Genomic DNA, 126,485 nt, shown 5'->3' with positions numbered 1-126,485 from the left:
ATGGTCCTTGCTCTCAGGAAAATGACATGGAAACAAGGGTAATATGATTTAAAAATGTAAATAGTGAATATATTGGATTTTTTCTTGATTTATGCATTTCTATGATTATTTTTTATTTTATTTGTTTGTATATTTCTCACATTATGAACAAATGTGTCCTACCCAGCAGACAATTTACCTTGCATTCTGATTCTATCATTCAATGATTGAGCTTTTGCCAAGCTGCTTCATCTTTTAGCCAATCAACAACAGTTTTATAAGGTTACGGTCTGATTAATCGTGGATAAATTCGCTCCCTACTCCCTAAGTACTGCACTACACGTCATTAACTAGCAATATATATTCTTAAATATTGTACTACATGCTATATATTACGACGGAGTTTTAGGGCCACAGCGGTAAAAAAAAAAAAAACAAGATTCCGAGATTAAAGTCGGAATAATTCTGAGAAAAAAAGTCGGAATAATTCTGAGAAAAAAAGTCAGAATAATTCTGAGAAAAAAAGTCAGAATAATTCTGAGAAAAAAAGTCAGAATAATTCTGAGAAAAAAAAGTGAGAATAATTCTGAGAAAAAAAGTCGGAATAATTCTGAGAAAAAAAGTCAGAATAATTCTGAGAAAAAAAGTCAGAATAATTCTGAGAAAAAAAGTCGGAATAATTCTGAGAAAAATCTCGGAATTATTCGCTGCGTGTAATGGAGCAGACACAGTGTAACTGTGGAACGCAATGTGTTGCTTAAGTTATGCTATGGTATAGATTTCAGGAATAAACACTCTTCCCTTCCACATCAGGGCCACAGTGTGATTAGTGTTTAAACCCTGAATCGGTGCACGAACACAGGGCATGTAGTTTCACGATACAATTAATGATCACGAAAATGATGGATACAGAACGAGTAGAACTCCGGCGCCCACGAAGCTCCATCGCGTTACGGCTCGGACTCGTACAAAAAACTAAAGCCTTATGCATGAATTATTTATTAAACGCATTCACACGACATGACGCAGCCCCTGACTGAGATGCATAAAGGCTTTAGTTTTTTGTACGAGTCCGAGCCGTAACACGATGGAGCCTCGTGGGCGCCGGAGTTCTACACTTTTACACTGTGTCTGCTCCATTACACGCAGCGAATTATTCTGAGATTTTTTCTCAGAATTATTCTGACTTTTTTTCTCAGAATTATTCTGACTTTTTTTCTCAGAATTATTCCGACTTTTTTTCTCAGAATTATTCCGACTTTAATCTCGGAATCTTGTTTTTTTTTTTTTTTTTACCGCTGTGGCCCTAAACCTCCGTAGTAATATATGGAGTAGGGATGGCTCCATCAAATTCACCCTGATGCTCGATGATGTATATGGTGCACTACACAGGAAGTATGGAGCCATTTGGGATTGGTCCTGCGCCGTCGCCTCCTGTGAGACGGAATTTTTCTCGGAAAAATTAACGGTTAATTGCGAGTTTATCACTAGTGTTTGTGAGAAACTCCATAAAGGGGTGCTGAATTTGTGTTAGTTCTACTTTCTGTGACGTTAATTTTGCAAACCTAGCTTTTAATACAGTTGAAGATATTAGACCAGTAAGTTTTCTGGGCTATTATTTAGATATCACTAGCTAACTAAAACGTCGGTTAGTATTCGAACCATCTTCGGTTCGCTAGTGTTGAATATGAAGTGACAGCGTTCAATGAGACACTGGCTAACATCCATGGACATTTCAAGGGAGTGTCAAAAATAGGTTTTAGATAGGGTGACCAGATCTGAAACGGTGAAAATCAGGACGCGTCTCCGGGGGACGACTACTGACGTGCAGACTGACCAATTAAATGTTTACAGAGAAGGTTATCGACCAATAACGGTAGCGTGACAGTCAGACCGTCCAATCAGAAGATTTTAAGCTACTTCACCACGCCTCCTGTCACTGAAGCGAACCAAACGGAGTAGGGGAGGGCGGGAATAGTTTGTGAACCAAACGCTTCTCCAAATGTAAACTCTAGAAAAACAAAATCCCGGACGTTTGTGAAATTCCGCCTGGACATTTTTTAGGTCTAAAAAAGAAGACATGTCCGGGTAAAAGAGGACGTCTGGTCACCCTATTTTAGATATATGGGAATAATGAATTCACATGTTCTTCAGAGAAACAAAAGTGTTTCCTCTATTGTTGCCTAATCTTAAATCAATGGGCCTAATCTGGCCCAAAAGAGTTAAAATGTTGGTCTTTTGAAATGTAGGCTTATGTATGTATTTCAAAACCATGGTGAAAATATTTTAATTGCTCTGACACATGTCACTGAACTAAATGTTTTGGATATGAGCAAAGTTGCTGTAGTGTCTATGGTGAATGGTAGATCACAGTCCACAATTCATTTCATTTCTCCAAACTGGAAAAAAGAAAGACAACAGATATAGCAAGGGAAATTGCAAACGTCATTGGAGTTCCTGAAATATTTCTTCCAATCTATATTTGTGTGTTATAACATATTTTCAATTAACAACATCAAAAGCCAGGACAGAAAAAGCTCTCACGTTGCCCAATTCCAACCTCCACAGACACTTTTCTCACTGAAAGGTAAATAAACAAGCAACAGCAGTTAAAAACACTTAGTTAACAATTTGTTAGGCCGGTCCAAACACAGGATTGAAAGTAGTTTGAAATGTGTGGTTTACCCAAGAAAACTTTAGTTATAAATAAACATAGAAGTGGCTTATGTATGAACAGTGAGGTATTACTGGGGAAAAAAACATTTAATTTAATTCAAGAGAAATGATAAAATTATGAACATTGGCTAATATTTCTTTTATGGTATTTTTGTAAATGTCTTCCACTACTAGGGCCACTAGGAGCTGCTAGAGCTGCATGCAAGCCATGGTTCTGCTCTTACTGTTTACATCTACATTAAAGAATTTGATCAAAGCTGTTCTCATTCAAGAAGTGACGGACATAGCCTAGCTGTCTCTTGCTAGAGGGGTAGCTTTTAGTCTTGAGGAACATCAACCAATCACTTACAACAGGAGAAACTGATAAAACTTGAAAAGTATTTCAGTCAAAAGTCACATCGATAATAGATTGAAATCCTAACAATGTTCATTGAACAACAGAATAAACTTCCACCATGTAGCGATGAGCCTGAGCAATGAATATTTTAGCAGCTGGTCAGACAATTCCCATAACATGATACTTATGAGAAGTTTTTTTGTTAAGATGTTGAAAGGAAAATTGATTTAAGGGAAATAATTACAGTTATTACTTTAATTTTCAAATGAAATAGAATGTTTTTTTCTTCATTTGTCGTAGACTTTGAATTGAGGGGCGGGCACGGTGGTGCAGCAGGTAGGTGTCGCAGTCACACAGCTCCAGGGACATGGAGGTTGTGGGTTCAAGTCCTGCTCCGGGTGACTGTCTGTGCGGAGTTTGGTGTGTTCTCCCTGTGGGTTTCCTCCGGGTGCTCCGGTTTCCTGGATTGGCTCCTCAAAAGTGTGTGTTCCCTCCTTGCGCCCAATGACCCCAGGGAGCCTCCGAACCCACCGCGACCCTGAATTGGATAAGCAGTTAAAGACAATGAGTAAGTGAGTGAGTAATTTGGTCTGAGCAAGAAATGAGAATCCATCAATGCTAAAGCTAGCACAAACTTCATTGTTGTTGTTTTTCTAATAGAACTGATTTTTAATAGGAAAACAAAATAAATGAATTTAACATAAACTCTACAACTACAATTAAATATGGTACAATTATGTCCCAAATTAATGTACTGGTCTGGGTCTCAAAACGGAGTAGGCTCCGGACACACTGTGACCTTGAACTGGATAAGCAGTTTCAGACAATGAATGCATGAATTAATTTGGAATTGACTGTTCAGCAGTGCTCAATCAGTCTTTCTGGTAACCTGGATAAATGAAAGGCTTCATGATCCATTGTTGTTTGGGTGTTCACTTTATAGCTTCAGATATATAGCTATAAATATATATTTTGATGAGAAGAATAAGAAAGGGGCAAAAACCTACAAGCAACCTTTTTTTCCCTTTATTCCTGTATGCAAACTATTTTTAATCTTTAAAAACTTATACTGTGTTTTATGCATGTTTACTCATGGCATGCCACTATATATATATAAGATATACACATATATATGGATATTTTAACAACAGGTAGTGTCTAATGCACAGCTCCATGGTCCTGATTTTGTGGGTTGGGCCCAACCTCGGGTGAGTCTCTCAGTAGTTTGGTATGTTGTGCCCTTCTGTTAGTGCAGGAAGGTTTGTGTTTTTGTCATTTTTTCTGTTTTAATTAATTATTTTTATGATGTTTCATTTATTATCAGACTGGGTTAATTTTCATTCATTCATTATCTGTAAGCGCTTATCCAGTTCAGGGTTGCGGTGGGTCCAGAGCCTACATGGAATCATTGGGCGCAAGGCGGGAATACACCCTGGAGGGGGCGCCAGTCCTTCACAGGGCAACACAGACACACACACACACACACATTCACTCACACCTACGGACACTTCTGAGTCGCCAATCCACCTACCAACATGTGTTTGTGGACTTTGGGAAGAAACCCACGCGGACACGGGGAGAACACACGAACTCCTCACAGACAGTCACCCGGAGCAGGAATCAAACCCACAACCTCCAGGCCCCTGGAGCTGTGTGACTGCGACACTACCTGCTGCGCCACCGTGCCGCCCTGGGTTAATTTTTCATTACATTTCAACAATGAAGGTCATGGGTAGAGTAATAAAAACAAGAAAACTATAAAAAACGACTTTGAATTGTAATTATACACAAGATAAGTTGCCAGAATCCTATGCCAGTCCTTTACAGCTTCACATAGGGCACAGCTCACTGTCTTCCTAACAGCAACCACAACATTTCTCTTATCATATATTGCTGAAAACTACAGTTCTACACCTAACCTAGGGTTGCTGTGGCTGTTTATGATCTGACCAGCAACTAACTATACCTAATACCTAAGATAATTCATCACACCAAGCTGCACTCCCTTCTATTAACAGGGGTCATAATGTTAGCTGAATTAAGCACATGGGACCTCTGCATAATGTTAGCTGAATTAATTCATACCGGCCTCCCTGGTGACTAAGGCTGTACCTAGCCCCACTGGCACAAATAATGCATGCTTAGTGTCACCAGTTTCAAGTGAGCTGAGAATCAGTCATAGACATTTTAAATGATCTAGAGCCTGTAAATAAACATATTAATAATGATAGTGTTTATCCACAGGAAAAACCTTATGGCAAGCATTCAGTTATAAAGTAAAGGACTAAATATAAACATAAATGTAAATATATTAAATAAATGCTGGAATGCATATATAAAAGCTCTTAGGGCATATAATAATTGACATTTTATACTGGAATCCTATGTGAGAATATTATGTGATGTTAAATTAAAGGTATCTGAAAATTAGAGAAAATAAAAAATAAAAGTTCATACATTCTTATCCATTAACACATTTATTTAGTAAGCTTCAGTAATAAAAGTAATTTTTAAAATCTTCACATGTTTTCAGGCAGTTTTCTGCACAGTAGGCACAGTGGTGTAAAAGTTATCATGGGTGTAGGGGTCTTGGCCTTGTCCCAATTCAGAACACCCCATGTAAGCCGTCCTTATCAGAGAACACCAGGCTGATGTGAACCACACTCTTTATCACTCACAGCCAATGAGAGTGCTGGTAATCCACAGCTCTAATGTTTTGGACACCAAATAAATTGGACGTGAAGAGTGTAACAAGATGTTTTTGTAAGGTTAGTGTCATTTGCTTGATTTCCACCATGGATAAACCACCAGACCACTACAGATTACACAATTAATTCATGCTACTGATAACACCAAAAAGGTACGCAACACAAGGTAAGTATTTTGGTATGAAATCAACATATAAACTTTTTTATTTAAAATAAAAGAAGTACAGCCACAGCTAAACATTTTTGTGCAGTGGTATAAACTTTAAACCATTTATGGCCATGTGTTAAATTATTATTGAGATGTTTAAATTATTTTTAAAATAATTGTATTTATATGGTTATAGATTCTATATGGAGATACCAATACAATTGTGAATCGTAATATGATAATATGCAATGAAAAATCTGACAAATTATTGTTGAATATTCATCCAAGATATTACAATACAACATTTTATCAGTATTAAACAAATCTGAAATTTTTGAATTGGATTGGGTTAAATGTGTTTTAAAAAAATAACATATTTGCTTAAATTAAACCGTTAAAGTTTAAAATGTACGTTAAATTTGTAAAATGTATAATGGAATAACCTGAAGACAACTAATATTGTTCTTTAAAGCTATTAATTAAATCTATGTCAAATGTTCTTATAGAAATAAGTAAATATTCTGATTGTCACTGCAGTCCTATTTAAAAGTCATAATCACCATCTTTTCCACTTAATCCATTTCAGGGTTGCGGTTATTTAAAGGTCTTAATAAAAAAAAAAAAAGTCAATAATATTTTCTTTTGTGGAATACAAGATCTGATTCTACAGGTGAGAACTAACCAGCCAAGCACCTTGTCCCAAACAGCCATGACAGAATTCAGAGACTATGGTAAATACTGTTCCAACAATATAAACAAAATGGCGTTCTTTGTTCAGACTAATTCACTGTAGATTTATCTTTTACCTTTTATAAGATATAATGTCAAATTATTGCATTAAATTGAGCGCACAATACACAACACACACGTAATAATATGCAATATTTATTTTAATGTTGGTGCCTATTAGTTGGAGACTTCCTCACGGAGTTCAAGGAGCAGATCATTTTACGAGCGACATGCGTCGCTGACATCACAGAAGCAGTCCTGTCCCAGAACCTGATCCATGACCGGACAGCCCGTCAAGTTCAAGCTGCTCGTACTGAGCAGGAGGCCATGAGGCTTCTGTTTGAGGCTCTGGAAAGACAACCTTCCCAATACAGAGTCTCCTTCCATCTCATACTGAGAATGACTGAGCCTGAACTTATTCAAGAGCTAGGTGAGTTTTTTAAGCTAATATTTTTCTTCCCAAGTTAGTCAAGTGAGAATCATTACTGGCAATATTTAGTGATATAATTTCCCTGGTTGCTGGGGAACTTGTGAAGAGTGTTGCACTAGGGTTGTGTAAGAGTGAATACATTATCAACAGTTTGGTTAGGTGTGCTGCTGTGATGTTCAGTCAAAGCAAATCCTCTGATTCTCTTTGCAAATGTTGGCTGGTGGCTAACACTTAGGGAATTAGATTTAATTTTGAAATGCAGAGTGATGCATAAGATCTTGTTCATGTATTTGATAAAAACAGAATTTATTACTGTATCACAATTTTAAAGGTGTCCAAAATGCTTTATATGAAATTTCAAACTTGTAAAATATGCAGTTGCATGTATGATACATATAACATAAAATGATCGCACACATCAGTCATTTACTCAAGCACAAATATATACACTGAATTATATTTTGATTATGTTTTTCAGATGGTAATTTCTTTTTCTACTGAAATATATTTATAAGGAAACCTTTACTCATTTTTATGTTAGTCATAATGTTTATGCATTTCTATTTTGTGTTTAACTGAATATGTGTTTTACTGAATGTGTAGTTCTGTGAAGTTAGAAGTATTTTTTATATTAGTTATTTATTTGTTATTTTGTTATGTTAGTGACAGCAACTCAATTTACAAATAATTTGATATTTGTGTTTTAAAAGAACTGTCTAAATCTTAAAATATACTGCAGTTTTGCTGAGCATTCAGTCCTCCAGCACATTTCATCTTCTACTTTACGCTTCACATAATTGTTTGGAAAGTTAATTTTAATTAAATCATTATTTTGATAAGATGTAATTAGGAGTTAGAAAAGCTACTGTAGGGCGGCACGGTGGCGCAGCAGGTAGTGTCGCAGTCACAAAGCTCCTGGAGGTTGTGGGTTCGATTCCCGCTCCGGGTGACTGTCTGTGAGGAGTTGGTGTGTTCTCCCCGTGTCCGCGTGGGTTTCCTCCGGGTGTTCCGGTTTCCTCCCACAGTCCAAAAAAACACACGTTGCAGGTGGATTGGCGACTCGAAAGTGTCTGTAGGTGTGAGTGTGTGAGTGAATGTGTGAATGTGTCTGTGTTGCCCTGTGAAGGACTGGCGCCCCCTCCAGGGTGTATTCCCACCTTGCGCCCACCGCGACCCTAAATTGGATAAGCTTACAGATTACGGTTACAGATAATGCATGAATGAATGAATGAAAAGCTACTGTATTTGCATGGCTCCACCTCTTCCACAGCCCATGTTTGATTGGGACTGTTTATAAGGTGTTTAGATGCAAGATCATTGTAAAGTCAAGGAATATGAGTGCCCTTAGCTTAACAAAGCTGTTTAGCTACTACATGCATGTGTGTGATGTGTTTGATGCTGAGGTCCCCCCACTTCTTTGAATATTGCTAAAATAATTTCAAACTGAAAACGAATATTATTGTTTGCATTACATATGTGTGCATTTTCTGTTGACCTGGTTATAAAAGAAATTTGACAGATTTGTGCCTCAAAGCCCGTGATTCAGTTTGAGCTGTGATTCGTTTTTGTAATCTATTCCACCGCTATGCTTTACCCACATCATTTTAAACAGAGTGGCGACAGCGGAACAGCAAGTGTACCCAGACAGACGTGGATCAGTATTCAGGAGAAAAAAAAAGAGAAGATGACAGGAGTAGACAGAAGCCTGATACCCAGCAAAAGAAAGACTCACTGAAGAGAAGACGGCTGGAGACAATGCGAGCCATTGAGCAAATTGAAAAGCTTTGGGAAGGAACAAAACGAGAGAGAAGTGAGATTGACAGTATGAGGCAGAGAATCCTGCGACAGCAAAATGAAATTGCCAGGATGACAAAAGAGAAAAAGCAGCTTGAAATGATGCTGGCGCAAATGAGGGTACAACTGGAACATGTCAATGAAAAGATGCAACAAAACAGTGATGCGATACACAGAGAAAAGGACAGGATTGAGCAAATGAGAACTGACCTTCTAACAGAGAGAAATGCTTTGGAACACACACGTGATGAAATGGTCAGAGAGAGACAAAGCATTGAAATAATGAAGTATGACACATTGAGAGCTAAAGAAGAGATAGAGAGCAGTCGTGAAGCTATAAAATTAGAGAAAGAAAGAATGGAGCAAATGAAGACTGCCATACAGGGCCAAATACATGAAATTGAAGAGAAAGTTGAGGAGACGAAACAAGCTAAAGATGAGATGAATCAGCTGAAAGCTAAACTTGAAGAAGAGAGAAATGAAGTAGACAGGAGGAGGGATGACATCACAAGACAAAGAGAACAATTTGAACAAATAAAACATGAGATAAATAAAGTGAAGGAGGAGATGGAACAAAGGTGGCATGAGACTGAGAAGGAAGACTTTGAACAAAGGGCTGTAATCCAGAGGGAAAAAGATGAGTTGACAAATTTGCAAGCTGAAGTTCAGAAAGCAAAAGAAGAGATTGAAAAGAACAGGGAGGAATCAAAACGAGAGAAAGACAGAATAAACCAAATGAGAGTGGAACTGCTTAAAGAGAAAAATCTCCAAGAGGAAAGAGGTCAAGAGACTGTAAGAAAGGAAAAGAGGTTGGAACAGCTGAAGCTCAAGATTGAAAATGAAAGAGAGGAGTTGGCACTGAACTCAGAGATGGTAAAACAAGAGTGGGAAAAGGTGGAGCAGGCCAAGGCAGATATACAACTGCAGGTGACATCCATTGAGATCAAGATTGAGGAGATAAAGCGAGCCAATGAAAAACTGGACCGGGTGAAAGTAGCAATTCAGAGTGAAAAGGAGGTTCTGGAAAAGCAGAGAGATGATACACGGAAAGCTAAAGAGGAGATGGAGAAACGAAGGTATGAGATAATGACAGAGGAGCTGGTGAAAAGAGCTCACTTACAAAGAGAAAGAGAAGAACTGGAAGCAATCAAACTGCAAATACAGAAGGAAAATGACCTCGAAAGAGTAAAAGTTGAGAAAATGAAGGAGGACTTCATTCAGACAAAGAAAGAGGCTCAACAGGACAGGGAAGCAACTGCACAAATGAAGGCTGAGATAAAGATTGAAAAGGACAATCTCATAAGAAGACAAGAAGACATTTTAAGGGAGAAACAAGAACTAGAGAGAATTAAGCATGAAACAGTCCGAGCCAAAGAGGAGATGGAGAAAAGCAAGGAAATCACAATACGGGAAAATGAAAAAATGGAAAAAATGAAAGCTGACATTCAAATGCAAATAGAAGATATAGAAAACAAGGTTAAGGAAACGTCACAAGCAAAGCAAAACATGGATGAGATGAAAGCTAAGTTGGAGGAGGAGAGAGATGAGCTGGAAAGGAAAAGGGACAGCGTGAAGAGGGAAATGGATCAGTGTGAGCTTATTAAACAGGAGATCATTCGAGTGAAAGAGGAAATGGACAGTAGATGGCGTGAGACTGAGAAAGAAGAACTAGAGATGAGAGAACAAACCCAGCAAGAACGAGAGAGACTTGAACAGTGTAGGGAAGAGCTTGAGATAGTCAAAGAGGATACAGAAAAGAGCAAGAAAGAGATGTGGCTAGAAATAAAAGCTCTTGAAATGCTGAAAACTCAAGCTAAAGAAGACAGAGATGCTGCAGAAAAAAAAATGGACGAGGTCAAAACTAAATTTGAGGAGTTTACACATGTCAGGAATGAGGTTGAAAGAGAGAAAGAAGAGATTCAGAGAGATAGAGAGATGATCAAAGAGAAACTGAATGAAATAAGCCAAATGAGAAATGACATCCAAAGCCAAATGGAAGAAATTGAAAAAAAGACAGCGGTAGCTAAGACAGCGAAGGATGAGGCAGATCAAGCCAGGCTTGCTGCAGAAGAAGCCGAGCTGCACTTGAAAAAGCAAAAGGAGGACATGGAAAAGAGAAGGTATGAGACAGTGAAAGAGGAGCTGGAGCAGAGAGCTGAGATGCAAAGAAAGAGAGAGGAACTGGAACAAATAAATGATGAGATACAAAGAGCCCAAGCAGCATTACAGGAAACAAGAGATTCTGAGAAGGATAACTTGCAGAAGATTTTGCTTGAAGCACAGGAAGAGAGAAGAATCACTGAGCAAATCAAAACTACACTGCAGAGAGAGATGGCCATCCAAGAAAAGCGCTCAGGTGAGCTTGAAAAAGAGAGGCAAGACCTAGAGCAGCTTCAGCTCCAGATGCAGAAGATGAAGGAGGAACTGGAAAAGAAGCAGTATGACACAATGAGAGATGATTTAGAGAGGAAGGCTGTGCAGCAAAAAGAAAGGGAAGAGCTAGACAGGATCAGAGCTGAGCTGGAGAGAGACAAAACATCCATACATAGATGCAGTGAGGTCATGAAACAAGACAAGGAAAATTTAGAGCAGAAGATGATAGAGATTCAAGGGCAAAAGGAAGAAATTAGACATAGATTAGAGCAGGTCAGGCAAGCAGAGGATCATTTAAGACAAATGAGAGAAGAAATTGAGCTTCAGAGAGAACATTTGGAGAGGATCCGTGTGGAGACAGAGAAAGAAAATGAGCCACATGAAAACGTCAAGAAAGAAATTAACAACTTAATTGAAGAAATGGAGAGACTGTGGGATGAAGCAGAAAGAAAAGAACAAGAAGAAAGAGAGAAATTTCAGAAGGAGAAAGAAGAGGTTAATAGAAAGTTACAGGAGATAAACAATGAGATGATTCAAATACAAGACATGAAAGTGGAGTTAACAAGACAGAGGGAGGAGGTAGAGGCCAAATTGAAGAAGACAAAAAGAGAAATGGATGAACTTGACCAATTAAAAACAGACCTGCAGCGACAGAAAGATGAGATTGAAAACACAATCACAGAGACTAAAAGTGAGAGGGATGAAATGGAGCAGGTGAGAGCTGAAATACTAAGGCAAAGGGAGGATGTTGAAAACAAAATGCGACAAGTGAAAACAGAGATGGAAAAGATGCTGCGAGTCAAGGCAGAAATACAAAAACAAAGAGATGAACTGGAGGAGAGGATGCAGAGGGCCAAAAGAGAGATGGGAGAGATGGAACTTATGACAAAAGAAATGGAGAGAAAGAAAAAAGAGCTTGACCAAAGAATGAAGCAGACCATGAGGAAAAAAGACGAGATGAACAGAATGAGAATGGACATACAGAAAGCAAAAGAAGAAATGGATCGTAAAAAGACAGAGACAGAGAAGGAGATGTATGAGATGGAACGTGCTAAAGCTGAGATCCAAAGAGCACGAGAGGAATTTGAGATTAGGGTAGAAGGGATAGGTCTAGACCTGGAAGAGAAAGAAGAGATAAATGCTGAGATTATCAGCCTGATTCACCAGATTGAAAGAACCAGAGAAATGGTATGGAATACAAAATTTCATATGGAAAGCAGGATGGCAGAAAGTCAGCTGGAAACAGTTCACAAAGAGCAGATGAATGCCGAGATGCAGAGACTTGTTGTAGAAATTGAACAAATCAGAGAGATGCTGCGAAAGCTGAAAAATGAAATGCAACAAAACAAGGAGACAATAAGGAGAGAGAAAGATGAGTTAAGAACATTAAAAATTGAGATACAACGAAGACGAAGAGACTTGCAGTACAGAGAAGAAAGGAACATGAGAGAACAGGGTGAGTTGGAGGTCATGAGTGCAAAGATACAGCGACAAAGAGATGAATTAGATCGGCGATTGGAAGACCTCATACAGAAAAATGAGAAAACAGAACAGATGAGGGAAGAGGCAGAACAGGCTTTGAAAGAAATCGAGCAAACAAAGATGGAAATAAACAAGGCAAAAGAACTGACTCTCCAAGAAAAGACCAAGACAGCAAAGGTAAGCCATTTATACATTTGGAGTTGTGTGGCAGTGACTCTACCTTTAGTGCCTCCATGCCACCCTGCCCAGTAGTGCCACTGCCACACAACACTCGGATCTTAGGGTCCTGGGTTCAGTTCTAGCCTCGGGGGACTGTCTGTGAGGAGTTAAATTAGTCATCCCTGTGTGTGTTTGTGTGTGTGTGTGTGGCGGTAGGGTTCCTCCCACTGTCCAAAAAACAAAAGAGGATGAATAAATGAAAGAATACTGTGTAGTATCTTTTTCAGTAGTTTAGCTATTTTTGATATTTTTGATTTGATTTTTTATATATTTGAGCTTTTTTTGTATTATAAAATTGTGTTATAATGTGTTATGCCTGAAAATTACACACTGTCAAAATAAATAACAGGTGCATAGATTATTTGAAACTGAAGTAGTGTTTATGTACTGTGTAAAAAAGAGTCTGAAGTAAGAAATGCAATCAAGCTAAATGTTTTTCTCAGGTATTCCAAGACAACAGCACAATGGAGAAGTTAAAAGATGAAATGAGAGATGTGGAAAGACTTGCAGCTGATCGCTATGAAGTGATGATGTCTGATTTAGAACAAGAAAAGAGGGAGCTGGAACAATACAAAGAAAACTTGTTAAAAGAGAAATATGAACTGGAAAGAACAAAGGAAAATATCCAAATGGCAAAACATGAAATTGAAGCAAGGACGTCCAAACTGAGAGAGGAGGAAAACGAGGTGGAAAAGAAGAAAAATAGTCTGATAAATATGGAGGATGCACTGAATGCAGAGAAAGAGGCCAATGCAAAGGATTTAGGTAGCATACTGCAAGAGAAAGAAATACTGAGTCAAAGGAAACAGCAGCTTGATAACATGCAGATAAATATTGAGAGACAAAAGAATGAAATAGACAGCTTATACAAATCTACAGCCATGGTCATGTTAAAATCAGATAAGCAAGTGCAAACTGAAGACAAGGTGTGCATCCCAAAGATACAAGAGGCCGATTATAAAGATGTGGCAACAATGACTAAACAGGAGCTGGAGAAAGAAAGAGAATCTCTAGACAAGTTCCGCAAAGATGTACTTCAACAGAAATGTGTCTTAGAAGAGCTTGATGAAAGGTTAAAGCTAAGAGAAAATGAAATTGAGCTTAAGGAATCAGCATTTCAGAAACAAAAAGAAGAAATAGACCTAGACATACAGTTCAAGAGAAATGAGAGAGATGGAATAGAAAGAAGAAAACAGCAGTTGCTCAACATAGACTTGATGGAACAAAGGAAAATCAACTTGGAGAGAGACATGATGAATGCTAACCTGTACCAAAAAGGTTTAGAAATGGAAATGGACAAATATGTTCAAACAGAGATTACATTAATCGATTTTGATCTGGATAGGGAAAAGGATGAACTAGAAATGGCCAAACTGGGACTAAGGAAAGCATGGGATGAGCTTCATTCTCAAATCTCTAAAAACAGAGAAAATGAAGCAAGAATAAGGATGGAAATAGAACAAGAAAAAATTAGTGTTAATGAAATGAGACTCAATATTGGAACACAGCAGCAAGCTTTGGAAGAAGAACAACATAGACTCAGATTTCAAAGGGAAGAACTGGAGAACCTGCAAAGCAACCTGCAAAAACAACAAAGAGAAATTGAAATTGAAAAGAAAGCTTTCATAGAAAAAATGCAAAGTGACAAACAACAAGAATATCTGAAAAAAATACACGATGTTCAGCGGAGAGAAACGGAAACGGAAAATGAACGGCAAAAAATAAATAGACTAAGTGATGAATTAAATAATGAAAGAGAAAAACTAGAAAGTGTCAGTGTGGAGCTTAAACTTGTAAAACAAAAGAATACCAAGCTTCAAAAAGATTTAGAACTCCAGAAAAAAATGATGGAAGATGATAAAGACTTAATGGAGCATAGGAAAATCCAGTTAAAAAGAGATGCTGAAAGCATTGAGAAGACAAAACTAGAAACCCAGAATGACAGACTGAAATTGGACGAGATGGCTAAACAAATTCAACTAGAGAGAGAGCAAATAGTCAATCTTGCTGAGGAAACAAGGAAAAAGAAAGAAGCCCTAGATGAAATGCTTTTTGAGATACAGGAGCAGAGAAACGAAGTAGAATCTCAGAAATACACGACTGTTAAAGAAAAGGCTGATATGGAACAATTGAAAATGGAGATTCAAAAAGAAATTAATGATATTAAACAACAGAAATTCCAGTTCAGTGAAAACGTAATGGAGCTTCAACTACAAAAACAAATGTTTGAAGATGAAAAAAGACATTTACAACAGATGAATGTAGAGATACAAAGAAGAAAGGAAAACACAGAGAAACTACAACTGGACACACAGAATGAAAAACTGAAGTTAGAAGAAATTGCAGCCCAAATTCAAAGAGACAGAGAGAGAAATCACTATCTTGCTGAAGAGATCAAAAATAAAAATGAACTCTTGGATAAGAGGGAATTTGAGATGCAAAAGCAAATGCAGACCATTGAGTTTGATAAAGACATGTTGAATAAGGTAAAAGATGAGCTTGATTCTGCCAAACAAGAGATCCGTAAAACCAAAGAAGATCTTGAAAAACAAGTTGCTGGAGAAAGAAAGAAGTGTGAGATGTGTATGTTAGAGGTACAGGAAAAGTGGGATGATGTGGAACAGATGAATTTGACAATTTCCAAACAGTTAATTGATATTGAAAATGAAAAGGAAAGAATTAGACACAGGCAGCAAGAACTAGATCAAATGCAAGAAGAAATTAGAAACCAACAGAAAGAAATAGATGCTTCAAGAAACACAATTAGTAGTGAAAGGGATTTACTTGACAATAGGAAGGATGTAATTGATCAAAAAGTAAAAGAAATCAACTCTATGCTAAGTCAGGTTCAAGAAGAAAAGAACACACTTGAGTGGCAAAAGGCTGAAATAATGAGAGTCAAAGAAAGAGAAAAGGAAGATCTTCATAGGGAAAGAGAAAAATTGGATTGCTTAATGAAAGAAGTACTTAGTGAGAAAGAGCTAATAGAAAACAACCGACAGTTGCTGAAGATAGATATGGATGATATAGCACAAAAGAAATTAAACTTAGAAAGATCCTTAGAAGACATAAAGCTACAGAAAGAAATGATTAAGCATGAAAAAGACCAGCTGGAACAGGCAACAGCTGAAACACACAAAGAAAGAGAGAGCTTTGAAAAATTTAAACAAGAAAGAGATGGACTTGAGCAGATGCCTGCCTACATTTCAAAGCAAGTCAGTGATATTGAAAATGAAAAGGGACAACTGAGCCTCAGAGAAGATAACCTGAAACAGATGAAGCTAGAGATTACTAAACAACAAAAAGAAACTGATGACTTGAGAAATGTATTAATGATTGAGAAAGCACAGCTTGAAGAGAAATGGAACCAACTTAGTAAACAACAAGAAGAAGTGGATATTATCCTGGATTTTGTAAAGAATGAAAAGAGCAACATTGACAAAGAAAAGACTATAATTCTTGAAGAAAAACAGAAAATAGAAAATGATGCCAAATGTTTATTAAAAAGGGAGTTGGAAAATATGGAGATCCTGAAAAAAGAGTTACTTGATGAAAAGCAGTTATTGGAAAACCAAAAAAAGCAATTATACAAAGACATGGACGAAGTGGAACTACACAAGGCCAGACTGACCAGAGAGTCAGAAGACATTAATCACGAGAGAGAAATTCTCGAGGAGCAGAGGAGCATGCTGGAGAAGATGAAGGTGGAACTGCAAAAACAATTTGAGGACTTTGAAATTCTGAAGCGAGAAACACAGGAGAAAAAAGAGGCCCTTGAGGACATGACTACACAACTTAAAAAAGAGAGGGATAGCTTTGAGACTATGAAAAATGAAAATGAAAGGAAAAATATTCAGCAAATAGAGAATGAACTGAAAAAGCTGACAGAAGAAACACAGCAACAACAACAAGAAATGGATATCCTGAAGGACATGATTATGACGGAGAATAGCCTGTTAGAGGAGAGGCGAGTGAAGATTGATGAGCAACAGAAAGAACTAAATGACATGATGGCATTCACAGAGAAGGAGAAAATGGCTTTTGACAGAGAAAGGACCGAAAAAATGGAAGAAATACAACAAATGGAGAATAGACTGCAGAAAGAAACTGAGCATGTGAATTGTTTGAGGAAAGAGCTGCTTTCTGAACAGGAGATAATTGAAAACAACAGAGAAATGTTAAAGAAGTGTATAGATGACGTGGAAGCAAAGAAAACCGAGGTTGACAGAGAGTTAGACCATATCAGACTTCAGCACCAAACTCTTGAGAACGAGAGGAAAATGTTAGAGGAAATGAAAACAAACGTCCAAAAAGAAGCTAAGAGAATTGAAGTTTTACAGCAAGAGGCACAAGAAGACAAAGAAAGATTGGAAGAATTTGCAGTTCAACTTCAAAATGAGAGAAACAGTATTGATCACCTTGCTGAGGAGACTGAAAGGAAGAAGGAGATTCTAGATGCAATGCAAGTTGACCTTGAAAAGCAGAGGAAAACAAATGAGTTAGAAAAGCATTTGCTTGAAAATGAAAAGAGAGACTTGGAGAAGAGTAAATGGCAGGTGGCAAAATCCAAGGAAGATTTAGAGAATCAAATCTCTGAACAAAAGGAAAACAATGCTTTTGCACTAGCAGAGATTCAAAAAGAGAAAATGTCTCTTAAACACATGCAGGAAACCATCTCCCAACAGCTTGTAGATACTGAAGCTGAAAGGAAGAAAATATCAGACAGAGAAGATGAACTTGTGCAACTCCAGGCAGAAATGAACAATATTCTCCATCAGTTCCAGGATGAAAAGTCCACCACTGAGAGAGAAAAGGGAGAAGTGATTAGAGAGAGAGAACAGATGAAAGCTGAGCGGCAGAGTGAAGCTGAAAAGATTGAGAAACTTAACCAAAAAACACTGAAAGAAAGACAGAGAGTAGAAGAGATGACTGCACAGCTTGAGAGAGAAAGAAATGATGCTGCAAATCTGGCTGAGGAAGCAAAGAGGAAAATGGAAGAGCTGGAAAAAATGTATGTGGAATTTGAAAAAGAGAAGGAGACACTGAAATCTGAGAAAGACAAGTTCAAAATGGAAATCCTTGATCATGAAGACTCTAAGACAGAGCTTGAAAAAGCCAGAGAAAGTCTAGAAAAAGAAATCACTGAACACGAAGAACAAAATAAAAGGACACTGTTAGACCTACAAAACCAGAGAGAGAAACTGGAGCAGATGAGCGTTTACATTTCAAGCCAAGCCAACAATATTGAAAACGAAAAGGAGCAACTGAGACTCAGAAATGATGAGCTGGACCAGATTCAAGTAGAGATTACCAAACAACAAAGAGAAATGGATGTCACCATCAAGACTGAAAAGGCACAACTAATACAGGAGTGGGAAGAACTAAATAAAGAAAAGAAAGTAGTGGAAGAAATGTGGAAATCTGTTGAGACTGAGAAGATAAAGATTGAGAGAGAAAGGTCTGAACTACTTGAAGAGAAAGAAGAAATGGAGATTAACTTGAGGAATGCACTGAAGAGGGAGATGGACAGTGTGGAGCTCCTGAAGAGAAAGTTACTTGATGAAAAAGACATCATGGAAAAGAAGAATGTGTTGTTAGACAGAGACATGGGTGAAGTAGAAGAACACAAGGCCAGACTGACCAGAGAGTCAGAGGACATTAAACATAAGAGAGAAATCCTGGAGGAGGACAAAAACAGGCTGGAGAAGATGAAGGAGGCGCTAGTCAGAGAAGCTGAGAACATTGAGAACATGAGGCTAGACACACAGAAGGAGAGAAGGAAGATGGAGGAAATGAATGCACAAATTCAAAGTGAAAGAGGCATTGTTGACAGAAATGCTGATGAAAACAAAAAGACAAAAGAAGAGCTAAACAATTTGATCACGGAGTTAGAAAAGCAAAGGAAAGCTCTTGAGTCTGATAAAGAGAGCATTGATAAGGAAAAGGAAGAGATTAAAAGCAAGCAAAAAGACATGGATATCTTCAAAAACAGTATTAGTATTGAACGTAATCTGCTTGAACAGAGGAAGGCTGAAATTGATGTACAGGAAAAAGAAATACACACACGTCTTAGTGAACTTCAAGATGAGAAAACCTACCTTCAGAGAGAAAAAGCAGAAATAATGAGAGAAAAAGATGAAATGCACAAGGAAAGAGCAAATATGGAGCTTCTAAGAAAACAAATAATCAGTGAAAAGAATGTAATAGAAAACCAGAAACAAACGATTGAGCGTGAGAAGGAACTCGTGGAAGAAAAAAAGGCAGATCTGCAGAAACAACTCGAGGACTTTGAAAGTATGAAGCGAGAAACACAGGAACAAAAGGAGGCCATTGAGGACATGGCTGCACAACTTCAAAAAGAAAGGGATCATTTTGAGGCTGTTGTGGAGGATGCTAGAAGAAGGAAAGATATCCTAGATAGTACAAGTCAAAAGATAGAACAACAGAGCCAAGCAGTGGAACTAGACAAGGAACTACTTCTACAGGAAAAGTCAGACTTGGAGAAAGTAATGAATGATTTAGCAAGAGTTAAAGAAGAGCTTAATGAACAAATGGAAAGGAATGAGATGGCCTTGTGTAAACTACATCAAGAAAGAGATAATCTTGAGCAGTTCAAGATCAACTTCTCACAACAAATGACCAGTATTGAAAATGAAAGAAAAAATATACAGCACAGAGAGAATGAACTGAAAAAGCTGACAGAAGAAACACAGCAGCAACAACAGGAAATGGATATCCTGAAGGACATGATTATGACGGAGAAGAGCCAGTTAGAGGAGAGGCGAGTGAAGATTGATGAGCAACAGAAAGAACTAAATGACATGAAGACATTCACAGAGAAGGAGAAAATGGCTTTTGACAGAGAAAGAACTGATAAAATGGAAGAAATACAACAAATGGAGAATAGACTGCAGAAAGAAACTGAGCATGTGAATTGTTTGAGGAAAGAGCTGCTTTCTGAACAGGAGATAATTGAAAACGACAGAGAAATGTTAAAGAAGTCTATAGATGACGTGGAAGCAAAGAAAACTGAGGTTGACAGAGAGTTAGACCATATCAGACTTCAGCACCAAACTCTTGAGAGCGAGAGGAAAATGTTAGAGGAAATGAAAACAAACGTCCAAAAAGAAGCTAAGAGAATTGAAGTTTTACAGCAAGAGGCACAAGAAGACAAAGAAAGATTGGAAGAATTTGCAGTTCAACTTCAAAATGAGAGAAAGAGTATTGATCACCTTGCTGAGGAGACTGAAAGGAAGAAGGAGATTCTAGATGCAATGCAAGTTGACCTTGAAAAGCAGAGGAAAACAAATGAGTTAGAAAAGCATTTGCTTGAAAATGAAAAGAGAGACTTGGAGAAGAGTAAATGGCAGGTGGCAAAATCCAAGGAAGATTTAGAGAATCAAATCTCTGAACAAAAGGAAAACAATGCTGTTGCACTTGCAGAGATTCAAAAAGAGAAAATGTCTCTTAAACACATGCAGGAAACCATCTCCCAACAGCTTGTAGATACTGAAACTGAAAGGAAGAAAATATCAGACAGAGAAGATGAACTTGTGCAGCTCCAGGCAGAAATGAATAATATTCTCCATCAGTTCCAGGATGAAAAGTCCACCACTGAGAGAGAAAAGGGAGAAGTGATTAGAGAGAGAGAACAGATGAAAGCTGAGCGGCAGAGTGAAGCTGAAAAGATTGAGAAACTTAACCAAGAAACACTGAAAGAAAGACAGAGAGTAGAAGAGATGGCTGCACAACTTGAGAGAGAAAGAAATGATGCTGCAAATCTGGCCGAGGAAGCAAAGAGGAAAATGGAAGAGCTGGAAAAAATGTATGTGGAATTTGAAAAAGAGAAGGAGACACTGAAATCTGAGAAAGACAAGTTCAAAATGGAAATCCTTGATCACGAGGACTCTAAGACAGAGCTTGAAAAAGCCAGAGAAAGTCTAGAAAAAGAAATCACTGAACACGAAGAACAAAATAAAATGACACTGTTAGACCTACAAAACCAGAGAGAGAAACTGGAGCAGATGAGCGTTTACATTTCAAGCCAAGCCAGCAATATTGAAAATGAAAAGGAGCAACTGAGACTCAGAAATGATGAGCTGGACCAGATTCAAGTAGAGATTACCAAACAACAAAGAGAAATGGATGTCACCATCAAGTCTGAAAAGGCACAACTAATACAGGAGTGGGAGGAACTGAATAAAGAAAAGAAAGTAGTGGAAGAAATGTGGAAATCTGTTGAGACTGAGAAGATAAAGATTGAGAGAGAAAGGTCTGAACTACTTGAAGAGAAAGAAGAAATGGAGATTAACTTGAGGAATGCACTGAAGAGGGAGATGGACAGTGTGGAGCTCCTGAAGAGAAAGTTACTTGATGAAAAAGACATCATGGAAAAGAAGAATGTGTTGTTAGACAGAGACATGGGTGAAGTAGAAGAACACAAGGCCAGACTAACCAGAGAGTCAGAGGACATTAAACATAAGAGAGAAATCCTGGAGGAGGACAAAAACAGGCTGGAGAAGATGAAGGAGGCGCTAGTCAGAGAAGCTGAGAACATTGAGAACATGAGGCTAGACACACAGAAGGAGAGAAGGAAGATGGAGGGAATGAATGCACAAATTCAAAGTGAAAGAGGCATTGTTGACAGAATTGCTGATGAAAACAAAAAGACAAAAGAAGAGCTAAACAATTTGATCACGGAGTTAGAAAAGCAAAGGAAAGCTCTTGAGTCTGATATAGAGAGCATTGATAAGGAAAAGGAAGAGATTAAAAGCAAGCAAAAAGACATGGATGTCTTCAAAAACAATATTAGTATTGAACGTAATCTGCTTGAACAGAGGAAGGCTGAAATTGATGTACAGGAAAAAGAAATACACACACGTCTTAGTGAACTTCAAGATGAGAAAACCTACCTTCAGAGAGAAAAAGCAGAAATAATGAGAGAAAAAGATGAAATGCACAAGGAAAGAGCAAATATGGAGCTTCTAAGAAAACAAATAATCAGTGAAAAGAATGTAATAGAAAACCAGAAACAAACGATTGAGCGTGAGAAGGAACTCGTGGAAGAAAAAAAGGCAGATCTGCAGAAACAACTCGAGGACTTTGAAAGTATGAAGCGAGAAACACAGGAACAAAAGGAGGCCATTGAGGACATGGCTGCACAACTTCAAAAAGAGAGGGATCATTTTGAGGCTGTTGTGGAGGATGCTAGAAGAAGGAAAGAAGTCCTAGATAGTACAAGTCAAGAGATAGAACAACAGAGCCAAGCAGTGGAACTAGACAAGGAACTACTTCTACAGGAAAAGTCAGACTTGGAGAAAGTAATGAATGATTTAGCAAGAGTTAAAGAAGAGCTTAATGAACAAATGGAAAGGAATGAGATGGCCTTGCGTAAACTACATCAAGAAAGAGATAATCTTGAGCAGTTCAAGATCAACTTCTCACAACAAATGACCAGTATTGAAAATGAAAAAAAAAATATACAGCACAGAGAGAATGAACTGAAAAAGCTGACAGAAGAAACACAGCAGCAACAACAAGAAATGGATATCCTGAAGGACATGATTATGACGGAGAAGAGCCAGTTAGAGGAGAGGCGAGTGAAGAGTGATGAGCTACAGAAAGAACTAAATGACATGAAGGCATTCACAGAAAAGGAGAAAATGGCTTTTGACAGAGAAAAGACCGAAAAAATGGAAGAAATACAACAAATAGAGAATAGACTGCAGAAAGAAACTGAGCATGTGAATTGTTTGAGGAAAGAGCTGCTTTCTGAACAGGAGAGAATTGAAAAGAACAGAGAATGGTTAAAGAAGTGTATAGATGACGTGGAAGCAAAGAAAACTGAGGTTGACAGAGAGTTAGACCATATCAGACTTCAGCACCAAACTCTTGAGAACGAGAGGAAAATGTTAGAGGAAATGAAAACAAACGTCCAAAAAGAAGCTAAGAGAACTGAAGTTTTACAGCAAGAGGCACAAGAAGACAAAGAAAGATTGGAAGAATTTGCAGTTCAACTTCAAAATGAGAGAAAGAGTATTGATCACCTTGCTGAGGAGACTGAAAGGAAGAAGGAGATTCTAGATGCAATGCAAGTGGACCTTGAAAAGCAGAGGAATACAACTGAGTTAGAAAAGTGTTTGCTTGAAAATGAAAAGAGAGACTTGGAGAAGAGTAAATTGCAGGTGGCAAAATACAAGGAAGATTTAGAGAATCAAATCTCTGAACAAAAGGAAAACAATGCTGTTGCACTTGCAGAGATACAAAAAGAGAAAATGTCTCTTAAACACATGCAGGAAACCATCTCCCAACAGCTTGTAGATACTGAAACTGAAAGGAAGAAAATATCAGACAGAGAAGATGAACTTGTGAAACTCCAGGCAGAGGCCCTCACACAACAGAAAGAGATGGAAGACCTGAAAGATACCATCAAGCTAGAAATGAATCAGCTTGAACAGAGACAGGCTTACTTGGACCAGCTCCAGAATGAGGTGGATGATTTAATGGAGTTTACCAAGAATGAAATGAGCAATGTTGAAAAAGAAAGAGCTGAACTATTTGAACACAGACAAAGCATGGAGAGCAGTCTGAAAGCTACACTTAAAATTGAGTTACAACATGTGGAGCAACTAAAGAAGGATCTACTTGCTGAAACTGAACTTGTTTTAGAAACCAGACAGACACTGCTTAAAGATAAACAAGATATTGAGTTGAGCAAAGCCAACATACATAGAGAGTTAGAAGATATCAAAATGCAGAGAAAGATTAATTCAGATGAGAATGAACTGTTGCAGACGTTGAAGGCTGATTTGCAGAGTGAAGGTCAGGATAGTAAGAAGTTACAGCAACAGTTAGAGAATGATAAACAGAAGATTGAAGAGTCAGCAGCTCAACTTCAAAAAGAAAGAGAACAACTGGAAAAGCAGAAACAATCATTTGAATTTGAAAAGGCTACAGCTGAAATGGTAAAACAAGAACTGATGGAGAAAATGACTGAGATGGTGAAAGCCAGAGAAGATCTGGAGAAACAAAAACAGCTCATGGAAAGTGAAATGGGAACTGAAATTCAGAAAAAGCTTAAAGAAGTAGATGACATGAAGAATATTGTCTTAATGGAGAAGAACAAGTTAGAACAGGAGCAAAGTGATTTGAATCAGCAACTTCAAGAAGTGAATGATATGATGGAGTCTATCAGAATGGAAAGAAGTGTTCTGCATGATGAGAAGAAGCATTTTGAGAAAGAAAGGCATGAAATAATTGAGCAGAATCAGAAAATGGAGAACAATCTGCAAAATGCAATAAAAATGGAAAGAGAAAATTTTGAGCAACAGAAGAAAGAACTGCTTGATGAAAAGGAACTCATTGATAACAGCAACAAAATATTGCAGAACCTTATAACTGATGCTGAACAAAAGAAATTGGAACTTGATAGGCAGTTGGATGACATAAGGAAAGTAAAAGCTGACCTGCAACGAGAGTTAGCGGACACTGAAAAGCTAAAGCAAGAAACAAAGAAAGAAAAAGAGAATGTGTCTGAAATGGTAGTGCAGGTTCAGAAACAGAGAGACCAAATTAATCAGTTCACAGAAGAAAATAGAAATACGAAAGACATTCTCATTGGGATGCAAAATGACATTGAAGAACAAAGACAAGCAATTCAGTCTGATAACGATTTGCTAGAACAATTAAAACAAAAATTGGACAAAGACAAGGAAGACATCACTGCAGAAAGACAAAAGATTGAGGTGACTCTGGCCGGGATACAGAAAGAGAAACACACTATTGAAGTGATGAATCTAAACATCTCTAGACAATTAAGCGATATTGAAAATGAAAAAGGTAATATATGCCTCAGGCAAAATGAACTGGAAAGATGGGAATCTGAGATTCAGAAACAACAAAGGGAAATTGATAATTCAAGAAATACTGTTTTGAAAGAACTGGATAATCTCCAGAAGGTACGCAGTGAAATTGATCAGAGGCAGAAAGAATTAGATGATGATTTGGAGTTCATCAGAACGGAGAAGCACAACCTTGACAAAGACAGAGCTGAAATACTGGAACAGAAACAGAAAGTAGACCGATGTCTGAGTGATGCTCTTAAGAGCAAGGAAGAAAATAAGCTTCTGAAGATAGAGCTGTTAGATGCTAAAGAAGCAATTAAGTATGAGAAAAATGAGATGCAAAAGATGGCCACTGCACTTGCAAGAGATACTGTTGTTTTTGAGAAGCTAAAGCTAGCCACAGACCATGAAAAAAAGCAATTAGAAGAAATGGAAGCAGATCTCCAGAATAAAATGGACAAACTAAGCAGTCTTGAGGCAGTCAACAGAAAGAAGGAAGAGGAACTGGATATGTTGAATATTGAGATGGAAGAGCAGAGAAAAGAAATACTGTCTGAGAAGACTGTACTTGAAAACGAAAAAGAAACCCTTGTTAGAGAAAGAGAATATGTTATGGCTAAAAATACAGAACTGGAGAAAGCAGAATATGCTCTTGATCTGATGAAAGTTAATATATCAAGAGAAAAACAAAATCTTGAGAAAGAAAAAGCAGGTCTTGACTCCAAAGAACAAGAAATAAAACTGGAGATGGAAGAGCTTGCTCGTGTGCAAAATGAAATAGGGAAACAGAAAAAAGAACTTGAAGACAAAATGCAAAAAACAAAACGTGAGATGGGAGAAATGATTTTTATGAAGATTGAAATTGACAGTAGCAAGAAAGAACTTGATCAGAAGATAAGACAGGCAACACGAAAGCAAGATGAAGTGGAGAAAATGAGGGCAGAGATTGAAAGTGCCAGAGAAAAACTGCAAAAGGAAAGAGACATGGTCAATATGGAAAAGCATGAGTTGGAACAATTAAAAGCAGATTTGCAGGAAGCCAGACAAGAATTTCAGCTCAGCAAGGAGGAGGAAGACGAAGAGTTAGAGGGAAAAGAGCAGATAAACGCTGAATTACTAAGGCTAAGTCAAGAAATTGAAAGATCTAGATATGTGGTGCAGAAAACTAGTCGTGAGATTGTAATCAAGATGGAGAGCACAAAAATGAAGGCAGGTGAATTCCAGCAAATGAATGTAGAGATGCAAAAGCTGCTTCAGGAAATTGAAGAAATTACTGTGGTTTTGAACAAAATAAATAATGAAGTGAAGACAATGAGAAAGCAGAAAGAAGAACTTGAAGTCTTAAAGAGAGAAATCGAGACAGAAAAACATCAAATGAATAATAACTTTGAACAACAGGCAACTGAGTTAAAGAAAGCACAATTGCAGATAGAAAACAAGGTAGAAGAGATCAATAAAAGTAGAACTGATCTGGAGAAACAAAGACAGGAGATAGAACTTGAAAAACAAAAGATATATGATCAGAAACAATTGCTAGGAAAAGATGAGACTGATCTAGAGATAAAATCTGAACTCGTGGACAGCCTCTTAGAGGAGGCATCATGGAAGATGGAAAGAGAAGGAACTGAGAGTGAGGAGGTTAAAATACTAGATTCAGAAAAGCTAATGACAGGAATGGAAGCACTGAGCTTGGATGATGTTAAAGATCTGATTTCTGTCCCAGAAACAGATGACAGTGAAATGGAGAAACAGCCCCAAATAAAAGCTGAGTTGCAAATACAGATAATGGAACCTGAAGAGATTGAAGCAGGCGCTAATGGTGGAAAGGATGTGGTGAAACAAGTTATGTCTGAGATCCTGAAGCCAAAGGAAGAGGATGAAAGGCAGCAAACAACATTTTTTAGTTTGGAAATGGAAGAGATTAATAGGCAGAAACAAGAATTGGATGACAAGGTTCAAAAAGCAACACGTGAGATGGGAGAGCTGGAACTGATGAGGTCTGAGATAAGTATGGAGAAGAAAGAGCTAAATCAGAAGATGAGACAGATAATGAGAATGAAAGATGAGATGGAAAGGACAAAGACAGAGATAGAAAAGGCCAGGGAAGGGTTACAAATGGAGCAGGAGACAATTGAAAAAAAGACAGAGGAGCTGGAAGAAATGAGAGATGATATTTACAGAGCAAGAGATGAATTTCAACTCTTAATGGAGGAGGATATAGGTCTAGAAGGGGAGGCGGAGACAAGTGCACAGATACAGAGAATGATCTTGGAGGTTGTGAGAATTAGAAACCTGTTAGAGAATTTGAAGATTGAGCTGGAACAGAGGTTGAAAGAGAGCAAAACTGAGATGGAGGAAAAAGAGAAACTGAACAGTGAGATCCAGAGGCTGATTCAAGAAATTGGAATAATAAGAGAAAACCTTGGAAAGATGAACGAAGAAATTGAAACTACTAGAAGAGAGCGGAAAGAGGCAGAAATGCTGAGAGGAGAATATGAGAAGCAGAGGCAACAAATAGAGAACATGAGAGCAAAAATGCAGCAGGATAAGAATGAGCTTGAAAAACTGAAGGAGGATATAAACAAAGAACAGGAGCATATGGACAAGGACTTTCAACTTCATAAGAGGAAAACTGCAGAGGATTCAGCAGAAAAACTGGAAGATACGTATGCACTGCAAATACAAAAGCAAAAGGAAGAAGTTGCACGAGTCACTGAAGATCTGCAGAAATGTAACAATGACCTAGCACTGGTACTTGGAGATACACATAAACAGAGGGAAACTGCCAAAGAGTTACAAAGCCTTATCGAAGAGAAGAAAGGTGAGCTGGATCTGATTAATTTGGAGCTATGGAGGAGAAGTGAAATTCTTGAAGAGCAGAAATCTGAAACAGAAAATGAAAGAAGGTTTATGGCAGAAATTGAGAAAAGGAAGGAGGCTCTTGAACAAATGAATGTTGAAGTACTAAGACAGAAGCAAGCAGCAGAAAAAGAGAGAGAAAACATTAGGCTTGAAAAACAAGACTGCGACCGTTTGAAAGCTGAAGTACAAAAGCAGAAATATGATGTGGAATTATTAAGAAATGGCACAGTTTTGGAAAAAAATAGGCTACAACAGGTTCAAGATGAAATTGATAGACAAAAGCAAGACTTGAGTTATAAGAGTGAGGCAATTGAAAAAGAATGGAGAAAACTTGAAAAGGAGAAATCTGAACTGGAAAGATTGAAAAATGAAATGGAGGGCACAGTTAAAGAGAGTACTCAAAGGGAACAAGAAAATCTAGAACAACTAAGATGTGAAATAATCAGAGAAAAACAGGAAGCTGAAAAAATGAAGGACCTGGCCAACAAGGAAAGAGATGAATTTAAACAAAAAGAAGCCAGTTTGGAAGAACACATGAAAGAAATCAGCATCTTGAAAGAAAACCTTGAAAAAGAGAAGATGGAACTGGAAAAGACCAAAAGTGAGCTTCAGATTAGATGTGAAACCATTGAGAATATGATGCAGGGAGCACAAGAAGAAAGGGCTCATCTTGAAGACATGACACTAAAACTTCAACAGGAAAAAGATCATATTGAAAATGTTACTGCAGAAATTACAAATAAGAAAAAAGACTTAGATATACTGAGCAAAGAAATGCAACATGAGCAGAATAAATTGGACAGTGACAGGGCTATGCATGAAAAAGAAAAGAATTATCTTCAGCTCAAAAAGACTGAGTTGGAGAGACAAATAGTAGACCAGGAAAATAAGTTCATAAATCTCAAAGAGATTAATGAAATCATGAGGAAAGAGATTGAGGTGGAGAGGGAAAGTCTAAAACAGATGCAGGAAGAAATTCTGAATGAAAGGAATGAACTTAAAAAAGAAAAGGAACTCATGGATTTCCAGAGGAATGAACTGCTTGCATTACAAGTAAAATTACAAAAACAACAAGATGGAGCAAAATGCATGGAGAAAACAATAATGAAAGAGAGAAGCCAGCTGGACGAGATGCAAGCTGATATACAAAAAACTAAACAGGGACTTCAAATTGATCTGGAAAAGGAAAGGTCTGTAAATGAAGAAAACAGGCAACAACTGTTGAAAATGGAGGAAATGTTAGAAAAGGAAAAGAAGGCATATCAGAATCTTTTGGAAGCTGTACAGAAGGAAAAAGAGCAGACTGAGACACACAGAATTCTCTTAAGTCAGGAACTTGAAGATATTGAAAACATTAAAGACAGTCTGGAACAAGAGAAAAAAGAGCTGCAGCTTGAGAAACAAAAAATACTGACAGCAGAAGTAGTTTTACAGCAGAAAACAGAGGTACTGCAACAGATGGAAAGTGAAATCAAACAGGACAAAAAGCAACAAGAAAGCTTACAAGCTGAGATTCAGATGGAGAAAGAGAAAATGGATGAAAATATGAAAATATTAGAAACTCAGAGGCTGGAAATGGAAAATCAGCAGCTATTACTGAATACACTAAAGGACGAAATTGAAATAGAACAGCAAAATATTAATGAAGTCAGACAAGAGCAGGAGAGGACAAGAGTCTGGCTTCAGGGAGAAGCTGACAGAGCGAAGAACATAATGCATATTAATGTAAAAGAAAAGGCAGTAATAGAAGAAATGGCAGTTGAACTAATAAACAAGAAGGAGGAAATCAAATGTCTTACTCTAGAAGCTGATATAAAACTGAGAGAACAAGAGAGGATAGTCAATGAGATTGCCAGGCAGAAGAAAGGACTGTCAGAAAAACAACACTTGATTGACAAGGAGATGATTGAGCTAGAAAAGACTGAGAATGACATAAAAAATCAAAGGAAAGCCCTGGAAAATCAAAAGAATGAGATACAACAAGAAAAGCTAGAAATAAACAAGATGGAGAACGCAGTGAACAAACTAAAACAGGAGCTGGACAAAAGGGAAGCCCAACTGGATTTAGAAAAAGAGCAGATGAATACTGAAAAGCAAACATTGTTTAATGAGAAAATACAACTGGAACTTGCAAAAGGCAAGACAAAAATAGAAATTGAGAATCTAATGAAGGAGAAAAATGAGCACAGGGAACAGGTGAAGGAAATGAGAATGGAACTTCAGAAAGAAAAAGAAGACAACAGAGCATTCAGTGATGAAATTAAAAGGAAGCAGACTGAACTAGAAAAAAAATTATCAGAACTGGCCCAAAAAACTCTAGAGATGGACACAGAGAAAGCTGTTTTTGAGCAAGAGAAGAATGGCATTAAAAAGACTTTGCTGGATTTACAGAAAAGAGGTGAAGAGCTGGAACAGCAAATAACACAGCATGAAGAAAAGATGACTATAGACAAAATGGCAGTAGACAAACAGAGAAAAGCACTAGAAGAAGAAGTAAGAACAATTACACAGAAATGGAAAGAATTAGATGTTGTTAAAGAGCAAATCCAAAAAGAAAAAGATGAAAATGAGGACATCAAAAGGAAGATCATGACTGAAAAACTGTTAGTTGAACAAACAAAAAGTGAAATAAATGAGGAAAAGCAAAACCTAGAAGACAATTTGAAGAAGATGATGGAGGAGAAAAGTGATCAAGAAAGTATAAGAAAGGAACTGGAAGCTCAATGTCAACAAATGGAAGACATCAGAGAGAGAATGAAGCAGGAGAGAGAGGAACTTGATCAGTTGATGAATGAAATACAGATGGAGAAGAAAGATGTAGAAAATGAAAAGTACATTACAGATCATTTCAAAAAGGAGTTAGAAGAAATGAAAAGCAATTTACAGTTAGAATATGATGAGATTGCACTTGAAAAACAAAAGATAAAGAATGAGAGAAAAGCTTTAGAACAATCACATGCTGCTGTACAGAGAGAAATTGAAGACATGAGAAATGCTTTGGAGGAGGCCTCAACTGACAGAGAAAAACTGGACAAGACCCTGATGGAATTAGAAACAGAGAAAGAGAAGTATGACATTCTTCTTGAAGAAACCCAAAACAGGAAAGATGAACTGGAAGAGATGGCTTCTGAAATAGCAAAACAAAACAAAGACTTAGAAACAAAGAAAAGTGTTCTTGAGAAGGAGAAACATGACACTGAAATAAAATGGCTGGAGTTACAGAAGAGAGGTGAAGAGCTGGAACTGCAGATAACACAACATGAAGAAAGGGTGAACATGGACAAGATAGCAGTAGATGAAGAGAGGAAAACACTAGAGGAAGAAATGACAAGAACTACACTGGAGATGAAAGAACTGGACGTTCTTAAAGAACAAATCAAAAAAGAAAATGATGAAATGGAGGACATCAAAAAGCAGATAATGACAGATAAACTCTCACTTGACCAAAGAGCAAGTGAAATAAATGAAGAAAAACTATTTGTAGAGGACAGTATGAGGAAGATGATGGAGGAAAGAAATTATCTGGAAAACATGAAAAGGCAACTGGAAGCTCGACGTCATCAAATGGAAGACAACAGAGAGAGAATGAAGCAGGAGAGAGAGGAACTTGATCAGTTGATGAATGAAATTCAGATGCAGAAGAAAGATGTGGAAAATGAAAAGTACATTACAGATCATTTGAAGAAGGAGTTAGAAGACATGAAAAACAACTTACAGGTAGAATATGATGAGATTGCGCTTGAAAAACAAAAGATGAAGAATGAGAGAAAGGCTTTAGAACAATCACATGCTGCTGTACAGAGAGAAATTGAAGACATTAGAAATGCTTTGGAGAAGGCCTCAACTGACAGAGAAAAACTGGACAAGACCCTGATGGAATTAGAAACAGACAAAGAGAAGTATAACATTCTTCTTGAAGAAACCCAAAACAGGAAAGATGAACTGGAAGAGATGGCTTCTGAAATAGCAAAACAAAACAAAGACTTAGAAACAAAGAAAAGTGTTCTTGAGAAGGAGAAACATGACACTGAAATAAAATGGCTGGAGTTACAGAAGAGAGGTGAAGAGCTGGAACTGCAGATTACACAACATAAAGAAAGGGTGAACATGGACAAGATGGAAATGGATGAACAGAGGGAAGCACTAGTAAAAGAAATGATGGAAATCACAAGACAGAAACAAGAGACAGAAAAGGAAAGAGATCACATGCTGAAGGAGAGGAATGAACTCGAAATTCTGAAAGAACAAATACAGCAAGGAAAAAATGAACTAGAAGAAGTCAAAAACAAGATGCTTACTTCTGAAGTTTTGCTTCGTCAAAAACAATCTGAAATAAATGAACGAAAGGAAATTCTGGAGGCCAGTTTGAGGAAGACCATGGAGGAAAGAAATGATCTGGAAAACATAAGAAGGGAACTGGAAACTCAACGTCATCAAATGGAAGACAACATCAGAGAGAGAATGAAGCAGGAGAGAGAGGAACTTGATCAGTTGATGAATGAAATACAGATGGAGAAGAAAGCTGTGGAAAACAAAATGTACATTACAGATCATTTGATGAAGGAGTTAGAAGAAATGAAAAGCAATTTACAAGTAGAATATGATGAGATTAAGTTTGAAAAACAAAAGTTGGAGAATGAAAGAACAGCTTTTGATGAGATAAAGGAGACTCTGCAGAAAGAATGTGAGGATATGAAGAGTGCACTGGTAACGGCCAAAGTGGAAAAAGAAATACTGGACAAGACCCTGATGGAATTAGAAACAGACAAAGAGAAGTATAACATTCTTCTTGAAGAAACCCAAAACAGGAAAGATGAAGTAGAGAAGATGGCTGCTGAAATAGAAAAGCAAAACCAAGATATAGAGACACAGAAAGCTCTTGTTGAGAAAGAGAAACATGACACTGAAAATAAATTGCTGGAGTTACAGAAGAGAGGTGAAGAGTTAGAAATCCACATTACACAACATAACGAAAGGGTGAACATGGACCAGATGGCAGTAGAAAAAGAGAGGAAAGCACTAAAAGAGGAAATGACAGAAATAACAAGACAGAAACAAACAACTGAAAAAGAAAAGAATGAGCTTCATAAGAAGATGAAAGACTTATACGTCCTAAAAGAACAAATACAACAAGAAAAGGATGAGATCAAACAAATTAAAAACAAAATGCTCACTGCTGAAGTTTTGCTTCGCCAAAAAGAATCAGAAATAAATGAACAAAATGAAATTCTGGAGGCAAGTCTGAGGAAGACAATGGAAGAAAGAAATGATCTGGAAAACATGAGAAGGGAACTGGAAGCTCAACGTCATCAAATGGAAGACAACATCAGAGAGAGAATGAAGCAGGAGAGAGAGGAACTTGATCAGTTGATGAATGAAATACAAATTGAGAAGAAAGCTGTGGAAAATGAAAAGTACATTACAGATCATTTGAAGAAGGAGTTAGACGAAATGAAAAGTAACTTACAGGTAGAATATGATGAGATTGTGCTTGAAAAACAAAATATGAAGAATGAGAGAAAGGCTTTAGAACAATCACATGCTGCTGTACAGAGAGAAATTGAAGACATGAGAAATGCTTTGGAGGAGGCCTCAACTGACAGAGAAAAACTGGACAAGACCCTGATGGAATTAGAAACAGACAAAGAGAAGTATTATATTCTTCTTGAAGAAACCCAAAACAGGAAAGATGAACTGGAAGAGATGGCTTCTGAAACAGCAAAACAAAACAAAGACTTAGAAACAAAGAAAAGTGTTCTTGAGAAGGAGAAACATGACACTGAAATAAAATGGCTGGAGTTACAGAAGAGAGGTGAAGAGCTGGACCTTCAGATAACACAACATGAAGAAAGGGTGAACATGGACAAGATAGCAGTAGATGAAGAGAGGAAAACACTAGAGGAAGAAATGACAAGAACTACACTGGAGATGAAAGAACTGGACGTTCTTAAAGAACAAATCAAAAAAGAAAATGATGAAATGGAGGACATCAAAAAGAAGATAATGACAGATAAACTCTCACTTGACCAAAGAGCAAGTGAAATAAATGAAGAAAAACTATTTGTAGAGGACAGTATGAGGAAGATGATGGAGGAAAGAAATTATCTGGAAAACATGAAAAGGCAACTGGAAGCTCGACGTCATCAAATGGAAGACAACAGAGAGAGAATGAAGCAGGAGAGAGAGGAACTTGATCAGTTGATGAATGAAATTCAGATGCAGAAGAAAGATGTGGAAAATGAAAAGTACATTACAGATAATTTGAAGAAGGAGTTAGAAGACATGAAAAACAACTTACAGGTAGAATATGATGAGATTGCGCTTGAAAAACAAAAGATGAAGAATGAGAGAAAGGCTTTAGAACAATCACATGCTGCTGTACAGAGAGAAATTGAAGACATTAGAAATGCTTTGGAGAAGGCCTCAACTGACAGAGAAAAACTGGACAAGACCCTGATGGAATTAGAAACAGACAAAGAGAAGTATAACATTCTTCTTGAAGAAACCCAAAACAGGAAAGATGAACTGGAAGAGATGGCTTCTGAAATAGCAAAACAAAACAAAGACTTAGAAACAAAGAAAAGTGTTCTTGAGAAGGAGAAACATGACACTGAAATAAAATGGCTGGAGTTACAGAAGAGAGGTGAAGAGCTGGAACTGCAGATTACACAACATAAAGAAAGGGTGAACATGGACAAGATGGAAATGGATGAACAGAGGGAAGCACTAGTAAAAGAAATGATGGAAATCACAAGACAGAAACAAGAGACAGAAAAGGAAAGAGATCACATGCTGAAGGAGAGGAATGAACTCGAAATTCTGAAAGAACAAATACAGCAAGGAAAAAATGAACTAGAAGAAGTCAAAAACAAGATGCTTACTTCTGAAGTTTTGCTTCGTCAAAAACAATCTGAAATAAATGAACGAAAGGAAATTCTGGAGGCCAGTTTGAGGAAGACCATGGAGGAAAGAAATGATCTGGAAAACATGAGAAGGGAACTGGAAACTCAACGTCATCAAATGGAAGACAACATCAGAGAGAGAATGAAGCAGGAGAGAGAGGAACTTGATCAGTTGATGAATGAAATACAGATGGAGAAGAAAGCTGTGGAAAACAAAATGTACATTACAGATCATTTGATGAAGGAGTTAGAAGAAATGAAAAGCAACTTACAAGTAGAATATGATGAGATTAAGTTTGAAAAACAAAAGTTGGAGAATGAAAGAACAGCTTTTGATGAGATAAAGGAGACTCTGCAGAAAGAATGTGAGGATATGAAGAGTGCACTGGTAACGGCCAAAGTGGAAAAAGAAATACTGGACAAGACCCTGATGGAATTAGAAACAGACAAAGAGAAGTATAACATTCTTCTTGAAGAAACCCAAAACAGGAAAGATGAAGTAGAGAAGATGGCTGCTGAAATAGAAAAGCAAAACCAAGATATAGAGACACAGAAAGCTCTTGTTCAGAAAGAGAAACATGACACTGAAAATAAATTGCTGGAGTTACAGAAGAGAGGTGAAGAGTTAGAAATCCACATTACACAACATAACGAAAGGGTGAACATGGACCAGATGGCAGTAGAAAAAGAGAGGAAAGCACTAAAAGAGGAAATGACAGAAATAACAAGACAGAAACAAACAACTGAAAAAGAAAAGAATGAGCTTCATAAGAAGATGAAAGACTTATACGTCCTAAAAGAACAAATACAACAAGAAAAGGATGAGATCAAACAAATTAAAAACAAAATGCTCACTGCTGAAGTTTTGCTTCGCCAAAAAGAATCAGAAATAAATGAACAAAATGAAATTCTGGAGGCAAGTCTGAGGAAGACAATTGAAGAAAGAAATGATCTGGAAAACATGAGAAGGGAACTGGAAGCTCAACGTCATCAAATGGAAGACAACATCAGAGAGAGAATGAAGCAGGAGAGAGAGGAACTTGATCAGTTGATGAATGAAATACAAATTGAGAAGAAAGATGTGGAAAATGAAAAGTACATTACAGATCATTTGAAGAAGGAGTTAGACGAAATGAAAAGTAACTTACAGGTAGAATATGATGAGATTGCGCTTGAAAAACAAAATATGAAGAATGAGAGAAAGGCTTTAGAACAATCACATGCTGCTGTACAGAGAGAAATTGAAGACATGAGAAATGCTTTGGAGGAGGCCTCAACTGACAGAGAAAAACTGGACAAGACCCTGATGGAATTAGAAACAGAGAAAGAGAAGTATAGCATTCTTCTTGAAGAAACCCAAAACAGGAAAGATGAACTGGAAGAGATGGCTTCTGAAATAGCAAAACAAAACAAAGACTTAGAAACAAAGAAAAGTGTTCTTGAGAAGGAGAAACATGACACTGAAATAAAATGGCTGGAGTTACAGAAGAGAGGTGAAGAGCTGGAACTGCAGATTACACAACATAAAGAAAGGGTGAACGTGGACAAGATAGCAGTAGATGAAGAGAGGAAAACACTAGAGGAAGAAATTACAAGAACTACACTGGAGATGAAAGAACTGGACATTCTTAAAGAACAAATCAAAAAAGAAAATGATGAAATGGAGGACATCAAAAAGAACATAATGTCAGATAAACTCTCACTTGACCAAAGAGCAAGTGAAATAAATGAAGAAAAACTATTTGTAGAGGACAGTATGAGGAAGATGATGGAGGAAAGAGATGATCTGGAAAACATGAGAAGAGACCTGGAAACTCAACGTCATCAAATGGAAGACAACATCAGAGAGAGAATGAAGCAGGAGAGAGAGGAACTTGATCAGTTGATGAATGAAATACAAATTGAGAAGAAAGATGTGGAAAATGAAAAGTACATTACAGATCATTTGATGAAGGAGTTAGAAGAAATGAAAAGCAACTTACAAGTAGAATATGATGAGATTAAGTTTGAAAAACAAAAGTTGGAGAATGAAAGAACAGCTTTTGATGAGATAAAGGAGACTCTGCAGAAAGAAAGTGAGGATATGAAGAGTGCACTGGTAACGGCCAACGTCGAAAGAGAAAAACTGGACAAGACCCTGATGGAATTAGAAACAGAGAAAGAGAAGTATAGCATTCTTCTTGAAGAAACCCAAAACAGGAAAGATGAACTGGAAGAGATGGCTTCTGAAACAGCAAAACAAAACAAAGACTTAGAAACAAAGAAAAGTGTTCTTGAGAAGGAGAAACATGACACTGAAATAAAATGGCTGGAGTTACAGAAGAGAGGTGAAGAGCTGGACCTTCAGATAACACAACATGAAGAAAGGGTGAACATGGACAAGATAGCAGTAGATGAAGAGAGGAAAACACTAGAGGAAGAAATGACAAGAACTACACTGGAGATGAAAGAACTGGACGTTCTTAAAGAACAAATCAAAAAAGAAAATGATGAAATGGAGGACATCAAAAAGAAGATAATGACAGATAAACTCTCACTTGACCAAAGAGCAAGTGAAATAAATGAAGAAAAACTATTTGTAGAGGACAGTATGAGGAAGATGATGGAGGAAAGAAATTATCTGGAAAACATGAAAAGGCAACTGGAAGCTCGACGTCATCAAATGGAAGACAACAGAGAGAGAATGAAGCAGGAGAGAGAGGAACTTGATCAGTTGATGAATGAAATTCAGATGCAGAAGAAAGATGTGGAAAATGAAAAGTACATTACAGATAATTTGAAGAAGGAGTTAGAAGACATGAAAAACAACTTACAGGTAGAATATGATGAGATTGCGCTTGAAAAACAAAAGATGAAGAATGAGAGAAAGGCTTTAGAACAATCACATGCTGCTGTACAGAGAGAAATTGAAGACATTAGAAATGCTTTGGAGAAGGCCTCAACTGACAGAGAAAAACTGGACAAGACCCTGATGGAATTAGAAACAGACAAAGAGAAGTATAACATTCTTCTTGAAGAAACCCAAAACAGGAAAGATGAACTGGAAGAGATGGCTTCTGAAATAGCAAAACAAAACAAAGACTTAGAAACAAAGAAAAGTGTTCTTGAGAAGGAGAAACATGACACTGAAATAAAATGGCTGGAGTTACAGAAGAGAGGTGAAGAGCTGGAACTGCAGATTACACAACATAAAGAAAGGGTGAACATGGACAAGATGGAAATGGATGAACAGAGGGAAGCACTAGTAAAAGAAATGATGGAAATCACAAGACAGAAACAAGAGACAGAAAAGGAAAGAGATCACATGCTGAAGGAGAGGAATGAACTCGAAATTCTGAAAGAACAAATACAGCAAGGAAAAAATGAACTAGAAGAAGTCAAAAACAAGATGCTTACTTCTGAAGTTTTGCTTCGTCAAAAACAATCTGAAATAAATGAACGAAAGGAAATTCTGGAGGCCAGTTTGAGGAAGACCATGGAGGAAAGAAATGATCTGGAAAACATGAGAAGGGAACTGGAAACTCAACGTCATCAAATGGAAGACAACATCAGAGAGAGAATGAAGCAGGAGAGAGAGGAACTTGATCAGTTGATGAATGAAATACAGATGGAGAAGAAAGCTGTGGAAAACAAAATGTACATTACAGATCATTTGATGAAGGAGTTAGAAGAAATGAAAAGCAACTTACAAGTAGAATATGATGAGATTAAGTTTGAAAAACAAAAGTTGGAGAATGAAAGAACAGCTTTTGATGAGATAAAGGAGACTCTGCAGAAAGAATGTGAGGATATGAAGAGTGCACTGGTAACGGCCAAAGTGGAAAAAGAAATACTGGACAAGACCCTGATGGAATTAGAAACAGACAAAGAGAAGTATAACATTCTTCTTGAAGAAACCCAAAACAGGAAAGATGAAGTAGAGAAGATGGCTGCTGAAATAGAAAAGCAAAACCAAGATATAGAGACACAGAAAGCTCTTGTTCAGAAAGAGAAACATGACACTGAAAATAAATTGCTGGAGTTACAGAAGAGAGGTGAAGAGTTAGAAATCCACATTACACAACATAACGAAAGGGTGAACATGGACCAGATGGCAGTAGAAAAAGAGAGGAAAGCACTAAAAGAGGAAATGACAGAAATAACAAGACAGAAACAAACAACTGAAAAAGAAAAGAATGAGCTTCATAAGAAGATGAAAGACTTATACGTCCTAAAAGAACAAATACAACAAGAAAAGGATGAGATCAAACAAATTAAAAACAAAATGCTCACTGCTGAAGTTTTGCTTCGCCAAAAAGAATCAGAAATAAATGAACAAAATGAAATTCTGGAGGCAAGTCTGAGGAAGACAATTGAAGAAAGAAATGATCTGGAAAACATGAGAAGGGAACTGGAAGCTCAACGTCATCAAATGGAAGACAACATCAGAGAGAGAATGAAGCAGGAGAGAGAGGAACTTGATCAGTTGATGAATGAAATACAAATTGAGAAGAAAGATGTGGAAAATGAAAAGTACATTACAGATCATTTGAAGAAGGAGTTAGACGAAATGAAAAGTAACTTACAGGTAGAATATGATGAGATTGCGCTTGAAAAACAAAATATGAAGAATGAGAGAAAGGCTTTAGAACAATCACATGCTGCTGTACAGAGAGAAATTGAAGACATGAGAAATGCTTTGGAGGAGGCCTCAACTGACAGAGAAAAACTGGACAAGACCCTGATGGAATTAGAAACAGAGAAAGAGAAGTATAGCATTCTTCTTGAAGAAACCCAAAACAGGAAAGATGAACTGGAAGAGATGGCTTCTGAAATAGCAAAACAAAACAAAGACTTAGAAACAAAGAAAAGTGTTCTTGAGAAGGAGAAACATGACACTGAAATAAAATGGCTGGAGTTACAGAAGAGAGGTGAAGAGCTGGAACTGCAGATTACACAACATAAAGAAAGGGTGAACGTGGACAAGATAGCAGTAGATGAAGAGAGGAAAACACTAGAGGAAGAAATTACAAGAACTACACTGGAGATGAAAGAACTGGACATTCTTAAAGAACAAATCAAAAAAGAAAATGATGAAATGGAGGACATCAAAAAGAACATAATGTCAGATAAACTCTCACTTGACCAAAGAGCAAGTGAAATAAATGAAGAAAAACTATTTGTAGAGGACAGTATGAGGAAGATGATGGAGGAAAGAGATGATCTGGAAAACATGAGAAGAGACCTGGAAACTCAACGTCATCAAATGGAAGACAACATCAGAGAGAGAATGAAGCAGGAGAGAGAGGAACTTGATCAGTTGATGAATGAAATACAAATTGAGAAGAAAGATGTGGAAAATGAAAAGTACATTACAGATCATTTGATGAAGGAGTTAGAAGAAATGAAAAGCAACTTACAAGTAGAATATGATGAGATTAAGTTTGAAAAACAAAAGTTGGAGAATGAAAGAACAGCTTTTGATGAGATAAAGGAGACTCTGCAGAAAGAAAGTGAGGATATGAAGAGTGCACTGGTAACGGCCAACGTCGAAAGAGAAAAACTGGACAAGACCCTGATGGAATTAGAAACAGAGAAAGAGAAGTATAGCATTCTTCTTGAAGAAACCCAAAACAGGAAAGATGAACTGGAAGAGATGGCTTCTGAAATAGCAAAACAAAACAAAGACTTAGAAACAAAGAAAAGTGTTCTTGAGAAGGAGAAACATGACACTGAAATAAAATGGCTGGAGTTACAGAAGAGAGGTGAAGAGCTGGAACTGCAGATTACACAACATAAAGAAAGGGTGAACATGGACAAGATGGAAATGGATGAACAGAGGGAAGCCCTAGTAAAAGAAATGATGGAAATCACAAGACAGAGACAAGAGACAGAAAAGGAAAGAGATAACATGCTGAAGGAGAGGAATGAACTCGAAATTCTGAAAGAACAAATACAGAAAGGAAAAAATGAACTAGAAGAAGTGAAAAACAAGATGCTTACTTCTGAAGTTTTGCTTCGCCAAAAAGAATCTGAAATAAATGAACAAAAGGAAATTCTGGAGGCCAGTTTGAGGGAGACCATGGAGAAAAGAAATGATCTGGAAAACATGAGAAGGGAACTGGAAGCTCAACATCAACAAATGGAAGACATCAGAGAGAGAATCAAGCAGGAGAGAGAGGAACTTGATCATTTGATGAATGAAATACAGATGGAGAAGAAAGATGTGGAAAATGAAAAGTACATTACAGATCATTTGAAGAAGGAGTTAGAAGTAATGAAAAACAACTTACAGGTAGAATATGATGAGATTGCACTTGAAAAACAAAAAATGAAGAATGAGAGAAAGGTTTTAGAACAATCACATGCTGCTGTACAGAGTGAAATTGAGGACATGAGAAATGCTTTGGAGGAGGCCTCAACTGACAGAGAAAAACTGGACAAGACCCTGATGGAATTAGAAACAGACAAAGAGAAGTATAGCATTCTTCTTGAAGAAACCCAAAACAGGAAAGATGAACTGGAAGAGATGGCTTCTGAAATAGCAAAACAAAACAAAGACTTAGAAACAAAGAAAAGTGTTCTTGAGAAGGAGAAACATGACACTGAAATAAAATGGCTGGAGTTACAGAAGAGAGGTGAAGAGCTGGAACTGCAGATTACACAACATAAAGAAAGGGTGAACATGGACAAGATGGAAATGGATGAACAGAGGGAAGCACTAGTAAAAGAAATGATGGAAACCACAAGACAGAAACAAGAGACAGAAAAGGAAAGAGATCACATGCTGAAGGAGAGGAATGAACTCGAAATTCTGAAAGAACAAATACGGAAAGGAAAAAATGAACTAGAAGAAGTTAAAAACAAGATGCTTACTTCTGAAGTTTTGCTTCGCCAAAAAGAATCTGAAATAAATGAACAAAAGGAAATTCTGGAGGCCAGTTTGAGGGAGACCATGGAGAAAAGAAATGATCTGGAAAACATGAGAAGGGAACTGGAAATTCAACATCAACAAATGGAAGACATCAGAGAGAGAATGAAGCAGGAGAGAGAGGAACTTGATCAGTTGATGAATGAAATACAGATGGAGAAGAAAGATGTGGAAAATGAAAAGTACATTACAAATCATTTGATGAAGGAGTTAGAAGAAATGAAAAGCAAATTACAAATGGAATATGATGAGATTAAGTTTGAAAAACGAAAGTTGGATAATGAGAGAACAGCTTTTGATGAGATAAAGGAGACTCTGCAGAAAGAAAGTGAGGATATGAAGAGTGCACTGGTAATGGCCAAAGTGGAAAAAGAAAAACTGGACAAGACCCTGATGGAATTAGAAACAGACAAAGAGAAGTATAACATTCTTCTTGAAGAAACCCAAAACAGGAAAGATGAACTGGAAGAGATGGCTTCTGAAATAGCAAAACAAAACAAAGACTTAGAAACAAAGAAAAGTGTTCTTGAGAAGGAGAAACATGACACTGAAATAAAATGGCTGGAGTTACAGAAGAGAGGTGAAGAGCTGGAACTGCAGATTACACTACATAAAGAAAGGGTGAACATGGACAAGATGGAAATGGATGAACAGAAGGATGCCCTAGTAAAAGAAATGATGGAAATCACAAGACAGAAAAAAGAGACAGAAAAGGAAAGAGATCACATGCTGAAGGACAGGAATGAACTCGACATTCTGAAAGAACAAATACAGCAAGGAAAAAATGAACTAGAAGAAGTGAAAAACAAGATGCTTACTTCTGAAGTTTTGCTTCGCCAAAAACAATCTGAAATAAATGAACAAAAGGAAATTCTGGAGGCCAGTTTGAGGAAGACCATGGAGGAAAGACATGATCTGGAAAACATGAGAAGGGAACTGGAAATTCAACATCAACAAATGGAAGACAACATCAGAGAGAGAATGAAGCAGGAGAGAGAGGAACTTGATCATTTGATGAATGAAATACAGATGGAGAAGAAAGATGTGGAAAATGAAAAGTACATTACAGATCATTTGATGAAGGAGTTAGAAGAAATGAAAAGAAACTTTGAAGTAAAATATGCAGATTTTGAGCTTGAAAAACAGAGTACAGAGAACAAGAGGAAAGATTTTGAAACATCATGTGTTGTCATGCAGAGAGAAATGGAGAAGGCGGCTGCTGAAATAGTAAAACAGAATAAAGACATAGAGACAAAGAAAGCTTTTCTTGAAAAAGAGAAACAAGACATTGAAAACAAATGGCTGGAGTTACAGAAGACAGGTGAAGAGCTGGACCTGCAGATAACACAACATAAAGAAAGGGTGAACATGGACAAGATAGCAGTAGATGAAGAGAGGAAAACACTAGAAGAAGAAATTACGAGAACTGCACTGGAGATGAAAGAACTGGACATTCTTAAAGAACAAATCAAAAAAGAAAATGATGAAATGGAGGACATCAAAAAGAAGATAATGACAGATAAACTCTCACTTGACCAAAGTTCAAGTGAAATAACTAAAGAAAAACTATTTGTGGAGGACAGTATGAGGAAGATGATGGAGGAAAGAAATGATCTGGAAAACATGAGAAGGGAACTGGAAGCTCTACGTCATCAAATGGAAGACAACATCAGAGAGAGAATGAAGCAGGAGAGAGAGGAACTTGATCAGTTGATGAATGAAATACAGATGGAGAAGAAAGATGTGGAAAATGAAAAATACATTACAGATCATTTGATGAAGGAGTTAGAAGAAATGAAAGGCAACTTACAAGTAGAATATGATGAGATTGCACTTGAAAAACAAAAGATGAAGAATGAGAGAAAGGCTTTAGAACAATCACATGCTGCTTTACAGAGAGAAATTGAAGACATGAGAAATGCTTTGGAGGAGGCCTCAACTGACAGAGAAAAACTGGACAAGACCCTGATGGAATTAGAAACAGAGAAAGAGAAGTATAACATTCTTCTTGAAGAAACCCAAAACAGGAAAGATGAACTGGAAGAGATGGCTTCTGAAATAGCAAAACAAAACAAAGACTTAGAAACAAAGAAAACTGTTCTTGAGAAGGAGAAACATGACACTGAAATAAAATGGCTGGAGTTACAGAAAAGAGGTGAAGAGCTGGAACTGCAGATTACACAACATAAAGAAAGGGTGAACATGGACAAGATGGAAATGGATGAACAGAGGGAAGCACTAGTAAAAGAAATGACAAAAATCACAAGACAGAAACTAGTGATAGAAAAGGAAAGTGATGACATGCTGAAGGATAGGAATGAACTCGACAGTTTGATAGGACAACTACATGAGGAGAAATTTGAAATTAATAAAGTCAGAAACATTATGGAGACTGACAAACTTTTACTCGAACAAAGACAGACTGAAATAATTGAACAAAAACAATATATAGAAGACAATTTGAGAAAGTTGACAGAGGAAAGAAATGATTTGGAAAAGGTGAAAATGGAACTGGAAACACAAAGTCAACAAATGGAAGAGGGCATCAGAGAAAGAATGAAGCAGGAGAGAGATGAACTCAATAACTTAATGAATGAAATACAGATGGAGAAGAAAGATATAGAAAATCATAAAAATATAGCACACAAAACAAAAGAAGATCTTGATGAACTGATAGAAGAATTAAACAGACAAAAACATGAAATTGCAAAGAAGAATGAAATGATGGACCTCCTTGTTATAGAACTCAATAAAAGGAGAGCTAACCTGGATTTCGAGCAAGAGGACATTGAAGTTCAAAAACAAAAAATAAACAATGACAGGATAGATCTGGAACGATTCAAGACAGAGACACAGAGAATGGCTGAGGACCTTAAAATTGTTGTGGAGGAGACAAAGATGGAGAAGGATGAGATAAAAGCTCGGCTGCAGAGAGCTAAAGAAGACAATGTAGTTTTATCAGATGAGATGAGAAAGAAAGAACTTCACCTGAAAAATATTATGCTTGAGATAGAGGAAAAAGAATCTCTTTTTGAGAAAGAAAGGAAAGACATTCAAACTAAATGGTCTGAGTTACAGAGCAAAAATAAAGAATTGGAATTAAAACTGACACGATGCATGGAAAAGGAGCACATGGACAGGTCGGCAATAGAAGATGAAAGAAAATCGCTGAATGACAGTTTAAAAAAGATTATTGACGAAAGGAGTGACCTGGATAAGATGAGGACTGTACTGGAAACTGAACAGCAACAGATGGAGCAAATAATCAGTGAGAAAGTGAAAATGGAAAGGGAAAAACTTAACCAGCTGATGAATGAAATCCAAACTGAAAGGCAAAACATAGAATATAATAAGGAGGCCATGAGCATCATGAAGCAAGAACTGGAACAAGATAAAATCAGACTGCACAAGCAAGAAGAGGAGATCAAATACCTTAAAGAAGAAACAAACAAGAAAATAAAGAAGCCTGAACAACTTGAGTTTGATGTTGAACAGAAGAAAGATGAATTGGCCGTTCAGCAAAAACAGCTGGAAAGTGAAAGTGAAGAACTTACTAGAATCTTGCTTGACATTCAACATGAGGCACAGAGAGGAGAATCCCAAAAGGTACAGACTGAAAAGAGAACATCTCCAGTACTTGATACAGACTTGTGTGCTTCTGCTGTGCAAATATCTGCAATAGATATAAGTGAGAAAAAAGACTTTCAAGAACAACAGACATATGTTACAGATGTACCGATGAAGCCAAATTATGAAGAGTTCCTTACACAGTTAACCAAGCTCAAACAAAGAGAAGGTGAGCTAACCCACATCAACAGTGAGCTTGAAAGGCATATACATCTTTTGAAAGAAGAGGAAAGTACAGTGGCTTTAGAGGTACTGAGGCGGAGAGAGATCCTGACTCAAATAAAGGAAGACACACAAACAGTAACAGAAGAATTGAACACTCAATTAGAAATACTACACAACACACGGGTTGAGCTGGATCAAATCAAGGCTGAAATTCTGGGACAGAAAGACCCCATGGAAAGCACAGATACTGGAACAGAGAGGACGCTCATTCAGATGGGACAGGAGAGGTTTAAAGTTGATGTTCTGACACCAGTGATTGAAGACAGCACCATATCAATTATAGGGAAACTTCCAAGAATTGTGGCAATAAGGGAAAAAGATCAAGAAGATGTTTTTGCAGAACAGCTTGCAAAGGATGAGACTGATAACCTGATAGAACCCCTTAAAATGGAGGAGAACCTTGATTTGACAAAGACGGAGACGGAAGACACCAAAGAAATCCTAGAGAAAGAGATAACTGAACTAGAGATATGTAAAGCAGCTTTACTCAGACAACAGGAAGAGATACATTCAGACAAACAAAACCTAGAAAATGAGAAAATGGAATTAGAAATGACAAAGGAGAAGATGCTGAAAGAAATGGAAAGCATGTCAGAGGAGAAAAAGAGGACACAGGAGGAGACAGATGAAATGAAACTCCAGTTTCAGAGACAGAAAATGGATTTGGAAATGATCTCAGATGAGGTAAGAAGGAAAAGAGAAGAACTGGATTTGATCAGTATGAAGATAAAGAGAGTAACACAAGAGACGGGTGAAGACACCAGCAAAGAAATCAAGACACGTCTACCTAAAGACACAGAAATAGCAAAAGACCAACTGGAAGAAGCTGAACAGGATGAACTGAGGTCAGTTAAACCTGTGCCTTATTCTGAAATGGAAGTCATCAAAGAGGTTAAACCAGTGCTTGCACCCACACCGGACAATCAGAAGATCAGGACTGATGCAGTAAAAGAAGTAAAGTTAGCTGGGGATGACTACAGAGAGATGAAGATGGACATACCTGAGCCAAGGAAGGATGAGTTGCAGCCACAGTTTGAAAAATTGAAGAGCCTAATGGATTCCTTAAAGAACAAAGAAGAACAGCTACAAAATATAAGGTGTGAACTTGACAGAGAACGACAGGAGATCAACAATTTCAGGGGAGTGCTCAATACAGAAAGAGATGAACTGAACCGAATGAGACTTGAGATGGAGAGACAAAAGGAAGAGTTCCAACTTGTTCAACAAAACATACAAAATGAGAGAGATGAGCTAGAGTCCAAGGTGAAAAGGACTGAGGGCATAGAGAATATCCTAATGGAACTCATGAGAGAGAAGGAGAGAGCTGAGGAAATGGTGGTAGAGCTTACTAAAGAGCAGAATGTATTCAGAAGTATTGTGGATGAGACAAAGCAGAAAAGGACTGAATTACAACTAATGGAAATGGAACTCCTAACTAAAAAGGAAGAAATGCAGTGCAGCATTGAACTAAAAGAGCAAGAACTGAATGAGATTAGAAAGACTATGGAGAATGAACATCATCAACTTCAGAGTAAAACAGCAGAACTTGAACATATGAAAAAGGTTTTATTAAATAAAAAAGAGGAGATTGACAATATGAAGGAAATGTTAGAGAAAGAGAGAAACCACCTGAAACAAATGACGGAAGATTTAGAAACACACAAACTAGGAATAAAATTGCCAACTTTATATAAAGACAAAGATGAAATGGACCAAGCCAAGGCTATTCAAGAAACAGAGGGGATTTTACAGACAGCCATCTTTGAAGAGAAAGAACAACCTGCTGAAATAAGAAAGGATGAGGATAAGACTTATACACGGCAACAGATAAAACAAATGGAAAGAATTTTGGAAGAGACCAGGAATGAAAATGAAAGAGCACAAGATGTGATAAATCAACTTCAAGCGGAAAAGATAAACAATGAGGCCATTCTCGAAGACGCCAAGAGAAAGATTGATAACTTGGAGCTTATTAATAATGATTTGCAGAGACAGAAAACAGAACTAGAGCTAAGTTACCAGCTCTGTGAAGAGCAGAAGTGTGAATTAGAAAAGAAATTGCAAGAGTTACAGAAAGAATATGATATAGACATTCAGTTGAAAATACTAGGAGAAAAGGACAAGACAGAAGAGGAGGAAAGGCTAAAAGTGAGAGAGTCTTTAGAGGAGCTTAGGGAGGAAATCATGAGACAGAAGGAGGACACTGAGAAAGAAACCAAAAACTTAAAGATAAAAAATGATGAATTAATGCTCCTACAGAAGGAAATAAAAAACCAGAGTACCCTCATTGAAGAACTGAGGGCCAACATGACTGCGGAGAAAAGTCAGCTTGATGTGAAGTGGGACGAATATTATAAACAAAAACAGTATATGGATGACATGGAGAAATCCTCAAAGAGGGAGTTAGAAGAGGCACAGTTAAAAACTAAAATGGATCGACTGCAAATTAAAGAACTTGAGCAAACTCTTAAAAGCGAAAGAGATGAGCTGGAAAATCTTAAGGATTATTTACTTAAAGAGAAAAAGGATGTTGAAAGTACCAAAGAAAGGATAAGCGCAGAGATAGAAGCTGAGAAACAGAAGCTGCGGAGCAAAGAGGACTACCTGACACAGGCTGAATCAGAGCTACGGAAAAAGAGTAGCGATGTTGAAAAACTGATGGAAGAATTAAGGGAAGAGAGGGAGAAACTGGACCAAGTGGCCATTGACCAACAGAGGGAGAAGGAGAAAATTGAGGTTATCATCGAGGAGTCCAAGAAAAAGCAGACAGACAGAGACCATGAGCTGGACAGCCAGTTGAATCAAATGAAGGTGGAAATGCAGAGAAAAATAGATTCCTTGGATAACATTATCACAAAGAAGGAAAGTGAACTTGAGATTAGGGAGAAAGAAATCCAAAGAGAAAAAGAAAGGCTAGAGAAGATGAATGCTGATGTGGAAAGGCGTATGACTGGAATGAATGATGAGAAAGAGGAGATGAACCTCATGAGAGACAGACTTGAGCACTGGGACGAACAACTTCAGAAAGAGCGAGCTGAGACTGAGATGTTGAAAAACACTCTACTGGCACAGAAAGTTGAGCTTGACAGAACACAGCTCCAAATAGAACAGCAAGAGTCTGCAGTGAAAAGTATCCTAGAAGCCACTAAAGAAGAGAGGCATGCAGTTGAGCAGATAAAGCATGAAACAGAATTGAGAAAAATGGTAATTGAGAAAAGGATGCATGAGACACAGAGGATAGAAAAGGGTGAATGGGATCAATTGCAACATGAGTTACAACAAGAGAAGATAGAAATTGAGAATGACAAGCAGATGCTCAAAAGCTTAATGTACGAACTTGAACAAAAACAGTCTGATTTACATAAAGAGGAAGAGCAAATTAAGCTGGACAGACAAAATATTCAAAAGGAGGTAGACGACATGGCACAGATGAAAGCAGATTTGCAAAGACAATCTGAGAATATTGAGAAGGTCAGGGAGGAGACACAGATGGAAAAGATGAGAGTGGAGGAAATAATTATTCTCAGCAATAAAGAAACAGAAGGCATTCAGAGTATTATCCTGGAGACCAAGAGACATGACGCAGAAACTCAAACAGTCCCATCTGAGTTAGAAAGACAGAAGCAAGAACTTGAAGTCAGCTTACAGTTGCTTCAAGCTGAAAAGAATGAGTTGAAGAAGAGCAAATCTGACTTTGAAGCACTCCAGCAAAACCTGGAGAAGCAGATTGCAGAACAAAGTGAAAAGGATTTCATGGCAAAGAGAGAATTACAAGAACAGAAGGACGTTTGGGAACAGCTGAAAGCTGATATAGAAGTACAGAGAGAATCTATCGAAAAGGAAAGGAACACAATCAAACTCAAGCAATCTGAACTTGAAAACATGCAGAGAAACCTTGAAAAACAGTTGAGGGAGATTGAGGAGGTTAAAAGTGTTGTGATGATTGAAAACGTTCAGCTTGAGAAGAGACAGCAGGAACTGGACACAGTGGAAGAACAATTTAGAAAGGAGAGAGACTTTCTTGAGGCCATGAAAATAGAGATTGAAGTAAAAACACATCAACTAAAAAAAGACATTAAAGAAATTGCAAATGAGAAAAAAGAAGTTGAATCAACTAAAGCTGAAATACAAAGACAGTCCCAGACAATAGAGAAAATGGTGGCAGAGACGATGAAGGAGAGGGAAAGGATAGCAGAAACAGCACAGCAGCTTGGGAAGGGAAAGGAAGAGTTTGAGAACCTCAACATAGAAATACAAAAGAAAAGGGAACATCTGGAGCAAGTAAAGTCTGAGATACAAGCACATCAACTAGAAATGATAAATAATAAAGACCGATATGAAAAAGAGATGAGTATGATGGAACAAAAAAAAGCCGTATTACAAAGAGATGTAGATGAGTTAGAAGCTAAGGTGAAACAGTTGAGGAAAGAGATGGAAAGGACAATACCAGAAAAAGAAGTGGATACTTTTGAACAAGCTGATGAACAAAGCACAGTTCAGACAGAAAAAGGACAAACCGGACTTAGAAAAAGAAAACTAGACTTATTCCAAGCACAGTTCCATGAAGAAAGAGATGATCTGCTCGACTTGAAGAACATGGCCATAAAGGAGAAGCCAGAGCTTGAAGTCAGGAAAATGGAGATAAGTCAGCGGCAACAAGAGATGGCCCTAAGGAAGGAGAGAGATGAGATTGAAAGAGAAAGGTCTGAGCTTGATGGAGATCAAAAAACATTCAAGGAAACCGTGCAAATAGAAACACAGAAACTTGAGCAACTTAAAAATGATATTCAGAAAGACAAGACAGAAACTGAAGAACGCCTGAAGAACGAGAGGAGTTGTATTAGAAGTGACAGAGCTGACCTAGACAAACAAAGAGCACTAGTAGAACTTGCAAAACAAAGTATAGAGCATGAGAGAATAGTACTACAACAGGAAAAAACACTGTGGCAGAAAGAGTCAGCCGATATGGAGAGCATCACAAAGAGGGCAAAAGAAGAATTAGATGATATGGCTTTCAAGCTTGAACAGCTTAAGAAGGAGATGAGTGACATCACTGAACAGATGAAAATGAAACAAGAGGAGCTGAGGATGATAAACAAGGAAGTTCATGAAAAGATACAAGTTATAAAAGATTCTGGGCACATGCTAGAAATACGTGAGCACACTGAAGGAAAAGACACTCTGCTGTTACCTGAGGCATGTGTACACCTTTCAATGGAGGAAGCTGATTTACAGAATGTTAAGGAATATCCTGAGGACAAAAAGACTTTTTTTAAAGAGTTAGAGATAATCAAATCAGATGCTCAAACACAAACCTGTATGGAAGACGTGGAGGAAATCTATGGTGAAAAGAAGAAAGCAGAACAAGACGTAATAATAGCAGGGCAACAATCAACCTCGGGTGACTTTACTGTGACAACAGAAAAATATGATCCAAGTAAATTAGAATACAAGGTTCTCCCACATGATGAAGAAATCACAAGCATAAGGATAGCATTACTGATTTCAGAAATGGACGAGCTAAAGCAGATGATGACAGCTGTGATGACAGAAAGAGATGAACTGACACAAGCCAAGACTGACATTCAATTTAAGGCTGAGAATCTTGAAATGCTTCTGGAGGCAGCTAGAAAGGAGAGGGAGACTGGGAAAGGAATGCTGCTCCAGCTTACGAATGAGAAGGAGGAACTACTACACACCATGACTGAGAAGGATAAAGAAAGGGAGGAACTCCATAAGACATTCCTGAAAAGGATAGATGGACTGGAAAAGGCAATAGCAACTATAACAGAAGAGAAGAAAGAACTGGAGATGGACAATGACTTGTTGAGGAAAGAAAGAACTGGCCTACTACAAATGAGAGCAGAAGCACTGGAGAAGAAGGTCATAATAACTGCAGAAACTGATGACACAGAAGAACTGAAAGACAAAGCCGATACTGAACAAATGGAATCAAGCAAAGATGTTCCAGAAAAGAAAATGACACAGGAGAAACCACTGAAAACAGTTGAGAAAGAAAAGGACAAAACCAAGAATAAGACACAAACTTCTGCAACAGAACCAAGGCAACAGGAACTTGCAGAGCCCATAAAAGAAGTAGATGAACTTGAGAACATGACAAAAGAGAGAAAAGCAAGTGAACTACAGCTAGAACATGCAAAAGCCAAGCTAGAGAAAGCAGAGTACGAATGTAGAATTGCTGAAACAAAGATGAAAGAGATCATTAAGAACATTGAAATGACAAGCAATGATCTGGAGGAGATTAAGGCAGAAAAGCAGAGACAGAGGGAGGACATGGAACATTTAACACGACTGTGTCAAAGCAGAAGACAAGAACTGCAGCTGATAGAAGTGGATATACATCAACAGAAAGAGAGAATGAAACAAGAGTTGACAGAAGTGAAAATAGGGATCGAGGGCAAAGAGGGAGAAGAAAGAAGGTACACATTCAAGCAAACATACAAAGAGGCAAAGGATGTCTGCATACAGTGCAGCATGGGAAAACAGATGGAAAATGCATATACTACCACTGAAGTCATGGAGAAAAAGACTTGCATGACTCAAACATATGATGAGGATCTGAGTTCAGAACATCAGAGGCCTGATAGAGACCTTCTGACCTACAGGAAAGAGATAGAAAAGATGGCTAGGACAATAGCAGACATGACAGAGGAGCTAGAGAAGAGATTACAGGACATTCAGAGGAAGGAACTGGAGAGAGCTGGAATACAGAAAGAGAAGATTGAGCTGGAGCTGAAGAAAGCTGAGATGGAAAGATACAATGAAGCTCTTTATAGAGAGAGGGAGAGAGACAGGCAGAGGGTCCTGGAGAAAGAGAAGGAGATACTTCTATTAAAGGAGTGCATGCTGATTGAGATTCAACAGCTAAAGAGCAAGAGGACGGATACAAGCACAAAAGAATACCTGCAGAGACTGGAGCAACTCATCAGTGAAACAGCAATAAAAATAGACAGATTCAGACGGATGACAGACAAAGCTGTACAGACAGTGACAGAGGAGTGGAAAGGAGGAGAGGAAAGAAGGACTGATCAGCAGGTGGAGGTTGTCAGGGTGCATGAGTGGGCTGGAAGTAGTGAGGCTGCCACTGCTGCTATGCAGGTCGTCGTTGAAGAGAAGAAGGCAGAAGAAGGGCTGAGGACAGACACCCAGAGGGGAGAACTGACTATGGGCATGTCAAGGAGAAGGTGGCTGCTGCGTTGGATCAGACGATGCTGCTGCTGTTGCTGCCGCCGGACACAGTGTGAAGAAGAGGAACAAGACATTTTGTAATCTTCCTTCAAGCAAGGGTAGTCCTCGAAAACAATGCATTCAAATAAATCCTTTCACATTTCCTACAGCATTTATCACCCACGTAGAAAATAATTAGGCTTATTTTAATTAATAATTGAACTTACTTTTTTTACTATTATCTTTTTGGCATTTCCAAACCTAGCTGCCTTTTACATTGTTTAAATAATGCATGACAATGGGAGAGAAGTATGTTTAGAAAATTGTTAGAATTTTCTTTATCTTACATTAGCTGATGTCATAAACATTTTCCTGTTGCTAGCCTTTCTGAAGCATGAGTTTTTCTTGTGAGGGAAAGCTTGCCAAAAAAGTGTTTCAAAATGTTGTTAATAAATCTTGACTTCTGTGGAGGCATCTTTCATAATATTTGAAAGTATTAAAATTATTTTGAAGATAATCCATTTTTCTACACATTGAAACTGAAGAAATTAAAACTGTTTAATAACTGTTACAATGTGTCATTGGCTGCAATTAACTATCAGTTATTTGCCTTCATGTTTTTGCCTCCATTATTTCTGTAAACAATTCTAGAATCTGAATCAACTATGTCGACATCTCAGAGCAAGCATTTTTTACTGGCTTGTGTTGTTATATTACTTTACAGTTATTTATTACAGTTATTTAACGATGGCTTCCTCCATGATGTTCAGTGTGAATTGTGCACATCCCTGGCCCAAAGGTGTCACTGTATTAGTGTGCGCACTGCTCCTCAAGAACCCAATTATACCGAGTGACAACAGGGTTTTCCAACATTGTTTTGAAGGCATACCAAGTAGACTACCACATCACATCGCAAAATCAAGCATTTAGCATACTCTGATGTGTGCAGATGTTTAAAGACGATCTGAGGTTGGAAGTCTGAAAACAGTGATAGGCTGCATAGTCATCGGAGGATGGGTGTGCTAGCCTTCACCATTTCCAACGGGTGTTGTCTGGTGATGGGGAAAACTCTGAGAAGAATTAAAAATTGGGCAAATTAGGATAAACTAAACTTAAAACAACAACAACGACAACATCAAAAAGCACTGTACAATGGAGAGCTGTAAGCTCAAATGGGATGGTGCTACATACACACCTGAACTAAAAGGCGGCTATAAGATCATCTTAAATAAACAAATACTGGAGCAAGAAATCAACAATAAAGGTATTTTGTTACCTAAAGGAGGTTACATTTTTAAATAATACATATTGCTATTCGATATATATATATATATATATATATATATATATATATATATATATATATATAATTTAAGATTCTTTCACTAAATATTGTTAATGTTTGCTATTCATTTGAGCAGAAATTTGAATAAATGCAGTTTTCAACTTAAATTCGTCTCTCTCCTTTTCAACAACAAAAAATACCAATTGCTCAAGGGAGTTTGGAAAGAGCATTTCAAAATGCTTGTTTGACTCTGCAAACAGTACCTTGAGAATCTTGAGATTCTCTTCAACTAGTACCTTGAAGACAAATTGATTCATAATAAAAACCCAGACTTTTAGCAACCCTTTGGAATCTTTCAGTGAAGCAGGTTTTGAAACAGAATTTCTCACATCATTTGGATTTGACACATTGTGTCAGCCTTCTCTGTGAATAGTAGTTTTGTGTTGTATATTTATGTTTTACCCAAACCTAATAATTCCCTTTTTGTTCCTTGTTATTGTCAAGGAAAGCATTAACTCACCAGAATAAGTGTTCTATCTTCACACATCAAGGGGTCATTGCAAACTGAAATTCTCATACCCCTCTGTTTTTAAAAGTTGAACGTTGAGTGATCTGTGGTGCCGTTTGCACAAACTAGTGGTATGTTATGCCATTGTGGTGGTATTCTCAAGGATACAATTATTAGTACTTTTAATTAGGGTGCATAGCTACCATATCCTGTATTAACTGTAGCTTTTACAATGTGTTGATTTCAAACACCCAATTAAATCTCCAGAAATTTAGTCGACAATAATATACCTTTAATGTGCTTTTTTTTCTGTGTACAAGGCTCTGAGCCTATTCCAGGCAGTACATCTCTCTACAGATTTATAACTATCCTGTTTGACAGATTAGGGTAGGGGTCTTCCCAGTCCCGTAATGCATCAGCTGTCCAAGGATTACACAATTAGCTTCATGCTCTGTGTGGTACAGAACAGCCCCTCCTTTCCCTTCATATCTTTGCTCATGGTCCTAGCTAAGAACTGATGTGAAGGCCCAAGCACTATGCTGTAAATAAATAAATAAATAAATAAATAATAAAAAAAGGTGGGTCGACAAGAGTATCACAGCACTGAGCTTGATTGATGAGGAGGATACCCACTCTTACAGTGTTTTCTAATCTATATTCCTATGTAACATATTTAAAATCCTGTGTTGCATCCTGACTGATGTTATTATTCCAAAAACCATGGAAAGCTGTGCGCAAGATCAAATCCTTATTTTTCACACAGCTGCAAGAGCCCATGCCAGCACAAGATGGCAGCAGTACACAGTTCATTAGAAAGAGAAAGGGGTTGTAGCAGCTCTCTGTGAGTATAAGTCGACGTGGTATAATGAGACTATGCAAAACCTGAAATATCTCTCATATTTTAATAGAAAAGAGAAACTTAAAAATAAGAACCATTTGCAGTGTGTTGAGGCACCAGTAAGAAACTTGGAGCCATGAGTTTCCATGAGAGCAGTTCATTATTGGTTAAATCTTTCTGATTTAAAGTCACTCCCAAAAGACCCATCTAGCACAAGTACAGTCCTCAGTCAGACGTAAATGGCTGAGATCCTGTCTTCTACTCCATTGTGAATGACTTGTTTACTGTGTAGAGCCAGTCTACTTGTCCACCCAGGCTCGGTTGTGTTTTAGGTGCATTATGTGCTCTGGTCCACCATGATATCACTTCAGTGCAAGTACTGAATCATTCTCAGCACTGCAGTGACACTAACAGGGTGGTGGTCTGTTAGTGTGTTGCGGTGGTACGAGTGGATTAGACTCAGTACTGTGCTGGGTAACATATTAAATCACAGCCCGTTGGAAGTACAGAGTATGTACCTGTTAAGTAAACTGTAAGATAAAATAAGTACTTAGTAAGTAAAGGGCATGATACTAGAAATATGTTGTTATTTCATCATTTCCTGATTAGTCAGCTATGTACATACAATGCCTCAATACAGATCGGCTAAACAGTGTAAAATATCTCTGAAGTATGTGATGATGATTATTTTGATAAATCACACGTTCTGAACCTAATGAGTACAAAGCAACTGTGCTAGTGTCTGTAATGAAAGTAGCTGACCATGTCTTTCCTGTATGTGTACTGTATATCATTTAAAATGATCTATAATTACATTCAGAACTACAGTCAATTCAAAATAGTAGCTGCATTCCTTATTTATACAAAATGACAGTAATAGACATTACATAGACTGTCATACTTAAATCATTAAAAATGTTTGTAAGATACCAGTAATAACCACAAATTTCTAGTATCATGTCCTTTACTTATTCAGTACTTAATTTACCTTACAGTTTATTACTGTACTTACCCAGTAATTAGTGGGCTATAATTAAAAGTGTGACCCTGTGCAGGAATTTTTAAGCACTGTGTCCACAACCTTGTAACCAACAGAGTACCAACCTCTGTAGCATCTGAGTTTAAGACTATCATACCCATATGCCAATAGTGGGCCACAGGGATAAAACGATTACATGATACTGGGTTGTGGAGTGTTATCTGGAGAGTTGGAGATGTGTAAAAGAGTTCTGGTAATGTGTGATTTTTCCACAGGTATAAAAATCCACATTGCTGTATGTAAGGAGTTATACCTTGTATAGGCCTGTTGAAGCATGCTCCAGTTATATTGTAATGAGATACATTATAGGGGGTTATGCTAGAAATAGAGTTGTGGAGAACTCTTGTAAGTGTTCTTTGTGTCTTTGGGTTGATGACAGATTCTAACAGAATGTGACTAGTTATAGAACACTTTTGTGTTCAGTTTGGGCCAGTCATCTGTGTATTGGCAGAGTGTTTATGTCGTCAAGATTTGACAATCTGCAAACACCTTGTTAAATAGCAGGTGTGTGTTATATGCAGGTATTTTAACTGATAACCTCCACACGGAGACTTTAATTGCTTCTGTTTAAAGCCACAGTTGTGTAACTACCATTAAATATTAATTTGCCATTCCCATAGCAAAATAGTGCAAACAGTTTACATGAATTTGTAATTGCAGCCAACTCAAAAGGAAAGTAAGAGCACAACCTTTATAAGTCATACATATTGATGGGATCACTGTTGCTGCATCGGTTTAATTATCCATGCTGATTAGAAAATTGGAGGCCAGAGTGTTGGACATAGGAGAGGACAAAGCGTCTTTGCCTTTTATTGCCGCACACCAAGCGATGTGAGGAAAGACAAGAAAGATGGTGGGGGGGCTACATTAGCAGTTAATATCGGGTCATTAAAAGTGGAACTGGGCTTATTTCAGAGCCGGGCTTGGTAGAGCTGGAGGCCTAGAGGGAGTGCCAATCAGAGTTTAATGATTGACTCAGCTGTGTGGAAGAGGCTCATTAGCGAGCTGCACTCAGAGTGCTACACCCCAGGGCCAGGCCTCTCTTGTGTAGGTTCCCTCCGGCCATGCCTGCCGCACAGGGGGCCCACATCAGCAGAGCTTCTGTACAGGCAGAGGAGCAGTGTGTCCCCATGTGTGCATTTAGAAAGACTGTTTGACTTTTTGGCAGCAAATAATAATAATGTGATGACTGTGAAACTAGGAGGACACCATAAAGTAGGTTCTTCGATGGTTTGTTATTAAAGATAGTGATTCTATCTACTGTGAACACAGTAAAGAATCAATGTTTATGAATGTATAGCTTTGACAGGTAAAATAAGAGCAGGAAAAATCTGAACAAGAGCAGGAAATAGACAACATTTTGTCACAAACAATTATATTATTAGTAATGCTATTTTTTCCTAATAACATTTAGAACTAGTTTATTGTTTGTCTTTTATCTTCAAGCTCCTAAATATCATGATCAACAGCATGCATGTACTGTCCTTCATCGTGTGATTTTACAGCTCATTTATATCAAATATAGAGTGATAGCTTCAGCTTTTTTACCATCCACATCCTTCCTGACTACTGTCACCACAAAATTCAATTCATCCCAGAGGAGCTGATATAAACAGAGCTTACACTTGTTAGGTTTTTGTTGGTTATTAGGTTCCTGTAGTTAGCACTGCACTGCACTCGTTAGACTGTCTGTGTTGTCTAGTAAAAAATTATGAGCGATCTGTTGTCTGAGAAATTCACTGAAACACAAACAGTAAAATTTTATAGTCTATGTGTGAGTTTGTCCGTATCGATAGCACTGCTGGCGTAATAGTGTTCCAAACCAGCTATTTCACATATTTAATCCTATAACCTGCGTAACTACATTTTACTTTAAAAAAAATGTTTAAATGTTACATGAGGTTGAGCTCTGGGCATGAACACAGAAACATTTAAATACTGGCTTTGCTTAGAGCCTCTCATCTATATTCTGTTATATATTTGCTGTGTTTATACCCTGAATTCTGATATGAATTTGGCTGGGGAAATCATTAGGTCCCAAATCCCCCTTTTGGGGGGTTGCTCAGAGAGATGTAAACAAAGGTTCTCCCGGCTGTAGGAAAGCTGTCATATTTCCTCCTGGCACATGCGACATGATGCTCACTCTTCATCAAATGAAAACAAAAGGTCACACCCTCCATTGCAGAGAGCTGTCACATACCATCCCTTCAAAGTCATGTGGAGAAAAACAGCAGTGGCACGCAGGGCCCAGCCCCCTGTCCCCTGCTTTGCACCACCACCAGCAGACTGCCCTCATGCTTCAGGAGGTTTATTTACTTCTTTTCTATTTTTTTCTCTCGTTTACATCTTTCTTTATTTCATGTGTTAACCAGAAGAGGCAGATGACTGCTTGATTTAGTGGTGAACACACTGCCACATAATGCAGTCATTTATCACGTGGCTGTTGAGATTCAGAGCACTTATACTGAGTGCTTTTATTATAAGAGCTGGTATTTTCCATGATTGACTAATGTATTAATTTCATTTTATAAAGCCACCAGCCACAGTCCATGATCTTTAACAAAATAACAACAGCAAGAAACCAAAGACAAGAAAACTAACTTCTTGTTTTTCCTATTATTATTTGAAAATGCCTACTTTACATTGTGTGAAAAATGATGAATGATGGATTAATTCACTGCAACCAAAATGACTTTGAGTGCAACCATACTATATTTATACACAGACATGTTTGGATGTATTTTTTCTTTCATATTCGAATCTAACCTTTCATGCATCTGAATCATAGTCATGACAGATATAAATTACATAGTACATACAAAGTCTTGTAAGACACCTTATATAAGAGATTTTAGCTACTTTAATGTGCACCTATTGCTGACCCACAGTGAAAATCATTGCCAATAAATATGATAAACATTTTTATTGTCATTGAACAACTGTCATGTGATACAGGGACAAAATCTGAGGTGAGTGTTTAATAAACACTACAGATAAACAACAAGGGCAAAAGACATGAACAATGAGCATCAGAACTCTGACAAAGACAATGAAAATGAACCACAGACATAAGGATCACTCATGAGCCACGTGACCAATAAAGGCTCCCAGGTGTAGGGCCTGACTTAAGGGTGACTTGAGGCTATAAGGCACAAGACCAAAACTGCACTGAACGGTGTAGGTCCAGACAACAGCATACAGCAGAATTCCCTCCGTGTTTTACCAAACTGTAGCAGTGAACATCCCCAGTGCCCAGGGAGCAGTTGGGGTTATGTGCCTTGCTCAAGGGCACTTCACCCGTAGATGTTGAGGCAGTGTTGTTCCTACACTCCCACTCACTTTATTTGGAGGTTAAAAGTTGTTTAAGTTTAAATTTAGGAAAATCAAAGGTTAATGTAATGTGTATTTTGTAAAACCAAACTTCAAAGCAAGCAAAATTTCTACCGGTATCTTTTGTAAATAAAGTGTCATCAAAGTGGATGATAGCTCTTTTATATTGCTACCTATTTGGCTGTTTATTTGAAATAAGGTCAGGCAGAGAGTCATTGGCATGGGTCTGAAGTGGGTGGTTTTATCTTGTGTTTGCAGTCTTACAGCCCAGTTGACTCAACATTGCCTGGCAAGCTGTCTCAAGGCTTCGATCTCTCCTTTCCCTGATGTGTTTGTACTGTGTTTGCCTTTTGCCACATGTAGAAGGGAGATTGGAGGTACTGGACACACATGGCTGACTTTGGGTTTGCTGTGTCTGCAAATGGATGTCCTGCTTATTCTGCCCTTGCTCCAGTGTATAGAGTGGAGTCTTTAAATTGAGTGCTGCTGTTTGCTTGCCAGGACTGGGTTTAAATGTCAAAACAGGTCAGAAAACAACAGCATAATGACATCCTCACTGTCTAGAAACCCCTTATGGGACCTGTTCTATTGTTCTATGGCTGGAAGTGAGAAAAGGAGAATGAATTATATGTGTGTGCTCACATTTCATTCCCTCACATTCATATATAGAACCGGATACATCTAGGGCTGTGACAAACACTCACTGTCTCGCCTAAAGACACCTCATCATCAACAATTTTACTGACAATAAATGTATTATTAGCTACTTCCTACCCCCTTTGCTTTAGTAAAAGCTTCTACTTTTCTTGGGATGATTTATCCATATGTTACATCACATTATTTCTTTGGCGTGGGTTCCATATTTGGTGCAGATTTTCTGAGCGCTGAGTTTCAAAGCAAAGCGCTAATGTAAACAGATGGGAAAATGATCTCATGCACAGCTCCTTTCCCTGCACTGTAGAGAGTCTCACAACACAGGTGCCCCCCACCTCTTTGTGTCAGGTGAGTAAAAGATCCCACTGTGTAACATAATGAAAAGAAAAAAAAAGCCTGTTATATTCTGTTAGCCACATTAGCATTTTCATCATAGATTCTAATAGAAGGCCGTTAGTGCCTCAGACTCCAGTGCATTTCTCTGCTATTGTGACTGAAATGTGATGCAGATAAATTGGTCAAGGATCCATACTTATATTCTTTTAATCTTAGTGTCTAAATGAGGTATAAAAGGGCTGATGGAAAACTATATAATTTTAAATATCACAGTTTTCATATGTGTTGGGTGTTTGAGTGATGAGAATGTCACTCCAACACATTCCAAATATATTGAATAAAACTTTCTTTCTCCAAAGAACATATTTCAATGGATTTAATATGGACCCACTATTTTGGAGATTCTGAAAAGCTAGGCATGGCTGTATTATTGCTTAGTTCAAACCATTTCTTTCTTCAGTGTCAGAATAATATATAAGTTAGCAAAATAATATATACATGACTCATTTACTAATTTATCATTCAAAATATCTATATTATACTCACCAACACATCTTATACCAGCCTGACATTTTTGTTTATGTATGCCAGAATTTTTAATAATGTCCTGTCTACACAAATAAAGCCGATGGTCCTGTCCTCTTCACGCTTTCAGCACCGTGGAGAGCGCCAATACCCTTGCAGTGAGACACAACACAGTCAGGGAAAGTGCGAATTCAGCATATACTCACTCACCTTCTCCAGATGGAGGTAGAGCACAGCCACAGCTCCACAGACGTTTGTCTGTGTGTTGGAGAATGTTTCTATTAACCCGGACATATGTTTTAAACTGAGTGAATGAATGTGCTTTATGAAAGGGTGCTTTTATTTCTTTCCAGGCTTTCCATGTGTTTTAAAAAGGGTTTTTGGTGTTATGTACATATGCTACTGTAAGGCTCAGTGAAGTGAGTCACAGAACCACATAACCAGTAGAGGTGTCTGAAATACATCTGGAAAATATAAATATGTAAGTGATTGAAAATATGAGAATCTGCAAAATATCTGCAGATATTCATGTAATAATTGTAAATTATTTAAAATTTAATGTAAAATTAAACTGTTTAATTTAAAATTAAAGTGCTTTAATTTGTCTTATGCTCACTCTATTTTTCATTTGGTTTTTACTTTGACTTGTTGAGTCACATTTACTCACCATTTTTATCTACTGAAGAGTTTCCATTTAAAGATTAGAAAACAAACCATCGCAGGAAGAAAACAACTGCTGGCAGAGCAGGAGAAATGTACATCCTAAAAACACCCAAACCCATGGGAAAACAGGTAGGATTTCAGGCTGCTTTTAAAAATGTCTACCGTAGGTAATCTATTCCATAATTTGGGGGCTACCACAGATATGGCTCAACTGCATTTTAGTCTCAGCGTGTGAGGAACAGATAAAAGCAGCTGATTTGAGGAGGTCTGAAATGTAGGTCAGAACAGTATCATGAAGAATTTGAATAACAAAAAATAAATCTTCAAACTGTATTCTGTACTTCACTGGTAACCACTGCAGAGAGATACCATTGGACATTGTTTGACTGGAACCGCTGAAAAGCCCAGCTGCAAGGAAAGTCCCAAATATAAGGGATTTTCAGCATAACAGTGTAATGAGATTGTTATACTTCCAAAAGATTATTTAAAAGATGTGAAGATTTGCATGCGTAAATGGGCAAATATCTTACACACATGTGTAGCTTAAGGCAAATATGTTTACACTACATTCTACATGTCCCACTTGCCTTATGCTTTAGAGTGTAAACAGCCAAGGATCGGAAGAAGGAATTCCACCAATGATTCTGAAATTCTGCATAATTTAAATATTGAGACATTAACAAAATCATTTGGTGCAGAAAACATTTCTGACTCCATATATATAAATATGTATATATATATAAATGTCCTAACAGTACTAAATGATTGCTTATTGGCAGTAGTGCTGGCTGCAAAAAGATACTGTTTATTACATATCAGACCATCCCTAATAATCATACACAATACCAAGGCTCCGTGATTAATTTCTGTCTGAGTACTGTGGGTTACCAGCTCATTCATTTCCCTCCTCATTACACACCTGCTTCAAGAGATATATTGGGTGGGTCATTAGAGGAATCTGATCTCTCTTTTTAAGTTTAAAATAGAAGGACTCTGTGTGTGGCATGAATCATTTAAAGAGTGTTGAGTGGTCTCTGAGCTTAATGTGTTTAACAGAAGTGAACAGGGAAGTGTCTCATTAGACCAGTCATTTTGAGCTACATCAAATTTATTTATTTAAAATAATTACAAACTTAAATTAAGGCAGTACTTCTTTTTACTGATCATACAGATGTTCTGAAACACAGAAGGAACATATATTTATATAATAATGCTTGTCCTTGACCCAGTTTATTCTGGGGGTTATTATGTTTGAGGAACTTGCATTTGCCTGGAGTATATTTGCGTCATGGCTGATTTTGCCTTTGCCCAGACTGGTTTTGAATCATAATTCTGCATTTGACTGAAGTATTTTTGAGTCATGAGTCTTGCTCTGTCTGGAACATGAGTTGTGTCTATTTTTGCTATTGTCATTTTGTTTAGTCCTACAAATAAAAATGGTTACGTGGGCGTAGCAATTCTGTCATTGCTAGCTCAAACAGAGGCAGTTTCTCAATGAGAATTTTCATTTCCCTGCTGCTTGTGGCCTTCGCTGTATTTATGTCAATGTCATTTGTGGCATTTGTGTGGGAATATGTTCGAACAATAGTTTTAGGGTTTTTAAGACGGATATGCCTTGTATGATGAAATTTGCCATATTTATGCTTGTATGGAAATGGGCAGAGTTAAATAACTGTGGGAAGTATAGTAGGTCAGTTACTCAACTAGTTTCCAACAAGTTCCATGAGATACTTTTGTCCATAAAATAAGGAAAGTTCTGGTTTTCGTGACATTGACACTTTAACCACTCCTGTGAGGTCAGCTTGATCTTGATCTGTTCCAAGGTCAGCCTGCCAGGAGTCACTAATGGGATCTCAGAAGACAAGACGTTGGTGGAATTTTGAGAGAGAACTCACAAACAGATTGAGCCAGTAATAATAGCACAGAAAGTGCAACTTGTGGTGATTAGTCTGTGTGCAAAGAGTGCAGGCTCATCAGCGGATATGTAAAATTACAACCTTGCATTTGGGGATGGCTCAGACATTAATTTGATTTACCTCACATTCCCCACCCCGAGTGCTTTTAGATAGAACACATTAGCAGGCTGCATTAGCAGCTGGAGCACACTCTGAGGACTATTGACCATAACGACTGCTCCTTCAGCTCTGACCTGTGATGTCAAACAGAATAGAGTCTGTAGAGAGTCTCTTTAATGCTAGGTTTCAGGATTTATTTTGATGTGGACTGTATTTTCTCCATGAAAAAATTAGCTTTTTTCGTGCAACTTTGACTGAAAAGTAAACAACTGCTATTTCCTGAAAGTGACTTAAATTTTACATGCCGTATATGAGTACTTAAACTTTGTAGCATGGGACATAATTGGGACTTGTGTCAGTAGGTGCAAGACATCTCAGCAAACAGTGTACTTTAGAATACAATATACATCATAAAACTAAATCAAATAAATTGTATTATTCAAGTCAGGTCTAAACAGTATCCTACTTTAATAATGTTAACAACTGTGCACAGCATCAAATACTGATTGTCTTCTCTGTTCAGCTGAATGACTCTGAAACTGAAAACACACTCTCCAGTGTGTTATGGAGATTAGTTTATGTAAAAAATTTCCATAGTAAAGTGAGTTGACATTAACCAATAGTTTGGGTGGAGGTAGGGGTCTTCATATTCCCAAACAGTGAATTAAAACCATCATCCGAACTTAGCTTATGCTTTATAGTATGTTCAGAAGTTTATGTATATAATACTTCAGAGCATTGTAATGATAGGCTTCACAATATTTACTAGTCTTACATGTAAACACATTACCACAAGCAATGTGTATCGTTAGTGAACATTATTTATTTATCGTTTCACATAGTGTATTAAATCCAATTCAAGAGAATTAATTAGTGCAATGTTTGGGGACACCACCGTTACAGAATCAAAGTACAACCCCAAAAGTGTTGGGACAATATTGAAAAATTTTAATAAAAATAATCATCATTGATTGTAGGTGATAATCACCATGAATACAGTCTATTACTTGAAAGCACATCATTGCTTTATTTTACCTCTTTATTTTACCCTATTTGCACACCTGAAATGCAGGAATGGATGTATATTATCACATGAAATGAAGCTGACCAGACAAAATATCTTGGGTTCATACTGTCTGCAATAAATTAAAAGTCAAAACTAATGAAAATAAATGTAAGCAACACTGCCCTTTTTTGTTTGCATTGTCCATATTGTCCTAAATTTTAAATGTCTGTAACAAACATTTCCTTGTTAACCACTAATAATACATAAATACATTAAAATAAAACACCACCATGCCCAGTCCCAAGTGTCAGAGTGTTAGTGTTGGAGTGTCATCTGTGATGCAGACCTTGTCACCCATCATTAGTGTTTGACCTCACTAAGAGTCTGGTGTTTAATTCCATGAAGTGATCAGTGATTCATGTTGCAACATCTGGTGTAAAGCCCTCCCAGTAACAGTAGAAACTGTTAGCATAGCCAAGGATGGCAAATTACTTCTGTAAGTCCAGGAAATATGCAGCATTTCTCTTGTTAGCTGTATGGTAATGCCAAATGTAAAAAGCCAATTAACATGTTACTTTTTCAGAGTTTTCAAATAAAAATGAATCTAGAAAATGAAAGTGATGTGTAGCTTTTGATCAATAACCTCCTTTTATAGCTGTGTAAAAACAAGTCAAAGAAGCAACATGTATGTTAGCATCCTGCTTGTTTGAAGTATTGGCAATGTGATAATAATTGTAGACATGTCTTACATTCTAATGAGATCCCATTTAAAGATTTAAGATAGATTAATGTGCTTTAGAATTTAGGAACCAATTTCTTGAATCATGTAATCACAGACAAGCTGAAATGAATGTTTAGAGTCCAAACATTCAACCTCATCTCTGTGTTTTCCCAAATAATTAACATGTGGTGAATGAGATAAATTAGTAGTTGCTTCATAGTGATTCCTTAATAATATATTACAACCTCCCAAGACCAAACTGCTGCTACTCTAATGGGTTTTGGCTCCTTCAAAGGAATACTTTTTTTGATGGACGCCTCTGATTGTCTGTGCTGTATGTTGTATGAGGATCTAATTACAGTTTGCACCACTAAAACATTGGTGCACATAGTGAGAATGTCTATGTTTTCTTAGAAAGAATCAGTATCCTGCTGGACAGAGTGTAGCTTTTACACTGTGAATGTCCTCTGAGATCAAGTTTCTTTTCATTTCTAATCAGCATGTCATTTATACACGGTTATTATTGGGGTCATTTTCTTTGGACTCCCACACTGATTGATTTCACTACAGACCACCCTTCAGTAATAAGAAACAGAATCTAATTAGTAAAATATAGCTGCTGTGGTCACTTTTTCCCAGCTTCCACCCAGTCCTGCAGGACACCAGCCAATTTACATTTTAGTTCTAACAACTATGTACACTGTTAAATGATTTGGTGTTTTAACTTCAGAAAGGAAGTAATCAGTACTCAGTGATTTCAGGTGGGATTTGGACCAACAGTGACTAAATAGAATGAAACATCTGTAGAAGATGAATGGAAAAAAGCAACATATGGAGAATTTAAAAGCATATGCAATTTTTGGGGGGTAAAATAAAATATTTAAAAAGCACCGCACCACTATTAGGTGAGCATTACATATTTTTAGACGTGGTAAATAAGAAAGTACATGTGCTTCATTACTGTAATTAAATACTATTAATTTAGGTAATAATTTCTGTTACAACACTTTTTACATGTATTTATTGATTGATAAACATATTGATTCATTGATATAGTGCCTTTCTTGACACCCAAATATACTTTAAAGTCAACTCTGCAGAGAACGTCATTCCAATTAACACTCAACCAGGAACGACCGCCCACCAGGAGGACTTCATCGGGCCCTAGGGGGTTCACCCAGGACAGAGCACCAATCACACATACAGACATTCTTTCAGCTTAGAGTAGCTAATTGACCTAATCTTCATGTTTTGGACTGTGTGAGGAAACCAGAGACCCCGGAGGAAACACATGCAAACATGGGGATAACAAGGGGAACCCAAGAACCCAGCACTGAGAGGTGAATGGAATGGAATGGAAACTATAAAGCTTGCCACCCAACTCACTACATTTTCCAATCTAGGTTATTCCTTTTTGTTTTAATGATTTTTTATTTGTCTAGTTTATCTCTATTTAGTTATGTATTTTTTAATCAGGCAGTTATATTCACACATCTAATGAAGTGCAAATCGGACTCCTATTGGATGTGAAATGGAGGAGGGGCTGTGTGAAAAAGTGATTGGTTATTTTCACAGCTTACAGGCCCAAGCAGTGAGCATTACAGGGAAAAGGAAAAGAGAAAAACAGATACAACATGGAAAAAAGAGAACAACAGCAACAGGGTCATGTACTTTTATAAGTATTTTATTTTACTAGATTGTTATAGTTACTTAAATAAGGGACTCGTGTATGTGAGTATTGTTGAAACTATCATGTAAGAACCAATAATACCCATATAGTATTACGTGAGAATCAGATACCATCCAGTTTAAACCAGATACTGGTTTGCGTGGTGAGCATTAGACACTATTACCTGCAAGTATCTGGTGCTCACTTAATAGATTTAGTGCTCTGTGGGATTCATTCGGTATTCTCTGGTGCTAAATTTAGAGTATTTTGTGCTAATTCGTTGGTATCTGTTGCTCACTTAAAATAATCTGATTTACAATAAATACCATCTAATATTCCTTCTATAGTATCTGCTTCTGCTATAATAGCTGGTGTTAATTCTACAGTATCTGATACTCATTCTACAGTATCTGCTTCTACTTTAGTATCTGGTGCTAATTCTACAGTATCTGATTCTGTATTATCTGGTGCTCAATGAATAGAATATTGTATTTTTTCAATAGTATATTGTGTTCACTTTGGAGTATATGATGTTCCTCCAACAGAATATGGCGCTTGCTTAATATCCATGGCTTACGGTCACATGATTTTTTAATGGGAACTGATTTTCTGGTTACAGAGCACAGCACTAATGTAAAAGATGTGAAAGAGGGATATATGTATCTCATACATTGCTCTGCACTGAAGAGTCACTTACACCATTTAAAAACACATAAGCCTGCTGTTTCTTTGCATTGAGAGGTAAAGTTTCCCTCACACTGAGGAGAAAAAACTGATACACTCTGTTAGGCATATTAGCATTTTATGTTGTAGGGTCTAATGGAAAACTTTTAGCGTCTCCAATGCATGATCGAATCTGAGAGTATTTCACACAGATCACAAGCTCCAATAACTGTGTTATTTCACATGTGTTTTCTTTTAGTGCAAGCACAAGCCATGGATTCTTTTGTCTCATTGTTTTTGTCACGCCCTTGTCCTGTCTTGTCTGTTTTCCCTGCCATGTGCTCTTGCACATTGCTCTGTTTGTTATTGTTCATGTCTCCGCCCTAGTCCGGCCTTTGTTCCTCTTCCTCGTCCGTGTCTCATTTGTAATCCTGCCCCCTCATTATCTGTTTCAGGTGTCCCTTGTCTGTGTGGTATATTTAAGTTCCTTTGTGTGACTCCTTCTTTGTTGGACATTCCACCTTCGTTTGGTGCTCTCTGGTCTGTCTTGTCTGTCTTCCGAGTCAGTCTTTGTATCTCTCTTGTCTGTCTGTGTCCAAGTTTAGTCTGTTTAGCTTTCTGTGTTTTAGTTTAGTCTGTTTAGCTGTCCATGTTCAAGTTTAATCTGTTTAGCTTTTTGTCTGTTTAGTTCTCCCTGTCCATGTCTATTTAGCTCTGTCTAAGATTAGTCTGTTTAGCTTTCTCTGTTTAGATCTCTGTCTGTTTAGTTCCCTCTGTCTAGGTGTAGTCTGTGTAAGCTCTCTCTGTTTAGATCTCTGTTTAGTTCTATCTGTCTAGGTTTGTCAGTCCAGTTCCCTATCTCTGTCTAAGCCCCTCTGTCCAAGTCTTTCAGTCTAAGTCTTTCTTGGTCTAAGTATTCTGTCTTTGTTTTGTATCTTGTGGTGTAAATAAAAAGTCACTGTTATAGCCAGTGCGTCCGCCTCCGTCAGTCCACTCAGCCCTGACAGTTTTCTTCCTAGGGTAAATATCAGGTTTTATAACATTTTGAACAAAACAGTAAAGTAATTTAAACATCAGTTTTGAGCTACTATTTACACTGATCATGTAAAACCCATGGATAGTATCTGATGCTCACTTAATACCTGGTGCTCATTACATAGTATTTGGTGCTCTATAGCAGCAATTGTAAGTGTTCCGTACTCTAGTATGGCTAATGCCTGAGACATTGTGGATGAGCTGTCAAGGCATGGAAATTAAAGATTTCTAGGACTAAGATTAGCACTGGTCATGGTAGCATAGTGTCTCACACATACAATTTATCTTGGCCTGTTTCAGCCCAAGATTGTTCTTTGTGTAATTATTTGCCTAAAACCTAATTCTCATGAGTATTTTGGCTGTAGCCATTGTGGACTGTTAGTGCACCCACTGAAGCTGAATATTATAAATGCAATTTAAAACTCACAAAGGCAAAGAAGGTCTCCTCGGTTCCCAAATGCGTACACAGTGTTGTTAAAAGAGGTGATGCAACACAGTGGTAAAAACTGCTACTGTCCCAACGTTTTTGCAATGCGTGGCTGGCATGAAGTAGCTTCCAAAAAAGCAATGCAAATGTTTAACATATAAAAAGTTGTCTTTGTATGGGTTTCCATTAAACATCAGGTTTGAATGACTTGCACATCATTGCATTCTGTTTTCATTCATATTTTACACTGCTATTCTGGAAATGGGGTTTGTATGTATATGCATCCCAGAGAGAGGGATATTTAGAAAGAGTGGCTTTTCACCTCTGAACCATCTGTCACCATATGGACATAACCCCTATGAGTGCAGAGAGTGGCTGCATTGTGTGGTGCAATATGTTTCCCAGTCTGGTAACATTTCAGTTCATCTAAGCGCTCCTAATGAGCCACTTCATGTGAGGACGAAAGGGCTCTGTGTGTGGATCTCTTATTTGTTCACTGTTGATCACTGTTCATCTCTGCGGTTTTCTGAATGTATTTAATGGAAAAAGTCTTGGCAATCAAATTCAATATTAAATATGCTGTGTCCCCTCTGCCTGTTTTAGAGCTTCCATTTTTTTGTTTTCTTTTTAAAAGGAAACTTGTCCATGCATCCACATTAAAGTATGTAGTTTTTTTTTTTTTATTGTTACACTTATATAGAGGCTTTCTAGAAACCCAAGGATGCTTTACAATCAACACTGCGCAGAACGCCATTCCATTCAACATTCAATCCACACACACACACTTAGTTTTAGTTATGGTTGAACTTATAAGTTATATGTTCAGCTTCTTACAATCCAAATGATCACAAAATCTGTGAGTTATACATCATCTATATTAATGTCCTCAGAAAAAAACAATTCTTGAGAAATAAATAACAGGTAAATTAATGAAGTGTGATCTTTGACTTAGGGACTACCATATAAAGTATGTACTGGCTGTGTATCTACCTTTCCTGTATGTCTAACAATGTTTAAGTTTTAATCTGAGCCTTTTCATCAAGGAAGCACATATTGTATATTTTTTTGTATTTTTTATGTCCTCTTTTTATTTTTCAATTTAAACCCACACTGTTTATCTACGCTGTTAAGACTGTACAAGTGAGCAGTGCTAAAAATGGAAAGGGCTGATATATGGCAAGACTTCTTATAAAGATGTTAGAAAAGGCTGAAAGGCTGAAAATTGAAAAAAAAAACCTTTTTAATTAATTTAATTTAATTTAATTTTTTAAGCTCATATTAATCATAGATCATTTCTTATATTCTGTGTTTGTGTAAAGCTCACACAAAACAAAGCATATCATTAAAAAAATAAATTCAGTGACATTTAATGCATTTTGGAATGTGGCCAGCACTTCATAGATCTATAGTGTACATATAGGGTTCGATTTGCATGTGGTATTTAGCTCAAGTAATGCACAGTACCCCACAAGGACAGGAATACAACCTTATGTGTTGGTATTGGTGTGTGCAAGTGGGTAGCTCTTGTTTTGCTTATTCTCATTGGTTGCTAAGCAGAATAAGGGCGGCATGACCCACATTTCAAAAAATGTTACAGTTAGATGTGGATCATAAATGTTAAATCAACAGGAATGAATTCGTGGAATGCTTTCGCTGATAAGCATTGAATGTATGGAAACATCATACTGAGCTCTGTAGTAAATAAGTGGCTTCTATTTGTTTAAATAATTTCATTTTTATTTCTTTGTCATTTGTCTACATATAATTATGGGCTGAAATAATTTGGGAATTTTTGGTGTAGTCATATTTGGTTTTTAAACATGCTTTATTAATATCAATAGCACAACTATAAAAAGAACTTTTCCCCAACAGAATTCTGCTGTTTCTGACTATGAGAGTTATCCAGCTCTCCCTCCCTCTTTGACTTGCAGTATCCTATCCTTTACTAATTGGATCTACTTCTCCCACTCTCTGTCTCTGTCTCTCTCCCAGTGAGAGAGTGTGTGTGTCTCTTCTGAGTGGCACTGCAGGCTGTTTAGAGTGTGAAATGTGTTCTGATCCAGTGGGCTTGCCTGGCCGAGCACATCAATTACCTGTGTGCACATCGCACAGAAACAAGTGGCTCCTATTAACCCTGGTGGGCTTCAGCCAGCCGCCGGAACACGTCCATTTCCCCGGCTTCGTTTGCCGGAGATTGAGCGGTAATTCCCTCTCTTAAACCCTGGACCCTGACAGTTGTGTGTTCAGGAAAGAGTGAGAGCTCTTTTGTCTTTGACTGTGGAATCTTTTCAACTCTGATCTATCGCACTAAACAGATCAAAGACAGTGAAAAAACGGAATGTAGATACTGTAAGAGAACTTGAGTAGCACGAGTGCAGGTTTGAGTCAGTCAACATTGCAAACTTCAGGCTGACAGTGATGTGTGAGAGCAGCAGCAGCTTCACCTTTTCCTGAACTGCAGGAGAAAGCAGGCAGCTGCTGTGTGTGCTCCAGAAAAACAGACCCAGCTCTTCAGCCTCACTTACCTCCTCCTGATAAAGGAGTGTGTGGATGCTGGAGGGCAAGGAATGCTGTTTATTCAAAATTGTTTACACTATTTACTTCATTTGAGTGGTTTCTCTGCTCACTGCACTTTTAACCCTGAGAGCTGGAGAGTGTTGCATTTTCATTTAGTGGTGCTATTAATAATGTAATAACATATAAACTAGAATTACATACTAAATTGCATTTCTTCTGTTAACAGGTTTGAGTAAACATTTGATTTGTGATACGTATGTAACGTACATTTCCATTTCATTTTCTTTCCACAAAATCAAACTGCACATTAGTAAAAGTTACTACATTTAAATAATCATAAAATATCTCCTCTTTCACTTAAGACTAGAACATATTATTGACAAAAATGATCACTTCTTTATTAGAATGAGAATGCATTTACTGTAAAACCATCCATCCATCCATTATCTGTAAGCCCTTATCCAATTCAGGGTCACGGTGGGTCCAGAGCCTACCTGGAATCATTGGGCGCAAGGCGGGAATACACCCTGGAGGGGGCGCCAGTCCTTCACAGGGCAACACCGACACACACACACATTCACTCACACACTCACACCTACGGTCATTTTTCAGTCGCCAATCAACCTACCAACATGTGTTTTTGGACTGTGGGAGGAAACCGGAGCACCCGGAGGAAACCCACGCAGACACGGGGAGAACACACCAATTCCTCACAGACAGTCACCTGGAGCGGGACTCGAACCCACAACCTCCAGGTCCCTGGAGCTGTGTGACTTACTGTAAAACCATTAGCTTATTTATGCTAAATGACATGTATATGTAGTGTGTAATTCCATTTTACTGTTAAAATGAAGATGTTAACGTATATTACAGCTTGTATTACAGCTCTTTAGAGTACAAATTTTTTCAAATCTTCAAATTTTAGAACTTGCTTTTGTGTGTATCATTGCTTGTCACGCCCTTGTCCTGTCGTGTCTGTTTTCTCTGCCATGTGCTCACTTAGCACATGACTCTGTTTGTTATTGTCCGTGTCTCCGCCCTAGTCCCACCTTTGTTCCTCCTCCTCGTCAGTGTCCTCATCAGTGTCATTTGTAACCCTGCCCCCTCGTTATCTGTTTCAGGTGTCCCATGTCTGTGTGGTGTATTTAAGTTCCCTTGTCTTTCTTCCTCGTGTCGGACATTCCACATTCGTGTGTCTGTCTCTGGTCTGTTTGTTTGGTCTTTTCCTCATCCTCCTCCCTATCAAGTCGGTTTGTGTCTCTCTAGTTTGTTTCTCTGGTCTGTTAGTGTTTCCTTTCCTGTGCTTTGTGTTCTTTTGTGGTTTCTGTCTGTAGTCTATTAGCTCTCTCTGTTCAGGTCTCTGTATAAACTCTCTTTGTCAAGGTTTATCTCTTTAGCTATCTCTGTCTAGTTCCCTCTGTTTAGGTTTAATCTGTATCTGTCTCTTTAGTCTAGGTCTTTGTTTAAGTCTTTCTGTCCAGGTCCCCCTGGCTAGGTCTTTCTTTGTCTAAGTATGCTGTTGTGTGATCCAAGTCTGTCTGTCTTGTTGTCTTTTGTTTAAATAAAAGTATTCTGTGTTTTAGCAACTGCGTCCGCCTCGATCAGTCCACCCCCGTTCCTGACATTACTAGAGAAAAAACTGAAAGAGAATAAACCAGTTGTTTCTGTGGCGGTACCCTCAAATGTTCATATCCACTTATTTTCTTTAGGGAACATCATTGTACCATGAATTATAATAATTGTAAATCATAAAGTTGTGTTGATTTAAAACACTTCGTTTCATCTCCATGACTGAAATTGGGTTCTTATATTTTATACAGTTATATAATGAAATCTTACAAATATTTACCTCTCCTTCTCGAGAAGAGAATGTAATATACCTTTAGGGGACACAACTGGACTGTAAAACTGAATTTGTACCGTTTAAAGTTACATTTACCCCATTTTACCTTTAATGACAATCATGTTCTTCTAGGGCGGCATGGTGGCGCAGCAGGTAGTGTCACTGTCACACAGCTACAGGGTCTTGGGTTTGTGGGTTCGAGTTGATGTGTTCTCCCCGTGTCTGTGTGGGTTTCCTTCGGGTGCTCCGGTTGCCTCCCACAAAAAAACACAGGTTGACAGCTCAAGTGTCCACTGTTGTGAGTGAATGTATGAGGGTATGTTGCCCTGTAAAGACCTGGTACCCCTCCTAGGGTGTGTTCCCACCTTCCACACAATGATTCCGGGTAGGCTCTGGACCCACTGCGACCCTGAACAAGATAAGCGCTTACAGATAATGAATGAATAAATTAACAGATTATTACACCATTGTTATAGTCAGTGATATGACTACACCATGACCCTGAACTGTGAAGTGGTTACAGATAATGAATGAATGAAAGTGATATGACTATATGATCATGACTGAATTGAATCTAAGGGTAATCTAAAGGTTTTAAGTCCATTTTAGACCTTTGCATTAGTTTAAATAATTTTTATTCTTTGACTGTACACTAAGAGAATATTTTTTTTTCAGGACAGGCTCGAGTTGCAGCTCTTCCTCACCATGGAGAACTCCTGTTAATCATGATGCACACACAGAGAGTCATCTCACTGTGCCAGTAATATGTAGCTTGTAAACTGAGAGGTTTATGAAGAGAATGTTATCGATCCAGTTTGACCTTGGGCTTTGTGAGTGAAATTCTTCCAGAAAACAACACTTCACCAGACAAAAGTAATAATTGGAACCTGAAACTGAATATCTAACCTTAAAAATAAAGTGTTCTTATATTCTGCTAATACTTACAAACACAAAGGAAGACCCTATTTAAAATCTGCATATGGTTTTTATGACACTGGGTATCAGAAAGGTAAAAGGCAACTTTTTCTCTGAAAGCTGTTGTTGAAATATAAAGTCATTTTGAGTGATTTTATGTGAAATGTGTCACTGTGCAGAAACATAGTGAGCACTGTTTGATAAGATACACATTTTTGACAGATTTAAGGCTAGTTGTAAGGAGAGGATTGAAATATATTTTTAAATACAGTCATGGCTTAGGCCAGATCTATTTACAATCATTTTAATGTTTAGCAATATCAGCATTACTTATACAAACTAAGAAGACATGTAAGATCACTGGTCATTTCAGACAGTAATATACTGTGTATGATTCTGCAGAACATATTTTTAAGTTGTGAAGGTGCTTTACCAGTTAAAGTATTTTCCTAGAACCTTGTTTCCAAGCCAAGAACTGCTTAGGGATTTGCTCACAATGTGACCTTTCCTCACAGATCAACTCATGCCAAGAAATGTGAGTTACTGTGTGTGTACGACCGACTGGATTTGTGAGTAAGAGTGTAATCCCCATTGTCTTGGAGCATGCATGGCATCACCAGGCCGACTCGTATCTTCAGAGTAGGAAAGCATGAAAAGCCCCATATTGTACGCAGTGCCAAGCAGAGAAGCTGCGATGCGGAATTGCTGAGGCCTGCCATCTGATTGGTGTTGAGCTGGGGGATGTAGGCGGGCATTGGGGGGTTGGGAGATACCCCAGACCCAAAGTGCACTGTCTCTAGGAAGGAATGGTGCTGATGCTCACTCATTGGCAGACCCAGGGAGGAACCAGGGGTCGTGTGGGGGGTGGGGGCGTTGGAGGGCGTGAAAAATAGGGGGAAGGGTAGCTGGTTTTCAGAGTGAGTGGGATGAAAACCAGTGCATAGCTTTGCTCTTGTTACAGCTAATATCTTCCCAATGTAATGGGAGCACATGCTGAGGTGGTGCCAAGCCTTTCCTGCTTTCTGTCACGCTCTCTGAGACCTGCACTCTGAGAAGGCTAATTAGTCTTAGGTTTAATTCTCTCTTTTTAAAAAAGTGTGCATTCATATTTGGAGTGTGCTCCAACATGCTACAGAAATTTAAGATACTGTATCCGTGCTGCAGTGTTTGATCTTTCAGTCACAAACAACATGCTAATAAGAGATGCATGTTTCAGCATCTTCAGCCCAATTGTATGGTACAGTAATCCATTTTATGCATTTCTATGCTTGCAGCCTTCATATTTTGACTGATTTAGAAGATTGTTAATAATAATAAATAATCACAATATTTAACAAATGCATCAACATCAGTTGTTCTTAAGGCTGCATTGATAAAAGGGACATGTTTTTCTCAAATACGTTATACTCTACAAAGTCTTATACGCGACATAATTGGCTTCGCTCTGTTTGCTGTTTACTTCGTGCTGTTTACTTCTCTTGAATTTAAAGGGCTACTTTACATATTATTGTAACGGTGCAGATCAGACATGTGTTTCACAAGGTCCAGTGTACAGAGTTCCTAAGGAAGTCCCAGCAGCACTACCACTGCTAATGAATGGGGCCATGGATAACTTGTATCAATATGACATTTACTAAGTTTCCCTTTTAAGCCAGGTTTAGATTTTAAGGCTGTAATTAATGTCATTTATGAACATACTGTATATGTGCAACATTTATGACAAAATTCCAATATAAAGTATAGGGGCCCATTTTTTAAAATAAAGGAAAAGCACTCATACGACTCATATAGTTTTATAGCAAACTTATTTATGGCAAAGGGCTTTCTTTTTATTTCTTTATATATTTTATACCTCCACTGGGTGATTTTTGGGGTGACAGGATGATGCTTCATTTTGTGTTGCTGTCACACAGTCCAGGGTTCTGGGGTTGTGTCTTCAAACTCTGCCTCCAGTCATTGCCTGTGTGGAGGTTATTGTGTGTTATCTCTGTGTCTGCACGGGTTCCCTCAGGGTGACCTGGTTTCTGGTCTTCACTGTCCAAAACACATGTTGGTAGGTGGATTCGCTGTGTGAAATATTGCACAAATGTAAGTGAGTGGGTGAATATCATCACTGTCCTATGAAAACCATGTATCTCCATTTTTGTCCATTTTTAGTTCATTACATCATTTGAACACAGCATCCTTCCCACTGTATCAAATGCTCAAGAATGACTTGAATAAATCTTTTGAATGAATAAATCATTTTTACATTGACTTCCACTGAAAGCTAAATAGGCTTTTTTATCCTTCGGTAAATTTGATATTTTGGAGATGCTTGTTTTGGAGACCCCCCCCCCCCCAGGGGTTAGATATGCAGCATGTTGCTATGGAGATGTAACTCAGTAAAAAGTGATCCGTCAAAAACCAGAAAATACAAGGTTAGAGGAAACAGCTTAAATGTAGCTGTTTGAGAAAGAGTGAGGCAGGGCTCAGATTTGCAGAAAGGAAGCTTGGTGTTATTTATGTGTTTTCTATGTATTGTTTTTTTCCAAATATCCCAAAGAGCCAATAATTTATGGGCAAAGTGCACTCTGTAAACAGCTAAAAACAAACTGCCTTTTTAAAATATCAATTGCCATAAAGCTGAACACAAATATTTTGTGTGTACTGGTAGAGATATGATTGATATATCCATTTGTATAGATGATAGATCACCTAGCACTACTTCCTTTATTATGGATGGAGTTATTTTGTTGCATATAAAACGTTAGTTCTGTTGAAGCAAGCTGACTTTAAATTATTCCCATGCTTCTGGGGGAACAGTTTGGAAGTGCTTTGGCAGCCCAGGTGTCCTGAAGTCGTGTGATATGCGCTGGAAAGGACTTCTTTTAGCCTGCAGTTTGACACAGCACTGGGATGGGAAGAAGCTCACTGTTGCTAGGATACACACTTCTTCAAGAGTTAGGCCTCTCTCCTGCTAGCTGGCGAAAGTTGTGAACTCCAAACAGAGAAGACAACAGCAGTGTGGTCGAGGTTATAAATACTTCAGCAAACTTCAGTAGGGGTTTTTAGCAAGATTCTCCAGGCTCCATAACTAGGGATGTTGAGCAGATTTATGGCACATGGAATTGTTGAGTGGGTTTACAGTGCATTGAATTGTATTGCAAAATATTGATATTTTCATATATATATTCATATTTTGTTGTAGGAAATTTTATGGAGATCTTGGTCTATGTCTCACCTCCTTTTTCCTTTTTTCATGAGGCAAAGTTGACCCAGGATGGTAGGGCTGGGTGGTACTGATCAAATATAATATTATATAATATTCAATATTGTCCAATTATTTTACAATGTAAGATAATATTTACTATATTTTGGTTATCTTAAAATATTCTCTAAAGTTGCAAGGACCTTATTTATTAAGCATCCAGAAACAATTCTAGGGATGTCTTTTCATACAAAGTCATTTTAGAACCTACACAGGCACATGTATGTATGTTTTTTCATCCCAAGACTATCATTTCTATAACATTAGGCAGTGGATTAAAACATCAGTGAACATTAAAGGGGATGTTATAATACCTATTTCTTAGTTGGGTACTATTAGTTAGTTGAGTTAGTCACTTAATGATGTACCATGTACAAGGCAAACACACCATTACACAATAATTGCATTCATTTATTTTTTTTTTCAAACTCTGCCTCTGGGATTGTAATGCTAATGTTTTGCTAATGCGGCTATGTTAGTACCAAGGAAATTTTAAGTGATTAAAAGCTAATTAGATTCAAAACACATTTGTTTTTATACATATCTTACTAAAATACCATTTGCAGGATTTGTACTAAAGAATAGGATGTGCACTAAAAACTATAATGTGCTCTATAAATGGCACTCATATACTATTTATATTTATGAAGGTTTATGTGAATTTCTGGCAATCCAATGTAAAAACAAATAAATAAATAAACATCTTCCACTAACCATAACCCTAAAGTTAACTTCAACGTAAAAATGACTGTAAGCTCCAACATATAACCAATGATTTGTGCTTGTTTAATGCTATTGCTAACACTGTCCCCCAAACATAAACCTTACCCTAAACTTAGTTTAAACCTAAACCTAAACTTAACTCAAACCAAAAAAAACCCCTAAACCTATCCCTAAACTTAACTCAAACCAAACCCCTAAACCTAACCCTAAACTTAACTCAAACATAACCCTAAAGCTAAAGCTAATAATAAACCTAAACATTACAGTCACCACACAGCTCCAGGGGCCTGGAGGTTGTGGGTTCGATTCCCGCTCCGGGTGACTGTCTGTGAGGAGTTAGTGTGTTCTCCCCGTGTCCGCGTGGGTTTCCTCCGGGTGCTCCGGTTTCCTCCCACAGTCCAAAAACACATGTTGCAGGTGGATTGGCGACTCGAAAGTGTCCGTAGGTGTGAGTGGGTGAGTGAATGTGTGTGTGTCTGTGTTGCCCTGTGAAGGACTGGCGCCCCCTCCAGGGTGTATTCCCGCCTTGCGCCCAATGATTCCAGATAGGCTCTGGACCCCCCGCGACCCTAAATTGGATAAGCGGTTACAGATAATGGATGGATGGATGGATTACAGTCACCCTAACTCGGTTTTACCACAATTTTAAACTTAGAATCTGTATCATTGTGTAAATCAACAGCGGTAAACAGTTGTAAGTAATATATCAGCCAGCAGTACACCATTTCCACCTGCAGTATTGACATCCTCCTTTCTTTCTCACACCTCTCCTCCCACCCCCTCATCTCAGATTGATCCAGATCAGCCATCAATAGCTGAGCTGTTGATATGTAAACCCCCTTCCAAGCTCCTCTCTGCATTGTCTGAAGTCCACAGGGGATTTGTTGGCTGGATGCTGGGCCGACATGTTTAACTGCAAAACATCCTGCTAATGGTATTAATTTGGAGGGAATGAATTGAATTAGGAGTCAGAGGTCCAGGATAAGAGCGCTGAGGCATGCAGAGGGCCGGCGAGCTGGGAGGACACTGGCCAACCCGCTTTTCCGCCCAGCTGTTTGTGGAATTATAAAATCAATCAGTCAAATCCAGAGGGTGGAAATCTGAGATAAGACTCAGTGTTGGCCTGCTAGTGTGTGAACTAACTGATGACCGGCAACCTAACCCCATTCTACAGTTTACACAGAGGCTTATGCAAATGGGCATATGAACTATCTGATATTTATATTCATATGGTGTGTAATCAGAAATGCTCCATGGCCATGATATATTTAAGGAGATATGGAGGTCAGTCAGATTTCTTGCATTATTCGGGGTACAAAAGCCAAATGCTTTTGTAAAAGTTAATACTGTATGAATAGCCATCTACTATTATGTCATAATATAATGATAGCTGTATGTCTAGTAGTTTGTTGCTGAATATGCTTGTGTAAGCATAATTACAACACTGTACATGGAAATATTGAGTTCATCAGTTATGTCCAGTTTTATAAATAGTTCCTTCATTCACCTTCTGTAACTGCCTCATCGTGTTCAGGGTCATGGTGGGTCTGGAGCCAGAATCAGTGGACATGAGGCAGGAACACACCCTGGGCGGTCTATCGTTGGGCATCATGTACACATTTGCACAGCCAGCCCTCCTACCAACATGTGTGTTTTGAACTGTGGGAGGAACCAGAAGAAACCCACACAGACACAGGGAGAATACAGTACACTACTCACAGACAGTCATCCACGGTGGATGTTTGAACCCCAGACGCTGTGACACCTGTAGCTGTGTGGCAGCAACCCTACCTGCAGTGCCACTGTGCTGCCTCCATTTATGCACCGGAGAAAGAAGAGGGTGATACAGAATGGAGAACCCAGGCACAATAGTTATTAATTGTTGTGCAAAGGCAACAAAATGTTGAATTTACCTTATTGGTCAGTGTGGCATCAGCTCCACTTCTTGCTGCTCTGAGAATCATGTTCATGCTGCCCATGATCCCACTATCCCTCTAGCAAGTTAAAATGAATAGGGGTGCACATAACTTTCAGATGCACATACCATTAATGTTTATCAGTACAAAAAAAATTTAGAAGCACACAGATCAGAGAAACAATATTCACTCAGAAATAAAGTGAATTAATATAATATCATAATGTTACATTATTTGTATTATACTCTACAACGTACAACAAAATGTGTCTTCCACGTTTAACCCATCTCTGGCAGTGAACACACACACTAGTGCACTAGGGGCTGTGAACATACACCCAGAGTGGGGAGCAGTTGTGGGTTCAGTGGATGTTCCCGCAGGTCCAACCTTCCGGTACCAATCCCGCTCCTCTAACCAATACGCCAAAGCTGCCAACAGGAAAAATTAAATGTACAGGAAGATCATTTGCATAAATGTTTGTGATTTGGAAATATAAACACTATCCTATTAAGCCTATATTATGTGTATTATGTATTAAGTATATTCTGAAACACTGAAGTGCAGTGTGTGCAAGTACAGCACTATGTGTGAAGAGCACAAGTCTTGTTTTGTATCAGTCTTGCCAATATCACTGAGCTGTGTTATGAAAAGCCCAGAGCAGTCTCATTCGGGTCGTTCTTCTTGTCTGATTCTGTCTGTTTTTCCGTGGCCGGTGGCTAACCCCATCATGCACAGCTGACCGAGTCTGACAGCGTCAAGTATGCCATCCCTACCTGAACAACTCTAGTGGACTACAGAACACACACAGCCCCATCCAGCCGTCTCCACAGAGTGGATAATACAGAAATCATTACAAGTGTCTCTGCCTCTGTGGGTGGCATTTACTCACTGTCTGAAACATTGACCTTCCCTATAGGACGTTCTGTGTGTTTCTGAGCCACACTGATCCCTACGGTATGTTGTTTCTAATGGTTTAAATTTGATTTCTCATAAACCCACACATGTGCATTGGTCTTAGAGCTTCACAGCCTTGACCTCATACCATTGTGTGTATAGCTCTCTCCATTTCATTCTCCATTCCTCAGCATTCACGGCACAGTTGATATGACAGTGTATTACAGCACTGAGTGTAGTCCACTGTGGTAGAACTGATGGATTTGTAGCATATTGTGTTCATTGCATATTTATGAATGGACCTGAATGACTGCCCAATTAGCATGTTATCTAACGTACTGTTAAATGAAGACATAAATCATCTGCTAGCTGATGCCCTAATGCTCATATCATATAGACTCTCTCCTTTCAAAAGTCACCTTCAACTGAACCCTAAGGACCTGTTCAGATTTCCTTTCCACTGATAGCCCCATGCATTAGTTTCCTTGTAGTCACTTAATACCTTTAGCTAATAAACCTAAATATTAATAACTGGATTGATAAATCTATAATCCTCTTGAGATACACTTATTTTTGGCAATAGCCAAAGTACAGTGTAATACAATATTGATAATTTCATACTCATCACTTATAGATATATAAACTTTATATCAATAACACATAGTGTCACTGTCAAACAAAAAATATGTATCTCAATGTTTGTTGAATTTTAGTTTACTACATCATTTTAAACAGCAGATTCATGTGAGTGGACCATGTAAAATACTCCAAAATGACTTGGAATCTTTTTACAATGACTTCCATTCAAAACTAAGAAGGGGTTTTCCTTCTGTAAATATACTACATTACAGATGCATATTATTCTTTGGACAGCAAAAATATGTATAGATATCACTTAAACGGAGCAATACCAGCTTCTTTAGAACCAGGTGTTTAATTCATAGATAAACATGAATGAAATGACCACTCTAAGGCAGCTGCACATGAGGCTAAGACCGTCATGCTAAATGCTAAAGCATGGGCTAGAGCAGGGGGTATCCATCCCACGGCTCTCGAGCCACATGTGGCTCTTTTCCTGTACAACTGCAGCTGTTCCTTTCATAATAAAACATATGATTGTTTTGTCCACGTACATTTGGGCTCGGATGTAGAATTGAGTAAGGACATGTCCCTACCAATGTCCAGCGACCACTGAATTGTCCCTATCAACAATATTGTACAAAAATTAGAATTTGCCAGTCTGTTAGTGTCTACTTTATGTATTTGGTTTACAAACGGTTAAGATTTCGTTTTTTAAAACAAGTCCCGCATCTCAAATCTACACCACTACCAGGACTGGCCCTTTATTTGATTTGTGAAGTAAAAATTGCAAAGAAAGGAAAATGCTCCCAAAGATTAAATTCTTCGAGCATCTGCAGTTAAAACTCTTGACTATGACTCAGTTTAGTCTCAGTCTGTGATTGTCATAAGATGTTGCAGTTGCTATAGTATGGTTTTTGTGTTGCACTATTTACATAAATACATTATTTTTTGTTCCTGGTTGTAATGTGTTTGTTTTTCTGGCTTTTTGTGTCTGAGATGTTGGCCACCCCTGGGCTAGAGGACTGTGGAGCAGTGGAAGTACAGTCTCTAGAGAGTTTTGTGATCACTGCTAATCTTCAAACATTAGTACGTAAGCTCATTAATGTTTTTGTGGCTGCATGCCATCAAATGTCCTCAATCAGAAAAGCAAATCTAAAGTAGTCAGTTAATAGTAATTTAGGAAACACACTGTAATTAACAATGTAATTACAAAATTACTTTTGCAGTAATAACTCTCAGCTTCATACAGTTAAGATTAATAACAGATGTAGAGGTTAAGGAGGTAAGTGTTCAGTTGGGTACAGTTCTATTACACTTTTCTCTTTAAGAAACTTGTACCAGATGTTCCATCTCCAGTGACAGTCAAAGGGGATTCTCATGTTGACAGACCAGGCTTGATGCCTCCACCTGTGGGAGAGTACCTGTGACCCCACCCCCTAATGTTAGTGCTCCCAGCCGTCAGCCCTCATCCCCCAGTCTTGCCCTGAGACCACCTTCAGACGTGGAGTCCCAACGTTGCAGTGTATCATGTAGACAAGGTCATTAAAGAACAAATCGAGCACTCACATTACACACACACACACACACACACACACTTCCAGTGAATCAATGCTTAGGCCCTTTGTGTTTAAGGATGCCTGCAAAACAGCAGAGATCATTCTTTTGTTTCCTCATCTCCTGACCAGTGCTAGTTTGGTCACCGTCTGTCTTTCCTGTGTCCACTCACTCTGAGCTGCAAACTTGTTTGAAATAAACCTGGCACACAATGGGTAATTATATTAGCAGCTGATAACTGAATGGAATGGAACTGAACGGAATTGAATCTCCATGGAAATTGCATTGCTCACGGTGAATGAAGGGAGGGAAAAATTTCATTAGGTGCAGAGAGTGGCCTCTCGTTGTATGAAATGCACATCAGTGCACGGAAGAGTGAAACCGCTTACAAAAAAGCGAAAAAAAAAGCTTTCCTTCATTTGTTTTGGTTTTCCTCCCCTGAGGACAAGCCTTATGCTGCTTGAAGATGAGCGGGTGGTAAACCCGTTTGAAATCAGCTCTGAAATGGCTCCCCCCCCCTGCCCCGTGGCCCCTCCTCCGTTCCTTGTGAAGTGGGGTTTGGGTGGGCGTCTGACAGAAGGGGGGTCCCCCGATGCCTTTGTCTAGTCTGCTTACGTGCTGGGAGTCAGTGAAGCAGAAGACAATGGGAGCGTGGTGGGCTGAGCCAGGATTGGGTTTGGGTTTGGTGAGGAGCGTGCCAGGCTGAACTCATTTCAAGCTTGATTTGCCTTGACAAATATGAGCTGCTTAGATTAGCGCTCACAGGAAGTTTTAAGACCATTATTGGGAAATGTGCTTAGGACAACCTATTTAGGGCTTACAGCCTGGGACGCTTTGTACCTGAACTGGCAGCAAATGGCAGTAAACAATGGCAAAAACAATGCTCTCTGTGTTGGCTCTCAGATCTCAGCAACCGTCCTGGAAAGAAATCACACATGTTCCAGTTCAGTGGCTCTTAAAGTGATGCAGTCCCATAATTTGTAAGGGATATTCTTTGTGATTATTATATGAACAGTCTGGAATTGTTTGTTGTGAACTCTGTCCATCATATTTGTAGCTTATGGTCTGTTATCATGGGCAAGACATGTCCCTGTAATGTATAAAGAACAGAGAAAATGTGTGTATATAATATGTGTGTGTCAGATCAACAACAACCCTGTGGTATTCCTTCATTGTTTGTACGCTTGTTGTCATCTTGTTGGCTGGGTCTTTGTAGGAAACATTTAGAAGAGTGGTCCACTCCATCTCCACTCTCATTTTGCATTTTGTTGGTGCTTCTCTTTGCCTAGGACTATTTAAGCATCACTGCTTTTCTATATTGTGAGACCCTCTGCCCACTACGGTGTTTGAAGAGATTAAAGAAGGGCCCGATGGGTTTTTGTTCCCTCTGTGTTCAGTCCTCACACCTTATTGGGAAATGGTGCGTAATTAAAGCCTTGATCGGGGGCTAATCAATGCTAAATATTTAATTACATTACGACACTGTTCCTTTTTGTTCCCCCTCATTGTCCTCCCATTTTTGCTCCTGCAACTCCGATAACATTTGCATATTTAAATTGGATCAGCTTGGCTAGGTATGCCCCTCCTGCTCGATTGGCTGCTTTTCTGTCCTCTGCACCCACCCCACAACCACCACCACCCCCCACACCCTCACCCCCGCCAGCTCTTCTCAGCGGTTTGAAAAATGAGTCGGACCGTCAGCGCTTTCTTCAAAGCAGAAACAGTGTGCAGGGTCCACAGTGTGCCGTGCCCAGTTCGCCTGCTGTCCTCAGATATGGAGATGACCGCAGCAAGGCTGACTTATCTGGAGGCATTCGCTGCTGTTTCAATGCAGGGGAATGGGAAAGTTCTCCAATTGTACATTCCCAATTCAGTATCACTGTCTCTGATATTTTTACTGACCTTCTCCCAGTAAAATTATGCAGTAGAACCTGTATACATCTCACTCAATGGCCTCTGTTTATCGAATAAACACAAGTGCAAAACAGAACTGTAGAAGCATACATTAAGAGTCTTGGACTTGAAGAGAGCACTGCGGTGTTTATTCATGTAAATGGTGTTTTTTTTCTTTATGCAGAGCTCAGAGACTATCCTGAGTTCAAAGCTCATGGTCTGGGTGTGTTTAATATTCAGGAGATTATTGCGTTCATATGTTAGATACATAGTGTACTGTCTTATGGAAAAGACACGTGCATTGGAGCTGGATCCCAGATCTCCAGTTCTTTTCTTGCACTTTCCAGTGATAACTCTTGTCAGCTTTTGTCAGCTGTGTGTCAAGTCTTTATTCTCCCAGTGATTGTGCTGGGTTGTCTGTGTAGCACAACAGTGAACAATGCTGTAATTTGTCTCATTGACATGACACGGTGTTAATCAGGTTGGTAATTGTTTCCATCACTTGTAATTGCAGTGAAATAATTGTGATGCGTAGAACCCACCCCCACCCCATCACACCCCACTCCTACCTCACACTCACATATATATTTACACACACGCACACATCCCATAAACTGTAGCCTCCCTCCAGTCTCTGTTTGTTTGTGTGTGTGTGTCTTTGTGAGGGAAAGCACAGAAAGCTTTGTGGAATTGCTTTGCTGCCCGTTCTATTGTTTCGTTAATTTCTCTGAGCTTGCAGTGGGAGAGTGTGTGACAGTGGGATAAATGTGTATTTCCAGTCCCATATGAATTAGGCACACACACACACACACACACACACACACACACAAACACACACACACACACAGCGCAGCTTCACACCACCAGAATATCTTAAACCTTTAAACCTTTTTCCTCGTTCTTTCATCGTAAACAGCGAGCCATATTCTCCACGTTGTCTTTATTGCGGTGACTCTCTTCCTTCTGAAGCTTTGGGTTTGTGCAAAGTCTCTCTCATCGGTGCTTAGTTGAGCTTGAGAAGGCCGGGGGTGATTTAACTGTTTGTGTGTGTTTCCATATATTTTTACTTTATTTATATGTGCTCACACCTTGAAAATTATGTGCAATAAATAGTGGGAAAACAAATGTGATTTTGCATGTACTGTATAATACATGTCACTGTAGATATGACCCCGTGTCCATACAAAACAAATGTACGTGCGTGTTTGTATGTTTCTATGGGCAGGCAGGGGTTTGTGTGTGTGACTTAACAACCCTCCCACCTGACAAACAGTAATCAGAGTTGCTCTATTGCCACATTATGTAGCCATCCACAATCAGAGCAGCCTCTCTTTCTCTCTCTCTCTCTCACACACACACACACACACAAACCTTTCCCTTTCCCTGTGTGGATGCACTGCACTCACGCTGACAATCCCACCAGCTGCAGTGACACATTGCCCCCACCTCATAAACACCATAAGAAATGTTCTTGGCTCCTGTCCAGCTTCTCTGTTTCTGGCATGATGCCATCTCAAACACGGCCTCCAAACTGACCTCCATGACCTTCTGTTATATCAGAAGTTGTTGAAATTTTAACATATTACACTTTGCGCAAGTTTGCCAGGTTTCAGTGATGTTCAAGTTAAATTAATATAAAAATGTCAATTAGAAGCCCCCTCCAGGGTGTATTCCCGCCTTGCGCCCAATGATTCCAGGTAGGCTCTGGACCCACCCCGCGACCCTGAAATGGATAAGCGGTTACAGATAATGAATGAATGAATGAATGTCAATTAGAAATTTCCCATGACACCAGCAATCAGCCACTGGGTACGGTCTTATAGTGATGAACTATACACACATCCACAGGACGGTCCCACCTCCACCCTCAGCCACCGAGACTCTGTGTGTATGCTTGTCTTGGTGTATTTCAAGCTCAAATAGTGTCCCAGTTTTTGAGAAACCAGTGAACACACCATGGACAACACACCAGCCCATTACAAGGCATCACACACTCACTAAATCACTCATACACTGACCCTTGTGGACACTCACCCACTCCCTCACACCTGTGGGCTTTATACACGCACTCACCCAGTCACTCACACACTCACACCTGTGGACAATTTTACACACTCCCCGACAGAGCCAGAGCCAACATTGTTTTTGATGTTTTTGTGGAATGAACCAGATCACCAGAGAAAACCCATGCAAACACAGAGAGAACACATACAGCATAGTAATACATACAAATACATACTGTGCCAAACTCCTCTTTGTATTTCATTTGCAGTCAGAGTGGGCCGTTAGTACAGGAAATTTGTTTTTCAACATCAGAAAGTGTCTTATTAGTTTGTATTATTTAGTGAGACTACCTTCTCCCTTCATTGCATCTTCTGTTCTTTTCAAGAGGCTTGTGTTCAGTTTTTAAACGCAATCTGGAGGGACATTGTTCCACAGCCTGCTTTCCATGTTCTGCTTCGGGAAGTCGTCTATTAACTCGCAAACATCCTTCTTGTGTCTTTTTTCTTTTCTTACTAATGGCCTTTTAACAGTTCTACGTTCTGTTTTACACACTGCATTGAGCTGTTCTCACTTTTGCACTGTAATTATGAAATCTGGAAATACGTATGGACACTTATTACATATGGGTTCTATTATTATTATCACATCAGTGTAAATGAATATACACATTATTAGTTGTAAGCTCTTATGTGTGTGTGTATATATATATATATAATGGCATATAAGGGTTGTATGGTTGACCTCATGTCCTGACACTGATGAACAGACCTGTGTGTGTGTGTGTGTGTGTGTGTGTGTGTGTGTGTGTGTGCTGGTCAGGGGGCAGTTGGACTGCTTGCCGTCTGTTGGTGCTACAGCCTGGCTAATTTGTTCTGCGGTTTGCTGACTTTGTCGTGTGTTGGCAGGGGGTGAGTGCTTTCTTTTATTATCCTAATCGCTGTGAAACGACTGAAACGGACATTAGTTGGGGTCTGGCTTTTAGGGGAAGGCGGAGGGAGCAGGATGTAGTGGGCATCCCTCGTTTGTGTTCGTGTGTGTGTGTGTGTGTGTGTATGAGAGAGAGAGAGAGCAAGAGAGAGAGAGAGAGAGAGAGAGAGAGAGAGAGAGAGGGTGTGGGAGACAGAGAGAGCAATCCATTATTTTCAGGCGGCATGGGTTTATAGTTTTTCATTGTAATATTAATTTTGGCATCGTCCATTGATCTTCCATTAGAGGAGTATTCTGTGCGTATTGGGCCTATGTGCTGACATGTTGATGTAGCACATGTTCCTGTTCAGAATTGGATTTGTGGGGAGATCCTTAGGCGATGTCTCGGTAATGATCGCTGAGACGGTACCTCATAACTTACGCCTGAATATCACACAAGGTCAAACTGTGCGTTCTTTAATTATTCATCAGGAATTTGTCTTCTGCCCCTTTGCTATTCTTGCCTTTTCTTAATGTTCTATTTCTTCATGTCAGCAGAATCTGTTTAACTCCTCCTCCTTTTTGTCTTTTCTCTGGATCTCTTTATAGCGTGTGGTCCCAGCTGGTGTTTCAGACTTCCTCTGATGCTCTCTCTTGTTTTTTTTTCTTTCTCTTTCAGACTACAACCACCAGGCACACACACACACACACACACACACACACACACACACATGCACACATGCACTTCACTTGCCTGTGCCCAGCTGCTTGTTTATGTTCCATGGTGGGTAGGACACAGAGACAGAGAGAGAGAGAGAGAGAGAGAGAGAGAGAGAGAGAGAGAGAGAGAGAGAAGGAGGAGGAGGTGAGCAGTGAATTAATAAAGGGGAAAGATAGAGGGAGGTATAGGGCTGTGTAGCAAGTGGAAGAGCAGAGCCAGGAGGAGGGAACGGAGATGGAGAAATAGTGGAAGAAAGAGAGAGAGAGGGAAAGTGTGAATATGTATGGAGTGAAAGGTCTGTGCCGCTAGTGTGGAGTGAGAAAGAGGAACAGAAAGTGACGGTGAGACAGAGAGAGGGAGGGAGAAAGAGAGAGAGAGGGGAATAGATAGTGAGGGAGAGAAAGGAAATAGAGAGATAAGTAGTTAGCAAGTGAGAGGAAACAAGAAAGGGAGGGGGAGAGGAGAGAGAGAGAGAGAGAGAGAGAGAGAGAGAGAGAGAGAGAGAGAGAGAGAGAGAGTGGGAGGTGCTGCATCAGCTTCAGTGCAGGCGGGACGCTGCAGCCGCTCCAGCAGCAGCAGCAGCAGCCGGAGCCAAGAGGGATCTATTGTTCCACTTGCTTTCCCCCCAACCCCTCACTCAGACCCCATTCTGCTCTCCCCATTCAGGCAAACGGAGCGAGAGTGGGACAGAGAGAGTGCGAGAGAAAGAGAGAGAGAGAGAGAGAGAGAAAGAGAGAGACAGAGAGAAGGAGAGAAAGGACAGAAGAGCTGAGGAGGAGGAAGAGGAGGAGTGGACAGTGCCTGGTGGATTACGCTGTGCAGGACGAGACCGCGTGCGCTTGTGTGTGAGTGTGTGTGCTGTGTTTGTGTGTGAGAGAGAAAGCGAGAGAGAGAGGGGCTGAGTGAGGGACAATAGCAGGCTGTTTCTGGGTCTGTGGCTGAGAGTGTGTGTGAGTGATAGTGTGTGTGTGCTGCGTTTCGGACTCTAGTGGACCAGACGTGCCCTGTGTGGATCTAAGCGGCTGAAGCCATGAGGCTGCCGGCCGGCGGGGCTGCAGGACCACGGCCAGCTGCCTGGATGCTCAGGGCCACTCTGCTCTTGGTTTGGCTGTGGGACGTGCAGATGCAGACGCTGACCAACATCAACAAACCCACCTACATCTGGCAGACAGGTACGGCTTTCTACCTGCACTAGAGCTACCATCCCACCACTGCGTGGACAGTGAGTTTGAAGCATGCATGGTGATGAGCTGAGGAGGAGCGGACAGCGTCTGGTGGCACTCTGGGGGCAGGGGTTGATTTGGAAATGTCTGGACACTTGGAAAATGCATAAATGTGGTGTAAATGTACCTTCCAGGGTACAGTGGTGGTCTAACCATCCAGATATGCACCTGATTTTCACTTGTCCATGTGTTTATACTTACTTTATACTTACTAACATAACTAACAGTATATAATAACTAAAATAAATGCAAATCCTGGAGACCGCAGTGCATGGAATACGTTAAACACAATGGAGTGTGGTACAGTTATGCCCCCCCTGCTAGACATAATGGAGGGGCTACCACCCCACATAGCTGTTTCTTTCTGAGGGTGTATGACTATAATGACTAAAAACCTCATGTGAACCATTCAGCTGCTGAATGTAACATATCTTTTCAGCTGAAATAAAGACTCTTACACTTCTGTGCTTGGGATAACCCTATATTTCTTACAGTTGTGGTTACAACTCACTTTGAAGGTGTACATAATGATGTGGGAGGGGTCCAACTACTTGACTCACTGAGTATGCCACAATATCGCATTTTCCAGGCCTTGGGAAGTCTCTTACTGAGAGACCTCCAGCATAAACAGAAGTCAGATGTATGTTAGATTAGTGTGTGGTTGTTAGATGTAGGTAAGAAGGCCCCAGGCTGATGTACTACAAAGAAATTAAATGCATGGTCACTGTCATTCCATAAGAAACTTGATCCTGAATGTTATCATAATAGCACTATCAAGAATATCAGCGTGCTAAGAATGAATAATTGAAGAGCTGTATAGGCGGCATCAGCTCTCCATGATGCTGAGGGATATTGTGGGACTGGGGGGGGGGGGGGGGGGATACAGTCCCATATGTTTAGGTGGGTTATTTTTAAAAATGTACGAGTACGTTAAGTCTCGCTTTAATAAGGAAAACACTGCAGGTCTTTTTCTTCTGACCATGAACAGATGCAGATGGGAGACAACGCGTCTGTTTTGGGTGGTGCCTCCCTCTCCCTCTGTTCCCCAATTCTCCCCACCTCCCTCCCTCCCTCCTTCCTACCTCCCTTTTTCACTCTCGCCACAGTCGATTTGAGAGAACCCACCATCGTCAGGGGGGCAGTCACTTACTGAGGCACGGGACAGGCCGTAGGGTGCGAGATGCTGATGCTGAGGCACTGAGGTGGGGAGCTCTGCTGACCAGAGCTGGGGTGGCTCCTCTGATCAACCTGAGCGATCGATGGGTCATTTGCCTGCTGTCTCAGCGAGGAATGGTTGGAGAAAGCTCAGATCAATGTTCCTGGAAGCAGTGGGACCACTGGTGTCCAGCGCGAGGAGATCAATGCGCAGCTTTATGGTCAGACAGATCTGAGATGCTGTGTGATCAATGGAGGATCCACTATGCTCCGTGGCCTGACCCAGATGGGGCTGGATCAATGTAAAGAAGGGTCCGCTGTGGCCCCTCTCTGCCTGGATTGTAGCTGATCAATGAGTCGATTCCTGTGGTAGATTCCATAACTGGGCTGGGATTAGTGTAAGAGCTGCACTTATGTAGAATACACTGAGTTTATTTAGCCGAAATAGGGCCCGATATCTCCAGAAACAAGTCCCAACATCCAGCGTGTTGTTGCTGTTTGGAACAAAGGGAAATTCTGTGTGGAAAGGTTAATTTATCACTTTAATTTCACAACCAATTTCTCATGTACGACAACTCTTTCAGTCGTTCAACATGTTCCACCTCCTGTTTTTTCATCTGGCTTTAAGGCTTTTCAGTTCTGGTGTAATGTGAGATGTGCAGGAATCAGTGATGCGTCATTATTTCTTCAGGCAGCTGTTTTCATTGTTAAAAGCAGCAGCTGGGGAAGCCAAAGGAATCACTCTGCCATGATACTACACTCTCTCTCTCCTTGAGTGTGTGTTTCTCTCAGCTCTAGTTCATCCTGGTGCAGGAGATTAAGTACATAGAGAGAGAGAGAGCGAGAGAGCGAGAGAGAGAGATATTGGGTGAACAGATTGGCCGGAGCAAGTTAACCTACATACAACACAGCCCTGTTTACACACACAAACAAATGCAGACGCTCATACACCGTTTGAGATGGTTCTGAAATCACTGCCAAACAGATCAATATCAGGATCAACACTTTCCCTTAAAATACAAATATCTATAAATACATAGACAGAGAGAATTCATTCACCAATGCACTCTTTGGCAGCTGCTCAATCTTCCTAACTAAAGAGTTACTCTACATCCCAGACATGAACATTTATAATGCATTCGTTATTGGAATTGCTGTTTATTTTTAAGCATTATTTTTTGGATTGTTGCCAAAACATTTTCACTAACGTGGTACATGTTATTTATATATTTTTATTGGAATTGAACAATGATTTCACAATATATTGATTTTATCTGTTGGAAAACCTGTCTATATTTACAATAGTATCTTCCCCCACACCCTTCAACACATACAGCATTGGTGACTGGACCATATATAGGTCAGTTACTACTGAAAAACATGTTTTATATTAGTGCTTTTACACTGCACGGTAACTACTTGGCTTGGCTCGGTTCTTTGCTGCTTTTTTGCTTTATCATTGGGCAAATATGGTCTCTGGTACTTGGAAAAGGGTACATCTTTGGTCCCAGCTTGCTCTTGGTTCCAAGAGAGCCAAGTAGGGGCTAAATGTGACATGTAAACCTTGCACTGATTGGTCAGAGGGACTTTTAAACCATGGCAAAATGCAGACATCCAGCACAAACTAGCCATCAATAAAATGTCCAAGCTACAGACAACTCACAGCAGCAGCTCTTAAATTATACTGTGGTCTTTTGAAGAGGTTCAAACACTCCATGGATTGGTGGCCAATGAAAGAATAAAGTGAGAGCTGGATGGTGCAACAAGGAACTGAAAACCTCTACTGATCTGTCTGAAATGATGCATGGAGTTGTATTCAGTCCCAAAAAGCACAACAACATGCAAACACATGATGAGTAAACTGGTTTCCAAAGACTGCTGTTCCCGTTAGATACTGTGTTTTGCAACATCTAGCTAAATTTTGTGAGCGAGCTGTGCTAATGGAAATGTGACCAGGAATAGTGTCCAGCCAAGTAGGTACCATACTGTGGAAAAGTGTCATATGAGTTTATACAACACAGACACATTCTAGAAACAAGTTTCTTAATAACTTGTCACGAAAACCTCCTCTTGACTTCAGAGCATCTCAGAATGTATCAGGTGTGAACCACGTCTCAGGACAATACATGGCACAGTGTGAGGGGGCTGTTTGTGGGGAGGTATTTGGGACCAAATCAGGTTTTTGATGAAGGCACAATAAATTCAGTGCCTGTGACAAATAAGCCCACCTCTGAGCAGCAATATGAGACACCGGGGAGAATTCCCCTGGTCCCCTCTGGAGGCGGGGGGGGAAGCACTTCTGATTCCGCTCTCTGAGAAGCACTTCTGATTCTTTGATCCAGGAAAGAGATTTTTTTTTCCACTTTCAAATGAGTTGAGTCCAATTATTTTCCTATGCGTAGTGCACAGTTCATGAAGTCAGAAGGGCTTGTGGAAGAAGGAGTAAATGAAGTCCTTTGTGAAATAGTCTATAGTAGATCTTATGTGATTTGAAAGAAGCGTATTTATAAAATTGCTATGAGGCCATTTTATAATTTTCTATGTTTTTGTGGTATTTCTTTGTTAAACTGTGCTTTTGAGTTCTCCACATTGCAGTAGAAGCCATACATTGCAATAGTTTAGAAAAATTTTTTCTAAATGTATATGCTTTTCCCATTATTTCAGTTATCTATTTAAATAGACGAAAGTACAATTGTGTTGTTCCCACCTTGCACTCAGTGATTCTGAGTAGGTTCTGGCCCCACCGTGACCCTGAATTGGATAAGCGCTTTCTGACAATGAATGAATGAAAATGAAAGTACAGTCACAGAAGTAGCTTTCATGCTGTTTGTCTGTATTTTGATCCATATTTATATAAAAAAACCTTGTCCTACTGTGTCAGAAATCTCTTAAACAAGTCTATTATAGATTATTTCACAGCTCAATGCTGTTTGATTCCTGGTTGTGATGGCGATTGAGAACTGTGAGTGTGAACATGAATCTAGGGTAAATGTAGCTTCCAGTTTTCCTCACTCATATCCAGTAAATTGCAACAGTGGCTACATGGTCCAATTCTTCAAAGCTCCTTCCCTTTCACACAGTTACATCTTGTTCTGAAGGGAACAGGAGCATTGATTTCCTAGTTGATTTCCTGGTGTATTTTCCGCTATACTATTTAGCACTTATTAGCATAGCATCCTAAAAGCATCATTAAGTACTAACTTTGGTGATAATACTTGTATAATATGTTGAGCCTGAAATATTTTGGTGGTCGCTAGAACATATAATGTTAATATTATCAAGAGATCTGCAAAAAGGCAGCAATGTAAAAGCTGTATTTGTGAGCACAAGGAGTGCTATTGCTCACATACTCACTCATATTTAGCAACTGCTTTACATAGGGGGTGCTATTGTGCATCATTATCAGTGACACTCTGTGCCCTTGTTGCAATATTGACATAGATGCAGTTTTCATGTTTTTTACCTGTGTGTGTGTGGGTTTCCTCTGCGGTCTCTGGCTTCCCCCAACAATCCAAAAACATGGATATGGTCAGGTGAATTTTCTGTTACTAAAAACCTGTCCTGGTGTGTGTGAATGAGTGTGTATGTGAATGAATGTCTGCATGTGTGTATGCCCAGATATGAATTGCCACTTTATCCTGGGTGAACCCCCTAGTGCCCGATGCGGTGCACGTTCACCAGTGTGTGTTTCTTGAGTGGTGGATATTCACTACATTCACACTTAGTCACAGACAAGACAAACTGATTTTAATTGACAGGGCTGGACTCTCTCTTCACTCTGCATTGTGTTCGGTGATTGAGTTTGGTGACACCCTTCCCCCATCTGTCCCTTGGTGCCTCCCCTTTATTTCCTCCTCACTGTGCTACTGGGCCTGACCTGCCACTTCTCCGTATCTCTCGATGTCCACTGATGCTCAGAGAAGACATTCTCTCCTCGCCTCCTCCTCCTCCTCCTCCTCCTCTTCTTTCTAATCCATTGTTCCTCCCTTTAACCTCCTTCCCCCTCTCCTTCACACTCTTTTATTGTCAAACTGACCTCTGACTCTTCAGTGGGACGGGTCTCTGGGTGTCATTTGGACGGGGTGGAAGCAGGTGGGGGGGTTAGTGTGAGTGGCAGTAGGCCATGTGTCAAAAACAAAATGCAAACATTCCCACTTGGCCAGGCTTGTGTGGTGCAGTGGCCAAAAGAGACCAGACAAAAAAAAAAATGCTCGAACTGCTGCGAGGCCGAGAAAGAGCCGGACACAGATTGCAGTCGGCTCGGCCGGCCACAAACAGCCAGGACTGGGGGGAAATGAGAGAGGAACATATGGATGAACTCAAAGCACAGCTGAGCTTTTTCTGTGGGGTAATTATGCCCAGCCTCCAGGTTGGATTGTGTGGTGGAGGCAGAGGGAAAAAGAGAGAGAGAGAAACATGCCTAATGGAGAAGGATGAAATGAGCTGAGTTTTCTTTTGGATTTATCATGTGCCAAATTGGCACGGAGAGTTTCGGTGTTTCTCCAGCTGTTCCCTGCAGAGTGGAGCACGAGTAGTTGCTGGCTGAAGGTGGAACTGCCTCCTCTAAACACCTCCCAGTGTTATTCATGTTCTCTCTGACAGTGTAATCTAGCAGACTAATGTGTCCCTTTCTCTGTCTCACACTCACATCTCCTTTCGCTTTCTCTCTCTTTTATGATTCTCTGCCTCTCTTTCTTTCCATCACAATCTCTACCTCGTTCCCATTCTCTTACTTTCTATTTTTTCCCTCTCTCTTTCACTCTCTAATTCTTTCTTTCTTTCTTTCTTTCTTTCTTTCTTTCTTTCTTTCTTTCTCTGTCTGTCACAGTCATGTCTCTTTCTCTGTGTCTCTACCCATCTGCTCTTCCTATTCTTCATCCTGCTCTCCTCCTGAAGAGTGAGGGAAGGTTTCTGATCAGTATTCAGGATCAGCGAAAATACGACAAAAGACGGACTGACAGAGTGATTTGTTCCGCTTGCCCTCTTTTTTTTACCATTTCCTTTTCTCTTATACTCTCACTCACACTTCTGTAGGCATGCCTCATTAGCTTACTAAGAATGGTCTGTTACTGGAGTGTTGGAGTGTGTGTGTGTGTGTTTATGTGTGTCTCCTGACTGTGAATCAGCTGCATTAATTACCTGAGTGTTCCTAACTTCTTCAGAATCTTGCATGATTATATGCCTGGTTTCTCTCAGCTAGGAGGGCCAACAAATAAGAGAGATTCTCTATTGAGACAGGAACTGTGCCCCATTAGGTCCTCCTTGCGTCTCAAGGCTGGATTCCATTCGAATGATTAATTAATTAATTAATTCATTATCTGTAACCCTTATCCAGTTCAGGGTCGCGGTGGGTCCAGAGCCTACCTGGAATCATTGGGCGCAAGGCGGGAACACACCCTGGAGGGGGCGCCAGTCCTTCTCAGGGCAACACACACACTCACACCTATGGACACTTTTGAGTCACCAAACCACCTACCAACGTGTGTTTTTGGACTGTGGGAGGAAACCGGAGCACCCGGAGGAAACCCACACGGACACAGGGAGAACACACCACACTCCTCACAGACAGTCACCCGGAGGAAACCCACACGGACACAGGGAGAACACACCAACTCCTCACAGACAGTCACCCGGAGCAGGAATCAAACCCACAATCTCCAGGTCCCTGGAGCTGTGTGACTGCGACACTACCTGCTGCACCACCGTGCCAACCCCCATTCGAATGATTTCACATGAAAAATGATTTAACTTTAAAATGCTTGATAATCTGAGCAATGTAAACATAGATAATTGGACAAACCTCAGCCTCCCTCTGTCTGATGTATTGAATACAGCGTTGATTCCACTGAGGAATATATAACATGCTTCTACAACTAACACATTACAGTGGGTCTCTCTCTGAAAATATGAGGATAGATTCTGACATCAGTTATCTACTGAGAAGTCAATATTCTGTAGTTTCTGTGCATTTTGGTCCAAATCTTCAGCAGACCCCAGAGTAAACACTGTGCCCCTAGGGCCGAGGACTTCAAATCCAGGTATGGCACTCTAGCTACAACTGTTAATGCACCGGACTGGGCAGGTATAGTGTCATACCAGCCAGCCATTGTAAAACCCTGGTCTGGAACCTGGATCAAATGTCCACATTTAAAGACCTCTGACCTAGGGCTATGTTCACATTTACCCGACTGAAGTGACTCCAACATTTTTTTTTGTTAATGTAACATAGATCCGGCTTTTCAGTGTGGACCTAAACGTGTGTGGTCTTAGATTGGATATGTGTCTGATTCCTGGGCATGTAAAGAGGATTTAATGAGTTTTTTTTGCCTTTACTGCTGTCCTCATAAGCCAGCACCAGCAGTGACATACAGGCTATGTCTCAAATGTCTCAGTGCTTCCTAAATAGTGCGCTGCACAGGTGATGAAACTACGGTCTCGGCACTAAAATAATACACTGAATGTCAGAAAAAGAGCTGAGCTGAATATAAGTAAAACTTGTGTTAGACACATTGCCCAGTACTTGGGTATAGAAGCTGTCATTTAAGGACCTACACTGTGCACTACACAGGGCTTTGGGATGGAGCGGCGTAAATGTATCAATGAGACGAATTCACATTACAGACAGGTACAGGTCACTATGAATGAAGTCTAAGTCTAATTTAAGGAAGTCTGATCTGGTCTGAGCAAGAAATCAGAATCCATCAATGCTACAAAGCTAAAGCTAGCACAAGCTTCATTGTTGACCCCTGAAAGTATAGAGATTGCAAATGTCCCCTCAGAGGTACAGCAGTGGTCCTACAGTCCAGCTGCTCACTTTGAAGTTACTTTACATTCCCTTCTCTGGAAGGAAAGGTCTAGTTCAGGACGTTTTTCTAATAGAACTGATTTAAAGATGAAAACAAAATAAATGAATTCAACATAAACTCTATAACTACAATAAAACATGGTAGTTATGTCCAAAATGAATGTACCATTCTGGGTCCCACCACAGAGACATGGAAAGGTCCCACCACAGTGACTGGTTTTCTGAGAGTGTAGGGCTTCTGCGTAGATATGAGTCTCCTCGACTAGACTGTACATCACTGATGGAAACAAGCTTCTAAAAACTACATTTGAAATGGAACATTTCAAGGTTTGCACAAAAAATATCAACACAACCCTGGCTTCAGATGCTCTGTGCACACACACACACACACACATGCAAACACACACACATCTCAGTGCTTTGGATACCATGAACCTAGTGGCATTGTACTTAGTGTGTGATGGGTGAGGAAATTAACCTGGGAATTAACTCCGGGGTGCCCTGTCTAGCTCCTGTCAGCTAGGTAGCAACCTGGTGCACTAACCCAATGACACCAGGTAACCAGATTAGTGTGCAGAAAGCCTGCCAACACCCCTGATCCCTCTCTCTTCCTCTTCCTCTAGCTCACGTTCCTGCAGTAGGCTTAGCCGATCAGAAACGTGCGGGGGGATTTCACTAATCGTTCTAAAACTGCTTTAGACCAACACCTGTAAAATCCAGCCCCGCTCTCACTTGGGCTTGGGGTGGTGGAGGGGAGATGGGTGAGTTCACTGCGGCCCCAGACAGTGGGCTTGAAGATAAGTGGGTGCTGTGACGGGGAATGGCTTAACTCACAGTAACAACATACTACAAGCTAAAAAGAAGCATTCACTTTCTGCTTATTTGAAAATGGTGGTCATGGTGTAGAGGAGTGCATCTCTCTCTCTCTCTCTCTCTCTCTCTCTCTGTCTCTCTCTCTCTCTGTCTCGTCCACACCGCTTGTCTCTGAGGGGCTGAGAGGTGCAGTGCCATGCTTTATTGGATCCTGAGATGTATGAAGAGTTATAAATAGCAGGTAGGCTGCAGCATACAGCAGCTGAGCTCTGCTGCCAAATCCTCTCCACAGCTGCTAATGGGAGACAGTGGAGTGGAGGAGCTGCCAGAATCAGCCCACAAGACACGGATGTGAAAAAAAAAAAAATCTTTGGCTAGTTTATTTCTTTAGTTAGTTTCGGTGTATGCTTGACCACTCATTTATTTATCCTCTGGTTATAATCATTTATGTGGTGCTGCATCTGCTGATCACATCTGAGCCACCTGCGGCTTTTAGCACCGCAGCACATCACTGACAAACCATCGCAATCCCAGCAACATCCACAATGCAGCCTGGAAACACATCTGTGATCTGTGCTGGCAGAACTGCATCCTCACCTACAGCATTTAACACACACAGTTGTTGAGATGGTTCCTTGCTATCCTGCAAAACAAGTGTCTTAGTAATGCCAGCAGGAGGTACCACGACAATTGGCCGTGTGTAATTATTGACAGATGTGTGATATTTGCAGATCAGTGAACTGAGCTCTGGGATTTTTTTTATATCTCTATGACATGCTTTGGTAAAAATACCACAAGGATCAAACCCCACAGTAGTGTTCTCCCCCTGTCTAAACAGCCCTGTTCAGAATGACCAGGTTTAACCCCTGTTCCTTTAAAAGAGAATGAGCCACAGCCCAGTTCAGCATGCGATCCCAGGAGTGAGGAGCAAGGAGGGGAAACTCTGGATTTTAGCCGTTTTCACTCAGCTATCTTCCTTCTCCGTTCTCTTTTTCTCCTTATTTATTTATTTATTTATTTATTTATTTATTTATTTATTTCTCTGCTCTCATTGTGTATGTTTGGCTCCATTTTCAAGGAGGCGAAGCTCTGGATTTTAGACGTTTTCACTCAGTTATCTTCCTTCTCCGTTCTTGTTTTCTCCTTATTTATTTATTTATTTATTTATTTATTTATTTATTTATCTGCTCTTATTGTGCATGTTTGGCTCCATTTAACCTCATCCTTGAGCTTTCATATAAATGCAGGTCCAGCGCTGTGATTAGAGAGACCCCGATGAAGAGGCTGGACAATTCTAAAGTCTCCGCTCTCTAAATATGATGCAGCACAAAATCAGAACGACTCTTATGTTTTCAGATTTAGGCAGCCCACAGAAACGCTGACTGAGTGGTCTTGTTTCACAGTGAGTGGGTTGGTTGGACCCAGATCTCCAAAAGGAAAGTGCTAATGCGCAGAACATGTGATTTGCTTTTCATTATCTGCCCTTTTAACATTCCCAAAGCACAGAGCTGTTATGTCACTGTGGAAAGACGGACAAAAACATCTTTCTCCTGTCTGTCAGAGATGAAAGCTTTGATAGTGAGAGGTTTGGTGCTTTACCAGGTCATGGCCATTTGTTAGGAGTCCTTTTTACATTGTATTTAATGTCTTCATAAATATCTGCTGTAATATTAATACTATTATTATTATTTATTAAATATTAAAGGACATAAAATAAATGAAAGCTAATCTGTGACTTCTGCACTGAAGAGTCTTAGGGGTGAAGTGTATGAGTGAGTTACTAATGAAAGAAAACTGCACAGCCAGGCTTCAGGTGCTTAATAGAATTACCAACTGCCTTGGTCTCAATGGGCCATATCTGAGCATACATTACTGGGGCTATGGTCCCTGCTTATCTTCATAGGTCAGGAGATATTCTGTTCCAGTGGACTCAGCAGTGAGCAGATCCTCTGCCTGGGGAAATGTACCGAGGTGTATGAAGGAATCCCCAAGTCTGCTTAATCACTGTCTGGCTAATTAGCTAACAGTGATCCGCCACCTTTCTTCTTAGGCCCTGACACCATGAGTCAAGCAGCTAGGCCTGGAGTAGTGCTGGACCCGTCCGAGGTGTCTGAAAAGATTAACCTTTGCCCTGCCATATGTGTGTTTGTGGCCTGTCAGCTAACACCTTGTCCAAGTTTTTTTTTTCTTTGCTTTGGTCCATAGCACAGAGTACTTCTTGTTTTTAGATGCATATTAGAACCAGAAAACACTGTCATTGTTCTAGGTATAGCCTTGATGTACATGATGCCAAAACATTCTTGTACTGCTCTACAGTCTGTACATAGTTGGGGATGAAAGTAGGCCCCAGAAATATGTTGGATATCAGTGTAAAACAGTGTGAAGAGTATACACACACACACCTAAACACCATAATTTCTCATTTGTACTGCGCAGCAATGGCATTTACGCCAGCTGCACAAATACCAGAATCATCATCTGCTGGAGATCAGGGGGATCTTTACTTAGGATTAGCCACACCCTTTCCACCCGTTTGTGGAACACATCGAGTAGAAGGTAATCTTTCACTAGATAGGGAGGGTCTTCTGAAACGTTAGTTGCATGAGGACAAACATTAACCCTTAACTAAACCCTTATTGCTTTGATTTTCTTATGATTAAATATTATATAATTAATAAGAGTGTTTGATATAGGACTGGTGTTTCTTGATATGATACATTTTTCATTTGATCTATAATAAGACCTTTTCTCACCTTATTAGGTTTTTCTAAATGCACCCAACAAATTATTTTAATTGTGCTCTCCCAAAAAATGTTACCCCAACCTAACATCATGCAGCATGCTCAAAACCTAGTGAGCTGTCCAGGTAGGCACTGACTTAAATAGACAGCATTCTAACGGTCGTCTTTTAGCTCAGTGGCTAGAGTCGCCTCAGTTTCAGCGCGATGGATTCTAATCTTCCTGTTTTTTATTGTGATTTTAATTATTTCTGAACAGGAGTTGTTCTTGTGTTGCGTTCTGGGATTGCCTTTGCAGCTAAGGAAGGGTTTGATGCTGCCTTAAAATTCGGCCAAATTAAGATATCTTAGTAAACAGCATAATGAGGTGTCTAAGAAATTTAACAACTTACTTGTCGGGAGCGTGCCGGACTGTGACGTAAAATGCTCTCTAGTTAGACAGCTCACAAGGTTTTTGGACAAACCCACAGTACAACAACGTGGCCCAGTGTGATATGATACATTAAAACACACTGGGCTAATGTTCAATACATTTTATGTTGTGCAGTCGTCCCCTTAGTTAGTTTTACATTGAAATTTTACAGAAAGGTGGCCTTTGTGCCCTGATAGCAAGGAGATGGAGGACCACTGTTGGCCCACTGAGGGCAAAGTTGGAGGTCCACTAGTGTTAGTGTTTTCTGGACAGACCGCTGGTGATTAAACAGAATTTTAGACAAAATGCCACATTTTAGCACTTCTCCATTCACAGTAAAATTTACATTTTTTCCCCTTCATTAGGTTCTTTTGTTATTCTTTATAAATAAGATTAGTAAATCATTTTAATCCAACACAGTGTCAACATTTTAAGCATAATCATTTTATACCAGGCTTCCATAGTTGTTGGTAATATTTATATTAGTTTGTTTTCCAGAATAAAAGTCTCTGTTTGAGGAGATTATAAATGAGTTATATCCTGTACAGGACAGTAATCTGAGTGGTCCGATGATGGACCAGCAGTGGTCTACAGTCAGTGGTGTGCCAACTTTTTATGCCAGTGGACTGATGTATGCGCGCTGTCTGTCTGCAACTCAGACTAGGTATGTGCAGCATAATAAAACTCCACAGCAAAACAAACTACTAAATTCTACTTCTAAACACACATAATATCCAATGTAGCTTTAGAATCCACACTTAAGCAGAGAGTACTACTAAGGGTTAATATCATTATATCAGTGTGAAAGGTGTGTGTAGTGAGGAAGGGAGATTTTTATCTGCATCATTACTCATAGCCTGGTCTACTGGCCGTACGGGAAGTCAGTTACTATGGTCAGTCCATTTATCACACTTAAGATGAATGGTCAGCCATTGTTGCCAATAAAGCAGCCCTCAGATCAACCTTCACCTTCTTGCAATGTGCCGACGCATTGCCACCAGCTCTACTTGATCATGCTTTCCGTTCAGGAGTGAAGAGGTTCATGATCTGTGGATGGAAAATGCTGCTGATAGATCTGTTTCCTGGATGTGCGTTTGGCAGTTTACAGGAATGTGCAGGGACTGGCAGTTGTACAAATGCTTTTACCAGTTTCTTCCACAATACACTCATAACATAAAGGGTTCTGTATAGCACTGAGACTTATAAGCTTTTAACTTTAAGGGTTCTGTATAGACCTGATGCTTATAAGCTTCTAACTTTAAGGGTTCTGTATAGACCTGATGCTTATAAGCTTCTAACTTTAAGGGTTCTGAATATACCTGAGTCCTACATACACTTAACATTAAGGCATCTGTGAAAAATGTTGATCGTTCTGTATATAATCATTAGTTTTCTTAATCCACTTTCAGTCTTGTACCTATATAATGACTGACTCCAGTCTGCAAAGGTTCATCCAGCCAAATGCTTTTTTTTCTGAATAGAACCACCACCTTTACTAAAGAAGCCCTGAAAGATGTATTATAAGAGTGTAGACACACACACACACACACACACACACACACACACACACACACACATACACGCATGCACACACACACGTTGACTCCAGTCTGCCGCAGTTGTGAGAGCAGGGGAACTTGGCTGTCAGGCAAATGTGGTGTAAAATTGGAGAAAAATGAGCATTGTTGATTTGTGATGGCTCATGTCTGAGGATTTCATGGTAATCCAGAAAAGCTCTGTTCTCCCGCACAGCAGCATCTATGCCAAGTTTATTTTATACAACACACACACATAGACACACACACACACACACACACACACACACACACACACACACACACACACACACAGACACGGCTGTCATTCTCTGAGAGCAGCACACACAATGCTTCTGTGGGGGAGGAGATAAAACTGACAGGTGATGAGAGAGGAGGGGATGGAGAGGGAAAAATAGACAGAGAGAGAAAAGGGGAGAGAACTAGAGAAACAGATAGATAGATAGATAGATAGATAGATAGATAGATAGATAGATAGATAGATAGGGTGAGAGAGCAAGAGAGAGAGAGAGAGAGAGAGAGAGAGAGAGAGAGAGAGAGAGAGGCAGGAGTGAGGGAGCTGGAGAGACGGTTAAAAGTAAAAGAAAGGAAAGCATGAAAATGTATGGAGTTAATATTTATCTGTAGTGAGAGGGATAGACAGAAACATTTTGGGTGAGACACAGGAAGAAATAGTGAGGGAGAGAAATTGGAATAGATAGGCAGCAAGAGAGGAGAGAGAAAGTGAGAGAGTGTTAGTGAGAGAACATGAGAGAGAGAGTGTGAGAGAAAGAGAGAGGATAGATAGAAACAATATAGGGGAGATGCAAAGAGACATAGATAGATGTAGAGAGGGAGTCTGAGAGAAAGAAAGAGACAGTAGAAACAGTGGGAGAGAGAGAGGCACACAGAAAAAGAGAGAGAGACAGAAAGAGTTGTATTAATCTAAATGGCTTGGCTTACACTAAGTCGCGGTCATTACCGATATGGGGGATGCTGCATGGATTATAGATTAGACTGTATTCATAAACTTTATTTAGAAAGCCGTAAGAGGATTGGGGGTTATGACCTATTGGACTATGCTCTCTATTGTATGAAAGGTGCCATGTTAGCAGTGTTTTACTTTTCCATTTCTGAAGTGACAAGTGAAGCCTGAGCTTGTGTAATAGTTCTTTGAATAGAAGCATAGGTGAACTATTCGGTAAAAACCTCTTGAGCCTGAAATGACATTGTTTGATGCCATCTGTTTAAAGATCAAATATCTTATATAAAATATAATTATGTAAGATATTTTATATATTAATATAGCAGCAAACAACAAATGTGGTGGAGTAAAAGCATCTGGAGTAGAGACTTAAGCCAAATCTGTGTGTGTTGTTCTCTGCTCTTTGTTTTCATTGCAGGGCTGGCTGTGTATGTTAGTCTCACCCTGTAGAAACACTGATCCTCCCCGTGTTTTGTTGTGCCCTCCCCAAGAGACAAGACAGTGATGTACATGCAAAATGGCAGAAAGCACCCAAATATTTCTCCACTGAAAACAACACATTCTTTAACAGGAGGACCAAAGTGCGGCTAAAGGGAAGACTACGGTGAATACGAAGCAATTGTTTTGGTCTGAGATGCTAGTGCTCTAGTGTGACATCCAGAGGCAGAATTTGGGATATATCACCTTTAAAATAAAAAGCTGCCAGAAAACATTTCTTCTGTTTATAAGGGTGCATTTTCAATTTAGCCATATGTAGTCTCAAATATTTAAAAAAATGTCTCAGCTGCTGATCCCGGACAATCAAGCTGTGCTACTGATAAGTGGAAAGTGATTTATAGTCTTCATTTAAAGGGCTGAAAGAGTTCTTAATGGATTACATGGGCCTTAGATGCAGTGCAAATGTTTAATGTATGTATCATACAATGAACTTAAAGTCAACATTAAACATTTTCTCATGCTCTATACTGATCTGAGTTACTTTGATTTTGACATGTTTTGCAGTAAAGAGCCCAGAGAGAAGAGCGTGGGTCTACAGACAATGACACTGAGTGAACATGACCCTCACTCAGATGCAATTCCTTTATCAGCAGTTTGCTCTTCGCACTGGGTCAGGGAGAATCTTAATCCAGTATGGCGTCTCTTCATGGCCAATGCCTTCGTCTCGAGTCTCAGTTTCTCGTCATTAAAAGGCTTCTCCATCACTCTCCTCCCTCTGCCTCATTCATCTCCTCTGCTCTCTGCACGGTGAACACCTTTGTTTCCAGTCCATTTCCTCAGCAATCGCTCATTTCCTGCTCAGCTTGCTTTGCTGGGCCCTGACGGTTGGTCTCTGACTGGTGCTGATCTGAAATCAGATTGTGGTTGTTATGGTAATACTGAGATGAGACCGGTGACAGGTCGGCTAGTGGTCAATCTGATTACAGAGGAGGGTCAGAGACAAATTTAATTCTCTGACCTTGAGTCTCAAACCAAGTACTCTGTAATGTACTGGCCACTCTCAGTGCAGATGAGGTGCTCACTCTAGCAAACGCAATGTGCAGTGTAGTGTTAATACCTCAGTAGTACACTGGAATATCTGAAACATTCTGTAGCCTGCCTTATGTAGCAGAAGGGGAGGAGCCCAATCTAGATAACATTTTACAAAAAGGGTATATCAGCTAACAGTACTTAAGACATTAATAAAAAAATGTTTCATCTAATTATTAATTAGCAGTAGTTAAAACATCATTAAGCATCACTAAAATTTTAACTAATGTTTTAATGAAAGATTAATTAACAGTAACAATCTTAAGTAATAGTACAGTTAACCATTTACAAACAATAGAAATAAAATCTGACCTGTTGTAAATATTACTGCACAGTTCATTAGCATTAATTAATGAAAAAGTCATTTTCACTAGACTAGACTAGACTTAAAAACATTAAATTATTATTCTTAAAATAATTCTAGTGTTCATTAAGGCTTTATTATTTTTATGCTTATTTATTATTAAACATAGTACATTAAAAACCAAACATAAACAAAAATCTAGGATCTACTTGAAGACCATGAAACCTGAGCACAGATCAGCACAGAACGTTCTCTGGAGGATGGAGCAGTAAGTGGACACCAGCCCTCCGCACTACATCCACTTTAACTCAGAAATGGCTTGTTAATGAGCTGTGGGAGACGTTTCAGTTTTTGCTCTGATTGGTTTATTTGTTACTTCAGAAGCTACTTTTTAAAAACTTTACTGTTTCAGTTCTGATAACAATTCTTTAAAAATGGCTATAAGTTAAATTTTTTGTAATATTTACAAACTGTGTAGTAATATGTATTCAATCAATCCACAATGATGGGTGATTTTCTATGTCTATTATAAGTTAATGTTTAACTGAGGCCATTTGGTAATATTTAAGATTATATTAAAAATGTATCGATGCTTAATAATGTCTTAACCTTCCTCTTGTGTTAGGGTCTTGATCGACCTGTTTTTAGGTTTTAAATGCATTAAAATTATAGCTTTTCTGTTGTTTTCTTGTTAAAATTACGGCTTTTCTGTTGGTAGGGTCAGTTTTGAGCCAGGTATAATTTTAAATCAGAAAACAACAACAAGTGCCAAATCTGGACTCATAAACACACTATACACCAACAGCCTACAGCTGGCTCCTCCTACAACCACTTGAGCTTCAGTTAGGGGCTTCTATCTTTGTCTGTTTCGAAAAAAAGGAAAGACAGACATGTCTGGACATGTAAGGCCCGGTCAGTTTAGAGTTTGTGTTTTGTAGAGTGTACATCTCCAGTTTACAGTACGCAACAATGAAAAAATAACACCAATACTTACATGGATAAGGAAGAATAACAAGGTCAACAAGACGTAAGAAACAAATATTATAATTAATTGTTTTTAGGGGGTCTTATGGCTGATTTAAGACACGGGTCAAAACTGACCAATTAACATAAAGATAGTAACAGAAAGCTAACACAAATTATTAATTGTTTGATATATTACATAACAGTTTAGTAATGTTTATTACTGTCATATATACAGTTAAGTAATGTAGCTTTATTGTAAAGTGTTACTGGGTGTTAAGATGCCCAGGATTGGGCTGTGGAGCAGTGGAAGTCTGGGCTTATGGAGCACTGATCCAATACCCTGGAGTGGGTTTTGTGACCTTGGAGTAATCATCTAAAATCAGTGCCTGACCTCACTAACACTCCAGCAGCTGAAAGCCATCAAACCTTCGCACAACGTTCCAGTGTCAAGTCTGTAGTGGCCTGCGTTAGTTCTATTAGCACTTAATAGAATAAGACTGTATGATTTTCTATGGTGTCTCAGAGTGTGTGTTAATGGCCTCTCAGCAGTGACCTCTGTAATAAACTGTGCTGTGTGTTAGCTGTGAGGGAGGTCAACCACGCGCCTGTCTCTCACTCTTATCCGGAGAGCCGTCCTCTCCTGGCTGTTCACACATGAGTAAAATTATACGGCCTGCTTCTTCTTTACAGCCAGGGCTGTTAAATGAAATGTCACTGTGCTACATCCCCCTGCTCTCAGAGAGCTGTAATTTGTTACCTCCTTGAAGGGCTAATAGTACGTAAACATGACACGGGGAATTGTTTTGTGTTTCTCACTCATGTCGCCAAGTAAAGGGCAACGAGGTGCCACCTTAAATTCCTGTTCTGTGTGTGAATGGCCTGCGGTCAGGAAACGCCGGAGAGGGACGGGGGGTTGTGTGTTTTTTCCTTGTTTGCTGTGGATTTGATTGCATTGATTTTGTCATTAACGTAAAGGCAAACGTGGAGACACACTGCTGAGATCAGGATTTACGTGAGCAGTGATGCGTGCACTTTGCCGTGTTCAGTAATTGCTACAATATTTTGTGTGTTCATGCATGCATGCGTGTAAGTGTGTGTGTGTGTGTGTGTGTGTGTGTGTGTCTTTTTTGTGTGTAGCAGCCATGGAGTGTGTAATGCCTTGAAAGCAGCAGACAAAGCTGGGAATCCAAAGCCCCACCCATATTTCCAGATATAACTGAGCAGGGATGGATTACTCAGCGATCCGTTGAGGCCACAGCCCAGAGGTTTCAGACCACAAATCTTTCACAATAATCCACTGCAGGTTTTATCAAAAACCTATTATTATTATTATTATTAAATACATAAATAAGAAAACTGTGATGATTGTGTGAGAGACAATGACACAGGGAGAGAGAGAGAAAGAGAAAGAGAGAGGAGAAAATGGGTGAAAGGGAGAGAAGGACAGAGAGAGAGAGAGAGAGGGAGAGAGACAGAGAAAGGAAGAGAGAGGCGAAAGGGGGAATGAGAGAAAGAGAGGGAGGGAAAGAGAGAGAGAGAGAGAAACAGAGAGAAAAGAAGAGAGATGGGGAAGGGGGAATGGAGAAAGAGAAAGAGAGGGAGGGAGAGAGGGAGGGAGAGAGAGAGAGAGAGAGAGAGAGAGAGAGAGAGAGAGAGAGAGAGAAGAGAGAGAGAGAGAGAGAGGGAGAAAGGAAGAGAGGGGGAATGGGAGAAAGAGAGAGAGAGAGGGAAAGAGGGAGAAAGAAAGAGAGGGAGAAAGGAAGAGACGGGGGAATGGGAGAGAGAGAGAGAGAGAGAGAGAGAGAGAGAGAGAGAGAGAGAGAGAGAGAGAGAGAGAGAGAGGGAGAAAGGAAGAGAGGGGGAATGATGGGTAGAAAGAAAGAGAGAGAGAGAGAGGGAAAGAGGGAGAAAGAAAGAGAGGGAGAAAGGAAGAGAGAGAGAGAAACAGAGAGAACGGAAGAGAGATGGAGAGAGAGAGAGGAGAGAATGGGTGAAAGGGAGAGAAAGAAAGAGAGAGAGGGAGAGAGACAGAGAAAGGAAGAGAGAGGCGAAAGGGGGAATGAGAGAAAGAGAGGGAGGGAAAGAGAGAGAGAGAGAAACAGAGAGAAAAGAAGAGAGATGGGGAAGGGGGAATGGGAGAAAGAGAAAGAGAGGGAGGAGAGAGGGAGGGAGAGAGAGAGAGAGAGAGAGAGAGAGAGAGAGAGAGAGAGAGAGAGAGAGAGAGAGAGAGAGAGAGAGAGAGAGAGAAAAGAGAGAGAGAGAGAGCGGGAGAAAGGAAGAGAGGGGGAATGGGAGAAAGAGAGAGAGAGAGAGGGAAAGAGGGAGAAAGAAAGAGAGGGAGAAAGGAAGAGAGGGGGAATGGGAGAGAGAGAGAGAGAGAGAGAGAGATAGGGGGGAATGGGGGAATGAGAGAGAGAGAGAGAGAGAGAGAGAGAGAGAGAGAGAGAGAGAGAGAGGAAAGAAGAGACACACAGAGAGATAGAGCATTAAGTCCAGCATTAGGACGTTTGCTGCTGAATTGTTGGAGGCTTTTCCAGTGATTACTGTTGGAGCCCCCTCTCTCAGTGCATCTTTATTAGAGGAAGTAGGAGAGAATAAAAGAGGAGTGTGTTGTTCTTACTCTGGGAGCGAGTTGGACTGAGGCGCGGTGGCAGCAATTGCTCACTAAATACTCCTCGTGTGTGTGTGTGTGTGTGTATGAGGGAGAGAGTTTGAGTAATGAAGTCTAGGGCGCTCTCATTACTGCGGGACACAATAACACACCCCTCTCCTCGCCTTGGGTTCTCTCCACGCCAGCGCGCGCAATTCCGAGTGTCCTTCATCTTAATGGAGCACCATCGACAGCTGGGGAAAAATGAACCTCGCACGGCCGCAAACGACACGCACACACTCCATCACGGCTACGCGCTGGACGCAGCTCCCAAGAAACATCAATGCAAAGAGAAATGAGGGAGAAACCCAATCAGACAAGCAGCGGCTCGCGGAGGCCCGTTCAAATCAAACGTAATCACGGCAAATGTAGAACAAACTGCACGGAGGCAATTAGCCCAGCACATCTCTCCATTCTCCCACTCCACCGCACGCTGGAGGAGAGAGTCTGCTTTGAAGAACACAGCCTCATTAACACAGTCAAATAAGCAATGGTGCGAAGGAAAGAGGAAGGAGGAGGAGGGGACGAGGGTGGAACCCAGACTCCAGCCCGAGAAACAACAGCTGAACTGAGATACACACTCCTAAAAATAGAGGGGTCAGTGGGGGTCCAGGGATGGTCCCTGAGATGCGCAAGATGAAATGGAAGTGGGGGAGTGAAGAAACAGCGCTCTCTCTCCTCCCTCAACATCCACAGCTGAGGTGGTGTCCTTGAGCAAGGCAACTAAGCCCCAACTACTCAGTGTGTGTGTGTGTGTGTGTTCACTGCCAGGGACGTGTTGGAAATATCCCCATGACTCCAGGTTGTCTTCTAAAGTGTTGTTGAGTATATGGTGTTGTGTGTGTGTGTGTGTGTGTGTGTGTGTGTGTGTGTGTGTATGTGGCTAGTGTGTAGTGTATACGTGGGTGGAGATGATTTGTGTATGAAGGGTTCCGAGGGTCTTTGATCTCTCACCTGCTGCTGCTCTTCTGAATTCTGTATGATACAGTGAGTCTGGAGCTGATAAGCAGAGACCTTCTCCTGTTTGAACACTCCCTTCACTCTCACTTTCACCAGAGCTCCTCGCTATCTCGCTTCACGGCCTGAGAGCTCCCTCTCACATGCTGTCTGTCTCCCTCGTTCACTCTCTCTCTCTCTCTCTCTCTCTCTCTCTCTCTCTCTCTCTCTCTCTCTCCTTCACCCTCTCTCTGTTTCTCTTTCTCTCTCTCTCTATCTCACTCATTCTCCCCTCTCTCTTTCTCTCTCCTTCACCCTCTCTCTCTTTCTCTCTCTCTCTCTCTCTCTCTCTCTCTCTCTCTCTCTCTTTCTCTCTCTCTCTCTCTCTCTCTCTCTCTCTTTCTATGTCACCCATTCTCCCCTCTCTCTCCTTCACCCTCTCTCTGTTTCTCTCTCTCTCTCTCACCCATTCTCCCCTCTCTCTCTTTCTCTCTCTCCTTCACCCTCTCTCTCTCTCTCTCTCTCTCTCTCTCTCTCTCTCTCTCTCTCTCTCTCTCTCTCTTTCTCAGCCACTCTCATATTCTACTTGTCGTAACATTAAATTTTTGCCATATCTCCTACTCTTAGGCAACATCAAGGTCTGTATTCCAGCACACACACACACACACACACACACACACTGTCACTCTGTCTATATATTCGTCTCTGTCCAGTGAATGGAACATTGCCTCAGTGTAGCTGAGAGGGTGTATTTACTGGAAGGACACAGCTGGGTCCATTCTATGGCCTCTTCCCCTTATTGTCCAGTGCTGCCACACTCTATGTCCTTTAGAAAATGTTTTATTCCCCCTCACAGAGATAGCTCTTATCTGCTCCTGGCTTGTTTTATCTGTCACTGCTTCTGCTTAAATCCACCAGAACAAACAGCCAAAATCCACATCTGCAGTTAGGCTTAATTTAAGCAGTGCATGATTTAAACAGCCTGGACGGTTGTCTGAAGGCCAGCTATGGATAGCGGCTCCATATTTAGAAACAAAGGCCATTCCTGTACGGAAGCTGTCGTTAGTGACTTCATAAGGGGCTTATTTTATGTGCAGTTTCCCTTATTTGTCTTCCGTGTAGCAGTCTTCTGTAGGGACCCAGGTGGCTTTGCTGTGGAAGGTCAGAGGAAGTGCACTTCTTAGACACCGTTTGTGTGTTGTGCTGATATTCTGTTTTCCTTTGACCAGCAGAGAGGTTTTGTTTTGCCTGTGTGGCTACTGTCAAGAAATGATTTAGTGTTATCAAGGAAATACACAGTATCTCCAACAGCAATACAGCAAACGCTCCATCAGGTTTCTAGATACAATGTACTGTACACACACTGGACAATATGGCCTTAATTGTAGACAGTGTAGCCAACGTATTGGACAGTGTGGCCTGAACAATTGGCCTTTGGTTCCAAAGTAAAGAGCTACTACCCAATGTTTTTTGCAGATAAATATCTATACACTGTAAGTGAAGTGGACAGTTTGTTTTTTCAGTGTTTTATGGACAGTCCATGACCCTGTTGGGCAAAAGAACTGTATCAAATAAAGTGACAAAACAAAAATACAGTTTACTGTGTGTAGGCCCAGCCTTTAGGAATTTGTAAAAATTTGATTAAAAGCCCATTCCCAGGGTTTGTACAATGTTTATTAAATATAGCATACCCTTTGTGGCAGTACAAGGTATTGTTGACACTTACTCAGTGTGAAAATTTATCCTAAAACCCGCTTCAAAACTTAACCAATGCCCAACCCCTATCCATCAGTCTCTAACCCTGAAACAGCGCCACCAGTGGATGGGAGCTAATTTGGTGATTGTAAATTTACTAATCACAGTGAATCATAACCTAGAAATATTATGAATAACTGGGGTTATATTTAAAATTATATGGGGGCTGGATTGGCAGAAAGGGATCAAGCTTAGTCCTGGACTATGTTCTCCTTTAAATGGAAAATCACAGTTAAAAATGCTGTGTAGTCCAGGACTAGGCTTAATCCCTGTGTGGGAATCTTTCCTTATATGTACATACAGACAGTATGGTTAGAACAGTGGACAGTTTGGCCCAGTTACCCAGACCTTATCAAATTATCCAGCATTTCATTTTAATTTAGACTTTCAAACTACTTATTAAACATATTTCCACATGTTTAATAATTTTAGATGTTTGTTTAGACCTTAGATGATTTCACCTTTAACTGAGTGCCATATTGAAACAGTAAGACTCAGGTTCTCTGAACTCTTTCCACCTGTTCTTATGAATAGAAGAATGAATAGAGCAGAGTTCATGTATCTGCTGGTTTGAAGCCTGTTTGGTATGCGCCGGTAGTGACCACAGAGAGCTGGAGTTCAGAAATTAAAGCTGCTTGGGTTGAATAGAGTTACTGAAAGCATTATTCAACAGGACGTCACTGGCATTTATGTTGATTTCCCAGAGTCTGGCTGCCACTTTTATTGTTAATCAGTCATTCCGATGATGCTACGCACCCAAGGGAGCAATATGTGCTGCAGTTGTCTCAATAGAGGCCATTGAAACTCGCGGCCTTTCATTTTGTTTAGTAAAGAGCTATTGAGAACTGGAGTACATGGAATACATAATGCGTGTGAGCAGCGTACAGTGCAGAGCCATGTAATGATTGTCACAGTGAGAGATTCTGAGCAGAGATTATGACCGAAAAAAATAAACCTCACTCACTAATAATACTCCCATACTTTCACCAGCAGAAGGAAAATAAAGATCCTTTGACATGAACAAAGAGAGAGAGAGAGAGAGAGAGAGAGAGAGAGAGAGATAGACACACAGAGAGAGAGAGAGAGAGAGAGAGAGAGAGAGAGAGAGAGAGAGAAAGAGAGAGAGAGAGAGAGAGAGAGACAGAGAGAGATGCCGAAAGAAAAATGAACAGATGCAAGAAAAGATATTGTGCATGGGGTGAAAGAGAGAGACAAAAAAGAAAAAGGATGACAAAGAGGGATGGTGAGAAGAAGAAGAAGAAGAAGAAGAGAGAGAGAGAGAGAGAGAGAGAGAGATAGAGAGAGCAAAAGAGACAGAGAGAGACAGAGAGAGAGAGAGAGACAGAGAGAGATGCCGAAAGAAAAATGAACAGATGCAAGAAAAGATATTGTGCATGGGGTGAAAGAGAGAGACAAAAAAGAAAAAGGATGACAAAGAGGGATGGTGAGAAGAAGAGAGAAAAAAAAAATATATATATATATATATAGAGAGAGAGAGAGATTTCATTGGTCTCTGGTTGAAATTGAACACTGCAGCCCCTCGTTCCCCCCCCCGCCCCCTCTCTCTGTGACCAGCCGTCTCTGAGGAGCACTTATTGCATTGTGGGTAATTTCAGTTCACCAGGACAATTAGATTTCTCTCCGTAAACACTAAAAAAACCCTGAGTGTGGTTTGAGGTTTAACAGAATAAAGCCCTGCCGCTGCTGGGTTGGGAATATTTAGTGTACTCTCCTATAAATAAAAGCGCTAGAAAGGATTCTGTGGAACAAAGCCAAAAAAAAAATCACCTTTGGTTCCACAAGGAACATTTCAGTGGGGGGTTCTTTAAAGCAGGGGCACTCAGACTGTCTTCAGGACCTTAGATAGTGTATATTTGCCTTATACAGCTGTGTTGGGAGTTGGGGTAGAGCAGGAATCTATGGGGTTCTGAATACCACTGCTTTAAAGAACCCTTTTGTGCAAATGAGATGTGCAAGTGTGAAGAACCTGTTTCAGTCTGAAGAACCTAATGTAAATATTGCATAGGTTAATATCGGTGAATGTGAAGAACCTTTTACGTGGAAGTTCTCAATTACAGAAATGGTTCTAATAGAAACTATCCATTAGATGTAGTCCATTTCTCTGACATTGTACCAAGAACCCTTTCAGAAACCTTTATCATAGACCCAAGCCCAGGAGCAGGTATGAGCCTTGTTTTACAGTGTGTATGTTAAGGGACTACATATCTCCAGGCCACCAAAGACAGTTCAGACTGAGTGCTTCATACTGAGCCCCTGGTGATTTTACGTTCCTCTTATTTTCAATCACACATGCCTGGGAATTAATTTCGGAGAATTGTTTCGTCGTCTGTGTTTGTATATATTTTGATTATAGCCGTGAAATCTGTTGTATAGCTGTGTTCTCCAGAGCAGTAACGGATGGAGTCTCTGGAGGACCTGAGGTTTGTGTTCTGAGAGTCCCACACAGTGGTGAGGCAGCTCAGCTAGAATTCAATTATCACCCCGTTAACACTTCCCTCACATATTCACACGCTTTTAAAACCTAATCAGAGGAAATTTCCCGTGTTGTTTTTACTTTTTCTGACAAATAGTGGAGGAAACCCAGCAAACGTAACAGCAGCAGATAGCAACACCATCAACTACGTCATTTTCCTCTTAAATAAAGGGTAAACAGAAAGGGTAAAGAAAGGTTAGAAAATGGTCATGTAACGTCATTTAGGTCTGGTTTTGCACACAAACCCTTGCGAATGTTATAAGCACTTTTAGAGCATGACTCCTTCAAGGACTGCTAGTGGCTGGTGGTGGTTTTTTTTTGTTTTGTTTCCGAAGACAAGGCTCAGTTTTCCTGAAAGCTGATCTAGATCTCCTACTGCTCTCCTTGACTTCCCTCACAGCCTTGTGGGAATTCTGGGATTTCCCTCCATTCCATTAGGGTCAGAGTGCCATTGCAACCCGAGGGCACACAAGCTATTTCCCCCTGTCTGCACCTGAAACTATACTCCCATATTAAATATTAACGCTGGTTATTTTGTGACTGGGGCAGCCTCAGACACTGTTGTTATATTTCTCTTTTTTCAGTGCACAGATTTGTCATTACATTCAGATAATGTCAGAGGAAGCCAGAGAGGCAGACAGAGGGAGAGATGCTGTTGCAGACACCGCTCTGTGCTAGTGGAGTGATAATAGAATGTCATGTTCTCGGCTGTGATTGGAGATAATGCAATCGGTCGGAAAATAACAGTGGGATCGTCACGGCCGCTGCACTTTATGCTATTGCTATTCAAAGACACTCTTGATAAGAAATGTCTCAGTATTGATCTTTGCTGCCTACAGCTTGATGGGGGAGAGAGTGGTGGGCATTCATTGGCAGAAAAAGGAAAGGTCTGCTGCTATTGTGTTTTGTTATTCGCTGCAGTGGACAGTGGGGTAAAACCCAGCTGATCTGTGTGTTATTCAGTCAGAGAGGGCTTCTCACACTCAGGAAAAGTTGCACAGCTTTTTTGCCTCTTTCTCAAGTGCGAGTGCCAACATTTAGTCCAAACAGCGAGGAGAAGAAAAGGGAATCTAATCGCTAGGAGAAGAATCAGGTTACTATTTCAGAGAATATAGAGCGTTCTGCTAACTTCATTCATGGATTCATAGGGTCCCGGTGTATCCAAGCATCCCTGGAATCATTGGACACAAGGATTGAACACACCCTTGACAGGGCACCACGCACTCACCCTATCACTCACACACTCACACCTGTGGACATTTTCACACGCTCATAACACTAGAGCATTCCACATTCCACGTAGAAGCCTGTGTTTGTGGACTGAGGCAGGAAACAAGAGCATCTGGAGAAAACCCATCCAAAAACAGGGAGAACCCACTAAACTCCTCACAGACAGTGATCAGAAGATAGAACCCACAAGTCCAGGTGCCTGGAGCTGTGAATTAATGCCACTGCTAACATCATCGTCATGCCATACCTTTCCATAGCTGCTAATTTAATGCTCCATTTACCACGGAGGTAGGATGTAAACATGCCGTAAGGGAGGTTAATTCTGCTGTTTTGCTGATGCAGGTTACTAAAGGACAGGCGTGGGTGGTGGATTGTTATTACACAATCTGAACCTTTAGTTAAAGGCGAAGTTCATGAATGTAGTCAAAAAACACCTTTTTTTATAAAATTCAGATGTTGTTCCCTCACCATTGGCCGCTCTCCACTCGGTTTGCCTGCTCAAACTGGTCTGATGTGTTTACGAAGCCCTGGTGTCTGTAAATGAATAACAAAACAGCATGGTTTTCTCTTGCTTCTCATGGCAGAGGCATCTGGAGTTTTTAGACAATGGAGAGAGTTCTAAATGTTGAAAAGCATGAACCCAAATGAGGATATTGCTCTATTTCTGCTCAATGGGTGGATAAAATTGACTTATGTTTGCTGTTTCAGATCATTTAAGGTGGAAATGTCTACAAACTAGGGAGACGGCTAACTGCATTACCGAAGTCTTACAACTCGTGTTACAAATTAGTTTCTGTGGTAATTTAAATAGTGAATGAAAACTTACAGACAAGATAAACTTCAGCCACATACAAACAACAGTTCATTCATTCATTCATTCATTCATTCATTCATTCATTCATTATCTGTAAACGCTTATCCAGTTCAGTGTTGCGGTGGGTCCAGAGCCTACCTGGAATCATTGGGCGCAAGGCGGGAATACACCCTGGAGGGGGCGCCAGTCCTTCACAGGGCAACACACACACACATTCACTCACACACTCGGACCTCGGACACTTTTGAGTCACCAATCCACCTACCAACGTGTGTTTTTGGACTGTGGGAGGGACAAACAACAGTTGTTTTTTTTTTTTTTTTCGTTCCACCTTAAAAGATGCAGAGCTATTTTCATTAACTAAAATTAATCTAAGTTTACAGATTCATATTTCACTTCTCCAAAACCCTTAGGCTTTCCTCTCTTAGAGAAAAAATAATGGCAGATCTTTGGCTAGAAGAGTAACAGAATCCACACCAAAAAAAAAAAGAAAAAAGAAAAAAAGGTTTCTGGGGGAATGTAAAAAAAGTAAAGTAGGTCATTGGTGAAGAAAGAGTGAGTGCAAATCTGCTAACAGCCACCCGCTCTAATCCACGCCAGCATAGAGCCGTCTGCCCTCGCTCAGAAAAACAGATAAAAAGCTCCCTGAGACTGCTTTAAGGCGACCGTCTCGCTGCAGCATCATCAGCTGGAGGAAATATTTTAAAATGCTACCAATTTAAGAGCCTGCGTTTATTTCAGGTGTTGGTGCTACTGATCTCCTGCTGCTTATTAGCACAGTGGAGGATCCTTCAGTCACATATGGACAGACTTTTTTTTTCTGATCCGCACCATTTTCTTTCATTTTACCATCAGCCACAACCAGCCGCACCACACGAGCCCCCACAACCTGCTAATGCGGCAGCATCATTAAGCCTGCTGCTACTGTGCACATGAATATTTCAATAAAGGCCTATGCTAATTCCCTCTATTAATATACAATAGTCAGTGGCATGCAGCATTTGAAGATTTTCATAAGCCATGCATATGAGGAGTAATGAACATGGCAGGAAATCAATCAAACCATTTTTTTAGATGGAATGTCTCATGTAGTAGGAACTGTGATGGGGTGCACAAACAGCACAACAGACTGAACTACACAAGCTATAGAGGGAAAGAGGGGGAGTAAGAAGGAGAGAAAGAAATAAATCTCAGTAGAATGGCTTGGCCGCCCCTAGACCAAGTCATCAACATCACTGAATATGTTTGGGCTTCCTTGGAGTGTAAGAAAAGTGTCTTTGATGTGAAGTCTTAAATAGCACCCCCTTGTGGAACAGGCCTAAAATGAGTGAGTGAGAGTGAGTAAATGAGTGAGTACCCAATATGGTGCAATACTTAACTGTGACCGGGTGAATATGCATATGACTACATGAGTGAGTGAGTGACTGAGTGAGAGAATATGTGCCATTTACTGTGTCTATGTGAGAGAGAGAGAAGTGAATGAATGTATATGTATGTGATTGAGCGAATGAGTGAATATGTTTGTGAATATGTGCGAGTTAGCAAGTGAATGAATGATTATGTATTTGTGAGTGAGTGTTAGTGAGTTACAAGCCATTTGCAAGAGGTGCTTTGCATCTACAAAGGCTTGAAGTTGCAATAAATACAGAGAATACAGCTGGACCAATAGAATGTTTTAGAAGGACCAATATCCTTTTATATTAACATTTATAATGTGTTTTAACTTCTATTGTACTTTTTTTCTGAATCCATCCATCCATCCATTATCTGTAAGCGCTTATCCAGTTCAGGGTCATGGTGGGTCCAGAGCCTACCTGGAATCATTGGGCGCAAGGCAGGAATACACCCTGGAGGGGGCGCCAGTCCTTCACAGGGCAACACACACACTCACACATTCATTCACACACTCACACCTACGGACACTTTTGAGTTGCCAATCCACCTACCAACGTGTGTTTTTGGACTGTGGGAGGAAACCGGAGCACCCGGAGGAAACCCACGCAGACACAGGGAGAACACACCAACTCCTCACAGACAGTCACCCGGAGGAAACCCACACAGACACAGGGAGAACACACAAACTCCTCACAGTCACCCGGAGCAGGAATCGAACCCACAACCTCCAGGTCCCTGGAGCTGTGTGACTGCGACACTACCTGACACCGTGCCACCCTTTTTCCTGAATATACACTTTATATACACAATATACATTTACATCAGTAAACTATATGTACAGTACAGCATTGATATTTGATGCCCTGATGATTAAATAAGATATTATGATATCTGATGATGGTAGAATATCATCATATTGCCCACACCTTTATAGTATGAAGCCCATGCTGTTACCCCAATGTATTCTAAAAAAAACAAAACAAAGATGGCCTAGTTCTGTTCCTGCTATTGTAGTCCCAATCAACACTCTTATTACACACACACACAAACACACACACACACACACAGAATCCTATTCAGTCACACACACATGAGCACACACTTGCCCTCCCCCTTTATCACACGTTCCACCACCTACACGTACATACACACTCACACTCACACATACACACACTCCCTAGGTGCCACCATTCTTCCCATCTGCTGTGTTTAGAGCCATTAACATGGAAAGGGGGAGGACATGTGGAGGCAGGAAGGAGTCCCCAGTGACCACGGTTTCCCTCTCACGCACAAACACACTCTCAATGCTGTCTTACACATTTTGGACTCACATACACTGATAAGATTCACAAATTGTTCCTTACATCATGTATAGTCTGCTGTATGCTTTTAAAAACAGTTATCAGAAAGAAGTTTGATATTTTGCCTATTAACTATATATTAACAGCACCCCCCCCCCACCCAACACACACACACACACACACACACACACACACAACACACACACACACACCACACACAATTTCCAGGGAATAGAATGCCCTGCAGGCATGCCAGAGAAAGGTGACTGCTTTTCGCCATCTGAGGTGCTAAAATATGGCACACTTTCCCACTGCTGTCTAGCCATATGTCCTCCATAAGGATGTATCCCCCACATCTACAGCTGAAGCGGTGTTCAAGATTCTTCACAAGGTGAATTTGGATATGTATATTTATTTATTAATAGAAGAATTAAAAACAATCATGGAAACTGTATCAACTTAATTATAGGCAATGGTGTAAATAAAGCTTTCCTCATGCACCGTTAACCCATGTCTTATTTATGCTTCAGGTTAAATATCACCGGAAGCAAAACTGAATAATATAGGCACCCATTGATAGATGCCAGGTCCACAATGTCCAGTGTGCAAACACCCACCATAATCAGAAGAATCATATACTTTAAGATGCACCCACTGTAGGGAATTTCAATGGCAAAAACTCAGTATTATCTCCAAAGAAAATGATTAAATAAAATGGGATGTTATGGAACAGCTGCACATGATTTAACTTAACCATGTACAATGCCAAGTGTGGGAAAGAGGGAAACCAGTCCCCTGGCTTTGGGTTGTGGATCAGTGGATCTACACACTCTGGAGTGTTAGGAAATTCATCCAATTCATCTGGAAAGTTCTCAAGTGGCCACTGGAGTGACTCAGTCTGAGCTCACTAATGTTTACATTCGTTAACACCATCAAATCCTCACAGCAATGATTCAATGCCTAATGTCAAGTTTTCATGTAAGAGTAGACGCTGTGACTGCAACAACAGTGGACAGGCTACTTATTAATATTTCTAATTTAAGAAGAGTGCAGCAATAAACAAACTAAATGCAATTATTTACATGCTCCACGTTTGATAAACGCTGTTGTTTGGTGTTCTGCAACATAATACACCCTGAAATGTGTATCATGATTTAATTTATCACAATACTGACAGCACACTGTGATACCCCCACCACTACTACACCACAAACCCCAGGTCACCTAAACACATTTGATAAATACACACCACTTAATGGCCAACTCTAATCAATTAAACCTCCTGGTTGGTACTAGCATGGTCTATTATAACATTTTCATACCCGTTTAGCTGTCTGCTCTTGAGAACAACATTGCGTGGTGGCGTATTGAATTATTCAGCAGGCGGATTCTCAGTCATCGAGTGCAACATGAGCTGATTACGTTGGAAAAGCAATGCTCCCCCTAGTCCTCTGGAAATTGATGCCTTGTCATTTTATGGCTCCTTAGTTCAAGGTGCCCTCCTTGTATACAAATCTGCCAGCGAGATGGGAAGTCATCATTGATGCGTATTATTAACATCACGCTCAAGAAATATGGCCACGTCAGTGCATTTACAGTCATGCAGCCCACTCTGTAGCGCTCAGCCTTGTAGCTTCATGATTTAAGGACCTTGGATATCTTCTTGGATGCTAGCAACACAACATTGGCCTCAGTTATTGTCTCCAAATGCTTAAAATGTAAAAGCATTATATGGGGTGTGGTTGAAAATTGACTGAAAAGACATGGACAAAAATAGAATCTATTTTTAAATATAAATGTAGTTTAGAACTCTAGCTAAATATTGCATAGCATCAAAGTGTGTAGCATCAGACTATAAATGCTAACATACAACATCAATACCTCCATTTTTGTTGCAGGATGAGTCTGGGAAAAAGATAACTTTGTTATTGCATTCCCATCAACTGTATTAAAATACTAGCGTATGAATATTTAGCATCAACAGGTTAGATGCTAACCTATGCTAGCAACTTGATTTCTCTCCCAATATTCTTTATTACTGAATATTGTATGAGAAATGACTCCGAAAACACATAAAAGACAGCACGTGTTAACTTTAAATTAGAGTGCTAGTGTGTAGCATCACAATGTTTGATGCTAAGACACTACATCCTCAGTTGTTGTCCCAGACTGCAGAGCATGGGGAGAATCCATTCTAATTTGGCAGAGAAATAACTGGGAATATGCTCATAGCAAAGAATGCTTACTGTTGTTCCTGAAAGCTAGAATATAAATGCTTTGAATCACAACGCTAGATGTTAACATGCAACATCTGTGCCTCGATTATTGCCCCAGAATGGAAAGGTAAAGGAGCATCATATGTCATATGACAGAGAACTGCCTGGGAAGACACAGCAAGAACAGAATATGTGAACCATTTTATTAGTACAGTAGCTTTTGAATGCTAAACATCAACATAGAAGATGCTAACATAACATTTTTGTCTCGATTATTATAGCAGAATGTAGAAACTGGAAGTGCATCATATGTCACAGGGCAGAAACTGTCAGGCAAGTCATAGAAAGGACACAGTGCTAACTTTAAATGATAGTGCTAGTGTGTAGCCTCAGAATATTAGATTCTAATGTATAACAATAACACCCCAGTTGCTGTTCTGGAGTGCAGACCATGGGGGAGCATTTTTATGACATTTGCCTTGGAGTTAAGCACAGACGGTGAAAATCAGAATGATAGATTATGGAAGATTAAGGTTAGAGAATTCTAGAATCTAACACATAAGACAAGACTCCCAGCAACTGTTCTAACATGAAGAAGGTTGGGAGCATTATATATTATTGGACTGAGAAATGGGAAGATGCCAAGCTTCAGAATGCAGAGAAGATCTGAAAGCTAAAAACATACATGCTTAGCTTCAAAATGCATAACAACAGAATGTGCTAACATAAAGGGCTAATACCTCAGTTGTTATCCTAGCATGCTGAAAGTGGGCGAGCCTATGTAATTTGGCTGAGAATGTGCTGGAATTATGCCCAAAGTACAAAGTGTTTCACCATTGTTTCCTCAAAGTATAGTTGAGGAAGCTTCAGAGTGCTAGATGTTATGATACAACATCAGTATCTCAGCTATTGTCCCATAAATCAGAAAGTGGTGTGGGGGTTGTGGGTGGGGGGCATCCTATGCCTTGGCTGAGACTTAATTGAGAGGACACATAGTACTGAACATAATGGGGTAATACTGTATCCAAAATCTAAATAGTCAGTGCTTAGTATCGAAAAGCATAGCAACAGAATGTACTAATATGAAAGGCCCGTATTTCAGTTGTTGTCTCAGTATTTAGAAAGTATGGGAACATCCTGTTTAATCGGACTGAAAATTAACTAGGAAGGTGCCCAAAGTACAGGGTGAGTCAAAAGTCCCAGGACACCCTTTTATTTCTTTGATATGCTACATTACCACTCTCCCATTGGAAAAATTGCCCTTGATCCAATTAGGATGGCTTTCAAGATGGCGGCCATGTTCTGGACATATCCAGGGGTATTCAGATAAAAGGGAATCCTGTAGCTTTTGACCCACACTGTACAGAACATTTCACTATTGTGTTTCAATGCATGGTGATTGAAATTTGAGACTTAGAAATCCTGAACTTAGGTTCCTGGAGCTGTGTGACTGCGACCATACAACACCAGTGTCTTGTATATTACCCCAGCATGAAGACACTGGGGGAGCATTCTACGTGGCTTGGCTGAGTATTAACTGAGAAGACACCCAAAGCCCAGAATGTGATAACTATTGTGAGAAAAGAATGTGTTAACTATTGTATTGAGTCCAGGTCTTTTACACAGAGTTTGCGTACAGTATGTGATCATAGACTGTTGTCCTTCTCCCTTGTTGGCGCACAAGGACACAGCAGTTTCGTGTCTGCCCTTTGAAAAAAAAGGTGTTATAGAGCAGGTAAATGGCTAAATAGCTGGCAGTGGTGGCGCTAGGGCTTGTGGGATTGATTTCTGTGCTTGTGCTTTTTCAGTTCGCAGTCTCGCTGACACACTGCCCTGATATTGAGCACCACTCCAGCATAGCTGCAGGGCACTCTGCTCAGTGGAGACTGTGATGTACGTGCTTTTTGTGTGTGCGTAAGTGTGTGAGAGTGTGCGATTGTCACTGAAAATGTGCCTGATATAGATGTACATATTCACAAGGGAAAGCTGCTTTGCTTTCCATTCAGTCCCTGCATCAAAATCCCAACAGCAGCTCAGGGTCGTGCATCCATCTAAGCTGAAATCAGCAGGGAACAGACAGTAAAAGGAATCTTAATTAGTCTTGCCACTAGGGTTGCACAGGTAAAGTCTAAGATTGACATTCACGGTTACTTTCTGTGATACTCATGTGGACGGCTAACCAACACGTCCATATGAGCTTGTTGGAGAATACATTCCAAAACCATGGACAATAATAAGGAGCTCCTTAACACCAAACTTCATGCCATGACCTTATGGACCTCACTCTGTGCACAGGGGCACTGTCTTGCTGGTATAAGAAAGGGCTTCAAACGTTGGCCACAAACTTGCATACACGTTTCTATGTCTTTCTAAGCTGTAGCATTAGCATGACCCTTCACAGGAACCAAAGGAACTAACTCATCCACCCCCAGACTACCCTTCCTTCATCAAAGCTTACTAGTGTCACTATACATTCTGGTTGGTAGCATCTGGTCTACACTGTAAAAAGAATACTTTGAAATGTGTACAGTAATTAGCAGGCAGCAATTAGCAAGTAAGATTATTTAATACATTCTACACTATGCTTACTGTAAATGTAATACAACAGAGTATAAACAATTACAGTTATAATCACAGTACCCTAATTGTCATCACATTGGTAGGGGGCTGTATTTTTTTTTATCATAGCAAATATTAGACTGCTTAAACCCGAATAGCGTCATTGATTAGCTTTAGCTAGTGGGTGGAATTAGCAATAATTAAATCTGGGGAGAAAGAGGGTTATTTCTGATGTTGATTATGTAATTTTAATGTAATTTAACTGCAAATCAGGTTGTGAAAATTTGTTTGATTGGATCAACATTTACATGTGCTCATCATAATCAGACACACTTTTGTTATACAATCATAATAAATGATTTTATAAAATCTGTTATGTCCAAGTCCCACAGTTCTAAAAGTTCTACACTGTACTGTACTTGAATTGTCTTTCCTGGGTTGAAGTGAGACAGTCCTGAAGTGAGTTTTTTTTTCCTCTGCAAAGTTACAGTCGGGTCTCAGTCTGCAGTAGAGGATCCCTGTGGATTTTCTCACATCATTAAAGAGCTGTCTAAGCGAAGCCTGGCCAAGGGTACCTCAGAGCGACCTTGTGCGGGCAATGCAGCTTTTAAATGAGCTGCATCTGGAGGAGAGAAGGGTATAATTGTATACCAGTGTGTAAATCACATACACTGAGCCCTCATAAACAAACTGTTGAGGGCTATGCATGTTATGTGCCTCAAGCTAAATGTTTCGAGCTTGTATTGTGTTTGCCATTATGTGAGGGCAGTAGAGACAGTGAGAAGTCTTGCTTTGCTATTTTAATGGCAGGGTCAATATAATGTGTGTTGCTTGCCTTTTATTGCAATATTCTGTGTAATGTGTAATCACATGGTGTATCTGGCCTTAACCTTGATGCCACTTTAGACGTGTGTTTAAACATAGGATAAATTATCTTCAGAGTGATGTAGTAGCAGCTATTATTTGTGGTTCCGAAGCTGAAAGCTAAATCAAGATTTTACTCATGTCTACATTGTCTTCCATCATAGTCTTCTTGTCCATCCGTATTGTATCTGGATATTTTGACCAGATTCTGTTTATACTTTTCATTAAAGTGTGTCCACAGTTTGAACAGAGTAGATCCAACTTTCCCTTTTCTACAAAACACAACAACCTGTATATCATTTCATATTCACCTCACCTTCTGGAGAACAGAATTGAATGTACCATAAGGGAACACAACTGGACTTTTAAACACTGTTGTACCGTTACAGTTTGTACCTTTAGTGGACAATAATGTATTTTATGGATGGATATAAGGTTATAGTGAATAAAAGCTTGACAATGCAATTTACTTGACAATGCAAGTTGATGCCCCTTGGTACACCACCTATGTGTCCTGACTCGCTCCTCCAAAACACCCCAAAGTGGCTCACTAATATTTAGATCTGGTGACTGTGCAGGCCATGGGAGATGTTCAACTTCACTTTCGTGTTCATCAAACTAATCTTTCACCAGTCTTGCTGTGTGTATTGGTGCATTGTCGTCCTGATACACGGCACCGCCTTCAGGACACAATGTTTGAACCATTGGATGCACATGGTCTTACTGGTGCAATGTGCAGTTAATGAAGATTGGCCACCAGGCGGCTCCAATTTAGCCATGAAACCTCCCACACTACAATGACAGGTGTTTCAGCTTCATTGTCTAACCCCTGTACTTAATAATACATCAGAATGCTGAATAAAAGGAGAATTAATACAACATTTACCATGAAATGACAGAATAGTGGGAGAATATTAGTTTTTATTAGTTTTCGATGAGTATAC

The 126,485-nt window shown here is 39.5% G+C and overlaps 6 protein-coding genes across 6 annotated transcripts in view; all 6 read left to right on the top strand.

The window, feature by feature from the left end:
* Positions 1-5,741: 5,741 nt before the first annotated feature.
* Positions 5,742-14,232, top strand: LOC136700213 (trichohyalin-like). The gene is made up of 6 exons (XM_066675495.1): positions 5,742-5,866; positions 6,505-6,579; positions 6,759-7,007; positions 8,620-12,833; positions 13,319-13,906; positions 14,221-14,232. Exons 1-6 carry the CDS (start codon positions 5,830-5,832, stop codon positions 14,230-14,232), a joined length of 5,175 nt encoding a protein of 1,724 aa, XP_066531592.1. The 5' UTR covers positions 5,742-5,829.
* A 1,214-nt stretch (positions 14,233-15,446) lies between these two features.
* LOC136700212 (golgin subfamily A member 6-like protein 24) lies at positions 15,447-17,567 on the top strand. The gene is made up of 2 exons (XM_066675493.1): positions 15,447-17,373; positions 17,543-17,567. The coding sequence occupies exons 1-2, from the start codon at positions 15,455-15,457 to the stop codon at positions 17,565-17,567; spliced, it is 1,944 nt and encodes a 647-aa protein (XP_066531590.1). The 5' UTR covers positions 15,447-15,454.
* Positions 17,568-17,668: 101 nt separating this feature from the next.
* Positions 17,669-19,372, top strand: LOC136699230 (golgin subfamily A member 6-like protein 25; the record flags this gene model as incomplete). Its single annotated transcript, XM_066673768.1, has 1 exon — positions 17,669-19,372. A coding segment is annotated over exon 1 (1,656 nt), but the record flags the coding sequence as incomplete, so codon positions are not given.
* A 3-nt stretch (positions 19,373-19,375) lies between these two features.
* LOC136700211 (golgin subfamily B member 1-like) lies at positions 19,376-36,688 on the top strand (the record flags this gene model as incomplete). The annotated part of the gene is made up of 1 exon (XM_066675492.1): positions 19,376-36,688. A coding segment is annotated over exon 1 (17,304 nt), but the record flags the coding sequence as incomplete, so codon positions are not given.
* A 3-nt stretch (positions 36,689-36,691) lies between these two features.
* LOC136700210 (golgin subfamily B member 1-like) lies at positions 36,692-53,574 on the top strand. The gene has a single exon (XM_066675491.1). It carries the CDS (start codon positions 36,701-36,703, stop codon positions 52,532-52,534), a length of 15,834 nt encoding a protein of 5,277 aa, XP_066531588.1. The 5' UTR covers positions 36,692-36,700; the 3' UTR covers positions 52,535-53,574.
* A 36,030-nt stretch (positions 53,575-89,604) lies between these two features.
* thsd7aa (thrombospondin, type I, domain containing 7Aa) overlaps positions 89,605-126,485 on the top strand; it is a 151,542-nt gene continuing 114,661 nt past the window's right edge. Inside the window, exon 1 of the mRNA XM_066675314.1 lies at positions 89,605-90,036. Within this exon, the coding sequence (XP_066531411.1) occupies positions 89,895-90,036 (142 nt within the window). The 5' untranslated portion in view covers positions 89,605-89,894. The remainder of the gene's footprint in view (positions 90,037-126,485) is intronic.

Source organism: Hoplias malabaricus, chromosome 6 (assembly GCF_029633855.1).
Source record: "Hoplias malabaricus isolate fHopMal1 chromosome 6, fHopMal1.hap1, whole genome shotgun sequence".
Classification (NCBI taxonomy): domain Eukaryota; kingdom Metazoa; phylum Chordata; class Actinopteri; order Characiformes; family Erythrinidae; genus Hoplias; species Hoplias malabaricus.
The sequence above is the reverse complement of the archived record's forward strand: the minus strand, read 5'-3'. Positions and strand labels throughout refer to the sequence as shown.

Coding starts and splice junctions, on each gene's coding strand:
- LOC136700213 (XM_066675495.1), top strand. CDS start 5,830: ATGCTACTGATAACACCAAAAAGGTACGCAACACAAG. Junction 6,580..6,758: donor GACAGAATTCAGAGACTATG/GTAAATACTGTT, acceptor GGTGCCTATTAG/TTGGAGACTTCCTCACGGAG. Junction 7,008..8,619: donor TGAACTTATTCAAGAGCTAG/GTGAGTTTTTTA, acceptor CATTTTAAACAG/AGTGGCGACAGCGGAACAGC.
- LOC136700210 (XM_066675491.1), top strand. CDS start 36,701: ATGGCTTCTGAAACAGCAAAACAAAACAAAGACTTAGAAACAAAGAAA.
- LOC136700212 (XM_066675493.1), top strand. CDS start 15,455: ATGTGTATGTTAGAGGTACAGGAAAAGTGGGATGATGTGGAACAGATG. Junction 17,374..17,542: donor AAGCAGAGGAAAACAAATGA/GTTAGAAAAGCA, acceptor AAACACATGCAG/GAAACCATCTCCCAACAGCT.